This window comes from Spermophilus citellus, assembly GCF_964194105.1.
Source record: "Spermophilus citellus genome assembly, chromosome: 1".
In the NCBI taxonomy this organism is placed as follows: Eukaryota; Metazoa; Chordata; class Mammalia; order Rodentia; family Sciuridae; genus Spermophilus; species Spermophilus citellus.
The window spans coordinates 90693189-90837367 of NC_138182.1; positions in this window are offsets into that span (position 1 = coordinate 90693189).

The window sequence follows — 144179 nt, forward strand, 5'->3', positions numbered from 1 at the left end:
ACTTGATGTGGGGAGAACCCAGATTGCATCATATTCTGGGAAAGCTACCTGACCTTGAATCCCAGTTTTGTTTTGTTATTGCCACTAGCAAAGGTACTGAAACAACACAAGAGGATCCTGGGGGTGGGACCTAGGACATTGACTAGTGAATTTGTTGGTCACAGGGACTCTGTCAGAGATTGGAAGTCATTCCTATCACAATTAAAAGTGCTAGAGAAAGAGAAAACTGACATTTTTCAAAGGACACATACTTTGGTTTCTCCCTTTTTCATACCTAGGCTATGATTTGTCAACAATAAATTTCAAAAAACCCAAGGAATGCAGAAAATAGCCCAAGAAGTCTGGGTTCCTGTAGTAGAGAGTATGTAACAGAGAAAGTGGTAATGATGACTGAAACTAATAGCCACTGGGAATATCATGGAAGTAGAAAGATTTGTAATTAGGCAACAGTGGCATTTCTGAGTCCACATGATTTTAAATGTTTGCTGTATGTTTGGTGTTTATGTGATAATCTCACGTGGAAAAAATTGTAACTTCCTTTATTTTCCCTTAGCTGAAATTGATTTCTGTTCTCGTTGTTTTTGCCTTCCTAATAGCAAAAAAAAAAAAAAAAATAGTCTGATATCCCAGTAAAATGCTGTCGTGTCACATGAATGATTTCCTAGTTGTTTGGGTAGAAACTAAGTCAAAATGAGTGACTAATCAGTCACTCTAGGTTAATAACTCAATGGCATTTAGGATTTCTGCAAACCTGCCCAAACTGAGGGTTGATTTTTTCCCCCCCTCCCAGGGGCTGGAAATTATGTGGTGCTGCAATGTCAGTGGGGAGGAAGTGCCAATTTGTCTCCTAGTCTGTTTCTAACATGTAAAACCAGGCACATCCTTCACTTACCTCTACCACTTGGCATTTGCTGATATACTCATGGTTTTATTATGGTCCCTTTATGGATGGCAAATACCAGTTCAATTACAACCCATAATGTTCCTTATGCCTGCCAGCTTTCTGTCAATATTTTCACCCCATTTTTAAAAGTCTAAGTCCAGTTAAGCTGATCCCTGGCATCTATCCTGGAGCTTTGGTGCATGACCATTAGTTTCACTCATTTGTGTTCTTCTTCTTTTTCACTTGTGGGCTAGGGAGCATGGGCAGGTTTTCTTTGTGCACACCCACCCTTCTACTCCTTGGTTTATAAAGATGGGAGAGCCCATCTTGATCCTCTCACTTCCATGTTCCAGGTCTAAATAAGGTAACATTATAAAGCACTGTGCACACCAGTGTTCACACTCCCTGCAAGTTTCTTCCTTCTCCTTCATTCAGTGCCTCTCATTCCCAAAGGAGGAGATAACATTTAGGCAGCGCGTAGGAAAAACTTGTCTTATAATCTGTTATTATAGCAAAGTACTCTAGACTAGATGGCTTATACACAGCAGAAATTTATTTATCATAGTTCCGGAGGCTAGTTTAAGGCAGTGGCAGATTTATCGTAGTTCTGGAGGCTAGTTTAAGGCTTGCTTTCTAGTCCATAGACAGTAACTTCTTGATCTATACTCACATGGTGGAAGGGGCTAGTTAAATCTTTGGGATCTCTTCAATAAGGACATTAATCCCAATCATGACAGTTCTATCCTCAGGACCTCCAAAGGACTTCCTAATACTATCACTTTGGAAGTTATGATTCAATACATGAAATTTGGGGTTGGGGAGAACATAAACACTCATTCTTTAACATTTTCTCAACAAATCATATTTTCAAATATCAGATTTTAAATTGGATTTCTTCTATAAAACATTAAAACCAAGACACAGAACTTTCCCCCCCCTTTTAACTTTGTGAGCCTCCCTTCCTTGAGGCAATGCTAAATAGGAAACTTTTTAAGTTTTTAAGATGCATGGAAGAAAATAAGCATTTACAGTTTGCTATGGTTTGAATATGTCTCTTAAAGTTCATATGTTGAATATAATCCCCAAATTCAAGTGTTGATGATATTTGGAGATAAGACCTTTGAGAGGCAATTTGGGTTAGATGAAGTCATCAGACCCAAGGAGGCTTTATAAGGAGAAGAGACCTGACCTGACACATTCCACTTTCTTGCAACGTGATGCCTCAGCCTTCAGTGTTATGAATCATCAAGAAGGCCCTTGCCAGATGGGAACCTCTTGACATAGAATTCCCAGCCCCAGAACTGTAGGAAATAAGTTTCTTTTTTTTCAAAAAGTACCCAGTTTTTGATATTCTGTTACGTCAACACAGTTTCATGTATCGTACTGCTAGGAGCCACAAGCAAATAATATGATGCATGGCACCTTTGGTTGTAAAGTGACGCCAGCTAGCCACTGAGATGATATGATTATGTTAAGATTTACATTCATATGGAAATTGGACTCCTGCTGTTCACCTTGGCCTGCTACCGGACTCATGTTACGGGACTCCTGGAGAGTTCCCATTGGTTGGGGAAGGATAGTAGGAGGGAATTCTGGGGGAGATCCGGGGGGGGCCCCTGGTTCCAGGGCTGGGCCGGCGGTTCCGGTAGATGCCCGCGTGGGAGGACCGAGTTTGGCTTGCCGGCGCCTACGGAGTATTGGCGGCTTTTTCAAAAATAAAGTTTTGTTCCTGCTTGAGTGGCTCGTGATTCTGTGCCCAGCCAAGACTGTGGCAATTGGTGGCCCATGCGGGGAACGCCTGAAACTTAGAGGTGAGTAAAATTGCTCGCCCCTGAGGGAAGGCGACAGAATGGGTGACCATTTCAAAAAACAATGTGTTCTTGTTTTGATTTATTTTGTTTTTATTTCAAGCTCCCTAGCCCTAGAATTTTCTCAGGCGAACTGGGAAAAATGGTTGGCTCAAGGTTTGAAGTTATTTGGCCCTGAGAAAGAGAAAATTGATATAACCATTCTCTGCTCCGTTTTTGTTTCATTCTGCTTCGACTTTGTTTTATCCTATCTTATTGGGTTACGTTACCTTTATAGTAGATTAGAATCTAGTAAAAAACAAACCCAAAAACTGTTAAGTAAATTGTTAGAGGTCCAAACTATGGTAGAAAAAACGCTAGGTCAAGCAAAAGAGAAGGTCTCTCAAGCTAGTCAGACAGAGGAAAATTTAAAGAAAGAAAGCTTAGAGGAAAAACAGCCATCAGGTGGAGAATTACAACAGGAGGTTGCTACTAACTCCGTTCTATCACCAGAGGGTGTAATTCAACCAACAGCTCCATCTACAACTGAGCGGCCCTCAACTCCCGTAGTTGATGGACGGAATTCTGAGGCAGGACCCCAAAGATTAGCATGCCCTGTACTTGAGCAGGCAGGAGGGCAATGAATTCACTGTGCTTTAGATTTCAAAACAGTAAAGCAATTAAAGGAGGCTGTAACAACCTATGGGCCGCAAGCTCCCTTCACGATAAGCATGGTCGAATCTGTTACCAACTTGGACATTACACCAGCAGATTGGGCTAACATGTGTCGATCTGTGCTAAATGGAGGACAATATTTGTTATGGAAGGTTGCCAATGAGGAATTTTGCATGGAGACAGCTAGGCGAAATGCAGAAGCTGGTTACCCTCAAAGAAATATAGATATGCTATTGGGAAAGGGACCTTATGAGGATCAAAGACAGCAAATTGAATATGACCCTGGCATATATGCACAAATTGCTGCAGATGCAGTTAGGGCATGGAAAACTTTACAGGGGCATGGAGACTTACAAGGTCAATTATCTAAGGTAATACAAGGAACTAATGAACCTTACGCTGAATTTGTAGATAGACTTATCCAGACAGCCTCTAGGATATTTGGAAATACAGAACAGGTAATGCCATTTATAAAACAACTGGCTTATGACCAAGCAAATTGTTGCTGCAGAGAGGTCATTAGACCATGGAGACATGAAGATTTAAACACATATATTAAATTATGTAGAGACATTAATGAACAAGGGCAAGTCTTAGCAGCAGTACAACAGGCTTTAGATGCCAGGCCAAAAACATGCTATAATTGTAATCAAACAGGACATTTTAAAAGGAGTTGCCCCATAAGAGGAGGGTTTAACAAAGCTGGGTATCAAAGGAATAAAATACCGGGTATTTGCCCACGATGCCATAGAGGGAAACATTGGGCTAATGAATGCCATTCTCAAACCACCATAGAGGGTATTCCATTATCAAAAAACGGACAAAGACCAAGTGTTTACCCACAATATCGTGGAGAAAGGTATCAGGCTCCATTGCCAAAAAACGGACTAGAGGGCCCAATGCCCCAGGGCCCAAAACCGCAAATATATGGGGCAATGGAGGAACCCAGCAGCACCATCAAGGTAGTGCCCAGGACGCATTATCCATTAAATCCCTCATCAGACAAACTAGAGGGAACGCAGGGCTGGACATCTGCGCCTCTGCCAGAGCAGTACTAACTCCAGAGATGGGAGTTCAAATCATTCCCACAGGAGTAAAAGGACCTCTTCCCCAGGGAACAGTAGGCTTATTATTGGGACGCAGTTCTTCTACACTAAAAGGACTTATGATAAGTCCTGGGGTAATTGATCCCGATTATGAGGTTGAAATAAAAATTATAGCTAGTTCTCCAAGAGGTATATCAGTAATTTCACCAGGAGATAGAATAGCACAGTTATTAATAATACCCAGCCTGCATGATAAATTTTCCAGTTGTAATGTAGAAAGAGGTTCCAAGGGATTAGGCTCCACAGGTGTAGATTGGGCTCTGCTGTCTTTAAATTTAGATTCTCACCCAATGCTAAAATTAAATATTCAAGGACATGACTTTAATGGGCTGCTGGACACAGGTGCTGACCTCAGCATCATATCTCGTCAAGAATGGCCAAAACATTGGCCATTACAACAAGCCACTCAAACACTTCGAGGCCTAGGAGTGGCAACAAATCCCCATAGAAGTGCTATGGTATTAGATTGGAGGGATCCTGAAGGATGTGAAGGAACTATACAGCCCTATGTATTGGATCATCTTCCCATAAATTTATGGGGACGAGATGTCCTAGATCAATTAGGATTGACATTAACAAATAACATCAATCCTAACACGCCCACTACTAGGGCTAAACAAGGCTTTAGGAAAGAAAAAAGATTAAGAGAACAAGAACAAGGTATGACAGCACCTATTCAAATAGATCAAGAAATAAGTAGACATGGATTGGGTTTTCAGAAAGGGCCACTGAGACAATCAAAATTACTTGGAAATCAGAAAGACCAGTGTGGGTTCCTCAGTGGCCCCTGACTAAAGAAAAGATACAAGTAGCCCATGACTTGGTCAGACAACAATTAGCGGAAGGACATATACAACCTTCCGTATCCCCCCATAATACTCCCATTTTTGTCATTAAAAAGAAATCTGGTAAATGGAGATTATTACAAGATTTAAGAGCCATTAATAATGAGATGGTTATTATGGGACCTGCTCAATCAGGGATTCCCCAATTGTCTGCTTTACCAAAAACCTGGCATGTTTTAGCTATAGATATTAAAGATTGTTTCTTTTCAATTCCAATTCATCCCGAGGATAGTCCACATTTTGCATTTACTATCCCTGCACTGAATCATGAAGGTCCTGATCAGAGATATGAATGGAAAGTACTCCCTCAAGGGATGGCTAACAGCCCAACTATGTGTCAAATTTATGTTAATAAAGCAATCCAGCCACTTAGAAATCAAAATCCTGAACTACAAATATTTCAGTATATGGATGATGTGTTATTGGCACATAAAGATAAAAACACATTACTAGAATGTTATGCCACACTTACAAACTTATTGAAAAATTATAATCTAGAGATAGCAATAGATAAAGTACAATTAAATCTTCCAATTAATTATTTAGGAGTTCTATTATCCTCAACCATGGTCCGACCACCAAAAATTCAAATACGAGTAGATCAACTCAAATCACTTAATGACTTTCAAAAGTTATTGGGAGACATAAATTGGATAAGGCCTTATCTAGGCATACCAACAGGAGAGTGAGGACCTTTATTTGATATTCTAAAAGGTCCATCAGATCCAAATTCACCCCGCATGTTAACGCCTGAAGCAAGAAAAACATTAAAAATCATTGAAACATATATGGAAAATATGCATTTGGATAGAATTGATATAAGTTTGCCTTTATTATTTATTGTACTACCAACAAAAAATATTCCTACAGGAGTATTTTGGCAAGAAGGTCCATTATTGTGGATACATTTATCTTATTCTCCTAACACTGTTCTTACTAGATATCCTGAGGCTGTAGGACAATTAATACTCAAAGGAATAAAAGCAACAAAGGGAGTGTTTGGGATTTCTCCCAATAAAATTATTACTCCATATACTATGGATCAAATTGATGAGTTAGATAATGAGTTAAATACTTGGGCAATAATCATGTGTAAAACTAGTGTTTCATTTGATAATCACTTACCATCTAATCCTTTGTTGTCTTTTTGGTCTAAGCATCCTATAGTTTTTCCAAAAATGACAAGAAAAACCCCTATCATAAATGCTCCAAATATATTCACTGATGGGTCAAACAATGGTACAGCAGCAGTAGTTACTCCTGATCAAACTTTTACATTTTTAGTACCCAAACAATCAGCTCAAAAGGTAGAGCTTAATGCAGTATTACAAGCTTTTATGATGTTTAAAGATTCTGTATTTAATTTATTTTCTGATAGTATGTAGTTAATACTATAGTATCCCTTGAAGATGCTGGTAGGATTTCACCTTCTTCTGTTTTCTCTTTGTTTTCCACTATACAAAGTCTAATCTGGGACCGAAAAGATCCATTCTTTATAGGACATATCAGGGCACATACAGGATTGCCTGGAGCCCTTAGTATGGGCAATGAACTAGCAGATAAATCTACACATGACATACATATTTTCTCCACAATAGAAGCTATAAATTTTCATAAAAGGTTCCATGTCAATGCTAATACTTTACAAAAGCATTTTAAAATAACTAAAGAACAAGCCAGACATATAATAAAACAATGTCAAAATTGTGTGACATTTTTACCACAAATTAATCTTGGAGTCAATCCTAGAGGACTGATACCTAACCATATTTGGCAGATGGACGACACACACTTGCCAGAATTTGGAAAATTAAAATATTTACATGTTACAGTTGATACTTCTTCCAGATTTTTGATGGGCTCCCTTCATGCCGGAGAAAAAACTAAAGATGTTATAGCTCATTGCTTACAAAATTTTGCCACTGTGGGCGTTCCAAAACAGTTAAAAACGGACAATGGTCCTGGTTATACTTCTACCTCTTTTAAACAATTTTGCTCATCATTTGGCATTACTCACATAACAGAAATTCCATAAAATCCACAAGGACAAGGCATAGTTGAAAGAGCTCATCAAACTATTAAAATGTACTTATTGAAACAAAAGGAGGGAATTGGAAAAGGGTATGTATCCCCCAAAGATAAACTTAAAATAACCCTTTTTACTCTAAACTTTTTAAATTAGGATTCATCGGGACTTAGTGCTGCGGAAAGACATTTGTACCCAAAAAATGTACATAAGCCTAAGGTACTTTGGAAAGATATTCTAACAGGACAATGGAAAGGCCCGGATCCAGTGATAGTCTGGAATCGGGGCTGTGTCTCTGTTTTTCCACAGGAGGAACAGCAACGGATTTGGATTACAGAGAGATTAACTAAAACAATTTCTACAGAAAAAGAAGATGATTTGACTCAAATCCATAACAGCTGACATCCAGAGCTCCAGCTTGGCTATTCTTACATCTGTGACAGTGATTAACCAAGGTGTTTTTTTTTCAATATCTATTTTATTATTGCATTTTTCCCACATCATAAAGTTCTATTTTATTTTTGAGCTCATACAAACCTAGGTTAATGTTTTTCTGATCAGTTTTATTTTTTGACTGTGTTTTATTTTTTGACTGTGGAGTTTTTAAACATTGCAATGGAGATTTCACCTAGGTATAGCTACAAGGCCTTTATTTACTATTGTCTTATGTGTTGTATGTTGTGTGCACACTTCTGTTTTGTGTTGTATGTCTGTATGTGTATATGTCCATATTTCTTATATGAGGAGCGCTCATGAAAAAATGGATCCGAATTTTTTCTTTATTCACGTGATTTATATGGTTTAATTTAAATTAGGTGAACAGCTGTTAATGATTGTTTTTAAAGATGGTTAACAGATCTGTTTGTTTACTAATTTAAATTAGGTAAACAGCTGTTAAGGATTGTTTTTAAAGGAGTTTAACAGATCTGTTTGTTTACTTTCACCTTTCCTTTTCATTATATTTAATAATTCTGTTCAGGATAATGTCTCTTTAGCATCATTGCCAGAATTTCCATCTCCATCCCAATTCCGGTGAAGACTAAGATAAAACCAAACTACAGCTTCTATGATAGCTATCACAGTAAACTGTATAAACTGATGCATCAATGAATATAACTCAACAAGTAATGCTCAATCAAGGACTTGATTTACTTTGGGAGGAAATGGACATATTGATAGACTCCTCCGACTTGAACTGCCTGCAGAATTTGCCTGGACTATATATCAGTTGCATGCATTGTGAAATATCATCTGGTGCACCGAATTGTGGTACTGCTGGAATATCTTTGCTGATGGTGTCACCAGTGATGCAATTTCCTTGCCAGCTCACCCCATGTTAATTGTGGTAATGCTGGCATATCTTTGCTGATGGTGTCACCGGTGACGCAATTTTCCCAAAGGAGCCATCAATTGGCTTGGTGTCGTGGCATTTCTGTATCCTCCTCCCTTCTACTAGTGATGGTCTAAAATTTGGGGGCCAACAGAGGTGAGGCAAAGAACCTCACCCCCCCACTGGCACCAAGGCAAAATTTGGGGGCCAACAGAGGTGAGGCAAGAACCTCACCCCCCCACTGGTGCATAGGCCTATCCACAAGCATGGCTGAATGCTGGACTGGTAGTCAGTGACGGGTTGATCTGATTGCAGTGGATTCAACCTAAGACAGGAAGCTGACGCCTAAAGGTCAGTTCTCCCATGACGGGTAAGAACCATATGTTGAATTGGACAACCTACCAGGCACGGTCCCTAGCCACATTGTTGTTGCTTAATTAAACAGAAGGGGGCAGATGCTAGGAGCCACAAGCAAATAATATGATGCATGGCACCTTTGGTTGTAAAGTGATGCCAGCTAGCCACTGAGATGATATGATTATGTTAAGATTTACATTCATATGGAAATTGGACTCCTGCTGTTCACCTTGGCCTGCTACCGGACTCATGTTACGGGACTCCTGGAGAGTTCCCATTGGTTGGGGAAGGATAGTAGGAGGGAATTCCGGGGGAGGTCCGGGGGGGCCCCGGTTCCGGGGCCTGGCCGGCGGTTCCGGTAGACGCCCACGTGGGAGGACCAGGTTTGGCTTGCCGGCGCCTACGGAGTATTGGCGGCTTTTTCAAAAATAAAGTTTTGTTCCTGCTTGAGTGGCTCGTGATTCTGTGCCCAGCCAAGACTGCGGCATTGTACTACAGCACATGTATTTTAATTTCAGTTAGATTTATGTATGAAATTTGTATTAGGGGATGGAAACAGTCTTCATAACCATGTCTACCTATATCTCAAATATTTCCAGAAAGACATATTTATTAGAAAGATAAACTATTAAACTCTCTGTAAGTTTCTTTCACCAACAGTGGAGTTCTCTTCAGAAAATTAAACAAATTCTTTTTTCCTTTATCTGTACAAAAGGAATAGTAAGTTGTACCTGTTTATTTCACAAAGTTTTTCCAATGATTAGTTGCTTGTAAGATATTTAAGTACCAAAAAGTGGTTAAGTCCTCAGTCTTCATCAGCAGCTAATCTTGTACCATTATAGAAACTGGGATTTGGGGGGAAGAAAAATCAGAATAAGAAAAGAGAAAGAAACAGAAGTGAACAGTTTTGAGGAGGGTTTATAGACTGTTGGGACAATCTGCCTTTTCCTCACTGATATCCAGTAATCATCTTGAAGGATATTTGGTACATGGTAGGTACTCAATAAGTATCTGAATGAGGGCATAAATATTTACATACCTGTTTTACATTTTTATCTGTTCTATTCCTTTACATGTCTAGGACAATTGATAACTAAGCCTAAAAGGGAGGAAGAACTTTGGAAAGAAGTATAAAGAAAATGTCTACTGGTTGGTATTTGGAGTTTTTATTGTGATGCAATGACATGTGATATAATTAATGAATAGTAATGGGTTAAAGTAATGGGTTAAAGTGCTGAGAAAGCTTATTGTTTACATGCAAAATAAGTGAGAGACTAAAATAATCTCTAAGGATCAACACTCTTATTCTATTCTGTGAATTCCCTGGCCGCAATGATCTGGAGGTGTTGCTTTAAGAGTGTGTGGAGCATCAAAGAAAGAAAACTTCAGACCATTATCTCTAGTGAACATAAATACAAAAATTCTTAATAAAATTCTGGCAAATTGAATATAAAAAACTTGTCAAAAAGATAGTGCACCACGATCAAGTGGGGTTCATCCCAGGGATGCAAAGTTGGTTCAACATATGAAAATCAATAAATGTAATTCATCACATCAATAGACTTAAAGACAAGAATCACATGATCATCTCAATAGATGAAGAAAAAAGCATTGGACAAAATACAGCCCCCTTTTATGTTCAAAACACTGGGAAAACAGGAACATATCTCAAGATAAAAGCTATCTATGCTAAGCCCCAGGCCAACATCATTCTAAATGGAGAAAAAAAAGCATCCCCTCTAAAAACTGGAACAAGACAGGGACACCCTCTTTTACCACTTCTATTTAACATAGTTCTTGAAACACTGGCCAGAGCAATTAGACAGATGAAAGAAATTAAAGGGCTACAGATAGAAAAAGAAGAACTCAAATTAGCACTATTTGCCAACAATATCATTCTATACCTAGAAGACTCAAAAAATTCCACCAGAAAACTTCTAGAACTAGTAATTAATTCACCAAAGTAGCAGAATCCAAGAATAACACCCATAAATCAAAGGCATTTCTGTATATCAGTGACAAATCCTCTAAAAGGGAAGCGAGGAAAACTCCCCATTTACAGTAGCCACAAAAACAAAAACAAAAAAAACTTGTGAATCAACTTAAAGGAAGAGGTGTAGGGCCTCTACAATGAAAACTACAAAATGCTAAATAAAGGAATTAAGAACTTAGAAGATGGAAAGATCTACCTTGTTATTGGATAGACAGAATTAATATTGTCAAAATGACTATACTACCAGAAGCACTATATAGATTTAATGCAATTCCTAAAAATAGAAAAAAAACAGTTATGAAATTCATCTGGAAAAATAAGAAACCCAGGATAGCTAAAGCAATTTTTAGCAAGAAGAGCAAAGCAGTGGCATTACTATTCCAATTCTTAAACTACACTACAGAGAAAGTTACAAAACCAGCACGGCATTGGCACCAAAATAGACCTGTAAACCAATGGTACAGAACAGAGCACACAGAGACTAACCCACATAATTAGTTATCTTACATCAGACAAAGGCACCAAAAAACATACATTGGAAAAAAAGATAGCCTCTTCAACAAATGGTTCTGGGAAAACTGGAAATCCATATACAAAAAAAAAAAAAAATGAAATTAAGCCCCTCTCTCTCTCACCATTCACAAAACTCGATTCAAAGAGGATCAAGGACCTAGGAATTAAACCAGAGACCCTGCATCTAATAGAAGAAAAGTTAGACCTAAATATATCACATTAGGCCCCAATTCCTTAATAAGTCTCCAATAGCACAAGAATTAAAATCAAGAATTAATAAATGGGATGGATTCAAAATAAGCTTTTCAGCAAAAGAAACAATCAGTGAGGTGAATAGATAGTTCACATCTTGGGAGAAAATTTTTACCCCTCACACATCCAATAGAGCACTAATCTTTAGGATATATAAAGAACTCAAAAAGCTAACCACCAAAGAGAAACCAAATAACCCATTACATGAATGGGCCAAAGAACTAATGGATACTTCTCAGAAGGTGATATACAATCAATCAAATATATATATAATAAAATGTTCATCACTAGCAATAGGAGAAATGCAAACCAAACTATAAGATTTCATCTCGCTCCAGTCAGAATGGGAACTATTATGAATACAACAATAAGTGTTTGCAAGGATGTGGGGAAAAAAGGGACACTCGTACATTGCTGGTGTGACTTCAAAATGGTGTAGCTAATATGGAAAGCAGTGTGGAGATTCCTTGGAAAATTGGAATGGAACCACCTTTTGACCCAGCTATCTCACTCTGTCTATACCCAAAGGATTTAAAAACAGCATACTACAGGGACACAGGCACATCAATGTTTATAGCAGCACAATTCACAATAGCTAAACCTTGGAACCAATGTAGATGCCCTTCAGTAGAAAAATGAATAAAGAAAATGTGACATATATACACAATGAGATATTACTCAGCAATAACAGGGAATAAAATCATGGCATTTGCAGGTAAATGGATGGACTTGCAGAAAATATTGCTAAGTTAGCCAGTCCCAAAAAACCAAATGCCAAATGTTTTCACTGATATAAGGAGTCTGATTCATAGTGGAGTTGGGAAGGGGGCATGGGAGGATTAGACAAACTGTAGATAGGGCAAAGGGATGGAATGGGAAGGGAGAGGGCATGAGGGTAGGGAACACCATGGAATGAGATGCACATCATTACCCTAAGTACAAGTATGAAGACACAAATGTTGTGAATATACTTTGTATGCAACCAGAGATATGAAAAATTGTGCTTTCTATGTGTAATATGAATTGTAATGCATTCTGTCATATATAACAAATTAGAATAAAAAATTTTAAAAAAAAGTTTATGGAGGTGGAGGTAGCTGTGGCAGCAAAGTCCTTTAGTAGAATAGGATAGCGCGGCTTATTATTTCCCTCCTCTGGGAAATCACATTATTATAGATGGGAGTAAAAATGGCAATAGCATAGAAAATTGCCCAAAAAGGCCTTTGAAAATATTGGTAAATATCACTTTTTGTTGATATCCAATCCCTTTGTTTTCAGGGTCTATGGAGGAATGAGGATAATTAGAGATTATTTTTCTTAAACCGTCATTGGAACTTCAGAAGACAAAGTATAATAGGCATCTAGGTACAAGCAACAGAAACTGACTGTGGCTTGGAAATGAGTTTGGTTAAAGCATGTTAGGGAGTTCATATAAACTCTCAAGAGGTGGGAGAAGAACTGAAGTAGGTGGAAACTAACAGGAACTTATAGGACTGTAACCCAGATATTGCCATAGGAACTACCCAGCTCCTGAGCAACAGATATTGTGGCTGGCTGAAGGAGGAGTGCATATCAGAGGCTTTGGGAATTTAAACATGAAATCATAAAACTTATGAGATTTTTTTTTTCTTTAAAGTATTTTAGGGCCACTATACATCAAAAAATTGTATAAGACTACCTCAGTTTAAAGTCATTGAATTAAATAGGGATTACTGTTAAAAAATTAATATGTACTATTGCAACCAATGAAATACAGAAGTATATGAATTGAAAAAAATTACACAGTGAAAACAAAGGTGGGAAACCGATGGCCTCTATTAAAACAGTGTTCTATTTTCCAGATTATAGAGCACACAGAACTGTAAAGCATATGCTGCTCTCTGTAACCCACGTCCACTGAAGAATGGAAAGTATTCTTGGGTCCATGTTAATACTTATAGTTCTAGCATATCTTTTAAATAGTGCAGACCAAATACTTTGATAATATTTTAAGTCAGGCAAGTGTTTTCTTCTTTAAGGATAACTTACGGCTTCAGGATAGGCTTTATCTTTTAAAGGTTTCATAACATTTACTTTGTTTAGAAGCCACAATTTGTTCAATCAGCCTACAATTGATGTTCAATTAGTGTGTTTCTTATTATGATTTTTGTTATGTTTCAGTGATTATTTTTCTCATGTTGGTTTTTGTGTGAGTTTCTACAGACTACATTCTTGGGAGTAGAAATATTGTGCTGAAAGGGAAGACTTATTTAAAAATTTGAACACTGTTAGCACTTGGCCTTATTAAAACATTGGTCCACTTTTTAATCATACCAGCAGATTATGAGAGATCCAAATCAATCATAACTCAAATGTATTTCCTCTTACGTAGAGGTAACATTAAGAAGAATTTTATTTTTTCAGAGAAGACTAAGTAGATTTGTCAAGCTGTATTAAGTGGTCCTTTCCAAATATCTAAAAGGAGAGGAAACAAGACCTAATATTTTATATATTTTAGGTATTTTCTAAAGCTTCTTTAATGTAATTAATTAAAGTAATTAAAAGTATGACACTAAAATGTAGGTTAAAAAAAGGCTAATATTTAAAAAAATGGTGCAGACCAAATACTTTGATAATACTGTTAAGTCAGGCAAGTGTTTCCTTCTTTAAGGATGACTTATGGCTTCAGGGTAGGCTTTCTCATAATATTGAATATGTAAGAATATTGAAACAAAGTGCCTTTTTTTTTCTTTAAAAGGCTAAAATTCTTAAGAAATTTAAATTTTCTCTTCAAGTCTAATTATTTTCTTTGCAAAAATCATGCTGGGTTGAAACTTTCTCTTCTATTATAAAATAAAAATGTAAAAAAGTAAATGACATTAATTATTTTTATAAGAATTTTAAAATATGTGACAGTAGTTATATATAACTAGTTCAGCCATCTCTCTACATTAAGTGTTTTTAATTCCACCGAGTAAACTGGTTGTTCAGATTGACTTTTAAAAAAATATATAAATGCAATAATTCTCAAAAATAACTTTCTTGACATTGTGGTGCTAAAATACAGTTTTCATTGATATACTCAATTATACATCCCACACAGAGATAAGCATATGTGCTAATTGCATCTGATGTCTGAACTGTCTTTATAATTTAGCAATACAAATGAGAGTTTATTTTAAAAAAATCCCACAACTGGTTGTTTCCTTGATTTTTGAGTTTCTTTTTTTCTTGTTATCTTAAAAATAAACATTTAAAGGTGACAGGTCATCTTAGAAAATTGGTTTGTTATTGCACAGTTTGGTACATCTTCAGAGTACAATCCATGAAAGGATGAAAATGGAACTTTTTGAAAATGAAAGAAGCAACTTTCAGTTATGTACATCTTAAAACTTTGTTGCAGGCAGGGAATAAGGCATGTTAAGGATGTGTTTTAAATACTGCATTGTGTTGAAAAGGACAGTGGTCAAAAAGACATCAGGACCATTCATATGGTCATGGAAATCAAAGGTTTTTCTGTCATTATTTTTCATCAGGCTATACTAATATTTGGTTAAGAATCCCAGTATGGTAAAGAAATATGGAAGTTGGGGTCATATTTATACACTGGGGTTATAATTCTGTTTTTTTTCACCATTTTCCAGCTGAGTGAACTCAGATAATTTATTTACCTCATCACTGAACACTGGTTTCCTCTTTTCTTATTTAGAAAAGAAATAATATCTACGGCAAAGGGTGAATGTATGAGAAAAAATGCACATGAAGCACCTCGAGTAGCATCTGGATCACAGTAGATCCCTAGTATATGCTACCCTCCCCTCTCTTGATAGACTCTACCATAGGCCTTACCCTTCAAGGCAGTATATCACAGTGTTTCCTCAGGCTCAACATCAGCAGGCTGTACATGTCTTTTAGCATCTCCGTATCAAAGCAGAGACCCCCACAGGACAGTTACTGCACTTGCACCCTCTGTGAACCATTAGAAAGAAATTCAGTGAAGCTTCAGTAGTTCTTTGGTGATTTTTACTTTCTCAACTAGTTATATTTTATTTAAATTTAAAAAATCTTCATATTCTTAGGGCAGATGCCATACTTTAATATTGTTAAATAAAGGGCTTCACCTCAAACTACATGTCTTTTTAAATGTTCTTCCTATACCAAATCTTAACTTCAAGGAAAAAAGTCTTTTTCTTTTATTCATGAAAATGACTACTTGTAAGATGGCATTAGTTTCAACATGTCCTCTGTGATGACTACAGAATCTTCTTTTGTTTTTATGTGCTTTCTCTCTTGTGAATTTTCACCTTTTCTTAAACACCATTGCCCTATTTATTGCTATGTATCAGCTGAATGTTGTTTGCAGAAGTCCTAACTGGGAAAAATGGGTCCCCTATAGAGAACTGATTCTTTTTAATTTTTTTTTTCTTGGGGGGAGTACAGAGGATTGAACCCCGAGATGCTTAACCACTGAGCAGCATCCCCAGCCCTTTTTCATGTTTTACTTAGAGACAGGGTCTCCCTGAGTTGCTTAGGGCCTCGTTAAGTTGCTAAGGTTGGCTTTGAGTTCATGATCCTCCTGCCCCAGCCACTGGGATTACAGGTGTGCGCCACCATGCCTGGCCAACAACTGATTCTTTATGAAAAGATTGTCACTCCTCTATCGCTGTCCTACAGGATCTCTATAGCACCATGACCCAGAGGCTGTTTGACATCTTTGTTGTCCTTAAGAATTTTGCCCCACCTTTTACCTCTTCTCTCTCAAAAGAGAAGAAAGAAATTCAGTAAAGCCTCAGCCTCTTGCTATTAGGATGAGTTTAAACCTGCCTTTATCCTTCACTCCACTCTGTGCCTTATTTCATACATCCCATGCCTGTTGGTTTTTGCTTAGAGACCTTTATCTAACCTTATTATATTTACTTCTTTATGTTCAGTTGACATTTATTTTAACATTGAGACCAAAGATCATCTTCTATCAAGAAAGAATTTGAAGAATATTATGTAAGGCAGGAAACATGGAGTGAGTGCTTATCATATGCCAGTTTTTCTTTTTCACAAGATTTGTTGACTGATTCTCCATATCGATGGGAGAATTATTATTCTCTTTTTGTAGAAGAGTTAATAGATTTATTTTTTTAGGACTTTTCAGTCATTTGCTTTTGGCCACATGGTCACTTGGCACAGGTTTGATGTGAACTCAGATCAAGCTACCAAGTAGAAAATTTTTGAAAAATTTTTAATCATGCTGCAAAAATCAAAGATTTTTAAAGTGCCCACTTGACTTGAATAGATCACTGGCTTAGGAATACAGTGAGAATGGGAAATGGTAGCACTGCAGGTCACGCCCTTCTGATATTTTTTTTTTTTTTTTTTTTTTTTACTTTTGGCTTAGAGGTTGGAGACTGGCCCTTCGGAATATTTCATAACAGCTGTCTTCCTTTTATTCCTTTTTAAGTAGAGGGGTGACTGTTCTAGTTTTCTGCCTTACTAGCATCCTTAAGAATTCATGCAGATGCTGCTCAGGGAACACACCTGAGTCACTGCTACCATTACCGCCACTGCACCTGTATTGGGAGTGGGGATAGTTTCTCAGCTACAAGTGAGCAGCATGTCTGAGCAGGTGACTTATGATGCTATTCCATACTCTGTCTCTCAGCTTTTCACACAGTAATGCTGATGCCATGTTGGGGCTGTGGTTTCTGGGGCAAGTCACTTTATATAGGGTCAGAGACTCCGATGGTGGCTAACCTTATACAGCTCTGTAATACCTTTCCTGCCTGTCCTCCTGTCATGGGCACTCCTCTCTAGGAGATTATTACACTGTGAACCATATTTCTTCTTGATCTGATTCTTCCTGGAAATTGATTTAATTACTACTTTTAACTACTTGTTCACACCCTCTGTTCCTCTTTGCCCTCTTTCAAACCACTATTCCCTATCCATTTAACAAGTTCAACGTGGAGATTTGATTTCTTTAAAAAATTACCCTTCAAGGTTTTTAAAACCTTAATATATATTAGATATAAATGTATCAGAGTGGTCAGATACTCCTTCTCTGGTCAAGTTAACCTTTTGCCTTGACTGAAGTCCCTTCATGTTATGCCTCAAATCTGCAATTATCCTGAGGGAAACGGTGACTGTAGAAGATCAGCTTTCTTGTTCAATATTCACTGGGTTATTTTAAAACTTGAAAAAAGTTTTATGAACAAAGTGTAGTTGAAACTTGATAGGGCATTTAATCTGTGACTGTGATTGATAGGATTTATAAATGCTACTAGAGACTGAATGATTAAAGTTTAGGGAAATGGCATTTCCCATTTGTCCATAAATGTATTTGAGAGCAAGTGGTCAGTTCCTCAAAGGGGAAAGTGGGCTCCTGTTGAAATCCTACCAGCTTTGGTCTCTCTACTTGAGTAGGTCAATGGATTAAGGAGAGGCATGTAGAGTAGTCCATTCTTGGTCTTCTGGAAAAGTCTCTGAGAGGAACTGCTGAATAAAACGGAACTTGGGTCCCACTAAATCTAAAAACATTTTTTGAGTAAGTATCAGACCAGTCAAATTAAACATGGTTTATCATTTCTGGGAGTCGGAGACCTCTGAGACAATAGAGTTCCAATCAGAGGAAAAGATTCAATTTGGGAAACCAGAAATCCTGCATCCTCAATGCATAAGATTACCATTCATGCATATGATCATAACATGAACATTTGTTCATTCCTTCATATATTCTGCCTCAAGACGTAAGTCTAATGAAGCATAATTTTTGTCCTAGGGAAAGGGGAATTAACATCTATTGGGAACCAACACTGTGGATAGAACATGACTTCATTAATTTATGCTGATTATTTAATTCTCCAAACAACTACAGGTAGGTCTAATTAACTTGATTCTACAGAAGAATCAAGACTCAAGAAAGTGTTAGGTTAGCATTGCAGCCAAGACTCTAATTTCAATACCAGAATTCTCCTAGAAAGATATATAAAAAGATACCTGTGGAAGTTTTGTGGTAAGTGTCCGAAGTTATGAACAAAGTGTACTTGAAACTTGATAGGGCATGCTTTCACATAATTGGTGTTACTTTAGCTGGATTTCAAAGACTAATTGGTCAGGAAAAGAGAAGAACATCCAAGAAGGAGGATAAATCTTGAAAAGCAGGATTTTTTAAAAGTGTTTATATTTTTAAGTGTTTTAGAAAATGGACAACTAAGTGAGGAATATCTGGGATGACCTTGTCTGACTGCCTGCTATTGAAGCTGACTCCAAAATGACTGAAATGTGCTTCAATATCTATGTTCATATTTTAGATACTTGGGATTGGCTATATAATTTGTGGGCCCCTTGGTCAATAATTACTTTGAGGCAGTTGTAGCCAAGCATTAAACCAAGTACTGGGCTCTTCTGAATGACCATCCAATGGCCTTGCTGATAGAAGAGCTATGTCAGAAATATGTCTAAATATTCTCTTTACTTTTAGAGAACTTTTGGTATGTTATAATAATTACAACTCTGTCAGCTTATACATGTATACAAATGACAAAATTTGTCCACATAGATTTCATCTGAAATGCACAGATGCCTTGCTAATTATGTTTATTCTTAAATAACTTGGGAAAAACTTATGGAGTAGAGGGGGCCTTTGATTTTTTTTCTTCATCATGAATTATTTTATCCATGTAAATGTCTAAAAGCAATAATGGTGAACAACAATGAACACACAATGTAGCTTAAGAAATAAGGGTTTAAAATATAATTAAAGCCCTTTTGGCATATTCCTTGAACATATTTTCCATTACAGTCGTATCTGAAGGCACTACTATTATAGATTTGGTATTTTTAGATTCCTTTTACATTTTTATTGTAGTTATACATGTCCTTTAAATATACAGAAAAATCATTTTTACTTATTCATATAATATCTACTACATGCCTATGGTGTTCTGGGCTCTGGGGAACACAACAGCAAACAAAACCCATTAATAGTATGAACAGAAATAATAAAAAACAGATTTTGTACATGTAATTTAGTTTATTCTTGTCTGTATAACACAAAAATAAACTGAGATGGAAAAATGTGTCATGTTTTTAGATATGAAGACTCATCATCAATATGTCAATTCTCCCTAAGTTTATTTATAAATTTAATGAGATTCAAGTGAAAAATGCCAACTTCCCTCCCCCGCCCTGGAACTAGTGAGATGATTCTAAGTGCACCTACACTAGAAAAAGTAGTCATGAAAACACTAGAATAAAAAAGCAATATGTATGGTTGAGCCCTATTGGATATGAAAATGTCATAAAGCTGCAGAAATTAACATAGAATTAAATTAGTGGGTGAATAAACAGAAAAAAACACATGAAAAATTAGTGTCTGGTAATCTCAAGTCAAATCTGAGAAATAAAGATGGAGCTTTTAAGAAAATACAGAAATTTGAAAATAATTCATTTGGAAAGACACTTGTAATTTTTGGGAAGGGGTTCAAAATGGTACAATACCCATAAAGGAGATTTGGCAGTATGTAACTTTAAAAAATGCTTTGATCCATTTTCCTAAATGTATTATAGTTTTACATTTCACATTTAAATTTGGGATTCATTTCAAGTTAATTTTTGAATAAGGTATGAGAATTATGCCATTTTTTTCTTTTTTTTAACCTATGAATGTCCAGTTGTTCCTCTGCCATTATTGAAAAGGCTATCCTTTTGCACATTTGTAAAAATCAGCTGGGTATATTTGTGAAGTTCTATTTCTGGGTTTTTTATTTTCCTTCATTGATCTGTGTGTCCATTCTCTGCTAATACCATGCTGTCTCAATTACTGTGACTGTACAGTTAGGCTTAACTTAGAGTAGAATGATTCTTCCCATTTTATTCACTTTATTCATCCTTTCAAAATTTTTGTAGCCAATATAGGGCTTGTGCCTTTCTAAATAAATTTTAGAATAGGTTTGGCTATGTCTAAGAAATACCTTACAGGCAGTAGTTTAACTTTTAAAAGATAATGTTGCTATTGTTATATTTACTCTTTATACTATTAGATAAAATATAAATGTTGATGTAATAGCATAATAAAGCAATATTTTAGTGTAGTTGGAATATATAGAAAAATAAAATAATATAAATATGTGTAAATTGCATGGCAAATATCAAGACAAAGTCATAAATTATACAGCGCTGTCCACTGAAATTACTTGGAAACAATTTCACCTTGGTATCAATGATTAGCCATGGCACTAGAGTTGTGTCCTCTAAGACTATTTCCATCCTTGGAGAAATGACTGGCTTGAAATATGGGTCAAGGAAAGTACAAGGTGATTCTGAGACATCTATCTAATAATGCCAGAAATCAAGGAGGCTTTGAAGATTAATGGAGTCATGTCAAAAACATAGAAGCCAGCTCAAAGAAGTTCCCAGTAGCCTAAATTGTGACAATATGAATAAAAAAGAATGATTATTACAATTATTGGAATTACATTTATTCTGTAACAAATCCTTAAGACTGAATGAGAGAGAGCATGTGGGCCATGGAAATGCATTTGTCACCATTTGAAACTGTTACTAGGCAAACTTTTTACTTTGAAAAATGGGGGAAAAGAGGGAGGATATAATTATATTTTCTTGTCTTTGTTGGAAACCTGAATTTTAGGTTAGGAAACATTCTCTCTCTAAAATATTGTTATTTTGCAATCCTCATAGGCAAGGATTAACAAAGGTGTTAAAAACCATTGGTTGAGTGGCTAACAGTAAAAACAAACTGTTTCTGCCTGTGGTCGGGGGCAGAATAATGCTCTTGCCTACCCTGTAGGTGTTCACAACCTCATCCCTGAAGACTGTGAATATATTAATTTTCAAGATAAAGGAGTGACAGGAAAAATATGATTAAATTAAAGGGGTTTACAATAGAAAGTTAGGTTGGCCATAGGGTAAAAGAACAACAGACGTAGGTTAGAGTGATGATGTTCATGAGCCAAGGAAGGCAAATAGCCTCTAGAACCTGGAAAAGGTGAAACATGGATTCTCCTCTAGAACCTAAGCCCTGGTGATCCATCTTAGAATTCTGTCAGAGCTAAAAGATAACAAATTTGCATTTTAAGCAACAAATTTATAGTAATTTGTTACAGCTACAATAGAAAACTAATATAGTTCCACAGTTACACCAGCCAGCTCACTTTCTTCTGTTAGATAAATGCAAGGATCAGTTTTACCATGACTTGAGTTTGACCAAAGTTCTAGATTTCAGATTTATGGAAATAAAAGAAACCAGAAAAACAGGCTATATCACACTAACCAATTCAGCCTGTAGAAGACTATTGGTTCAATTTCTTCGAGCATGACACAAAGAAAGTTTAGAGTTGCCATTAACCACATTGAGGAAGTCTGAGGAGAGAGACAATTTGGGAGGATAGCTGGGGAGACGTTTTGGACATGATAAATGTGAGTACGTATTAGCCAAATGCTTGTGTCAACAGATAGTGGTACACCTGAATCTGGAATCCAGAAGGGGCCCAAAATCATCTAAGAGTAATCAGAGTATAGGTTGTATTTTAAACCACGAAAATATGTGATCAAGAAAAAATAGTAGAAAATGATAAGTGAAAATATCTTGGAGAATATTCTTGTAGCCTTCCAATATTAGCAGATCTTGAAATAAAATTGAAACAGAAGAGACTGAGAATTTGCTGGTGATGTAAGAGGTTATCTGGGAGATTGTGATGTTTAGAAAACCAAATGTAAAAATTATTGTACTAGGCATGGAGTGATATATTGTGACAAATTTGTATTAAAATGCTGTATAATACATATACTTTCGCAAAATGCTTTTCCATTCAACTATATGAGATGCATCCAAGGTAGTATGCTAACTCTAGTTTATTTTCAATGTTTTAAAATCCACCCTATGAGTGTTTCTAAACTTATTTTTTTCTGTTGATGACTGTTTACTATGTAAAAATGCCCTTTGAACATTCTTGCAATATGTTCATTTTGTACATATATGAAAATGCTCTAGAAACTATTCCTAGGAATAGAATTATGGAGTCATAGGGCACACATTTCAATCTAATTATCTATGGTACTCCCTTGGTATTTGTGGGGAATTGTTTCTTGGAGGCCCTCTGGATGCCAAAAACCCTGGATGCTTTAGTCCCTTATATAAAATGGTATAGCAGTTGCATACCAATACACATCCTCATATATACTTTAAGTCATTACTAGATTATTTATAATAGTGAATCTAATATAAATTCTATTTAACAAGTTATTACTTAACCAATATAGTATAATTAGGAAAACAAGTCTGCACATGTTCAGTACACTTCCAAGTTTTTAATCTTTTGATACTTGGTTGAATCCACAGATCTGGATACAGAGAATGACTGTATTGCCAGTTGATTTTTTTTTCAGTAAAATATTCATTTTTATTATTTGCATTTTTGGTTGGGTATGTATATATATGGTGCATATTATGTACAAAGTGGATTTCATTGTAACATATTCATGCCTATAATATACTTTGATCAATTTTATTCCCCAATACTTCCCTCTGCTCTCCCTTCCCATGACCTGCTACATCTAGTCAATTTATTTGTTCAGTGGTCATATGACTTTACCCACCCATAATAGCATATGAGAGTTTTTGTCACTTTTTTTTGTCAAGTTAATAGATATGTAATGGAATCTATTATTTTTATTTTAATTTTCAATTTTCTTACTACTAGCGAGGTTGAGGATTCTTTTGATATTTAAGTTTTGTCTGGCATATACTAATTACTAATATAGCTTGCTCACATTTCTGCTTGGTTATTTGTCTCTTAAAAATTGCCTTGGAGGTATTATATATTCTGGATAGTAATCCCTTGATAAATAATGGATTGAAAACATCTCTTAGAGACTAAACCATAGTTGCTCATTTCATGTATTATGAACAAATAAACAGAAATTTACAATTAAATTTTTTTTTGTAGTTTTAGATGGATAGCATTTATTTTATTTATTTTTATGTGGTGCTAAGAATAAAACCCAGTGGCTCACATAATCAAGGCAAGTGCTCTGCCACTGAGCTACAGCCCCAGCCTGAAATTTACAACTTTTTGATATATTTTCTATGTATTAGTTTCTGCAGCTGTGAAATATAACTGATAATTTCTGCCTCAGAAGATATGTTAACTTGATATAAACATAATGTATACATGTATTGAAACATCACATGGCACCCCATTAATTCATATGTATAACTTTTATGTTTTCTATATCATTTTAAAAATTAAAAAATGAAACTAATTTGAACATTCTTGCCAATTGGGAAAAAATATAATGCATACCTCACAATGCTGTGATAATTCAATAAAATAAATCATGTAAAGTACTTAGCATATAATTGCTAAAAGTTTTGATGTGCAGGTCTCAGTGACTATTTTCTGTAACTATTATTTCATACCTATACAAAGAATGTTAGGTGAAAAAAATAATTTTATGTCTGGGACATGAGAATGAAATGCCTGTTCCATTTTACAATTCTAACTCTGTCATATATCTATCTCTAGGTACATGTGGGAGTATTTGTAGGCTCTCTATTTTACTCCAATAGCACCCTAGTTTAATTCTTAATTAATACAGCGATATGATAAATCTTGATATGTGATAGAAGAAATCTCACCTCAACAATATCCCCTTCAAAATAGTCTTAGCAATCTCTGTCCTTTTCCATAAAACTTTTAAAGTAAAATTATTCGTTTCCATGAAAAGGAAACACTCCTTTGAAATAGTCTATATGTCAGAGATGAAAACTAGTCAGTCTAATATGCAAATAAAAAAATACCCACGTCTGCAATTTTAGTGATGGATTAGGCAGAAATAATGGACTTTAAGGTCACTGGAGTTGGAGGAAAGGCTTTTAAAATTCTCTCAAGTGACTTTACATTGCCATCATGCTATTAGTTTTTTTCTTTCTATCGTTAGTCCAGGAATAATTAGATAAGCATTGAAAGATCAGGCTTGTGATAGTCACACTGTTCAAAAGAACTCACAAAAGGAATGTTTGACTGTGATAGGCAAGTGACTTTTTCAGGCAAATAGATTAAGCTATTTTCATAAATGTTAAACCATTAAAACTGTATAAAAGATGTTATTTTAGTGTGATATAATTAATTTATGTATAAACAATACACCATTTATGACCCTAAAATTATAGAACACACACTCAAGCCTAGATGCTGAATTTTGATAACTCCAGATTTTGAGGAGGAGATTATGATTCATTCTTTTCATGCATATCATTTAAAGGGTTAGAACATCACATAGAATTTTAAAATATAATTAATATGAAAGATTATACCCTGTCAGCTAGTGGTTGATCTTTTTTACATAATTTTTGTGATACTGCATGAAGAATATTAAATGTGTTAAAAATGTCTCAAAATTCTCTTAGCATGTTATAGAAGACAAGCTGATCTTTCAATGAAAACCAAGTCATAATTTCTTAGTCTATATATATTTAAATTAACCTTTATTTTAAATATAAATATATTAGGCTTTCTTTTTAAAAAACTTTGTTAAATTATAATTTTCATACAATAAACTAAAATTTTTGTTTATTTGTTTGTTATCAGGAATTGAAACTGGGGACACTTAACCACTGAACCACATCCCCAACTTTTTTTTTTTTTTGTATTTTATTTAGAGATGGGGTTGCTTGGGGACTTCGCTAAGTTGCAGAGGCTAGGTTTGGAATTGCATTCTTCCTGCTTCAGTCTCCCAAGCTGCTGAGATTATAAGTGTGTGCCATAGCACCGGCTGCAAGCAATAAACTATACATGTTCAGAGTGAGGTTACAATGTGATGAATTTTACTCATGTATTTACCTGTGTTGCTATCATTACAACCAAGATACTTTGCATGTTTCTTCATGCCTTTTGCAATCCTTTCCTTTCCTGGTCTCTGTACTCAGGCAGCCACTGATTGGAGATGACAACCAGCAACATTGAGAAGCTCATTGGTTACTGTCATCTCTAGGCCAGCAATGACAGAATAAAACGCTGTTATAGAATCATTTCTCTGGTAACATGAGGAATGATAGTCCCCAAATGACAGGTGTGAAGGCAGCAGTTAACCACCTACAACATGTTGGATGCAATTATCATAATAAATAGTAAGGTCAAAATTGTAGCCAGAAGAGTTTTGGTCTAGAGAACAGTGGGGATGAAAAATTAAGACATACTATTCCAGGGGAAGGAGATGTGCATTCTATGACATAAGATCTATTGTAGTACAAGTGGCCAAGTGAGAGTTTCTGAAACTGCCTCACTTAGGCAAGATAGTAAATAAGAAATCTTATCCTAGAGGCCATGAACAGGAGTGAACAGATATGGCACATATTAGTCAACTTAAAGACAAAGAATGCTGGGTTTAGTTCTTGAGATAAAAAATCAAGTAGTTATGTCACAAGGCAGGTCTATTCTTAATCTTTTGATTATCTCCATACTGCTTTCCAAAGTAGTTGTACTAATTTGTAGTCCTACCAACAATTTGAAAGTGTACCTTTCCCTACATCCTCATCAGCATTTATTATTTGTATTCTTGAAGATTGCCATTCTAACTGGAGTGAAATGAAATCTTAGGTCAGTTTTGATTTTTATTTCCATTATTGTTAAGGATATTGGACACTTTGATGTATCTCTTGACCATTTGCATTTTTGAATGTTTTTTTTTTCTCATATGCAAAGCTATAGTGAAAAAAAGAATTTCAGAAAAGGAAATCTCACAAAAACAGAAGAGAGAACAGTAGAGTATGGGAATTGATAGAAGGGGAGAGAAAAGTGATAAAAAGTGGAGAAATTATGAATTAAATTGACCAAACCATGCTATGTACATGTATGAATGAATATATCACAAGAAATTCTACATTCGTGTATGATTATAAGCACCAATTAAAAAATTAATAGAAGAAGGAACAATAGAGGGAGGCATCTGGGGTGGGGTCGGGGAAGAGGTAGAACTGAGGATGGAAATGGAACAAAATATGTTATATACATTTATGAATATGTCAACATGTACCCCACATTATGTAAAACTACAGTGTACTAATAAAAATTTTTAAAAGGCTGAAAAAATATAGAGGTAATAGGTAATAGTCTACATCAGTTCCTCTGTAATTCATCAGTCTTGCCTGTGTGAATTACCAAATAGTTCCTGGAAGTGGCAGCAGACCTCACCATCCCAACCAAAACGGAAACAAAAAATCCTCAATCAAGCATTAGCTCTAATTACACCTGTTGTTCCAGGAAATCCACTGTGGGCATATGGTATGTAACTATAACCTAGAAAATGCATTATTAATGAAGAATACATGAACCAGTTTCCATTCATCTATATTGAACATGAATAATTCAATCAAAATATAATTTGAAGAGATTTTTACTGTCTTGACATTCTTAAGAATATCACTTTGGTTTATCATCTCAGTTACTTCGGGTTAGGGATAGGGGCGTAGCTCAGTGCTAAAGAACTTGCCTAGTATGTCACCAGGCCCTGGGTTCCATCCCCAGCATCAAAACAAAAATAAAAAATAAAAACATTAAAAATCACATTAATTGAACCAGATGAATAAGAAATGACAGCTCTGTTAAAAGTTTTGTTTTCCAGAGAACAGGAGACAAGCCTTGTGGAGACTGATTCCTGTGACATGAGTGAAGTTGTTAGAGAATTCAGTGGGCTGGGTCATGCTGGATCATGCTGCTGGTATTTCTCCTCAAAAGAAGACAAGTTACTATACCTTTCACCTCTCACTTGTCAAAAGTAAGGACAGTGTCTTGTTGGCATTTGTGTTCTCAATCTAATCTTTTCCATGCTTGGGAATACTTTGATTCACTTATCAAGTAACATTAAGGTCTGTCTGCTTTGGGTTGCTTGAGCAGGAGGAAGCTTGCATCTAGTCTGGTTTGTGGGGCATAACCCTACCACATGGGCTATACAACCTAGTGGACACTAGGGAATCATTTTTCTTTGTGCTGGAAAAGTTACCATGTGGATGTTATGGCAAGCTGCAATAGGAGAATCAAAACGTAGAATTTGATATAGCCTTCAGGCTTTGAAGAAGTCAAACTGTAGTAAAAATGGCCAAGTGTAGTAAAAATGGCCAAGTGGGAGTTTCTGAAACTGCCTCACTCAGACAAGATAATAAATAAGAAACATCTCATCCTAGAGGCCATGAACAGGAGTGAGGAGACATGGCACAGACTTGTCAAAGACAGAATGCTGTTTTTTAGTTCTGTGTCATTTGTAGCAGATAGTTATACAGCTGGACACAGGGACTTTCTCCATTGCCATGTAAATTTGGACGTGAGAGGTTGCAATGAGAGCCAAATGTGTACATTGTTTCTTGTTTTGGAAAATCACATTGTGAGCCTGAAATCAGCCATGGTGGCACTATTTACATCAGAGAAATAAGTCCAACCATTTTTTTCTTTTTTATTTTTCTATTCAGAGAGAGAGTTGTATTCACACACTGCTAGGCATAGTAATGTGAGCCACCTGCTCACACAACTTGTTTTTTTCTGGCTCACATAGTTCATTCAGTCCTCTCTGTACCACCTCATTTTATGATGAATTATTGCTTCACCCAACTGATCTTGTGACTTCATGGCTTGGGTCTGATGGAACCAAAATCATGGTAGGCAGGTGATATTATTAGATACCCTGTGATTAGGCACTCAGACTCTACCAGGCCAATTAGCTAGTAGCAATAGTACATAGAGGGATGAACAACTATGTTTATAGCATGAAGAAACTTTGTATGCAAAGATATGGCAATGGAAATTGGATGATGAGTCTGTTACTGCTATCCTGATACAGTCATGAAGGGTTTATTTGAAGGTACAGCTGAGTTGCCAACTTGAGAAGAAATATTGCAAGGATGGGAGCTGTAATCAAAGTTGCAAATCCAATATATGCTGCTTTTTTATATTTTAGGGTTGTGTCCAGCAGTTAAGCCACTGTTCTAAGGGTACAAATAGGCCCCATCTGCATTCCACCATTTCCTGTGACCCACTGGAGGAATATGTGCTCCACCCCTGTGGTTCTAGCCTATGTGAATCCAGGTCTGGCTTTGCAAAGGAGAGACTGCTTCTACCAGGATACACGCAGAGCTTCTTAAACTTCATGCTATGACTGTTCTGTGGTAAATCTGAGTTCCTTGGGCCAATGGAAGAAAGAAGAGTTTCCATCCTAGTAGGAGTAATTGACCTTAGTTATCAGGGGGATAACTGGGCTGCTGTTATACAGTAGGGGAAGGTTATCTTATATGAGTAAAACTGCTCTTCTAGGTATCTGTTGGTACTTTGGAGTCATTTATTTTTGAAGATAAATAACAGGTCTGGCAGCCATGGCGTGAAAAAGGCAAGACAACCAGGGACTGATGCTCTTCAAAGTTGAGAATCTTGGTGTCCCTAGTCAAAAAGTCACCTGGACCAGTAGAGGGCTAGTTGAGGATGAGTGAAATATAGAAAATATAACAGAGATAAATATTATTTGGGGATATGAGAACTGAGACAGGCTACAGTGGCAGAGGCTGTAGCTTATTTACCCAGCCTTCTTGTAAAAGTTTCCCTGGAAGAGAGAGATCAACCAAAATCCTGAAAAAGCTCTCACAGATGGCATGAAAGTATTATACAAGATAAATATTTCCAGTTGCTCTAAGAGTTGTGCAGTAGTGGATATTATGGTTTACTACTGAGATCCCTCAGATGTGAGACAAGATTTTTTACTTCTTGCCAAAGTCTCACATGTGAGTCCCTCCTTAGAAGTTGCCCTTGGTCTAAGGGAGCTATTTCACTTAAGATTATCCCCTCTTTATGAGAACAGCCAACATCCCAGGACTAACTGGAGGCACTAAGGTCCAGTCCTCTTGAGTCAATCTTGAAAAACCTAAAGGTCCTCGGAGTGAGGACTTTGATGCAACTGCCTTACAGTCAACTTCTGCCCCTGCTCATTTGTACTTCCCTTGTTCTTAGACATCAGGATCCTAGAAAACTTATGTTAGATTTTTTTTTTTTTAAATCCAGGCAACATAAGGGCAGAATGATTGTTGTCTTACTGTATTTTCTTCTGTTGTAACAGAATTCCCAAGACTGAAAAATTTACAAAGAACAGGAGCATGATGCTAGGCATCTGGTAAAGGCCTTTTTGCTTCATTATCCCATGGTGGAAGGTGGAAAGGCAAGAGAGGATGAGCATGAGCAAGCAAGAGAAGGTCAAACTTGTCTTTATAGCAAATTCAGTTCTGTGATACTTAAACCAGACCCTCGGTATCAGCATTATTCCATCACAAGGGCAGAGTCCTCATGACCTGATTACTTCTCATTATGCCCTGTCACCCAACATTTGTGTTGGGAATTGACATTTTTAATACATGAACTTTGGGGGACATATTCAAACCATAACAATTACAATGTGATAGTTCTTGAGTTACAGTGACACTAAAAACATTTTATCAAAGTTACATAAATTATGCATATTTTAAGCATATAGGTTAATGAGTTTTAACTTGTATACTACCTATGTAAATATACTCGGCTTAAGCTGTACAACATTTCTAGCACTCAGTAAGATTGCCTCATGGCCTGTCCCTCCTACTATCTCCCCAGAGGTAACTAATCGTCTCTGACCTTGGTCTTGATAAACAAGTATTTCCTGGTTTTGTGCTTGCTACTTTTTGCTAATTTTCTTTGGCTACACTTTTTTTTGCTAATTCATGTTGTTGAATACTACAGTCATTCATATTTATGTGTGGTTTTGTGTTGCATAAATATTCTGCAATTTATTCACCTATTATTGATGGACATTTGGGCTGTTTCTAATTTTTGCCTGCAATGAATAAAATTACAAACATTCTTGAACATGTCTTTAGATGCATGTAAATAAATGTCCCAAGAGACATTATTCTATTTTTTTTTTTGTTTTTAAACGGTATATTTTCATTTATAGTTTACTCACATAGTCGTCCTCTGCAGAATGCTGTATTCTTTGCAGCATCTGCATGCTTCTACCTGTGATTATCTACTTTAACCTAAAGAACTCTTTATAGTTTTTCGGGTTGAACAAGTCAGCTAGTGAAGAATTCTCTCAGATTCTGTTAAAATCATCCTTATTTTACCCTTGTTATCTATTTTATGTAGATAACATTTTAAAATTCAGATATAATTCACATACTATAAAATTGACCCCCTTAAAATTTGTTTTAATTTTTTTACTAGTAATACATATTAATTTTATAATAGGTTTTGCTGTGACATTTCCACATATGCATATCATATATCATATATTGATTGCCTATATCCCTTTCTATCCCTCCCTTTCTTCTGCCCCTCTGGAGGCTCCCTTCAAATTCCCTAAGGATTCATCTTTTACTTTAATATCATCTCTATCTTTTTTTTTAAGTTTTCACACATGAATGAAAACATGTGATACTTGTTAGTCTTTTCTGATGTCCTCCAGTTCCATCCTTTTGCAAAGAACATGATTGCACTCTTTATGGCTGGATAATATTCCATTGCATGTGTGAACCATATTTTCTGTATCCATTCATCTGTTGACAGGCACTGAGGTTGAGTCCCTGTCTTAGCTATTATGAGTAGTGCTGCAGCAAACATGGTGTGAGGGTATCCTTTTGTATGTTGACTTCATTTCCTTCTGATTTATACTTAGGCATGGTATAGCTGAATCATGTGGTAGTTTCATTTTCAGTTTTTTGAGGAACCTCCATATTGTTTTCTATAATAGCAGTTCTAATTTATATTCCTAACAACAGTATATAATGGTTCCTTTTCTCTACAACCTTGCCAGCATTTGTTTTTCTTTCTTGATAATAGCTGTCTGGAGTGAGATGGATTCTTGATATAATATTGATTTGCATTTCTTTGATAGCTAAAGGTATTGAGAATTTTTTCATATATTGTCTAATTGTACTTATTTTGAAAGGTTTCCAGATAATTGGGCTGTTTTTTGATTAGGTTACTTGGGTTGTTTTTTTTTTATATATTTTGGATATTAATCCTTTGTTAGATGAATAGTTGGCAAAGATTTTCTCCCAATCTGTAGGTTGTCTCTTCAACTTGTTGTTTCCTTCATTTCAAAGAAGCTTTTAAATTTGATGTAATCCCACTTATCAATTCGTCCTTTTGTTCTAATGGCCCTTTTCCTGAGCAGTTAGAGTCCTACTTAGGAAATCATTGCTTGTGCCAATATCTTGAACTGTTTTCCCTGTACTTCAAAGTTTCAGTTCAGTTTACATCAAGATCTTTGTCTGATTTTGAGTTGACTTTTGTACAGGATGTAAGACAGGGGTCTAGTTCCTGTCTTCTACATGTGGATTTCCAGTTTTCTCAGCACTGTTTGCTGAAGAGGCTGGCTTTTCTTCAGTTTATGTTTTTGGCACCTTTGTTGCATATCTGTTGGCTGTAGCTGTGTGGATTTATTTCTGGGCCCTTTATTCTATTCCATTAGTTTAAATGCCTGTTTTTATGCCCAAAGTTCACCTTTTTAAAGTATACAATCGAGTGACTTTTATTATATTCACAAGATCATTCATCTATCACCACTTTAATTCCAGAGTAATCTCTTCACCCCAAAGGAAACTCCATTCCCATTAGCAGTGCCTGCCCATTCCCCTTTTCTTTTGCCCTGGCAACCACCTGCTATCACTTGAATTTGCTAATTCTGGATGTTTGGTATAAACAGAATCATACATTATGTGACCTTTTGTGTCTGACTTTTTTTACTTAGCATAAAATTTTCATGCAGAAGTTTGTATTCTTTGTCATGTGTGACCATTGAAGTCTCTATTTGTTTAACTTGCTTGGTGGTCAGCTAATGATTGGATTTATTATAAAAAAACATAAGTAAATCCAATAATTTATGTCTTTGTGGTTTTGTATGAGTTGAGCCTATTTTTAACATAGTCAGGTAATGGTCAATTCTACATTAGCCTTTACTGTTTGATCCCATAAAGCTTCCAGATGTGCTATGGCTGAAAGCAGAAGGCTTTCTGAAATCTTTGCCGAGTATGCACATACCTCTGGGCATGTGCACAGCCCTAGTCATGTGGGAAACCTAGATTCCCAGGTGTAGGTCTGAGCTTTTCAAAGCCTACCATAGACCTCACATTGCTCAGTTTTTCTTTTCAAACATTTTGATTAGTCTATAGTTTGCCACAACTGTTATCCAACACCTTAGAAAACCACTAGCCAGGAAAAATAATGACTATTTTTTGAAGGCAAAGATCTTTTTATTTTGATGAATTCTCATTAATCATTTTTCTACTATGCTTTCAAGAACTTCTTTATATTCCAATTTGTGAAACTATTCTGCCATATTTTCTTCTACATAATAAGTAGCTTTGGCTTTTGTATTTAGTTCTATGATACTTTTTGAATTCATGTTTTTGTACGGAGTGGATTGGGATTGAGACTCATTTTTTTTTTCATATGGATATGCAGTTGTTTCAGAACCACATTTACAATACTACTCTTTCCTCCATAGAAAGACCTTGACACCTTTGTTAAATATCAACTAAACATTTATTTTAATGGGTCTAGTTCTGAACTTCTATTCTGATGATCTATAATAGTGTAATCCTTGTATAAATACCAGACATTATTGAATGCTGTAGTTTGAGTAGAAATCTGAAAATTGGAAAACGTGAGTGTTCTCTTAATCTTATTAAAGAATGATTTGACTTTTCTGAATCTTTTTAATTTCCATATGAATTTTGACAGTAATTTTAGTTTCTTTCAAAAATATTATTGGAATTTTGTTTGAGATAATACAGAATATTTAAATCAACTTGAGTAGAATATAGTTCATAACCATGGTCATTCTTCCAATTCATTTATATAGATCCTTAATTTCTCTCAATAGTTGCTTTTTAATTTTCAGTATAGGGTCCCCATACTTCTTTTACTAAATTTATTCATAAATAGTTTTATCTGGTTATTGCAAAGAGTTTTTAAAATTTCAATTTATAATTGCTTATTGCTAGTATACAGAATTATAATAGATTTTAAATTAGTGACTTTATATCTTGCACACTTACTAATTTAATTTAACAATTTTTTATGCTTTATTTCATATGATTTCCCATATAGATGGTCATATCTCTGGTTAATAAATACAATTTTAATTGTTCTTACCTTTATTTTTCTTACATTATTGCACTAGCTATGGCTTTGAATATAAGTGATCAATGTAAATAGTGAGAAAATTTGAACTTGGAGGGAACAATCTTATCAATTTTGCTGAAGTATAGAGCAAAAAAAATTAATATTTCTCCATATAGGATATCAGTCATAAGCTTTTGGTGGATGCTTTTTAGTAAATTGAAGAGGTTTCTTATCCTTGGGTACAGAGTTTTTATCATGATGTATATATCCCATTTTTTCTTCTTATTAAACTCTTTTATATTGAAATATTGAAGAGTTTGAAGGACAGAACAAACATTTCTGGAAAGCTTTAAAATATTTTCTCCACATTTTTACACAAACTTATACAAATTTCAAGTGATATAAAATGAAGTAGAATGTAAAGCTGCCCATAATTTGAGTGCACTTAGTTATGAATTGATTATGTATGATGTATGTTGCACACTTTATAATGATTTTTCATTTTGACAGTGTCATTTAGACATACCTTAAAAATGATTGCATCAAAATAGCCATGCCAATGTAGCTGAATTAGCATGTCCTTCTTATCCTCAGGAGGTATTCCCCCCTGGTTGATTCACCATACATTTCAGGATATGAAGAGCTCTGAAAAACCTTATAACTCATTTTAGCTCTGCTCTTCCCTAAATCTACTTTTTGTTTAACTAAATATTTCCCTACAATTTGCTGAACAACCTTCTCTCTCTCTCTCTGTCTCTCTGTCTCTCTCAGTTCCTATAAATTAGTATTCTGTGGTTTGTGGTTTTTGGTAAATACTTTTCCTTTTTTATATGTATTCATTTAGCATTATTATTAGTTTCAATAGGTAACTTAATTTGAGGTTTATCATGCAGGGTAGTCTTCAAGTAAAATGAATTGTAAACAGTGGTTGATGCTTTATTTAGAATTCATTGCTGTGTTTGCTAGGACTTTGCTAACAAAGTACCACAAACTGAATGGCTTAAACAGAAATGTATTATTTTACAGTTCTGGAATCTAGAATCCTGAGATGCAGATGTTAACAGTGCAATTTCTTCTGAGGGATTAGAGGGAAAATCTGTTCCCTGTCTCTCCCCTAGTTTCTGGTGGTTTGCTTACAGTCTTTGTCATTTTTGTGTCTTGTAGAAACATCACCTCAATCTCTGCCTTCATCTCATATGGCATTTGCCTTGTCTGTGTTTGTGTGTGGATTGCTTCCTTCTATAAGGGCACCAATAATATTGTATCAGGATCTACTCTAATAACCTCATCTTAACTAATTACATCTGCAAATACCTTATTTTCAGATAACTTAACTTCTGAGGTTTTGGAGGTTAGAGCCTCAATATGTGAATTTTGGGAGTACAAAATTCAGCCCATAAAATTGCTTTGCTCAGAGAAGAAATGACCCTCATATAAATTCCCTTAAGTTAGTCTTCTATATATTGGCTGACATTTGGGAAAATGAGAAATAGATAAGAAGTTTAGAAACTATTGAAGATTAGAGGCTCTGCTAATTCCAAGATGGAAAGGACACTGCCTATTGGGGATAGAAGAATGGGGGAATTACAAAAGGAATATCTTTTTTCCCAGAAAGCAACATGTACTGAAAACTAGTTATTCGATTTCCTCAATATATTCTAGTTATGTACTATTAAAGATTTATCAGATTTCTACTCTGATAGGCTATATGATTGGATTCAGTTTATATATTTCAGAATACAGCTCCTAAATTTTATTTTTTCTGAAGTTGGTAACCACTGTGTCAATTATTTAGCTGCAGCATTTTAGGATTTGCTCAATCTGGAATAACCTCAGACAGCATATGGAGCATGTCTGTTTAGTAATGTAGAACACCTGGCACAGAATGTGTAGAAGGCTGCTTTCACACACATGCTACACAGAGCTTCCAATAAAACCTCTGTTACCTGCTAAACGGGAAGCATCTGTTACCGTATGAAAGAAACTCAAGTCAACTATAAGGCAGTCTCCACAGTAAAAAGACTGTAGAATAATTGACTGAACACTTGCAAGTAAGGCTTTTGTTTTTATTTTCCTAAATTCCTGTCATGGAGGATTGTGAATAGTGAGTGTTCAATAAATGTTTATGAACTATTTTGATTGAGTAAAATAAATGAATTATGTTGAATAAATACGGGGTTCATTTCTAGCCACTTTTATTATTAATTCACTTATGTGTGTCAAATATTAGACTCCACTCAGATTATTCTGGGGTCCAATCTCAACTCTGATACTCATTAGCTGTGATTTAGTAAGTTATTAAAAATATTTTGAGCCTCACTTTCCTTATCTGTCAAAGGGGGATGATAATCCATATGTAAGAAACACAATTGTTACTAACTTTAGTACCAGCCATTATTATAATATTTTGCCTAAGTGAAAACTAGAGCTTTATAACTGTTCTACATGAGTCGCTCAGGCCCTCCTCCATCCCATTCCCTACCCAGAAACCAGTGTAACCTCTCTAAATTGAAAATCCAGCCGGCATCTCTGTTACTTATAAGCTTCCAGTATGTCCTTGTTGCATGAAAACTCAAGCCTGGAATCTGTGGAGCTAGATAGAACCCTTCATAATTGAATCTCTGCCTCTGTCTTCCTCTCTACAAACAATCCATACACCAATCTTGTTAAAAATATTTAATTTTCCTGTAGTACGCTCTTTTAAGGTCTTCAGGGAATAGTCCAAGAAGGGCGATAGCTGGGTCAAATGGTGGTTCCATTCCCAGCTTTCCCAGGAATCTCCATACTGCTTTCCAAATTGGCCGAACCAATTTGCAGTCCCACCAGCAATGTACAAGAGTACCCCTTTCCCCACATCCTCTCCAGCACTTGTTGTTGTTTGACTTCATAATGGCTGCCAATCTTACTGGAGTGAGATGGTATCTTAGGGTGGTTTTGATTTGCATTTCTCTGACTGCTAGAGATGGTGAGCATTTTTTCATGTACTTGTTGATTGATTGTATGTCCTCCTCTGAGAAGTGTCTGTTTAGGTCCTTGGCCCATTTGTTGATTGGGTTATTTGTTATCTTATTGTCTAATTTTTTGAGTTCTTTGTATACTCTGGATATTAGGGCTCTATCTGAAGTGTGAGGAGTAAAAATTTGTTCCCAGGATGTAGGCTCCCTATTTACCTCTCTTATTGTTTATCTTGCTGTGAAAAAACTTTTTAGCTTAAGTAAGTCCCATTTGTTGATTCTTGCTATTAACTCTTGTGCTATGGGTGTCCTATTAAGGAATTTGGAGCCCGACCCCACAATCTGTAGATCAGAGCCAACTTTTTCTTCTATCAGATGCAGAGTCTCTGATTTGATATCAAGCTCCTTGATCCACTTTGAGTTGACTTTTGTGCATGGCTAGAGAAAGGGATTCAGTTTCATTTCGTTGCATATGGATTTCCAGTTTTCCCAACACCATTTATTGAAGATGCTATCCTTCCTCCATTGCATGCTTTTAGCCCCTTTATCAAATATAAGATAGTTGTAACTTTGTGGATTAGTCTCTGTGTCCTCTATTCTGTACCATTGGTCCACCCGCCTATTTTGGTACCAGTACCATGCTGTTTTTGTTACTATTGCTCTGTAATATAGTTTAAAATCTGGTATCGCTATACCGCCTGATTCACACTTCCTGCTTAGAATTGCTTTTGCTATTCTGGGTATTTTATTTTTCCATATGAATTTCATGATTGCTTTATCTATTTCTACAAGCAATGCCATTGGGATTTTGATTGGCATTGCATTAAACCTATAGAGAACATTTGGTAATATCGCCATTTTGATGATGTTAGTTCTGCCTATCCATGAACAGGGTATATTTTTCCATCTTCTAAGATCTTCTTCTACTTCTCTCTTTAGGGTTCTGTAGTTTTCATTGTATATATCTTTCACCTCTTTTGTTAGGTTGATTCCTAAGTATTTTATTTTTTTTGAGGATATTGTGAATGGAGTGTTTTTCCTCATTTCCGTTTCAGAAGTTTTGTCGCTGATATACAGAAATGCTTTTGATTTATGCGTGTTTTTTTTAATATCCTGCCACTTTGCTGAATTCATTTATTCATTCTAGTAGTTTTTTTGTAGACCCTTTTGGGTCTTCTAGGTATAGAATCATGTCTTCCGCAAATAGTGATAATTTAAGTTCTTCTTTTCCAATTTTTATGCCTTTAATTTCTTTCATTTGTATAATTGCTCTGGCCAGTGTTTCGAGAACTATATTGAATAGAAGTAGTGATAGAGGGCATCCCTGTCTTGTTCCAGATTTTATAGGGAATGCCTTCAATTTTCACAGCAGCACAATTCACAATAGCTAGACTGTGGAACCAACCCAGATGCCCTTCAATGGATGAATGGATTTAAAAAATGTGGCATCTATACACCATGGAGTATTACACAGCACTAAAAAATGACAAAATCATGGAATTCGCAGGGAAATGGATGGCACTAGAGCAGATTATGCTTAGTGAAGCTAGCCAATCCCTAAAAAACAAATACCAAATGTCTTCTTTGATATAATGAGAGCAACTCAGAATAGAGCAGGGAGGAAGAGCAGGAAGAAAAGTTTAACATTAAACAGAGACATGAGGTGGGAGGGAAAGGGAGAGAAAAGGGGAATTGCATGGAAATGGAGGGAGACCCTCATTGTTATACAAAATTACATATAAGAGGTTGTGAGGGGAACGGGAAAATAAACAAGGAGAGAAATGAATTACAGTAGATGGGGTAGAGAGAGAAGCTGGGAGGGGAGGGGAGGGGGAATAGTAGGGGATAGGAAAGGTAGCAGAATACAATAGTTACTAGTATGGCATTATGTAAAAATGTGGATGTGTAACCGATGTGATTCTGCAATCTGTATTTGGGGTAAAAATGGGAGTTAATAACCCACTTGAAGCTAATGTATGAAATATGATATGTCAAGAACTTTGTAAGGTTTTGAACAACCAATAAAATTTAATTTTCCAAGGAAATTCGGTGCTTTATTTTTTCTACGAATGTGTTTACCATGATACATCATGAATCTGTAAGGGTCACCTTCCAGACTTCTTTCCTTTATCCCTTCACATACTTTCCTTACAGACTCACTTGTTTAAATCTGAGTGTTCTTTGAAGTGGGATTTTCTAATTGAAAATGCCTTTAGGAGCCTGTGTGAGTCCCTCATGAGTGGGCCTTGTGTTCTCACAGAGGCTCACTGGGCTTCATTGACTTCAGCATTGACCATGTGGTGATCAACTCCAGTTGGCTTCTCCATCCACCTCACAAAACCTTGCTATATGATGACCTCCCTGACGCCGCTCCTGATACATGGTATGTGAGGAATAATAATTTATTAAAGAAATGAATGAAGATAAGACGGCATTTTTATAAATCAAGACACTGTTATCAGTATATAACAGGCATCAAAGATATATAAAAGTTCTTTCAAAACTTAGATTATAAACTATTAGGAAAACTTTTATAATAATCATTGAAGAAAGCAAATAATGGAGACATTGCTTTTTCAAATACTGAAAGTTATCCTGAGCTTTTTGTAGCACATGAGGTACAGAATCTAGTTAATGGCAAGAAAAGAAGAGTTTAAAAAAATTAGTACATTTTAACTTCAGTGATATCAATACAATTACTATAAACTAAATGTGTAAATATACTTTCCTGTACTAACTGAATCTTATGATTATTTTCAGTTATATAAAAATATTTAACTAAATTTTCTGTGTGTGCCAATATTAAAATTTAGTTTCAGAAGGGTAGACGGGATCTTACAGTAAGTCTTTACTGTACCTTGAAGGGCAGTGAACCACAACAGGAGTCCTGCCCCTTCTGAGTGAGGCACACAGAGTCCAGAGCCCATTTTGATCCTGTCTGACAGTTTTGCTTTAGCTGAATAGTAAAAGCCTTTGTTCTTTAAGTTTATTGGGAGTGTTAATTTCATTTACTAGCACAGAGGAAGAATTGTAGTTCACTGCCTGAATAAATTATATTCCTCTAGATTTAGCTGATAGACATTTTACTTAATTTTTTAAATCATAGATGATTCCCCCCCAATAGGGAGACTTGTGTTTTTTGATATACTTTGCTTTCTCAAAGATGGGATTACTAAATTTTAGTTTCTTAGAAGGTAATACCAATTTCCTTTTCTTTCTTCTGGTCTATGGAGATTGTATAACCCCAAGATGCTAAATTCATACAAACCTTACCTTGATTACTAGAAACAAAGTCATTCTAGCACTTTGTCCAAAGGCATCGTAACTCAATACATTGTCCATAAGACTGAATGGAGGTGCCAGTCTTTGGCTTTCATTAAAATCACTGGGAGAATGCCATGGTTTGAATGTAGTTTGTCTCCTTCCATACAATTGTGAAATTTAATCTCCACTTTGAGGTGTTCAGAGGGTAGGAACTTAATCTGACTCAGGTGGTTAGAGGTGGGGCATTTGGCAGTTGATCAGGCCACTATGGTGGAACAATACTAGTGACTTTATATGATATATAGAGAGATCAGAGGGAAAATATGTATGCATATATGCACACATAGTCCCTGTCTCTTGGAATGTGATACCTTGTACCACCTCAGGACTCTGCTGGCAAGAAGGCCATTGCCACATGAGCCTTGACATTGGGCCTTCAGAACCATAAACCCAAATAAGCTTTTCTCTAAACTTAGCCTGCCCATGGCCCTGTGTTATTAGCAGCAGAAAATGGATTAACCACATTTTTAAATATTTCTATATGTTTGGATCACATACAAGACCAGTTAAATTGCAGTCCTGGAGTGAGACTGAACCATGGGTATTTTCTTCATGTTCCCTTACATGATTGCAAAGTGCAGCTAAAGAAGCAATGCTAAGCGAAGCAAGCCAAGCCCTAAAAAACAAATGCCAAATGTCTGCTTTGATATAAAGAGAGCAACTAAGAACAGAACAGGAAGGAAGAGCATGAGGAAAAGACTACAGTAAACAAAGACGAATGGGGGGAGAGAAAGGGAGAGAGAAGGGAAAGCATATGGAAATGGTAGGAGACCTTCAATGATACATAAAATTATAAGAGGTCATGAGGGGCAAGGGGGAGGGAAAAAAAAGGGAGAGAATTGAACAACAGCAGGGGAGGTAGAGAGGGAAGATGGGAGGGGAGGGGAGGGGAGGGGGGATAGTAGGGGATAGGAAAGGGAGCAGAATACAACAGTCACTAATATGGCATTATGTAAAAATGTGAATATGTAACAGATGTGATTCTGCAATCTGTATTTGGGGTGAAAATGGGAGTTCAAAACACAATTTGAGTCAAATGTATGAAAGATGATATATCATGAGCTATGTAATGTTTTAAATAATCAATAAAAAAAGAAGCAAAATTAAGAATCAATGAATGGTATGGTATCAAACCAAAAAGCTTTTTCAAACAAAGTAAATAATAAAAAATGTGAAGAGAGGGGCTACAGAGTGGAAGAAAATCTTTGCCACTTATACCTCAGTTAGAGCATTAATATCCAGGATATATAAAGAACTCAAAAAACTTGACACCAACAAACAACCAATCAAAAAAAAAAAAAAAAACAACTAACAAACAGGTAAAGGAACTGAACAGGCATCTTTCAAAAGAAGAAAAATGAACAGTCAACAAACATGAAAAAAAAATGTTCAACATCTCTGGCACTTAGAGAAATTCAAATTAAAACTACACTGAGATTTTATCTTACTCCAGTCAGAATGGCAATTCTTGAGAATATAAGAAACAATAAATGCTGGCGAGGATGTGGGGTAAAGGTACTCTCATACATTGCTAGTCAGACTATAAATTGTTGCAACCACTCTGGAAAGCAGTATGGAGATTCCACAAAACTTGGAATGGAACCACCATTTGAACCAGTTATTCCATTCCTTTTCATATAACCAAAGGAGTTAAAATCAGCATGCTATAGTGGTGTGGCCATATCAATGTTTATAGCAGTTCAGTTCTCAATAACTAAGGTATGGAACCAACTTCAGTCCTCTTCAACAGATGAATGGATAAAGAAATGTGGTGCATATATGCAATGGAATATTACACAGCCATCATAAAGAAGAATGAAATTATGGCACTTGCTGGTAAATGGATGGAACTAGAGACTATCCTATCATGCTAAATGATATAAGCCAATCCCCTAAAACCAAAGACCAGTGTTCTCTCAGATATGCAGATACTAACAAACAATAAGGTGAAGGGAGGGAGAATAAAATTTCATTGAATTAGACAAAAGGAGAGTGAAGGGAAGGGAGGGGGAATGGGAATAGGAAAGACAGCAAAATGAATTGGGCATAACTTCCCTATGTTCATATAGTAAATACATTACCAGTATAACCCAACCTCATGTACAACTACAAGAATGGGATCCTAATTAGAATGAGATATACTTCATGTGTATGTAATAGGTCAAAATACAATCTACTGTTGTGTAAAACTAAAAGAGCAAATAAAAGACAAGAATGAGCAACAGTGCTTTAGAGCCTACACATTTTTAAAATTGAAATCTCTTGTCCAAGTTTTCTTTCTAAACCTACCAATGCCCCAGAACATTTTGATGCTAAGTTTTCTCATCTTCTCTTCACATTTTTTTAAAAGCAACTTCTTTTTCTGTTTTCAAAAATACAGCAACTAAAAATATATACAAAGGTGTGAGGAAGAAATTAAAATGTGACTATAATTCCTTCCTAGAGAAAGGGAATTGTGGACACCATTGCTAAAATTTTAGACATTCCTACTGATAATTTTAAATTTCTTAGTAAGCAGAATCACCATACACTGCTGTATGCATGCAATTCTCTGTTTGTTGCTGTTATAATTTTTTGTTGTTGTTGTTTTGTACCAGAGATTGAACCCATGGGTGCTTAACCACTGAGCCACATTCCCAGACCTTTTTATATTTTATTCTGAGACAGGGCCTTGCTAAGCTGTAGTGCCTCACTAAGTTTCTGATTCCCTTTGAACTTGTGATCCTTCTGCCTCAGCCTCCTGAGCCTTTGGGATTACAGGTATGCACTACCATGCCCATGATTTAAGACTAAATCAAGCTGGAGGCACTACTGAATGATTTTCTGTTTTCAAATCCTCCCTTTATTAAGTAAAATGTTTTTTTTTTTTTAATTCATAATATATAGCCAAGGAACAGACAGAATAATTTTGGGAGAGACACACAGCTAATGAATTGTGTCAAACCAGACTATCTCCTTGTTGCAATTTGTTTTTGATGCCTTGTCTTTGAAATCACTGGAGACTTTTTCATCCTTATAAAATTACCTTGAATTCACATTAACTCCTTACTAGATACTAATGTTGTTATTCTAAAAAATGTATAAAATCATTTCTAAACTTTTGTCATTCATGTAAGCACTACTCTATTGCTAATTCCTGTTGACACTAGACTCTTGTCACCCTTGAGTTACATCCTTTGACTTTCAGCCGACTCACCAGCCATCCTAGAAATATCCTAATAAAAACTACCTCCATCTTATTAGCAAGCATATTGTTTAATTAGAGAAAATTGGGCTGTTGTGTCAAGAAGGTAATGCCTGGTGATGAATGATAAAGAATTTCAGGAGTTCCTTCATATTCATCTTAATCACAGCTAAAATAGGGTCATATCCTTTTCTCATGAAAAGTGATTCCCTACTTATTATGGTAGAGTTTTAAAAATTGATATTTAAATCACACTGGCTTCCAATGTTATAGTGACCCTAAATGTTTAATTAAGCCTTAGTTTTGAGTAAATTATTTCAAAAGTGGTCTAAAAGTTAACGAGACACTAATCACTGGGGGAGAGAACAGCATGGTATCAATAGTATAAAGCAGCAGCAGCAGCCTGGCTAGCTTGTGTGTTTTTCTCTTATTCTATGTCTCATGCATGCTTAATTGACTTGAAATGTTACAGTTCAAATGGACTCAGGTCTTGAAAATATGCCTATTATGTAGTTAGAACTGAATTACATCTGGAATGTTTTAGGCACAAACTTACGAACATAGTTGAAATAATAGGAGAAAAAAATGCTAATTTCTCATATTATACAGTTGGACATGCATAATGGTTTAGTTACCCAAATAGAATGTCAGGAAACTTGGGAAGTTTATTTAACCAAGTTAATAGCATAATCATTAAAATGCCATGGCGTTAATAGAGTGTCTATTAACCAATAAATTATTACTCAAAATAAGCCTGGGGTAAGTATCTCTTTTCTAGCTATTATTTTCTGATAATAAAGTAATTAAAATGACAATAAAATTGTGGGAAAAGTACAATTAAAATGAAAATCACCTGTGTTAAGCTATATTCTAGCCATGATCATAACACTTGGGATTTTTAGTCTTTTTCCCCACCATGTCCTTAAAATTGCTTTCATATTGGATATACTCTTTATGTAATCTGCTTTTCTAAGTTACTTTGTTATAAAAAGTGTTATTTGTCATATCTTAAACTGATTTCGTGGTTCTTTAATGGTCTCATAGTTTTTAATTCCTCATTTAAGAGCACAAAAAAAGAATTGAAGGCTTTAAGAATCTAATGTTAAAAATTCTGTATAACAACACCTTACATACTATGAAAGATAAATTGTGAAAAAAGATTTGTAGCATATATAACTATATAGATACTAAGAATTTCAATATATGAAAAGCTTTCTTACCAATAGAAAAGTTGTGAAACTCAAAATAACTCATAAAAAATATTAGCTCACATCTAGGAAATGTCTGTCCATTTCAATGATCTAACAGATGAAATTTTAAATAAAAACAAAATTGATTTTTTATGCAAGAAAGATTTAAACAAAATAAGATTGATACAATATTGACTGGAAAGTAAAGTTCAATATCTTTATGGAATATAAGTAATCTGTTTTTATCAAGAATCTTAAAAATTTGTGTTCCATTTCACCCAGAAATCAAACTTCTAAAATTTTCTTTAGTGAGATAGAGACATGTACCTTTGTGTAGTACATGTTTCCTGTGCTAAAAAAGCAATACATTTCAGGAGATGGTACTGGTACAGATGGATGAGTATATGAAAAAAATGATCCTCAATTCTTACTTCAATGTTTTTAAATATACAAAAAATAACTCAAAATAGATCACAGAACCAAACTTAAGATCTAAAACTATAAAACTCACAAAGGAAATGCAGGAGATGTTGGTTTTGATAAGGGGAATACAAACTACAAAAGGAAAAAATAAATTGGAGATAAAAATAACTTTTTCAACTTGAAAAACATTTTTATGAATATGGAAAGGTAAAGTTAACCATCCAAGATTGGGAGAAACTATAAAACACATCTAACAGGAATTTTGTCTAGAATATGTAAGGAACTCTTGAAACATAATGAAAAAGGATACAGTACTCATAAAACATGGAAGGGGGATTTGAACAGATATTTGAACAGATATAACTAGTATAGGTACTAAGAATCTCAATGTATGAAAAGCTTTCTTACCAATAGAAAAGTTGTGAAACTCAAAATATATTATGTCAAATGCAATGTGAAAAAATACTCACCATGCCAGTATGTTTACCACTAAATAATAACTTCAAGTAGCTAAAACTAAGATCAAGTGCATATTGCGACTGATATAATTGCAAAATGGTACACTTTGGAAAGAGTTGCGGTTTATTTTCTTGTACATATGCACAATATCATTTTTACAGTGATATTCTAAAATGTGTATAATCTATTCTAACCATGTGAAAATTTTGGACAAAACCAAATTGAAGCTGGGCACAGTGGCACACACCTATAATCTCAGCGGCTTGGGAGGCTGAGGCAGGAGGATCAGGAGTTTAAAGCCAGCCTCAGCAAAACCTAGGTGCTAAGCAACTCAGCGAGACTCTGTCTCTAAATAAAATACAAAGTAGGGCTAGGGATGTGGCTCAGTGGTGCAGGACTTCTGAGTTCAATCCCTGGTACCCACTCCCCACCACCACCACACACATCACACACACAAAATACGAAGGATATTCTACAGAATAACTGATCACCATTATTTTTCAACAGTGTCAGGAAAGACTAAGAACCTGTTTTAGAGCAACTTAACGTAAACCAGGTTTTCGACAGATGGGACAGTAAAGGTTATTAGTAAAATGGGGTGAAATTCAAATGAGGTCTTGATGTATTTATCACATTGTGCTAATGTTAGCTTCCTTCTCTTGATGATTATATTAAGGTTATATAAGATGTTTAACATTAGAGAAGCTGGGTGAGAGATATAAGGAAATTTCTTGTAGTTTTCAATTTTTGTAATTTTATCTAAGTCTGTTCAAAATAAACAGTGAAAAAATAAGTTATAGTAGAAAAGCTAAGCATATGTGACCAAGTGACCAAGCCAAGTGACTCCTAGGTATTCACCTGAAAGAAACACATGCATATGTCCATAGGAAGACTTGTATATTAATTCATAGCAGCTTAATTTATAGTAGTAAAAAACTGAGAACATTCACAAAACCAAAGCAATGAAAATATATACAATTTATATCAATTATCCTTTACCACTACTGTTTAAAATGACCAGTGCTATTCTTTTTCATTCTCTTAAAACTGGAAAATGTTGGAACAGGCAGGTAAGCAGGATTTCCAGATTAGCCTGTGGTTTATGTCTGAGATCCATAATACCTAGTTTCAGTTTTCTAAATATGATTGATGCTATCTACCAGGAAAATCTATGTTGAGTATCTGTTTCCTAACTTTTTCATACAGATTTGTTTATCATTTATTGAAAAAAATGTAATGTTTGTATTTTTTAGCAATAGTGTTTGAGTCAACATTTAGTGCAGGTCATTTTTTTTAACCTTTGTTGTAAATTAGTTCTTTATAAAAACTAATTGAATAGGAAGAGATAATAATAAGAAGAATTAATTCCAACTTTGGAAGTTTTATGCTGACACCTACTCATTTTTATCCTATATCATTATCTTGTTCTCTTAAAGTTATCATACTTTCATTATTCTATAATTATTTAATTTCAATGCTCATCAAACAATCTGAAAGTACATTTAGAGATATGACTATCTCTAAATCTATTTTACGGTCTACAAATATAGTAAAAATTTAGTCTATAAATGGTATTTAAAGCTCATATAAATAATATGGGAATAATACTTAGAAAAAGATTTCAAGAGTTGGATGGAATGGTCTGGATACTTATGTTCATACAAATCATTATCCTATGGCAGTGTGTGAGCCCTAAAGTGCCTTTATTTGTGAGATGAAATGTTCTAGTTCAAATTTTGTTTTCAAGATCTAGTTTTAAATTTGAATAACTCTCATTCCAGGATAACTTATCATTTGATTGTATCATTATAATGTCTAAGACCACCCTTCAACTTTAATGTACCCTCTCATCAATTTGTGAATTCAAATCAGAATTTGAATTTTTTTGATAACTTATTATTCTTGAGGACATTTTCTTTCTCTAGAAGTTAAATACTTGTCACTGTCTTTATGAACAATTCATTTATTTACTTTATCTTTGCATTTTAATGAACATTTTGTGACTATCCTATGAAATTTGATTAACATATTTGATTTCATAAAAACTATACTAAAATAGTTATTCAAATGAATATTAGAAGTCATGCCTTGGAAATTCTACACTTATTCCAATGTTGTCATTATTCAAAGTATTTTTAAACTCCTATTTTAAAATTATCTGCAAATACAGTAGATCATCTAAAAACACTTAGTAGTAATTACTCTTCATTATTTAATGTTTTTAATTATTAAAATTTAATTAAAAATTGAAGTAATCTAATCCAGGTAATTTTGATATGATAAAACCATAATTTGTTTTAAATAAGCTATTACATTGAGATTGTATTATATTAGGGAATTTAAAAAATATTGTAGAATAAATATATTGCTTTCAAAGACGAGTTTTTTTTTTTTTTAAAAAGATACTCTAAAGATTCTGGCATATTTTGCTTAAAATAGTCTCATTATATGATAATACTCAGTTCAGATGAAATGATGCATTGTGCTACAAGGAATTTAGAAAGGTCATTTTATGTGTCCAGACTTGTCTGAAACATTTGGAATGCTTAAAATAAAATTTTCTCTAACAAATGCTTATAACAAATCTATAAATTATCTGTGTAAAGTATGAAAATACTTTATATATATGTCCTCTCATACACCCACACACCTACCCACATATATTTTTCCCCCTTTCTTTCCTACCCATCCACATACCCATACACCAAATATAACCCCACCAAAAACCATACTCTGTATATGTAGTAAGTAGAATTATATTGGGACAAGTTTAAAATATACATGTAACTTTGCCTTTTAAGTATTTTTTTTTTCCTGACAATCTTGTCTTAACTTTATTTTGTGTAAATCTTATTAGGATCAGAGAAAGTTGTATTTGAAGACCTGGTTTCATTATTAGCTATTAAATCTTGTTCAGCATTTATAAGTTGGAAATGTTTTTCTTACTTAAAATTGGGTAAGGAAATGCTGATTATAGAACAGACATTCTATATATTTTTCCTCTCCCTTCCTCCATAATATGTTTTTCATCCATATCCAAGATGAATGGCATTTGTATTTAAATGTTTGAACTCCACGACTTTCCCTTTAGTGACATTAACTTGATTTCAAAATATCTCTTCTCTCTCCTTTATTTTTGATTAAATTTTATTTATACCTGTCTTTTATTTCACATAAACTTGTACAAAAGGATAAAGCAAATCAAGTGATTGTATTTTGTAAAAAGATGTATGGAAATTTTTGAAATTAAAGAAATATAAATGAGTAGTAGAAAAGTTTCTGGAGAATCACTTCATGATGAATGGAGTTTATTAGGAGATTAAAAAAGTAATATCTCTATTTTCTTGTGCCAATGTGACTTTTTAAAAAGCTGTAGTTTGAGTTTATAATTTCTACCATATAGTGTAGTAGTTTAACTGATCTCTTCAGACCTTTTACAAGTCTACAAACATAAGATAAATGTAGTTACTAAAATGAATTCTGGTACCAAAATAAACTCTACATCATTACGATAATAACGTTGGCTGTGAGCTTCTACAGATGTATGAAAGAAAAGTTATGGTAACAATAATGACTGATGTATACAGCATGTGCTATATGTTAATGTACATAGTATTTTTTTTCATTTGACTCTTCATCCCAGCCACCAATACCACTTCTTTCATATCAGCTCAAGCTAAGTTCCTGTTAGCTTATATAATACAAATTAACTTACATAATAAAAGCAGGAATGCTTCCAAAAGCTCATCAACCTTTTTTTTTTTGTGTGTGTGTGTGCTGGTATCTTCATTTCAAGTAGGCTTGTAGTTTTCCCACAAATCACATTTGTAAATTGCATATTTTTCTAGATGAATCATCATATCACAAATTAATAATCTTTTGAATTTTCTCCATTTTCTTTTTAATGCTTTGTAACACTATGTAGGTTCCTTGTTGAAAAATTTTTCTAAATCTTTTTTTTTTGGTGCATATAAAAAAGCAGATTCAGTCAGGTAGTAAAATCATTGGTAATAATGAGAAGCTTGTATAAAATTAGACCAGTCCCTCCTTAATTTTTACATAGTTTATTGTACATAAAACTGATTTCTTTATTTTAGTTCTTCAGTTTAAACACTAATTACTAGTGGGCAAGTTTATTTGGGGGATTAATAAGTTTTCTTAAATTTACAAGAAATACTACATATATAGTGTGAAATGCAGAATGGAAAACAGTTGTGGTGTTGATTGGATGCTGGGATGTTGTCCATAAATGGCCAATGTGTAACTCCCTCTTGTATAATAACTCCAAAGAAGTGATTCAGATAGAACAGAACACAAACAGATGAAACTGAATTCTAGAATTATTTCAATTATCTATCTTTGAACATACATAGATTTACATGCATGCTACAAAATTGAGAATAAATTTTGTATCTTGGATTTTCATTTTATGGTACACTTTGAACATGTTGTATGTTAAGTATTTTTCTAAAAGAAATTTTAAATGATTTCATATTATTCTATCAGATATGTTACAATCTTGCAATTGTTGAGTATTTAGGTTGATTTTCTTCTTTCTCTTATGATTCTTAATTTATATGACATCAATTTATATATTTATAAAACAATAAACAGATATTTCTAAGACTCTTCATATGTAATTGCCTTCCAGAAAACTTTATCTAATATTTTTATGGAATAAAGTTTTACTGAATGAAGTTAATTTTATTTTATTAAGATCTAAAATTTTATTTTAGAATCTATTCAATTTTATAATCCATTTTGAAACCCTAATGCTTCAATTCAGGAGAAAAATGATATTTGAAAAATCCTAAAATATTTTGAATTTGTTTTCCTACTGCAAAGAAAACAACCTGTATGGAAGATGACCAAAATCTAGATAAGGAATACAAATGCTATCTAATGTCCAAATATCTCTACTGTAAAAGAGTAATGTTGTTGCTTTTTTTTTTCTTTTAATAACAATACTTAGATTTAGAGAAACATTAGTAAATCATATGTTGAATATATGGGCAGCTGTTTCTCAGCTTAAAGAATTATAAGTACCTTTTTTAAAGCTTATGGAATTTGTAATAATTATTTATGAACAAAAAATACTATGATGGTTTGAATTAATATACAATTTTTTGTTTCATGAGAATGAGTCAATGTTAGGATACTGATTAGGGAAAAACTTTTTTTCAGAATGAATCCAGCAAAAACTCTGTTCTAAAAATACTAGCTTTCATTACAACAATGTATCTGGATAACAATTTTTTAAAAGTTTAGATCTTCTGTTCTTTTGAAATTATGATATTAACATTTCTAACAACATCAAAAATATATTTTCCCCAAAGATTCTATGTATGGAATAGAGGACAGAAGAGATACAAGACCAATATTAAAGAAGAAAATCATCAGTAAACTAGTATCTGGACCTTGGTTCGTACAAAAGTCTTTTAGATCTTAGTTATTTAACGCAGGGAATCACTTTTTCAAAGAGAAATACAAGAAAGTAAATGCCTGGAGGCATGAAGACTGATAAAGGATTTAGAGTAGTTTTTGTTGTTATTGTTTTGTTTTTAGAATACACATCTTTATATAAAAAATGAGTTTTATTTCTGAGAATTTAAAAAGGTAATTTTAAAGATTGACACATAGCAATTTTACATGTTTTCTAGATAACTTGTGATATTCTGAAATATGTATAGAATGTGGTATTATCAAGTCAGGGCAGTTACCATACCTGTCACCTCAAACATTTGTCATTCTTTGCCTTGGGAAAGTTTAAAATGTTTTCTTTTAGCTAATTTTGAAATACATAATTACTTATTGTTAACTATAGCCATCTTTTTGTGCTATAGAACATTAAACTTTAATTTGCCTACACTGATGTATATCTGCACCCATTGAAAAGCTAAACTTTTATTTTTTTTCTTTCTTTAAAAGAAATTTCTATTCACAAAATAGGGAATATAATTTATGTAACTGGGAGTAGCTTCCTATGTTAGCCAACTTGATGGGCAATGACTTGGAGAAAAACAGCTGCTTTTGTAAGACAAATATCCATGGATTTTTGAATGTCTGGCTAACAGAGGCACTGACTGTGTTTGTCGCAGAGTATCTTTTCAAGGTCATTTGTAGAGTGAAGAGGTAGATTTTATTTCACACTGGAGCCAAGAGCATATTTTTCTATAGCCTTGGAAAATAGAGATAATGTCTCCCCTAGAGCAAAGGTCAACCATACTTTTCAGTATAATAAAGACATTGTTGACTTCAGGAGTGTGAACAGCCATGCCTCGTGTTCATTATAAAAGTTTCATGTTCTCTAAATTTTAGGTTCCTTTCCTGTAGTGTAACCTATAGCATGCAACTGTCACCTGACATTCTTTGTATCACCTTGTGGGAGTTGGAGCTCAGGGAACTGGCACCAAAATAAGTTGGTAATCTGGTTACTGCTATTGCTGTGATTTTTAATAATGTCCTCTGCTTCTGAGCTGGGTGCATTTTGTCTTCATCAGAATCCGTGATATTGTGATGAGCACACATACTAGCTTACAAGGATAATGAACTCTCAAATATTTTAGAGTTTGGATGACAAGGATCAAATCCTGATGGAGACATAAATTTCTGGAAAAGAAAGTGTGATAAACCAATTAATGGGATTTAAGAGATAACGAGGCATTGTTAGTAAACATGTGATCTATTTATGGTCAACTAGACAATAAATCATTTTCTATTTTATTTCCCCTAAATAAAGAAGAATTGAAGATATAGGTCAAATATCAGGAAGTAGGTTCTAAATGAATTGCTCAAATATTGTTAATATTATTGTATCATTAATATAGTGTCCTACACTGTTGAGGATATAGATAGTAGCATTAACCCATTGGCTGTACAGGATGTTAAATTTCTACGTATGTTCAAATTTTTCCAATTTTCTAGTTTTATTTGGGGCTTAGAAATGATATTTTCTATGATTTCAATCTTAAATTTATTAAGACCTGTGGCTGAACATATGATCAATACTGGGGAGAGTTCCATGTGCACTCAAAAAAGAATGTGTGTTTTCCTGCAGTTGGACAGAACATTCTGTATGTGTCTGTTAGTACCTTGTGGCCTGTATGTTGTTCTATTACCCTGCATCCTTATTGACTTCTATCTGGAGGATCTATGCGTTTTTGAAAATGAAGTATTAAAGTCCTCTATTACTCTTATATTTCTATTTCTTCTATTAACTATGTTAATATATATTTAAGTGGTCTAGTGTTGGGTACAAATGTATTTATAATAATTTTATACTCTTGATGATTGATCACTTTAATATTATAAAATGACCTTTGTCTCTGGGGCATTTTGATTTAAAGTGTATTTTGTCTGATATAATTGTAGCTGCTCTGGCTTTATTTTGGCTACCATGTGATTGAAGTATTATTTCTATCCCTTAATATTCTGCCTATGTGTTTTTTTTTAAATCCATTTACTCACTCTGTGTCTTTTGATTGGAAAACTTACTGCATTTTTATGTAAGTAATTACTGATAGGTAAAGATTATCTGCTTTTTGTTTATATTTTTACTGCTTTGCTCCTTTCTTCCTATCTTGATGTCTTTTGCAATACATGTATATTTTTTGGTTACACTTCCATCCATTAACAAATTATTGTAGCTCTTGTTACTTTAAATTCTTTTTTTAACTTTTATACTAACATAACACTGTTACAATATGAGAGTACTATGAATTTGACCATATTCTTAGTAAGTTTTATACTTTTATGTTTTCATGTGTTTGATTAATATTCTTTTGTTTCAACTTAACTTTCTTTAGGTTTTGTTGTAAGGCAGATCTAGTTGGTTATAAGTTTCCACAGCTAGGGTTGTCTGGAAATGTCTCTCTGTCCTTCACTTCCAAAGGACATCTTTGTCAAGCATTCTGGGTTGGCAGTTTGTTTTTTTCCCTCTTTCTTTTAGCATTTTGAATGTATTGTCCTACTCTTCCTGGCCTGTAAGGTTTTTGCTGAGAAATTTACTTATTTTACTGAGATTCCTTTGTTTGAAATGCATCATTTTTCTTTGGCTGTCTTCAAAATTCTCTCTGTGCTTTTGATTTTTGAGAACCTTGTTATAATGTGCCTTGGTAAAGATCTCTTGATTATTATGTAGTTTATACTTGATCTTTGAGATTCATTTCCCTTTCCAGACTTGGGAAATTTTTCTCTAATTATTTAAGTAACCTCCTTTTTGTTTCTGTTTCTTCTAGAATCCCCATAATGCACATATTGATTTGTTTGATGGTATCCTGTAGTTCTTCTTTATTCTTTTCATTCTTTTTTCTTTCTGTCCCTCTGGGTAATTTCAGATGATCATCTGTAAGCCTACTAATTCTCTTTTGCTTGGTAAAATCTGCTACTGAAGATATGGAATTTTTATCAATAGGTAATTTTTTTCAGTGCAGTCACTGGGTTCTTCAGCTTCAGACCAGATTTTATTTTTACTTATGTATGGCTTCTCTTTGTTGAGTTTCCTATTTTGTTCATGTTTTGTTTTTCATGTTTAGTTCCTCTGTTCTCCTGTATCATCCTGACCTTGAGCTACAGGAAAAGGACTGCAGCCTGACATTGGAGGGCTGGCTTGACTCTTGGGTTGGTCTAGAGCCTATGGCTAGTCTTTGCTAGGTGGGTCCTGGAGCCAGGTTCTATAGGGGCTAACCTGGCATTGGGGTTCACTGTGATGGACGTGGCACTTGCTTTACTTTTTTTTCTCTAAATGGTGGACACTTTTCTCCATGCTTCACTATCCAGACTTGGAGGAAGGCAATATGGGTAATTTAAGATTTTTTTTCTACCCTCTTCAGTGTCGCTTTTAATTTTTCTTTTGTTCCACCAATATTCGGTAATCACCAACATCGATTCTATAGCTCTTGTGAAGATATTTTTGAGGATAAATAATTTGTATTGATATTTCAATATAAATGTGAATAGGCAAGTGCTAGAATCTCCTATTCTGCCACATTGCTTTATACCTCTTGCTAATGATATTGTATTTCGTTGCAAGCTGGTTGATCTGAATTTATCATCTGCTTAGCAGCAGATCCAGCCAGAACTATTCAATGATAGTTTTCCGTCATCTTAGACTTTTATCTGTGATGTAAGTTCTGATAGACTGCTGCTCAAATATAAAGTGGCTATATAGACCTCTGAGAAACTTATATACTAATTAACCAAAAAATATTGTTGAACAAATGTAAGTGTGATAATGTATAATTGTATCAAAATACTTGAAATATAAGGAAATTATATTTTAGTTTTACAAATCACATAAAACAGCTTTGGGCTTGTTTAAGTTGAGTCAAGATCAAGTTTTTGAAGCAACAAGCTTCTTTTTTTAGATTATATCAGGAACTTGAGAGCTGTAGGTTTAATAAAATGAGGGAGAAGCATATGTACATTTGTGAATTGGGGAAAATTTAGTGGTATTGTTGGCTCAAGACCACTTGCTTGGTTAGTAGTTGGACTCCCTCCATGCCATGTAGCCTCAGTTTAGGGTCATTACAACCTTTCCCAAGTATGCCATGCCTGGTGTTCAAACACCACAGAATTCCACACAGTTCCTATCTGAGGCCTTGTCACCTCAGGGCCTTTCATATGAGGAGCACTAGTCTGCCACAATAAGTAAACACTACCTTCCAGTACCTTTTTTCCATTTCTGGAATATCCAACTATTTTTCTTACGTCTGACAATCAGCCTCGAGTTTCAGAGTCTAACCTGGGATCTTCATACTTCTGCCTCAAGTATAATTTTGTAATCAATGACCAATTAACTTTGGGACTGATCAATTGCATATTTGGATGAAAATCTTTTTCCTCAGCAGGGAGAGGGGAAATGGCCTCACCTGTCATAATGAATTTATTGCAGGGAAAATTACTATGGTTAGTTTCTCAGTCACTTTTTTGTACTGCATGGAATGTTCAATAAATCCCTCTGCTATTAATATTTATCTATACAGGTATTTTGTTGATTATAATGAATAAAAGTACAAAGGAAATAGAACTACAGATGAATTAAGAACCAATGTCTTATCCAATGAAAAGTAGCTATAAGAACAGAGAATGTAAAATACAGAGAATAATAAGAAAAGACCTGGAAATATTATTGATATATAAATAACAAGAATTCAGCACATTAAAAAAATAAAATTGTGTTATCAGGTGTAAATATGAGTTAAACATTTTAGTTTTAGTTACTTTTAGTTGGGTTTCATAACAAGGAGTACCTTGAAGAATCATCCTACCTTTGAGAAATCATTTAATACTTTATTCTATTATTCACATATTATTAACATAGAAATATGAGCAGGCATAATAGGTCCATATAATAAATTCTGGGAAAAGTCTGTGAACATTGAAGTTGTATAGAATGTTCTGTCAGAAACTAGCAAAAGTGGAAAAATTCTGTTACCAATAGGAAGATACTTAGCTTGTGAAGTATACTCTCTATAACTTCTTCTTACGTCAGTATGTTCTATTATCATTTTACTTGGATTTTATTGAATTTGGCAATTTTATTGTCCATTTCATAAAATTATCCAGAGTGCTTATTACATGCAAATGCTGTGTTAGACATTGTGGAGAACAGAGGAATGAATAATAGACACATGTTGCAACCAGGGACCCATTATAATGATAGAAACCTGTATCTAAGTAATGTGAGCTAGATAGTGAAGGAACATAGTAGAGGTCCTGTAAATGTAAAACAAGGTAAAGTGTAAAGAAAGAGTTGTGTTGTGGCTCAAGTACAGGAGAGGATGACATGGAGGAATGAAGGCTGCACTGTTGTATGGCTGGTAAGGTTATACCATCACATCTCCCTATTTAAGCTGGTGTTAGGCAGAATTAGAGCTCCAATTGAGTTGTAATTGAGATTATGACATACTTTGCATGGAGTATGAGGTTCGAGTCCAGGGGAGCCCAGACCCCTTTTGGTGGGAACAGATTGCCTTTGCAGAGAGATCACTTTAGGAAGATGTTTGTATCCAAGTACCCAAGAATTACAAGAGACTGATGGAAAAGAACAAGGAGGAAAGATAACAGGGCATCTGTTTCCCCAGCTCTGATTTCTGGCAGAAGCTGAGGAGACACTTCTCATAAGGGAATTTAGCAGAATAATGGAGGTCAGCAGTGTAGATACCATGATTATTATGACAGAGAGGGGGAAGTATAATTTGCTTATTTATGAGAAGAAATTGGAATATTTGCAATTATAAATGTACAAGAATGTCAACAGTTGTACACAGAGAAACAGTGATATGTAGCAAGAACAGTGATATGTAGAGGCCCAGTGCATCAGGATTCAGAATTTGGTGGACCAGCCAGTGAACCCAGGATTTTCTGGGAAGTTTGTAATTGAGATTGGATTGATTGTAGATATCTTTGAAACACCCTCTGAATTCTCTCAGGATATAGGAGAAAGTCATGGTCTGGATACTTAGGTAACAACTAACAAGTCAGAGAATTTGGTCTCATGAATGTACAAAGACTCAAGAAGGCTTAGAGAAATTTAGGGTTGCTTTATTTGTAGGAAGAAAGCACAATATTATGTTTATGGTAAATCTACTCATTCAATTTATATCAGTCACAAAAACATAAATTCTAGACCCTCTTTTCCAGATAACGTCAAGATATGTATCCAGTGAAGGGAGGGTCCTCTTCTGTTCTTGATCCCTTGAGTGCCAAGGGGGCTTTCTAAGCAATATTGACATTTTTCAGGTGAATGTAATGTACAAAAAAGACATAGAGGTAATCAGTTAACAGAAATCTCCCTTCTTGAGTTCATTTCTGCAAACTAGACTTAGGGTAGATGCTCTAGCTGATGAGCTGTTAATAAAACTTTGTCACTTTTACGGTTTTCTTTGGTTATAGCCAATCTAGAAATATCACAATCAGTCACTCAGGTCTTATTTCAATAACCATAAAAGTAAAGGCATGAAGAAAGTGGTCCATCAGACCTAGAAAGGTCAGAGATCAATTCTGTAAGAGCATTTGCACCTAACTTCTACTTTTTAGCCTTCATTCTCATACTGGTTTTCAGTAGAACTATTGGTTGTACCTTCTTTTCTGCCACTGGCAAATATTATTGATCCTGGAGATAAGACAAAGAAAACAATACTAAAGTAGCTTTTCAAATTTTGATATGGCACAACAATATATCACTATGTATGTCATGTCTCAATGTTTCTATTGCCTTTGTGTGTGATCAATAGAAACATCTTCTGTCTCAAAGATAAGGGATGTGCTTCTGTTGGCCACACAGGCTAAAGCAATAGAAACAGTAAAATGTAATAAGATACATAGTGATGCTTGGTAAAATTTGCAATTAGGCTTCCTTGTTTAGCCTTTCAAAAATGCCTTTCCTACATTACAAAAAGATTGACAGGTCTTTAATCTCTCACTTGAGAGCCTAAAGAGACCTCACCTCATAGGAACAAAATCTTAATGATCCATTGGAGGATCAGCATTTAATTAGGAGGAAGTTTTCAGCTGAAGGTCATCAGGCAGCTTCCATCATCAAAGTATGGAGTGGAGAGTTGAAAACAAACAGCAATGCATTTGTAAGGCACACATCCATGGGAAGGGTTTCTGTGTTTCAACTGGAGTTCTTACAGTTATAGTCAAGCTAGAAATATCACAGTCACAAAGGGTTTTGCCACTAATGTTTCCTTCCTATTCACTCTCAACTTGGAACTGAAATTCAGGTTATAGAAGGCAAGTGATAAAAGGGCTAGCTGTCATATTTAGGAGTCAATAGGGAGGTCTAGGTGTGTTCTTTCAAATGAACCCCGCTGAGCAAAAAGTTAGAAACAAGAAGAATATGTGCATCTCAGGCTTAATGTCCTGATAACCCTATGCTGGTTAAGAGTATGGACTCAGGACTAGGGACTTGGACCTGGAATAATACCAGTCTCAAAAGTTATTAATTGTGTAACAATTGGTGTTGTACTCTCTAAGCTTAGTTTCTTTATTTCTAAAAGGAAATCAATTATACCTTTTAAGAGTGCTCAGAGATAACACACATAAAGTACTTAGCATTGTCTGGAACTAATACCCAAATATTGATATTTTCTATTGTTATTGTTAGTATTATCAGAATAACTATTATTAGAAGAACAATAATTATTATTGAATATTATAAGCAGCAATAAAAATAATTATAGCTGAGCCTAGCTAAAAGGAAAAGTGGTAGAGTACCAACGACTCCAGTTTTTCCTGTTTGCATTTTATCTCATGAAATATATATACCTTTTCCTTCTACACAGTGTCTATCATTTCAATTATGTTGAAACAGAAAAATAAAAGATCATTTATAATTCATTACTATACTTTAAATAAAATTCAGTGTATTGCATTTCCACTCTCTATAATTAAGTAAAAATATCTATCTCCTATTATCAAATAAAATTTCTCCTGTTTCAGGAATTTTGCAATGAAGCAAAACAGAAAAACAAATATTGCTTTCTACTTGACATTGTACTACTGGGATTATTCCTAAAGACCTGTCACTGTGGCTTTTCTGCAATAAACATTTAAAAAATAGTTGTGTAAACCTGTTCCAATTATTTTGGGTTGACAGCAAGAAGAAAGTAGCAATGAGTGAGTGAGGAGTCTAGGTAGGCAATTTGCTTTTTTTATTTTCTTTTTGGTTGACCTTTCTTAGCTTCTGCTGTTTCCATGTCGCACACTGATGAGGAGACTGCCCCAGGAATTTCAGGTAGTCAGAATCTGAGGGTTCTGTGGCTTGAATATTTTTGTCCCCTCCAAAATTTGCATTGAAATTTAATTCCTCATGCAATAATACTGGGAGGTCTGACTTTTTTCCTGACTTTTTTTTCTATTGGTCATTATAGTTATATATATATTAATTGGAATCCTTGTTACATATTTGTACATGCGCACAATATAACAATATAGTTTAACAAGTATCATCCCCAGCACTTCCTCCCTCCCTCAATGCCTCTTACTCTTGGTCCCTTTCCTCTACTAATCTTACTTGATTTTTAGGAGATCCACCCTTACTTTTGTTTTTCTTCTTCCTCTCTTGCTTCTGTGTATGAGGGAAAACATATGACCTTTAAGCTTCTTGATTTATTTCACTTAACAGTGGTCTCCAATGCCATCCATTTTCTACAAATGCCATAATTTCATTTTTCTTTATGGCTGAATAAAATTCAAAAATTCCATTGTGTATATATATAGCTCATTTTCTTTATCCATTCATCTGTTGATGGAAACCTAGACTACTTCTAGTTTGGCCATTATGAATTATGCTTCTATGACCAGGAGTATGCATAGCAGTATAATTAATTTCTCCCTTGATTTTTTTTTATAACCCATACTTCAAAAGTTATTTTTCTATCTCCATGTTTTATATAGTTTCTGTAGGGTTTGGTCATGTTGATTTCTAATTTCATTCCATTATGACCTTATAAGATTCAAGGAATTGTATTGCTTTTTTATATTTGCTAAGTGTGGCTTTGTATCCTAAAATATGGTCTATTTTGGAGAAGGTTCCATGAGATGCTAAGAAGAAAGTATATCAGGTGTTGTTGGATGAAGTATTCTATAGGTATATGTTAGGTCCTAATATTTTTCAGCTCCAAAAAGTCTTTACTGAGTTTCTGTCTGAATGGCCTATCTGATGATAGGGGCTTGTACTGGGGCTTATCTGAGGCTTCAATTTGACTAGTGTCTCTTTTATGTAATTAGTTGCTCACATTTGGAGCACAAATATACATTATTGTTGCATCTTCTTATTGGATTTTTTCCCTTTACTAATATGAAGTAACCTTCTCTTTTGATTACTTTTGGTGTGAAATCTGTTTTGTCAGATGTGAGAGTAGCTATTCCTATTTGTTTTCAGGTTCTATTTTCAGGGTATATCAATTTCTATTCTTCAATTTCAGTCTGTGGCTGTCTTTGCTTGTAAGGTGTATCTCTTGTAAACAACATGTAGTCGGGTCTTGTTTTTTAATTAATTCTACTAGCATATATCTTTTTAATCGGCGTGTCGAGACCATTTATATTCAATATTGTTATAGACTGATGTTTATAAATTCCTGTCATTTTATTTATTATATTTATTTGATCTTGTTCTCATTTACTTAGCTCCTCTTTAAGTGAGATTTTTTTTGTGTGTGTGTGTGTATGTTTGTGGGTTCTGAGATTTGTTTTTTATTTCTTCTGTGTACAGTATTTCTTGAAGTAAGTTCTGAAGTGTTGATTTAGTAGTCATGAATTCTTTGTTTTTACTCTTTATTAAATTATGAAGGATATCTTTGCTGGACATAGCAGTATGGATTGACATTTATTTTCTTTCAGGACTTGGAACACATTGTTCCAAGCCCACTTAGCTTGTAGAGTTTGTGCTAAGAAATCAGAAGTGATTCTGATTGGCTTGCCTCTAGATGTGACCTGATGTTTTTCTTTTGAATTTTTAAAAATTCTATCCTTGTTCTGTATGTTAGGCATTTTTATTATAATGTGTCTTGGAAAGGTTCTTTATTGGTCTACCTGGGGTTCTTATTAGCTTTGATATTTGGATGTCTATTTCCTTTTGAAGATTTGGAACATTTTCTGTTACAATTTCCCTAAAGAGTACTTCCATTCTATTAGCCTGCATTTCTCAGTTCTCCTTAATTCCAATGATTCTCAAATTGGGTCTCTTCATATTGTTCCAGAGTTCCTATATACTCTCATCTATCATGGTTATTCATTTTCTTTTCTTTAATACTGTCTTGAGTGTTCAAGTCTGGTCACTTTGTTTTCCAGCTCTGAAATTCTTTCTTCAGCATGGTCTACTCTGTTTACTCTATAAAATTATCATTAATAAAATAAAATGTGTCTTTCTACAATTTCTGATTAGTTATTTTTCAATATTTCTATCTCCTTATTGAATTTCCATTCATATTCTATACTGACTTCCTAAATTCATTCGTTTTTCTGTTTCTCTTGGAATTCATTGATCATTTTTGTAAAGCTTCTTTTGAATTCCTTATTTGATATATCATCCACTGCAATATTTTTTTTGGTAATTTACTAGTAATTTGGGTAATTTTCTAATTTTACCTTTAGAAGGAGTTGTGTTAGCTTGATTTTTTTCATATTTCTTGTACTCATGTGTTGGGTTTTATGCATCTGTTGGAAGAGACTTCTCTTCCACTCATGTGTGAACCTTTGTATAGCACAACCTTCACTTGCAAGAGTGTTCTAGAGTGATTTGTATTTTGACCCTCTCGTAGCTGTGATATCCACAAACTTTGGGTTATTTCTCCGTTTTTGCTATAGCAATATATGTCCATAGGTGGGACCTGGGAGCCCACTACCAGCTGTTTCTACTTGGGGTCTAGTCATTAGCTTCAGTTTGTCTCTTCTGTTCTTTGTATTAAAGTATGTCTAAAGATTGAGTATCATTAATTTATGTGCAGAGCAAGGTTTGCTGTCTTTTGGTTGAATTTAGTTCAGCAGAGTTTCTATACTGTGAACTTGTATTGTCCTTGTAGGTTCCCAGCACCTCACAGAATGGGGGAAACAAACAATTGCAACAACCAACACAAAGAATATACAGCATTAAACTAAATACTTGGTTCATACTGTGATATCTACAATGTTAATCACCACAAAAAACAAAAATGGTAGGGTCAGCAATTGCCAACAGAAAAAGTAACCATGAACTATGTCTGGCATTAAAGGAGAAAACGGGCATCAACTATGTCATCCACATATTAATGTTGGGGGATGGGAGTTACACAAACCATTAGTGCTAAAAGATGGTAAGAATACAGTTAATTAAAAAAATGTGATAGTAAGATAGAACAGAGTTCATAATTTCAAAAAGTAAACAGAGAATGCAAAAGAGATGTAGCATGTGATGGTTACAAGGAGGAGAAAAAATAAAAATAACAAAGGGAGAGTGAAAGAGAGAACAGTAGAATTTAACTGCTAGCAGAAGGAAAAAGAGAAAAGAGAAACCAGAGAAACAAATGAAAAAAATACAAAACAAAACCGAACTATACTAATCAAAACCCTAACCCTCAAAAGAAAAGATAAGGAAATTGACTACATTTAAAGTATGCTAAAATGAGAAAAAAAGAAATATGTATAATATGTATGTATGTCCATGAATCAATTGACATATTGATTTGCCCAGCAAACACACACACACACACACACACACACACACACACACCAAAAAACAAAAAAAGGAAAGATTTTTTTTTGGCAGAGGCGGGGTACTAGGAATTGAACTCAGGGTCACTCACATTGAGCCACATCCTCAGCCCTATTTGTATTTTACTTAGAGACAGATCTCACTGAGTTTCTTAGCACCTTGCTTTTGCTGAGGCTGGCTTTGAACTTTCGATCCTCCTGCCTCAATGCCTGGAGACTTGGGATTATAGGTATGCACCACCTTGTCTGTCAAGAAAAAGATTCTTAATGAAAAATTAAGGAATCATTTCCTTTGAGGTGGTCAAAATAGTCAACTACAATAGATTAACAACATCTATGCCTGTCTCTTTCCAGGCAATGTACTGAGAGCAAGGGCTGCGGGTTGTGGACCTTTTCATTTTTTGTGTTACTCACCAAGCTGCCAGTTGGAGTAGCATAAGTCTGAAGCAGGTTCAAATAATGCTCAGCTTCTTTTCTTCCCAGTATGCAGTAGGATGGAATTGGAAGTACTATCAGTTGGAGTTTTGTCTGTACACACCAGATCAATGCACTCCCACAGTGGTGCCCCTGAAGAGTTTTATGAGTTGAGTTTCAGCAGGTGGGAATTAAGTCTAAGCAGGTCTGTGGGGTAGGGGGTGCTTTTCTGGGTAGTTACTGCTTTGGGGACATTAAATCAACACACCCCTAGGGCCTGGAAGTTGCTGATCTCTACTGGGAATCAATCTCAGGAGCCTCCCAGGGATTCTACTCATGGGGTGGGTAAGCCTTCACCCCCTGTGCTGCCTATGAACTCAGCCTTTCTAGGCTTCCTGAAGTTAGTTTCTGAGTGTATTCACACTCATCTGTTCAGATTCCCAACCCACTTCAGCTGACCACCTGAGCTACCAGACGGAAAAAAGAAAGTGAGTTGGAGTCCCCTTCAATTTTCCAATTCAAATCCCCCTGGGTAAAATATTGCTCCCATTCTTCTAGGTACACCCTATGCTACACAGAAGGTGCTTGCCAGAACAATGTAGCCATGTTCTCAGATCTCCTGGCTCCCACAGCAGCAGTTACAGTGTGAGCACCTCAAGGCATCTCCCCCCTCAGTTCTCTGTCGCCAGTTGGGAAAGACCAGGCACTTTTCAAGCACTAGTACCCAGCACAGCCTTGGAACCAACTAAGGACAGTCTGTTTTTCTGATCTGAGGTTTTTCCTTACTAAATCTATCCATTTTGTTTTCTGTCTATGTTCCCTTCCCTCTGTGTTAAACTGGCAGTGCTGCTGCTGCTGCCAAAACTAGCTTGGCTCCAATGTAGTCTTTCTTCTTTGTTTAATGTACCCAAAATTCGGAGACTCTAAGATACTCTGCAACTAGGAACGCAGTCTTCCTCTATTCCACCATCTTGAATCCCCCAGGAGTGTGATCTTTGGGGTATGATTGAGTCATGAGGCCTGCACCTTCATGAATAAAATTAGTTGTTCTTATAAAAGGCATGTAGGAGAGAATTTACTCCTTCTGCTATTCTACCTTCCATCATGTGAAGATTACAGTGTTGCTCCCCTGAGGAGGATCTGGTATTCCAGATGCCATCTTGGAGTCAGAGAGCAGACCTTCACCAGCTCAAGGCAGTGCCTTGATCTAATTTTATAAATTACCCAGTCTCTGAAATTCCATGATAGCAGCACAAGGTGGACTTGATGGGGAGAATACTTTATGAAAGTAAATGGGTACAGAAAAAGTAACTGCAGCCTTAAGGTCTAGACCAAAGTTAATGAATTCAAAATGGTGAGGCTGAGCAGATACCTTAGATGAGGATGAAGTGAAGTATAAGATACATAGGTATGCTGGGGTTACTGGACAATTAGAGTTCCTCTAGAAAGAGGTCTGGTATGGAATGTCATCCATTCCTAGAAATCCTAATTTTTCTCCAAGAAAAGTAAAAGTCTGGATTTTTTCTTTTTGTACTAGGAATTGAACTAAGGGGCCCTTGAACACTGAGTTATATCCCCAGTCTTCTTCTTCTTTTTTTTTTTTTAATTTTGAGACAAGTTCTTGATAAATTGCTTAGGGCCTCACTAAATTGTTGAGGCTGGCCTTGAACTTGCAATCCTCCTGTCTCAGTCTTCTGAGTCACTGGGATTTTAGGTGTGTACTACCTTACCCGGATAAAGTCTGAATTTTTTATGTTAAGAAAAAAAAAATTTTTCCAAGTTTAAATGTGAACAATGCATTCAATTTTTAAAATCATCACAGGTCAAACAAAATGTGTTGAAGGGTAGGTGCTTTAGACCTCTGTTTTGTAACTTCCAAGTTCTAAATTCTAGGGCAAAAGTAGCTCAAAAGTTTTTTTGATAAGTTTTAGAGTATAAATTCTTTAGTACTCATGCAGTGAAGTTGACAAAACAATACTGGGTAGCAAGGAAAACTATAAACTTGGCATTAATTTTAGATATGAGGACATTTATGTTTAAAAGAGAAAAAATCTGTGAGGCTGTTTAACTATTTGCCAGAGCTATTTTATTATAAGGAATTTTATTATAAGGAAGTAGTCAAACATGCCATTTTAGAATCCTTTCTTGATTTTTATAGACTACAAAACAACTGTTTTTTAAATAATGTTATCAGTTTAATGATATATAGTTTGTATTCTGATATATTAAACTTGCAACTCTTATTTTTAAGATTTAAATTATATCTGTAATAAATAACATTTTGTTAAGTATATTTGTTAAGTCTGTTCAAAAGTGTTTCTGAATCTAATATAACTCAAATGGATTATAAAATTCACTGTAATTATTAGTATTAAAGATTTATACTCATCATTTATAATTACAAAAAATATCTTTCAAATTTCATTTGGATAATGGTAATTTGTTTAATTATATTTACATTTTTGTTAAACAAGGATATCATCATAAATGTATTAAATATTAAAGTACTTTTATAGTAGAAATTATCTATGAGGTTGGTAATGATCAAAACATTAAATATTAATCTATTATGGCAAATAAATTTAATAAATAAAACCCTATTCAGTTTTTTTTAAATATTTATTTTTTCAGTTGTAGTTAGACATAATACCTTTATTTTATTTATTTACTTATTTTTATATGGTGCTGAGGATTGAACTCAGGCCCTCACATGTGCTAGGCAAGCTCTCTACCTCTGAGCCACAACCCCAGCCCCTATTTTTTTTTTCAGTTTTGGAAAAGAGGCACCACGTATGGTTATGTGGTGAGGCAATTTTCTTAACATTTTAAAGGGCCATTTTTTTGAGCCAAGAAATAAATTTTGGCAGAATTTTTTCTAATATGACAGCTTAACTATCTTTTTGCCATGGTTCCAAACAAAGCAATCACATTTTTAAGAGTCTACATAATTACCATTACTGTTAACCAATTCTCCCTGATTCCTATTTTCAATTAATATGACATATATGTTAGAATTAAATCCTTTCCTATAACTAAAACCATTGGCTGATAAGTCAGAGAAATCCAACTTATTTTCTTACTTATATAAATTTTAGTATTTTTCTCATGAAATATGTGTTTTGAGCAAATGCATCAGATCTTCATCTGCTTTAGGCATGATTCCTGATACATAAGCTCCCCAGTATTTGTGAATAAATGAAGGTCTAAGAATTTTAAAATATCAATAGAAAGTGGAAGAGTAAGAGGCAGTGATGGAGAATTTTATTTATTTATTTTTGACAAATTTTTATTTAAAGAAAGAACAAGAACACATACTTTGAACTAAAAGGGAAGTTGAAATATTTTGGAATTTCTTGTTGTCTGTTGACAGCTTTGTTACATTGAAATGAGAGATATTTGTAAACATAAGTTGAAAATATATTAACTTTTCTGATGTGAGCTGCATTAGTTCTGGCAATCTATAGTATCTTTAATACATTTAAATTTAATATACTTAATACATTTAATTATATACCTATATAAGTCAGATGAGAAACCTTACCTCTATTGTGATGTGAAACAATTTTAAACAAAGCTATCTGGAATAAGGATAATTTCCTGTGGATCTTGAAATAAATTCAAATATTTTGAGTAGAATATTCTAGTGCTGCTGTGACAGACAGATCAAAAAAATTAGTGATTTACAGTAATGCAAATTTATTACCTTACAATTCTGGAGTCCAGAAGCTAAGCCAGACCTGCCTGAACTAAAATTAATGTGTTGTCAGAGTTGCATTGCTTTCTGGAAGTTTTGGGGGATAATCAATTTTCTTGCCATCTCTAGCTTGTAAGACTTTCCATCTTCTTTAACTTGTGGTCTTCTCTATTTTCAAAATTAACAATGTCTGGTTGAATCTTACATCATATCACACACTTCACTTTGACTCCATCTTCTCCACTTAAAGACTCTATTATTTCATTGGGCCCGCATGGATAATCTAAGCTAATCTCTTTATTTTGAGGCCAGTTGGTTAGCAACTTTAGTTCTATTTGCCATACAAAATAACATGTTTGTAGGTTCTATGCATTGGGATGTAGATATCTTTGAGTGAGTACCCTTTTGTTTACCATGTTAGGTTTTAAGCATCCCTCAATATATGTTACATCAAAGGCTATGAACTTGTGGCACATTAATAAGAGATGATTCAAAGGTAAGTGATTTTTTTCTTTATTATATTCAACATGAATTGGAATCCAAGGATTTCTTTTTATATTTAAGTTAATTGTGAACATTATAATAGTCTTATTAAAATAATCTGGGTATCTGGATTACACAGAAAATTTTAAAAATACAGAAAATGCAGCAGCCATAGTTTGGCAAAACTGCCTAAACTGTATTAGTGGTGCTTAATGAAATGGCTGTCTTCTTTGTTTACCAGTATCTGGATTTCAGTTATTTCTAAATCTGTGGCTAGGTCTCGGCAGCCATTTTCCCTTTAATTTGACCCATTTATTTTATTTATATTACTTACCTTGTCCCTGTCAGCAGTTAAGACCCTATGTTAAATAATGAGCAGATGTCTACTAAGTTCATTTTTTAGTAAGTGTACATTTTTCTTAATTATAAAATATAACAAATCCATAATTTTTCTAAATTTCTATATTTCTCTAATTCAGACTCCCAGGCTCCAATTATCCTAGTAACAGGAAGTTTAGTCTCATTGGTTATGGTGGACAAATTCCCAGAGGAGTACACTGGTAAGCTGTATCCTGTATGGAAATAATTATAATATTTTTATTCCAGAAAGGATTTTTATGCAGATCATATAAATCCTACAAATCAATAAGAGAACAACAAATATCCCAACCAAAGGTATGAAAACCTCTTGAACAGGCATTTCAAAAAAAAAAAAAAAAACTGGCCAAATACAATGAATTCATTCATTTATTTAAATGGCCAGTAAACATAATTAACAATATAGTTATCAAAGAAGAAAATGCAGTTCAACGCAGATGAGTTATCACTATACACTCACAAAAGTAGGTGTAATTGAAGACACACAGCATGATGTCTGGGTGAAGATGTGGAACCATGGGAGCTACACTGCCAATGTAGAATAATAGATGGGTATGACCACTTTGGAAACTCTTTGCCCACATTTGCTAAAGCTATATTTACCCCTGCTCATGATTCTACAGTTCTATTCCTACTTATTATAGAAATGAGGGCATATATTTATTTTAAGATGAAAATGTTTAGAGTAGTGTTATTTATGATAGCTCCCAAATGGAAACAACCATATGTTCATCTATAGGAAAATAATTAAATAAATTGTAAAATATTTATTCAATGGAATCACTCCTTTTATAAAAGAATGAACTACTGCCACAAAAATATGGGTGAATATCACAGGCATTAATAGTGTGAGTGAAAAAAAGTTCGAAATAAAACAGCACCCACTGTTTAATTTCATTCAGATGAAATTTCAGACTAGGTAAATTGTGACAGAGGTCTGAATAGTTGGAGAAGCACAAGAGCACATTTTGCCTTGCTGAAAATTTCCATATGTTAGTTGTGATTATAGAGTGAATAGACGTATATAAATATTCATTGAGTTGAATGCTTAAGATTTGTGTTTTGCTTTAAATTTCAATTTGAAAAGTTTATTTTTTTAATGTCAACTTTTTCTTCATTTAACTCACTTCCCAACTTTTGCATTATTGCCTTGTCATGTTTTTAAGTTCTACATACTTTTTAAAGCCCTGGGTCATTACATTATTATTTTGCAAACATAATATTCACTTATACTTTCCCTCACATTTATCCTTTCTGTATATTTTGCTAATTTCTGTATTTCATGGTTTCCTCCCCTTTGGTACATTTTAATACGAGCTTTGTAGTAACGAGTGTCTCAGTTTTCATTTGTCTTAAGATGGATTCATTTTGTCTTTGTTTCTGAGGATATTCTCTGTGCAGAGTCTTTGTTAGAATCTAGTGTTTTCCAGCACTTAAAGATGCTGTTTCATTGCCTCATGACATCTATAATTTCTCACAGGAAGTTAGATGTCACTTTTATTGTTGCTGCTTTGCATGTCTTATTTCTTGATGCTTTTTAACACTTTGTATTTTATTTTCAAAAGCGTTATGATAATTTACTTGAATGTGGTTATCTTTAAATGTTTTCTTTAAATGTTTGGGATTTCAGAACTTCTTAAATCTGTGCATTGACATCATCCATCAGTTTTGGAACACATATAGCTATTGTCACGTTAAATACTGCTTCTTTCCTGTTCCCTCTCTCTTTTCCACATGAGACTGCAAGTCACTTATGTATTTATACATTCTAACTATATCTGATACATATAAATCTTATATATTTTTCTCCCTTTTACTTTGATATAGTTTGTATCCCAAAGGTTTGTGATTTGGAAGCTCAGGTCTCAGAGTGGTAGTACTGAGAGGGGATGAGTCTTTAAGAAGAGGTACCTTGTGGAAGGTGATTAGGTCATGGGAATATCAGCTTCAGAGGGGATTAATGGAGTTCTTACAAAACTGGGTTAGTTCTTGCCAAAGTGAATTTTTATAAAGTTGATCCTGATAGTGCTCTAATCTCCTGCTTCCTCTCTGTTATGTCTTTAGCATGTGTTCCTGCCCTATGATACCTTCTACTGTGTTATGAGAGAGACAGAGGACCCTCACCAGAAGTCAGTCAGTTGGGAGTCACTCATTGTTGGATTTTCGGCGTTCAAAATCTGAACTAAATTAAAAGCTAAATGTACCACTTTTCTTTATAAATAACCTAGCATCAGGTATTTTGTTATAGAAAATGGACTAAGTCAGTAAGTTTGAAAATTTTGTATTGACCTCCTTTCCATTTTGCTAATCTTATTTTCTGTTACTATTCTCTTAACTATCCATTGAATTATTAATTTTATATATTGTCTTTTTTAGTACAAGACCAATTGATTCTTTTAGAGATTCAATTTCTTTGGTAAAATTCTTTATCATTTCATATGTTCTTTCTGTTGTAATTTAGGATCTTTCATATGGAGAGCACCCCTTCAATGATTAGGAGAGACACAAGATAGAAATAAAGAATTTATTACTTGAAGGTTTGGAAGGGTACACAGCATGTCTGTAGACCACACATTTGAGGCCAGTGAACATATGGAGAGAAAAAGAGAAATGAGAAGACTTTGGGCTGATGCCTTTACAATAGTTCTCCCTTCTCCATTGGGAATACATTCTGACACCCAGTGGATGTCTAAAACTGTGGTTAGTAATGTATCTTATACATAATATGTTCTTTTTCTGTACATATATACCTATGATAAAGTCTAATTTATTAATTAGGAATAGTCAGGCATTACAATACTAATAAAATAGGACAGTTATAACAATATACTGTAACAAAAGTTATGTGAATATGGTCTTTCTCTAAATATCTTACTATATTGTAATCACACTTCTTATGTCTCTGTGAGACGATACAGTGTCTACATGGTGAGATGAAGTGAGGTGAACGACATAAATGTTGTTTCATAGTGTGGGCTACTATTTAATGATAACTTGAACACATCCTTGTATCATCATGACAATGATCTAACAACCATGGTAGACATTAAGTGGCTAACAGGCAGGTAACAAGTACAGAGTGGGCACTGTGGATGAAGCAATGATTTGTGTCCTAGTGGGGTGGAGCAAGATAGTGTGAGATTTCATCACACTATTTAGGATGGTGTGCAATTTAAAACTGGTGAATTGTTTCTAGACTTTTCCATGGGATATTTTCAGACTCTGTTTAACTATGGGTAACAGAAGTCACAGAAAGTGATCTCACTAATAAGTAGGAACTACTATACTGGGTTAAGGGGCTAAAGCAAGCAGGCACTGAATTCCAGTGCTGAGGTAGTCACAGTGGCATGTCTGCAGTTATAGTCCATGAAGGGTGTGAAGGTCACGGGGGCCATCAGGTAGACTGTATCTAGCTGGCCCATAGGGAGATGCTTACCAGGAGGAAGCTGTGTGAGGCAGACTTCTGAAAAGACCATGTTGAGGAACTAGGAGAAGGTGCAGAACTGGAAACTCTATTCAGGGTGGTGGAGCCCTGCTTTTTTTAATAAGAAAATCTGATTGAGATTCAAAATTGACATAGAAGCAATATGAAATTATAAGAACTATACTCTTCACAATTTAGCAAATTATAGCTATTTTAAAAATAAATGGTTGCTAGCTAAAGTATATGGGTCCCTCATGGGTTTCTTCTTTTGTATAATTTTTTTTCTTGGTTATTTTTCCTATGGTTTTATATTTTGGCATGGATAATACATTTGATTGCTTGAAAGAAGAAGGGAGATCTGGTTGATGCAGGTGGTATTTATTCTCTCACAAAGAATGCTTTTCTCTGCTGAATTGATAGAATAGGGCTGAAGACCTATTAGATACTGAGATGATTTGAGGCTGGCTCACAGTTTTGTATGCTCAGCCTGTCTGTTGTTTTAACCTATCCTTACTGCGGTATCTCCAGAGCTTTCACCTGAGAACTTTCCAGGTCTCTGTATTCCCAGGATCAAGAATCAGAGACTTTGCTTTACCATTTTGGAAGCTTTCACCTCAAGGGTCCACACTCTGCAAATTGTTCTCCACTTTTCTATAGTGTTTTTTGGTGGCTTCATGGTGAGTGGACCTTCCCATTTGTGAATGTGTCTCTATAGCACTGCCAGATGGTGGGAAATTCTGTTTTTCCGAGGTTTGTTGCTTAGTCTTCTGCTTTGTACATTCTCAGGACTTGTCAGGAAGCAACCAAAATTTAAGGCATTCTACTCTTGAATTTTGTCACTACTCTGTTTAACTGACAGAGCTCTCCTATGTCTGTATTCTGGGCAGTTGCCCTTTACTTATGCCAAACTCATTTTCACTGTCAATAGCTCTCACTTAAACTGGCAAAAATCTCTCCTAGAATAAGTGATTGTACACTCTCACTTTACTTTTATGTTCCTCACTCCAGAATTGAATATCCCTATCTTCTGATTACTTCTGAGTCCTTTGATGCCTTTAAGAATATAACTTTTTAATTTGACCTTGGTTTTCTAATTGTTATTGGTGGGCTCTTTGGTTGCAACAGTGATTTCACTCCACCTTAACACCACAGTTTTTCTGAACAAATTTATGTGTGGTCCTGTGGTAAGTACTGAGGGTGCAGAGGAATAGAATTTGTTTTTCCTTAGGGATTTAGAAACTTTGTAATTACAGAGCTTGTACATCATGCCTCATATAAAGATAACTAATAAAGCAGAACATTATGAGATAACTTACTAATAAATTGTATAAACAGGATAGTGAGGGCAAGAGAGAACTCACTGAATTCTAGGACTGTCAGGAAAGATAAAGTTTAAGGTCAACATTAAAGAAAGGGTATGGTGAAGTAAGGAAAAGCATTTGATCTTGGCAATAATGTGAGTCAAAATGAGGATGACTAGCATATTTTTAATTCCTCTTGTAATTTGGAAATGACCCACTGTCCATCAAATGTAAGAATTAATAGGCTAATTAAATTTATATAATTTAAAAGACTTAATATATGAAACAATAGATAAATCACAAAAACTTTGTTAAGCAGAACAAACCAAACACTAAAGACTATAAATTGCATCATTCCATTTACAGGAAATTTAAGAATAAGTAATCTAACATACAGTGATAGAAGTTAGAACAATAGTTGCCCCTGGAAGATGGGAAGTGAGTGGATCAGGACACAAGAGCACCTTCCAGGGTGATGGGAGTGTTCTGTGTTTCCACTGGTGTGCTGCTTTTGTGGACATGTGTGTATTTTAAAATTTGTTAATTTGTATATAAATAATTCTGTGCATGGCACTGTGGGTTAATTTTATTTCAGCAAAACAACTGAACATAAAATACATCTTAAATAATAAAATGGTGCATTTGGAAAACAGTTAATAAAAGTAATTATTGAATTAAGAGAAAAATATAATAGTAGAAGGCATTTTTTAATAAATATGTTGAGGCTAATATGGAAGATTCTTAAGTATTAGAAAATGGAAAGCTACTAAAACTTTCTGTGAGGATAAAAGAATATCAGCATAATGTTCTGGGAATTTTAATATCTGGGGACTAGAGAAACCACTCAAACAGAGAAAAGATGTACAAACAATAGCTAAGCTTTGCTTATAACCAATATAACCAATGCTGTATTTCATGGAATTGACCATTATGCTTTGGTAAAATGGTGAAAGTAGCATTTTAGCTATTCCTTTGGTACATATTTTACCCAGCAATAGCATAATAAAAATTGAATAGTGTAGTCTTTACCAACAGAAGTGAATTCTACTTCTCTTGGGATTGTAGTACTTATGATATAGTGAGATAATAAGTTTACTAATACTCTAGTTTAAAGGGGAAACTTGATTTCTGGTCTGCAAGTTTAAAGTTTAATTTCTGTGAAAAAGTCTTTAAAATGTAGCAGAATTATAAATAATGATGTGAGGCAAAGAAAAAAATCAGTGGGGTGAGCTCATTGCTCTTTGTCTCTCTCTGGATGCTCTGTGGCTTCAATCTGATTGGTTTTTTTAGCAAATCTTATTCATTTCTATGAAAAATATTAGAAAAATGTAACAACATAATCCAAGATACTTTCAAAACACATAAAGGCTATAAGGAAGTGAGAAGAAGATGGTAATGAGCAACAACAGATGTTTCTTTCTTGGATGAGTAATTAGAGATAGAAATAGCATCTTGCAGAAAGCAAAAGGGTTTTATTACAAACTCTTCAGGAATTCAGCAGATATTTCATACAAATACATAACTTTTAAGACTTAAAAAAGTGAGAAAGAAATGCAGATCTATAAGCTACATGAAGTTATGTGCTGGTCCCCAATTGTTCATTGACAAATCAGGAAAAAGCCACAAAAGACTCCATAACATTATATATCTGACATTACATTATAATAGATTCATTCCTTTGAGTTGAAGTGTGAATATCTGCAGTTCATGGTGTAAATATACATTTCTCTGGGAGTGGCAATGTATATCTTTTTTTTTTTTTATGCTAGTTTTCCACTCCAGTGTCTTAGGAAAATGCAGCAGGACATTTGATTGAAAGGGAATGGTATATGGTACGAGGTGACAAAGAGGAACAATATGGGTTGATGTCAGTCAGATAAATTATACTCCTATTTCCTGAACCCAGGAATGATGAATGAATCCAATGGGACATTGGATATGTAGGAGAGGAGAGAGAGTGAAGAAAAAGCAGGTGGTGTGGCGAGAAGACCAGCTTCTTTGGTACTTTATTTTGGTGTGCTCAGCCTTATTCTGTGGGAAAAAATATTGGGGCAGAATAGGAATGGGGAATTCCTCTGCCTAACCTATCTGCTATTAATATTGCTGTTTGGAAGCTTGACCAGCTACCTAATTTACTTATTTATTTATTTGTCATGCTGTCTTCTGCCATATTCTGAGCTCCTCCTGTGGTGCCCTGGCACAGAAAAGATAGCCAACAATGTTGTGAATGTTAAAGTTTTTGTCACTTGCAAGCTTTCAATTTTGAAAGCGCCTTAGGTAGGTCAGTCTTAACTAAGCCAAATACTTGAAGCCTATAATCATGGTTCTATTACTCCATTTCTTTGTTATTTGGGAAAATTTTGTTTAATACTTCTCAATTTTTATTCATCAAAGAAAGTCTTACTACTTTATCAGTGTTTGGATGGTCAACATTGGAAGCCCTGGCTTTTGTGTTTTGCCTGTGTTTGTGAGTGTGCATGCTGTGCTTGTTGGAAATGCAAGTCCTCATGGAGTTTTACCGTGAGTTTGATTTGGAAGGTCTTTGCCTATTGCTAATAGTTTTGAAAGAACACATGAAGTCACCAGGATCAAGTCATTATTAGAAACAGTGACCCCTATTTTTTTTTATCTTATTTACTATCATAGCCCAGGTTAACTCATACCTTTGTGTTATAGTTTACATATTTCTTAATTTTTATTTTTAGCTGCAAATCATTCTTTTACTGATACCAAGGAAATATATGTACAGAGAAGTACTCACAATTTTTTCATGATCACAGATCCAAGGGTTGAAAATGGTTGTGCTTTATTAGGCTGTCTATGGATTTTTATTAGAGTGTTTTATTAGCTTTCTACCTCTATGACACTGTGCTCCCAAAAGTATATTCATTAATGTGACTATTTTTTAGATAATACTTTCTTTTTGTATTTTGAGCTCTATTTTTGCACAATACTTTGATATGTCCAAGACACAAGAACTTCTATTTCTATTTCTTAATTAATTCCCCAGTAAGTCCTCCAAATTAAGTTCTTCATACTGGTAACTATGTAGTAATCTATTTGTATCCAAAGTGTTCACATTCTACTGGGAGAACCAAATTCTTAGTAATATTCTGGCTAAACGAATGTACCTGTGTTAAATCTTCTCCTACTTTCATTAGATTGTGGTTCAAGAGAATGAGGAACACTTTACAGTGGTGCTCAGCACAGGTATTTGTCTAATTGTGATCCATTGAAAAGGTATATGGTTTAATGGCCCGGAAATTTACACTTCACCTCTCTGAACTTTTGCACTCACCGAAGTACTTTAATAAATGTGTAGCAAGGTAGGCTAACTATTGGTGTTTCTGAGAAGTCTAGTCTCAAATGCACATGGCAAACTAATTTTCTCTTGATTGTTTAATACATATATTAATTATGTGTTTGTTTTCTCAGATACCTCATGAATAAAAACCTTAGAAAACAAATGAGATGATATTCCTTCGAGAATCATTCACTTGCCTTTCTCCAAGAAAGTTTAATGAATCAGAAAGCACCGATTAAGAAGTTCTAACCTTTTATACCGGTTCTTTCTCTTTTAGATGGGTGGAAAACTTAAAATATGCCACAGAACCAAAGTGTAAAAAAGTTATATCTTTAGTAACTTTTTTAAAGTGTTTTTTAGTCAAGTCATATTGAAGTATAAAATTTTAAGAAAATCTTCAAGTTATGGTGATTAGATGTTTTAAAAGTGATATTTTGGAGTCGATCTAAGTCTGGAAAATCTAAAAGCTCTCCATTTGTTACTTTGTTTTTTTCTTCCTCAAAGCACTGAAATTGAATGTTTTTCTAAAGTTGGTCTCTTAATTGTGTTGGGACAAGTGGTAGGTTCAATTGATAGGCTTAATTTCTAGAAATAGTAGACTATATTTTTATAACACCAAACTCCATCTGAGAACAAGTAAAAAAATTACAAAAAAACAATTTAAAAATTAAAAAAATTCTTAGAGGCATCAAGTGGTGCCACAGCAACAAAGATCTGCAGGTCTATGATTTAGGTGGGGAGGAAAACCAGCCCAGCAGGAGGAGGTCAGTACCTGGGACTGCCTTGAGACAGGAGGTTTGACTCCAGTGGTGGTGGTGGGGGATGTGTCAAAATAAGAAAAGACTGGGTTTTCTAGGAATCTGTATCAACATTAAGTTTTTATGCAGATAGTAACATGGGAACAGATATATTAAAGGCATAAATGAAAAAACTAAAATGCACAATACAATTACCATGTTAGATATTCACGTAACTTTGCTTGTAACTAATAGGTCAAATAAGTATCCAGAGGATTTAGATGTTGGAGTAAGTACATGGCACCTTTGGAGCAAATTGCTCCCTATGTTTTCTTGGGAACCTGTCCCACCTTTTTTGTATGCCCTTTGAATGTGTTTTTTTTTTTTTTTCCTTCCCTGCCTCACTCCTCTATTTTACTTACTTGTGTGGCTCTGGATTGATATATTGGCTCTGTTTTGTACTGAGCTAGAATTGAGAAAGTATGCTGTTTTTTAAGAACAATGTTTATTTGAAAAATATAAGAGGACTTCAGCACCTTCTTACCTAGCAATGATGCCATAGACACCTATATTCTCTCTACAGGTGATAAGGAGATTAGAATGTTAACAGCAACAACAAAAACAGCAGATATTGATTAGTGGTTCTACTCTGGCAACAGCTAACAACTTTCCCAATATTGTGAAAAGAAAAATATCAAAAAAAAATCAGTGTTCTAACATCACTGCCTTTGTAAAAGGCAAAAGCAGCATTCCCATGCCATAGAATGAATACAAAATAGAAGACATATGTGAAGAGTTATCTATGGAGTCAAGAATAATTGAGCAACAAGAAGTATTTAGCAAAAACTATTTTGGGAAAAATTGGATAAATTTCCAAAGACAAAAGTGTTTTAATTTTTTTGGGGGGGGCTAAAGTTCCTTATAATGTGTTCTAATTAAGACGATTTCTAAAAATTTAGGCCAGATGTTTGATATAAATTGTAAAATACACTTTTCTCCCCCAAACCAAATTCAATAAAGCATTTTAATGTAAGTTAATTTGGGAGAGTAGATTTTATAGCAGATAAATGCCTGAAGAGTTAGCATATGGTCTAAAATGTAGCTCTGGGAAAACACTAGATTCTAATCTGCTCTCTTCCTTAGTTGAGTAAGTATCTTTTCTAAACAATTTGGTCTTTTAATTTCTCAATTTATCCATACCCTTATTTTTAATGGATATGTACATTTCTGAAGTTATTTGAAGACATAAATGCAAAATAATAATGCATATAATTACCCTCTATAGGTGGTTCTTAAAAATTTATCTTCACCCCAGCTCCCTGGCCACTGTTTCAGAGTGGCTTTCCTGAACCAACAGGCATATCTCTCTCGATACACTGTCTCCTCAAACTCTGTGTATCTTCAAGGACATAAATAATATCCTCCTCTAATTAATCTCTATTATCTTATGACATCATCTCCAAATCCTTTATTCTTGAAAACAAGGGCTACCTCCCTAGTTTATCTCATAGTCAGTCCTTCTATATGCCCTGCACTTAGTCCAACACTGTCATTAAATATTCCCAGACAATGGATCTGTATTGTCCAACTTCTCTCTTTTTATATTGTTCCCTTTACCTGATGACATGTTCCAAAATAGATCCTGGGTATATTTTAAAACTCTTGTTTTATAACCTCTTCTAAATACTTTTCAAGTTTTTCAAGCAAAAATCTCTTGCCTTTATTCCCATCTAGATTGTTGTTATTATCGGTGCAGTACATTTATTCCTCTAGTAGGTTAAAACTTCCTTTAGGTCATTTAGTAAATTTTGTGTATCTTAATCTTTTTATAGTATATGTATATCATAATGATTATTAGTAAATTTGTGAAAATGAGCAAGTCTGGGTTTCCTTATATACTAACAAGTAATATGGTGCTTCACATTTTATATATACCCATGCATTGAAAGCTATTTGAGGAAATAGGCAGATTTTTCTATTTTAGGAAGGTTTTCTTGGGGAGCAATTCAAGAATAGTTACTTTAAAATTCCTATAAAATGTTATCCTAATGACTTATTCTCTTATCACAAATGTCCACTGATGGACGTATGTTTTGCCTGACAAATTTCAACTAAAAGGGACTGTATATCATGTGAGGAAGGGTGCTAAGTGAGAAGGGAAATCGCATGGAAATGGAAGGTGATCCTCAGGGTTTTACAAAATTACATATAAGAGGAAAGGAGGGGTAAGAGAAGAATAATACAAGTGGAAGAAATGATTTACAGTAGAGGGGGTAGAGAGAGAAAAGGGGAGGGGAGGGGAGGGGAGGGGAGGGGGGATAGTAGAGAATAGGATAGACAGCAGAATACATCAGACACTAGAATGGCAATATGTAAATCAATGGAAGTGTAACTGATGTGATACAGCAATCTGTATACGGGGTAAAAATGGGAGTTCATAACCCACTTGAATCAAACTGTGAAATATGATATATTAAGAACTATGTAATGTTTTGAACGACCAACTATAAAAAAAACACTGCAAAAAGCAAAACTAAAACAAATAAACAAAAACATCTGTACACAGATGTGTGTGGCAGCCCTATTCAATATCCAAAACAGGAAACAAAAAAAAAGGGTGCTAATAATGCTGAAATCTTAAGAATAAGGACAAAATCATTTCAATATTTTTTAAAACATAGTCATAACACATTATAAGGCATTATAAGGCACTTTAGCCCCCAAATTTAAACATAGTCATAAAAGTTGAAAGCCTAAGTCTGATAAAATTATTAAAATAAACAAGTACCCTAGATGAGCATCATCTCATCAATGCATTTATCTTCTAAGAATTTGATAGCTATAATTTGTTAATGAGCTTTACAAAATTTTTATTGCAAAATTTCTTTGATGTGAAACCATGACCTGTATTGATAATCTCTATGATACAATGGAGTATGAATAGCATCCTCACCTTCAGCTCTGTTATTTTAATTCATTTGAGTTTTTAACCATATTATATCATTCACTGCCTAGATAAATATATATCAGCAACCAAATAAATGAGTTAATAAGCCTTACATTTGTAAAAATTTTTTCATATATCCACAGTCTTGTTATTTAGATCACTTTATTATCCCAACATTGGCATGCAAGTAGACTTAGGATGATGCTGTGTTCCATAGAGTTTGACAAATCAGTAAAGTTGTGTCAGCATGAATCATTTGAGCTGCTTTTAAGCATCTACTATGAAGTGCATTATCCCAGTTCATCCTACCTACGAACACTAACATTTATTGCTTTTATTCCAATTTGTATTTATTGAACCTGGGTCTAAATTACTTTGAGAGGTATCTAAAGAATTGTTTCTTTCTTTTAAATTTGATGACTGACACTAGAAATCCATTATGATTACTGAGAAATAACAGAAGAGCTGCAACATTGAAACTGTTGCTATGTATTCATTCTGGTTCTGAGAAAACTGTGGACATGCTGTTCAATCATAATTCTCATCTCAAGTTTATGTGAGTTGTCATTCCGGTTGAAGCAAAGAACTTCATGTTTTGTTGGCTATAATATTCAGTATTAAGTGTTCAAGAATAGTTTCTGAAGAAGCAGATATCAACTCACAGATGGAAGTGTCTGAGAGGTAATCAACATTTAATGTGTTTATGACTCTCCCACCATGCTGAAGGGAGCTTGTATTATCTCAGCTTGTAGATCCAACACTTTAACAAATTTTAAAAGACTTGAAGCCACTCTCTCTCTCTCTCTCTGAACACTAGAGTGGAAACTGCTGCTTTTCCAATTATTAGAGCAAAAAGTGTGGTTATATTTTGCTGAAAACATCCATTTATCAAGATCCATTTTGTAGTTTGATGTCTTTTCCCAGGAAGACAACCGATAATAATGTCTTCCTGCATACTGAACCTTTTTGTGGAAGATGTTTGGTGCCTTAGTATGTTCAGGCCACTATTACAAAGTACCATAGAGTGGGTGGGTTATAAACAGCAGAAATTTATTTCCCATAGTTATACAAGAGTGTAGTCAAAGATCAAAGTGCTGATATAGATTTGGTGAGGTGAGGGCCTGCTTTTTGGTTCACAGATGGCACCTTCTCACTCCTTTCTCACCATGGTAGGGGCAAAGGAGGGCACTGTGACTTAATTCCCAAAAGCCCTCAGTGTAAATACTGTCATACTGGGGATTAAGTTTTAACGTATGAATATTGTGTGTTGGGGAATGTGCCTAAACCTTCAGTCTATAATGCCTGAGAGAGAAATTTTTTTTGATTTGGAAAGACTCTGTTTAGGACTTCCAGGTAAAACTAGATTCAAGTGCATTTTTTCATTACCATAAAATTATGTGTAAGAGCCAAATATGTTTCCAAACAAATCTTATTTTCCATATTTTAATTTTTTTTAAATTTAAACACAAAGGCAAAACATTTATCAATATTCAGGAGAAAATTAGCTAAATTGTTAGCAGGGTAACAAAAAACTTAGTCTTTCACATGCTATGGAAATATTTACTGAACCTGGCTTGGGAGGTGTATTTATGTTACAATTTAGTTCTACTTCTAGTTGACTTCTTATATTATTTTGTGTAATCTCTCAAATGTTATAATTGATAATTTAAAGTACTGTCTTCTCTAATATTTTTGTTTTCTGAAACTGTCATTTATTACTCCTATTTCAGTAGAACTTTACTATCAAACCTCCATGACTGTAGGTAACACAGCCCTCACCCAAAGTTCATTCAAGGATTCCAGTGCCTTCTCCCAACTGGTTGTCAACTATCATAGGAACTCAAGGGCTCTCAGTGACTTCTGTATAAAGATATTTGTTTATATGCTCCAAAAAAAGAAAAAAATGATGCTGAGTGAACCAAATTAGCCCTGATTTTCTTTTTTTCCCCAAATCTTATTTGACAGACTTTCACAAAACCGTTTATTTATTTTTTCCCTGAGTTCAGCTGGAAGGAGGAGTCTGTCACTAGAATTAAAAATAACCCTTTCCCCAGACTTCCATAATGGCTAAGGAAGTTCAAAAGAATCAAAGTGTTTAAAGATACTACTGCTGATGCTGCCAAAGGGTTTCAGATAGACATTGGTGAGATAACTTGAAGATGAACTTGTTCTACTTTGCCTGCTTCCATTGTGTCCAATACTTATTTAGAATAAAAATTTTGAGGTTAATGAGGGTATAAATGTTATACTGCAATCACAGGTCTTAAAATGTATTTTAAAAATCAAGGCTTCCAGAAAGTATGCTTTAATTCTTACTTTGCCATGCATTATATGACCCTATTTCCATTGTCTTTTGCCCCCACTCAGACCAGCCGTGTGACTTTTAATTTTCTTTTTCGTCGTCTGTTGTCTGTTATTTCAGATATTGTGGCATGCTTTGTTGGCAGAGGATATCATAACTTTTGTGCTTTCTAAAGGAAGTATCTTTACTTTTGTCATAGGGCTGAGGAAACTTTCATTTTATTTTATATATTTTTTTTATCAGAATCTGGTGCATGGACAGGTGGTGTGCTGAGCTTCAAACAGCTTCATGAATGATTTGGCTCTGCGTAGCAGTGTCAAATAATGTATCTCGGTTGGCAGTCTCAATGAAACAGAATACGGCAGCCAGTTTCTGTTATATATTAGTCCTTGTGTCTACTCAACTTCCAGCTGTGCATGCCAGGTATAAATCCTGTCCTTCCTCTCCCTTGTGTCAGTAATTCACTCAGAGCCACCCATTCTAGTCTGTTTACCTAACGTTTGCATTCACCATCAGGAGCCTCTCCTGTCTCTGGGGCAGATGTGTGTTATTTATTTGCTGATATATTAAGTAACACGATTCTAATCAACCAATTTCGGGAGAATAATAATGAAGGACAGAGGGAGTTATTGCTTAAAACCCTCTCTTGTGAAGGGGAATAGGTAGCTTAATTGTAAGAAGTTGGAGAGTTTATGCTTAAATTCCAGCTTTTACTAACAGTGATATTAACTTTTCACTATATTTTTTTTTCTATTAGAATTATGCTTTAGTTTGTATTCTAGAGCAAATTAGTTGTTTTTTTTTTCTCTTATAAACAAATTTGGTAAAATTCACTTATATAAAGAAGCAATTTTGTCCCTTAAGAACATTGAAAACTTCTTGAGACCATATTTGCCTTTTAATTTTACACTGTGAACCAGAAGGAAATGTTTAAAGAGAAAAAGTGGAGTTTTGTTATATATTTTATTAGTTAAAAAAAATCCATGAAGGCCAGATGTGGTGGTGCATGCCTGTAATCCCAGCAGCTCAGAAGGCTGAGGCAGGAGGGATGAGTTCAAAGCCAGCCTCCGCAAAAGAGAGGCACTAAGCAACTCAGTGAGATGCTGTCTCTAAATAACATACAAAGTAGGGCTGGGGATGTGGCTCAGTGGTTGAGTACACCTGAGTTCAATCCCAGGTACAGACCTCCACCCCAAAAAACATCCATGAAGACGTTCCTATGAGATAAAGGAAGACATATTGGGTGGGGACCAAATGGTGGCAGAAAGGATAAAATAAAGAATCATTCATAGTAGTGTTGATCATGATTTGAGGAACATTTTGACTAAATAAGTTGAAGAATGAGACATTTGGAAATAACTAACAGAATCTTTCAACTGATTAAATGAGGAGGGACCGAATAGAGGGAGATGGAGTGAGAAAAATTTTAGGGAGATAAGGAGATGAAGGAGACAGATAATTAACTTAGTCTGGAACACTTAATTTGGGGTAAATATTAAATATTAGACATAGTAGACAGTTGGACATATGGTCTAAGTTTACAAAATATCTTCATTGAAGAATGGAAGTTGAACTCATGGGGAACTGATTTGGTGACTTGCAGAATGAAAAGCAGGTAGTTTCTCAAAATTTTCACATCATAAGGTTCTGTAGTAGCTGTACTATGCAATGATAGTCAAAGACTTTATGTGGCCATTGAGCAATTGAAGGAGTATGAATTGAAATGTGCTCTAAATATAAAATATACATTGAATAGTGAAAATTTAGTACAGAAAACAACAAAATACCATTACCAATTTTATACTGATAACTTGTTTTATAATATTTTAGATTTATTGAATTAAACACAATGTATTAATTTCATTATTTAATGTGACTAGCAGAAAATTGTAGGTTATACATATGGCCTGTATTTTTTTCCCCTTTGGGTAGTGCTTTCTCACAGAATAAAAGCCACTCTTGGGCATACTGAAATCATCTTCTGTTCCTCCCTCTGTGTCTCCTTCATCTAGCCATGGTTAGATGTGTCTTAGTCCTTTCTACATCATAGTGTATTAGATCTGCAGCCTTTGTATGTATAGTCCCCAATTTTTGGAATGCCTATCTCTTCCCTGCAAATTTCTGTCCTTTGGGGTTGACTTTTTAAAGGACAGATGCTGAGTATTCTCTATTTACAACATCCTGCTCAACTCAATTTGAAGGAAATATAGGATGTCATTTAAGTTCATACCTAAGAATTTTAGTTTATATTTCTAAAATGATGGTATTTTAACATAATTCTAGTATCATAATTCTTTAGTATCATCAAATGCAAATGATTATTTCTCTGATTTTTCTTATAACTATATTTTTCAAATGTATGGTTTAAACCAGGATCCAAATGTATTGTTTAAACCAGGATCCAAATAAGGTCTATATATATCGCAATTGTTTAATTTGGCTACTATTTATACAGAGTACCTCTTCATATTCATTATTTCTATAAGTAATTTTATCATTTGACTTAGAGTTTCCATGGTTTGTATTTTATGAGTTTGCCTTTCAGTATTGTACAATATGTTCCTCTGTTTCCATAATTGCCTATTATTTGTTAGAATTTGAATCTAATCATGATTCAAGAATTCTATTTTTAAAAAGAACACTTTACTGGTGTTTTGTGCTTCTAGTAGAAGGTATATACTATCTAGTGATCTTTTAATTTTTTAATGATTTTTAGTGATGTTGCAGATAATAACAATTTTTGTCCACATTAGTTAATTAGGGGTTGCAAAATGATGATTTTATAATTCTATCATTCATTCTCCAGTTATTAGCTGGAATACTTCTATAAAAAGAAATGTTCCTTCATGAATGTTGGTAAACTTTAGGATTCATTTATATAGCAAAGAAAGTTAAAGTTTTGACTCTTTTCACTTATATTCCATTTAAAATTACTTACCAGCACTTATTTTTTAAGTTCACTAGCACTATCCAATAGTGACCAAGGAGTATTTATTATTTTTTATAACTTATGGATAGAAGCATAATAATAGCCTCTTCTTGGCCAGTAGTAGCCTCATCAACTTGACTGAGTTCTTTTTTTTTTTTTTTAACTAGACCCAAGACAGCTTCTTTGTGCTGTGTTACAACAGGATTTCACAGGATCATTTTTCACATTTCATGCTGCAGACCTGGGATCAGCTAGCTCCTTTTGCAAGGAGCCAGGCCTCTTTAGTAGACACGTTATTTAGACACTGGAATACAGTTACTAAGGATATTCACTGTTACTGGGTAGATTCTTATTTCTGGATCTTTTCAATAAACAAAATCACGAAATGCCCAAGTTTATTTTTGAGAGGTAGTTTATTATGAGTTCTTCTGATTTTGTAAATTCAAATATAGTATTGTAGGGTTTTAACTTAAACTCATTAATCTTACTGTGTTTTCTCTCTTGCTAAAAAGTACAATTACCCATTTACTTTATTCTACAATACACTAAATAACTATTCCATAGTAATAACAGTATGATTTTTTGGATGCTGTTTATACATGTATATTTGTAGTGCTTTTTGTCCTAAGGCTTTATCTCTCTAAGGGCATTTAGTTAAATTACTATTTTAATGCCATTTGATATTATCACTATGTGATTACATCCCCAACTGGCTACAGATAGACTCATTTATTTTACTATTGTTCTTTAGGAATTTTTAAAAAATCTGTTTAATTTTCTTTTATGATTATACAGATTCTTTAATATGTTCCAAAATAAAATTCTATAGACCTAGATATAGTCAGAAAAATGTTACTTTGCACCTTTTCCTTCAACTCTATTCCCTTTCTTCCTTTATTGATAACCATTTAAAAAATTGTCCAGTATTGTTTTGGTCAGCTTTTTTGTTGTGGTGACCAAAGGATCTGACAAGAACAATTTTAGAGAAGGAAGTTTATCTGGGGCTCATGGTATCAGAGGTTTCAGTCCACAGGCAGCCAACTCCATCGCTCTGGGCCTTCAGGCAGAACATCATGGTGGAAGGGTGTGGCAGAGGAAAGCAGCTCAGGACATGGGCAACAGGAAATGGAGGAAGGATCTGTGCTCAACAAAGACAAAATATATACACCAAAGGCATGCTCCCAGTGACCCACTTCTTCTGGCCACACCCTACCTGTTGACAGTTACCACCCAGTTAATCCCTTTCAGGGAATTAATGCACTGATTAGGTCAAGACTAATCATGTAATCAGCAAACTTTCTTGCACTGTCTCACACATGAGCTTTTGATGGGTGACTCCTCATCTAAATCACAACATTTTATTGCTCTTTCATGTAAACTACCTCTTCTGTTTATATTCATTTATCTACCTATAGCCATCCATTCTTTCCTCTTAATAGATGAATGATGAAATTCCATATGAGCTTTTTTTCTAAATCACTTTTGTGCATTTAACAATATTTCCATAACAACATATATAGATTTCTTTCATGTTTTACAACTACAGAGAGATCTACTGCTTGCCTAGCCTGATTTTATTCAACCAGTCCCCTATTGGTGGATATTTTAGTATTTTCTTTTGCTACTACAAATAATGCTGCAATACATCATCTTGAATACAAATATTTTCATATATTTTCCTTTGTGTCTTTGGTATAGAATCCCAGAAGAAAATTGCTGAATCAAAGAACAAATATATTTTAATTTTACCAGATGGTTCAAATTGGCCATGTCCTCTAGCTGTTATGTCAATTTACATCTCATCAAAGCATGTAAATTTGCCATTTTTTCCTATAGTCATATCAGAATATGTTGTCAAATGTGAATTTTTGTAAAACTGTTAGTAGAGGGACTATATCTCAATATAGTTTTACTAAGTGGAGATATAATTATTTCTAGTAAAACATACAAATTATCAGTGTCCACTTCAATGAGATTGGGTAAATGTACACTGCATAAAATCCATACTCCTTTCAGTATATAGGATATAGTCCTTACCCTACAAAATTCTCTCATAATCTTACATTTATTTAGTTTTGGTACTAGGGATTAAAACTAAGGATGCTTTACCACAAGCTACATCCCCATTCCTCTTTATTTTTCATTTTGAGACAGTGTCTAAGTTACTGAGGACCTCAAACGTGTGAACTGATCTTCCTGTAGCAGCCTCCCAAGTAGCTGGAATTTCAGGTGTGCACCACTCTGTGTGGCTTTCTTATTCTTTTTCAGTCAAGCCCTGCTCCCAAGAAATAGCTAATACTTGGATTTCTATTGCCATATATTAATTTTGTAAGTTTATAATCTTCATTTAAATGCCATCATAGAGTATGCACTTGTCTTCCTTCTTTTGATCAAAATCTTTGAGATTTATTCATTTTGAATGTCAGTTTTTTTATTGCTAAGTAATAATTTATTACATAAAAATACCAGTTATTATTCTGTTAGAATATTCTTGTCTTATTCCATATTGTATTACAGAATGCTATAGACTGAGTAATTTAAAAAACAAAAGACTAAGTTTTGCTCTTATTAACAGAATAGCCATTTACAAACTCTTATAAATATTTCTGGAAATACATTTATTTTGTGTAGACACCCATATCTGAAATTGCTAAATCATAAAGTAACATCAACATTTAAATTCCTAAGAGAATATTGAATAGTCTTCCAAATTACTTGTATTAATTTGCATTTCTACTGTAATGTATGACAGGTCCATTTGATCTACATCTTCTTTAATGTTTGGTTTTAACATTTTCAAAAGTTGCCATTCTAGTGGGTGTGTGTTGACATTTCATTGTGATTTTAATTTACTTTTCTTCAGTGACTAAATTTAGAGAATCTGTAGTTATTACATATTTTGTGAGGTGTTGATTTGAATATTTTGGAAATGTTGATTGTAGAAGTTCCTTTTGTATTCTCAATATTAGTCCTTTGCTTATATGTTTCTTTTTCTTACACAAAGTGCAATTATTTTCTACATTGTTCATTTTCTCACTGGTGTGTTTTGATAAGCTGAAGTTTTGACTGTCATAAAACCCAGTTTAATGACTTTTCCCTTCTATGTAAACTGTACCTAGCTCCAGAGAGCTATTTTCTGTAAGTTATTTGATGTTTTCTTTTAGGAGCTTTATAATTGTAGTTTTTATGCTTATTAGAAATTCTTTTGACTTAATTTCTTTCTTTCTTTTCTTTTTTAAAATATGGAATGCTTCACAAATTTACATGTCATCCTTGTGCAGGGGCCATGCTAACATTTGTATCCTTCCAATTTTAGTGTATGTGCTACTGAAGCGACCACTTGACTTAACTTCTGTGAATGGCTTGTAGGGTTGTCAAGTTTTGTTATTTCCTATTTGTAATTTAGTTAATACAGAATAATTTAATGAAAACCTTCTCCAATAGCAAATGAATTTTATTGACAGTTTGTGAAAAATCTCGTGACTTAATTCTGAACTATTCAGATCGATTAATTTGCTTGAATTTGGTAGTACCCTATCTTTATTACTATGGTTTTGTAATTCATTTTTAATCATGTAAATCATCCAATTTTGTTCTTTTTTATTTACAAAATTATTTTGGCTATTGTAGTTCTTTTTATATTTCCATAAGCATCTTAGCATTCATTAAATCCAAAAAAGAAAGAGTTATGGAATTTCAGTTGGTATCACAATGAAATCATAGATCAGTCTGTAAGAGCTAATTTATTAACAATATTATATTTTCATCCATTAGCATGAGAACTCTCCATCTGTTGACTCTGGTTCAGTTCCTATCAGCAATGTTTTGTCATGTTAAATGTGGATTGTCTTTTATACTTTTATTATGTTTATTTCTTGATATTTTATAGTATGCTATTGAAAATATATATTTTTTTAAAAAACTTATTTTCAAATATATATTTTTAAAACCTTATTTTGAAATATTTGTTGCTTGTATATAGAAATATAGTTGAGTTTTTGGATTTACCTTGTAATTTGAATCCTTGGTATAGTAACTTACTAGATTTAGTAGCCTTTTGTTTTACAGATTATTTAGGACTTTGAATAAAAATAATCATAACATCTGCAAACAAATATTTTTTTTTTATTCTTTCAAATATATTATGCCCATTATTTGCTTTGCCTTAATGCATTGGTTAATACAGTTGTTAAAATATTGAACACCAGTTATGATTGCTAGTATGGTGGTGAAGGACTATAATCTCAGTGAATCAGGAGGATGAGACAGGAGGAGCTCAAGTCTGAGGTCAGCTTGAGCAATTTAGTGAGACCCCATCTGAAGATAAAAAAATAAAATAAAAAGGTCCACAGATGTAGCTCAATGATAGAGCACTTTCCTAGCATGTGTGAGCTGAGTTCAATGACAGTAACTAACTCTCTTTATCTCTGTTTCTGTCTCTCTTTCTCTCTCTCTCTCTCTCTCTCTCTCTCTCTCTCTCTCTCTCTCTCTTTCAGACACACACACACACACACACACACACACACACACACACAATAAATGGAGGAGGAGAGATAAAGGAGAAGAGGTGGTAGTAGTAATGATGAGTGGATATCTTTCATTTATTTCTGGTTTTAGGGGAAGGTACTTCTGTTCATTATATCATCTTAACTATAATGTTAGCAATAGGCATTTTTGTAGATATGCTTTATTAGATGAAGGCAATTCTAATTTAGTTTTCTTTAAATTACAAAAATGTAGGCATTCAATTCCATTAATTGCTTTTGTCTGATTTATTGAGAGGATCATATGATATTTTTGTTTTTATGTTAAGTAGGGTGAGCTACATTAATTAATTTTAAATTATAAGCCCAACTTGGGTTCCTGGGATAAATTCCACATGGTCATGATGTATTGTCCCTTTTAGGTATAAAAGGAATTTTTGCTTATATTTTGTTAAAAATTCTTAACAATATGTCCCTTTTGGGGATTGATACCAATGTTTTTTGACTTATTTATTGAGTTGGGAATTATTTCCTAACTCTATTAATTTTAATGAATAATCTTTTTATGCTAAATTTCCTTTTCACATCCTTAGCAAATAATTTTTGGAATAAAAATTTATTGTGTACACATTGCATACATAAAGTGAGTTAACTGGAATTTTTTTTCTCCCTATTAATGTACAATTGACATATGAGTTTGTTTTTGTCTCTGTGAGCTGATTAAGTTTAATGAGACAGAGGTAATAATGAAGGTGATTTTAGGAGACACAAGATTGGAATGTGAGACTCCTGATATTCTCTACTGCTGATCAGCTCTAGATGACAGATCAATTTACAGATGTGTGTATTTTAATTTCCTTTTTAAATCATTTTCTCCATTGGTTTTTAAAATGCACAAATAAGCCAAGTTGGAAAATATAATAAAAATAAGATTATGAATACTATATTGTGTAGGCATTTCTAAGACATCCATCAAAGAAAGGGAAGCTATTGGTCTGAAGAATTATGCTGTAAAACTAGACCAGTGGCAGAGAGATGTGGCATGGGGAACTAATTCTGTTTTGTTCTAAGTGGTCAACCATGTATTAAAAAAAAAAAATCTCACAGGCAAAATGTGGAAGAAGGGTGGCAGCAGGGTGAAATTGAAATCAGTAAGAGAGTTTATAGCCATTGATCAGGTGAGAGAAGATGGGAAACTGAACCTTGGTAATGGCAATGGGAATGAAGAGAAAAATCACTGGATCTGTGTAGTCAAGTGATTTCAGGGAAGCTGGCAGTTTCTTATGAAACAGATGTCAGCTGACATGTTTTAAAATTTTTGACGTCACTCACTTGAGAAGCTAGTCTAAGCAATAATTTTTTCACAAAGTGATCCGTGAACATGGAATTTTCCAGAGAAAATAAATTATAAAAAGCTGAATGTTTTAGACTCATTTTGAAGGTTACCACAGTCCTTTGAGTCTAGTGGCTCAATGTACTGCAAGATTTTTTACCCCTTCTATCAGATAAAAAAAGAATTAAAGACAGATTTGGGTATTTAAATTATCTTTAAGAAGAGTTTGCATGCATTTCATAATAAGGGTGAGTTACTTGAGTCCTCTTAAGTGATTTCACTTTGCCTAAAAATTCTATCTTTAATAATTGTCAAAGTGGATTTTGAAGTGTGAAGTTTAAGATTTCCTTAAAACCTTAGTTTAAGTGAAAAAGGTTTTGCTGTGTACCGAGATATATTGGCATAAGCTTATTTCCTGGACATATGGATTGTAAAATAAGCTAGAGTGTTGAGAATTAAATAAGATAATTTATGCAAAGTCCCCAGCATAATGGGCACATAGTAGGCATTCCATAATAGTAGCTATAGGATTTAGATTCAAAAAGCATTAACTTAAAAACTGTAGTTACAAACATGAATATGGATCAAATGGTTGGGGAAGAGTGTATGAGGAAAAGAGAGGTGCAAGAATGTAAATCTGGGAAAGTCTGGCATGTCAGAGAGGGCAGGAAGTGAGGATCCGATGGAGGAGCCTGTAAAGTGACAACGGGCAGGGGGTTTGAAGGAGGACAAGAATAGAGCTACATCATGAAAGTCAAAGTTTTGAGAAGAGAGAAGGAGGAGGTGGGGCTAGGAAATGTGTCAGAGCCATCCAAAAAGTATGAAGACTCACTGGACAGCTAGAAGGTTATTGGTGGGTTTGGCAAAACTGGACTCATCTTACATTGGGAAGAAAAAGGGGAAGGGAAAATATCTTGGGAAATTTTAGTTGGGTTTTCCAGTCCTGTTTCAGAGAATCACATGAAAAAACTAAAAGTAGGAGCGACAGAAAGTTGACTTGAAGAGCCACGTGTTCCTCTGAGAAGAAGAATCCTTATGTATCCTTTAAAGCTCTTTGGTAATAACTGGTGACAAGCTCTTGGCAGCTCAGTTGCCACAATCAAGCTTTAGGAGACATAAAGTTTCTTAACGAAAGGCTCTGCTTAAGTAAATCATCCCAAGAGCAAACAACATCATAAACCTGCCAACTTTGAGCAGCTCAGGGTTAGAAACACCATCTTGCACATTTTGTATCAAAAAGCTATCATAGGACCTGTCACTCAGGTGATATTTAAGGAGGAAGAGGTCTTTTAAAATTTAAAGTGATGTGGTTTGGATTGACAGTAGAACTAGAGTTTTGTTTGAAATTTTGTTGCTTATTCAAAATAAAATAATGCAACATGATTAGGAATAAGAAATCAGTTTTTATTAGAAATAGATATCTTAAATTTTAGAATTCAGATGAAAGATCTTTCTTGATCAAGGTCATTGGGCACATGCAAACATTTGTTTTGCCAATGTTACCCTTTATTGTGAACTTTGCCTAGGTCTTATGAGTCGAGATAAGTAAATAGTCACGTGAGCTAAAATTTATGCTGATAAGAGTAGAAATTTAAGAAGAAATCTATGCCTCATCTAAGGAGGTCTAAAAGGTCACAGCTTTAGGATGAACTTCACCCATATTAATGTGATTGTATTTAAACTTCTTGTTTGTAGAAATGCAGTATCCTCTTTAAAAGTAGTTAATGCCTATGTAGTTCAATTGTATTTGGATTTTTAAAAACTTGAAGTTAAATGTGTTATGAAATGCTTTTGATAGAATTTGTCATACTTCTATTCAGAATGTTAGAAAATTTATATTCCTGCCAGTAGCTGAGACTCTACGTATGCATCCTTGCTGATACACTAACCATATAATTATGCTTTTGTTGTTGTTGAAGTGTCCTTATAAGGTGTTGTTTTAGTCAGCTCTCTTCACTGCTGTGACTAAAGGACCTGATCAAAACAATAGAAGAGGAAAAATTTATTAGAAGTTTATGATTTCAGAGGTCTTAATCCATAAACTGCAGGCTCCATTCCTTTGGGCTGGAGGTGAAGTGGAACATCATAGCAGAAGATTGTGGCAAAAGGAAATAGCTCAATGGTAATAAGGAAGCCGAGAGACTTTATGCTACAGATACAAAATATACCCCCAAAGCCACGCCCCCAATGAACCATGTCTTCCAGCCACTCCCCACCTCCCCACTCAGTTAATCACATCAGCGATCAATTCACTGATTATGTTAAAGCCATAACCCAATAATTTTTCCTTCAAACCTTCTTGTATTACCTCACATGTAAGCTTTTGGGGGACACCTCACATCCAAACCATAGCAAGTGTAGTGGTGGTCTATCTCACTGGTGTTTTAGCTACATTTCACTAATAAATAGCTGTTGATATGGTGCTCATTTGACATCTGTATCTCTTCTTTGGTGAAGTGTCTGCCCCAAAGTTATGTCGACTTTTTTTTTTTAATGGGAAGTTTTTTAAAACTTAGTTTGAGGTTTCTTCATGCAGTTCTGAAACAACTATTATTTGAAAGTACTTTCTTCCAGTCTGTAACTTCTCTTTTTACTGTCTATTGAAGAGGAGAAAATTTAAGTTTTAATGAAGCTATATACATTAACTTTTAATTTTTATTTTATTCATCATGCCTTTCGTGGAGTGTCATATTGAAGTTAAATGTACACCTACTATAGGATCCAGCTATTCCAATTCTAGGCATTTATTCAAAAGAAATGAAAGTATGTTCATTGAAAGGCTTGTATATTAAGGTCAATAGTACTTTATTTGTAATGATCCCAATTGTATCAACCATTGACTAAATCAATAAATTGTGGTATATCCAAACAACAGACTACAACTTAACAAGAAAAATAAGCAGCTATTGATATATGCTACTCTGTGTGCATTTCAAAATAATTATGCTCAGTGAAAGGAGCCAGACAGAAAGTGTATAGATGATAGGTTTCCATGTATATAAAATTATAGAAAATGCATGTGGGGAAAAAAACAAAAAAGAATTTTAAAAATGCATGTTGATCAAAGAAAAAGGCAGATCATTGACTGGAGACAAAGGGACAGGAAGGGACTGAGGAACATTTGGAGGTGATGAACATGTTCATTATTTTGATGGTGGTAATAGCTTCACAGGTGTATTTTTGTATTACAACCTACTGTACACTTTGCACATGTGCTTTTTATTATATACCAGTGTGTACCTCATAGAATTGCAAAAAATAGCTTGCAAGAAATTATAGTTTTATTTTAATTGTTCCCTTAGAATCATCTAGGAGAATTTAGTATTTTAAAGAGTGACATTGTTTTAGCCATCTACTCAAAGCTCTCCATATTCATCAGAGTGGATATAACTAATCATTGATTGTAAAAAAAAAAGGGTAAAGAATTGCCCATAATGAGAAAATAATGTCCATGTTCCTAGTCATGAATAGAGAGACAGACAGTTATATGCACACCAAACGAGAGAATGAAGAAAGATAAGTTATAACTTACTACTTTAATCACACATTTATTTTTTATTTTTGGTTTATCAAAGGTGTAGTATATGTGCATGCTCTATAACTGATTTAATGTTAAATAGAATTTAGGGTCATAGGTATAGATAATTAGGAAAATGCAGATATTTACTATTTGGAATTAAGTTTTAGAAGGAGTTCACTTAATACTGAAAAAAAGCAAGACGTGGAGCTGAATGAGAAATGCATCATTAACTATAATAAAGTACGTATAATGTTCAGAGACAGATTAATGATGACAATGACAATGTCACTTGTGATAAATGCAAAAGCAATTGCACTTTTTATATATTCATTTTTGAAAACTTCTTCCTAATTGCCCGTCTTTGGACTGAATCTCATGTCAATTTTTTAAAAATTTCTGGTGCATGTCAGGGACCTCATAACTGTGATGATAATAATTATAATTATCAGATAGTCATTAAAATATAGAACATAGAGAAGACACAATAAAAACAATGATGTTTTTAGTACATAAGTTATTTGTGAAAAGTTTTCAAAAATTAATTTCCTATACTTCTGATCAATAAAATGTACTCATAAAATGACCCTCTGTTGAGATACTGATTTGGCCATCTTAGTATGTAGAAATATTATGAGTTATTAGTAGGTTTTCTAGATTTTACTGTAACTGATGTTATATGAATTAAATCATTAGTTAAGTGTAAACTGAAAAATAAGGTAGAAGTTATCAAAAATGAAATATCACATCTAATGTTAAGTTACAATAGGTTCTTCTTAAATTACTAGTTTTTATCTTATTATAAAAGTAACACATAAACTGGGCACAGTGGTGCACACCTGTAATCCAAGAAGCTCTGGAGGCTGAGACAGGAGGATCACGAGTTCAAAGCCAGCCTCAGCAAAAGCAAGAGACTAAGCAACTTAGTGAGACCCTATCTCTAAATAAAATACAAAATAGGGCTGGTGATGTGGCTCAGTGGTCGAGTGCCCCTGAGTTCAATTCCTGGTACCCCCCCAAAAAAAATTAAAACAAAAGTAACATATGATGAATTTAGAAAACTTTAAAAAAAGCATAAAAATAATTTTTTAACCTATAATCTTACCACTGACATAATTATTTTTAATATGTTCATGTGTTTCCTTTTATTGTTACTCATGGTGAGTATGTATTCTTATATGTAAATTATAAACCCATTTCATTTTTTTCATTTGGCTTACTGTACAGTATTCTCTTGTTCAATACTATGACAAGTAACTCACTTCTCTTGGAAATATAAATTAGTGCTATTTCCTTGGAAGGCGATTTTGTTATGAGCCTTAACGTACTAATTATTATTCATTAATTATTTCTCTGAAAATGATGCTCACATACTTATTAATATTAGTACATATGAAAAAGAGCATAAATATATGAACTGTAAAAACTCTGTTTACATGTATGTGTATTTTATATATATATATATATATATATATATATATATATATATATATATGCATAATCTTGGTCTAGATTTTCAAATAAAAATTGTGTTAAGAACATGATGTGTTAGTCAGATTTCTATTACTATTACAAATATTTGAGAAGTTATTAAAAGCTTTCTTTCAGTAACAGTGGTGGAGTTTCCAATCTATGGTTAGTTGTCCCTGTTGGTTTTGGGCCTGTGAAGAGGCAGCACAACCTGACAGGGGTGCATGTGGTGGGATAAAACTTCTCACCACATAGCTAGGGAGAAAAAGAGGCTAAGAGAATGGGGTTGGGGTCCCACATCCCCTTAAGGCCATGTCCACAATGATCTGAAGACCTCCTCCTAGGTCCTCCCTCTGAAAGTTTCCACCATCTCCCAATAATGCCACCCTAGGGATCAAGATTTTAACACCTAAGCCTTTTAAAATCCAAAGCACAGTTCCTTAAAAGCATCTGAGTACCTTATAAAACCTGCTCTGCCTGCTAAATACTACATGAGAGACATGTAAATTTCTAGTTGGTTATACATCTATTTCTCTATCACAGCAATTTCTGAGTGATGGAATTATGGGTGTTACTTTTCTTCTGTTCTTTTTGTATCTTCCAAGTATTCTATATGTAATTTTCATAATCAAAAAAAAAATAAACATTGTGAAACATGTAGTAAGCAGTTCCTCAAGTCATTTAAATAATTGAAAACATGAGTTGTCAGTTGTATTACATCCCAACAATATTTCTATATTGTTATTTACTTTACAAATTCTTTAGTGTTATCATTTAAATAGTTTATTTTGTTACTATTGCTGTATTTTACATGATGCCATTTAAGATACTGTGGGTAAAATATTATCTTAGATCTCTTTGGCATTCCATAATTTTTTTTTCTGAAAGAGCTCCAACTCCTGACTATTCATTTGGGATATATGTGTTTTAGAGCATAGTTTTAATGAAGAAAAATAAAAATATTTAGCTCTATTTAAGCCCTTGACCACAACTTGAGTTAGCTATACTAAAAATGTGCATTATTGGAATTTGGATGATAGGCTGTAGAAGAATGAGCAAATCTGTGCTCCACTGATGGAAGGTCAACCCTCTCATGTCAGTAATGATGCCATTCTTCATTGACTTGGAAACTAGTCAAGACTTTGGGGGGAAATATTCTGGTATAATGTCTGTTTTCTAAATTCTGTAGCTAAAAGAATTGCTAGTGAGGAAATTTACACTTGGAAAGGTCACAAAAATGAACAAACTTAGTTATTTCCAATAGTATAATTATGCAATTTTTTTCTTTTGTATTTGAAGAACAGTGCCATTTTATTTGTGTAGTTTCAAATGTTTCATGACTACACATAGCAAGTTATATCCCAAAGAGTTACTACTAAATTATATTTGTCCTATTGAAAATCAAATTGCCCCTATAAAAGTAACCTTATTTTTTTTCCATAGGCTATTTTGTTGTTTAATCATTTCTAATGAGTTTGTTGACCCCAGTGCTAGTAGTTAGAATGTAACGTGAAAATGTGAATTAACAAATGTGAATTATAGAAACATTATGTGATAATTTCTTCATTTATGGACTTTCATTTTCATAATTGTAGCCCACATATTTAGAAATTTGCTTAATGCTTAATTTCTACCTCCCTTACAGTTGCTTTTCAATATCCATTCTTCCTTACTAAAAACCTCAGTGCTGGCTGGTTATCTTACCACCCACAGATGAAGCTGAGAGTTGGCAAATAAATTGTAAGGAGAAAAGTGTGTGTGTGTGTGTGTGTGTGTGTGTGTGTGTGTGTGTTTTCTAAGAAGTTTCCTTAAAAGACAGAGGGATAATATTATGAGTCTTTTTCTCTGTCCACCTGGTTAGGGTGAATATAATGGCTATAGCTTCAGCCATCTTGGTTCTGAACTTAAGAAAACTATGTGCAAAAGATTAATAAACCAAGAACTTGGATGATCCATGTTTCTGTGTCACCTCCCACAAATCTTGTTTGGTCTCTCTTCAAGATTGTTACTAAATACAATAAACTTCTTATGCATTTATATTGCTGATTTTCAAAAGATATGTTACCATATCTAAAATAAATCCTTATGATACATAGGTGTATAGCAAGCTCTTCTCTTTGTATATTACAAGCAACACATTTGTAAACATATACCACTAGATGCCTATAAAATAAGTTTACACATCTACAAAACATTATATTTTATTATATATTTAGTATAAGCAGAGAAGTTAAGATGTTATGTTCCAACATATTCCAGAGGTCTGGAGACATAAAGTATTGCTCTGTATCTGATGATATATTCTTAGATGATATGCGCTTGGAGAAGCACTGAGTCTAAACCCTCACCAGTATGACAATTAAGTGACAATTATCATCTAGTCACTCAGGCATAATACTATATTAAACATATTTGATTTTGTCTTCAGCCATTAGTTTACTTGTGCTTGTTGAAGTCTTGAGTTCTCTTCTATCCCTTGCTTTTCACTTTGGGTGCTGGAATGTAATTCTTAACGCAGATGCATAAAAGTACATTAGTGCTCTAATATTTAAGCATTACATTATGTTGGCATGCAACTTTTTTTGATCTATCCATTTATATAATTGAGACATCTAAACCCAGCAAAAAGATTACAATTTTGAAATTATTACACAATTTTGTATGAAACAGAATGCCTTCTTCATTCTGTGGTTCACTTATTCCAAAATGGAACGTGTTTCAGAAGAGCTATATCAAAATATCAATTAGTCTTGAAAATACATACTTCTTTGAAACCATATAGGGGCTCAAAGAAATTGGTAGTGAGAAATAAGGTTGTTGCTGTGACAAAACTGACCATATGGTTCAGAAGCCTTTGGAGCTGGTTCATGGAAGGGATTTTAAAAAGCTTAGAGCTTCAAGCTGGAAAAGTTTTAGAATATTATAAGTGAAGCTTAATGGATGATTCTGGTTGGAGATCAGAAGATCAGAATGCTATAGGACTGCAAATATGGTCATGAGGTTTCAGAGGGAAATGAGGACTCTGTTGGGAATTGGATTAAAGACCATTTGTGTTACATTCTAGCAAAGAACTTATCTACATTTCCCTGTACCCCGAGACTTTGTGTGAGGCTAAATTTAAAAGTGATGGAATGATGAATCTGACAGAGGAAATTTCAAGGCAACACAGCATTCAATCAGTGGCATGGATATTGCTGGCAGCTATTAGCCAGGGTTGCTGTGTAAATTGGGAGCAAAACGAAGAAGTAAAGGATTTTAAAAACTTGCGGTTTGGCTAGTAAAGTTCATGTAAAGTTGGGGCCAAGGACATTGTGTTATTGAAAAGATTATAGACCCCAAATGGATGCTAAATACTTTACACAGAGACAATAGGAAAGTTCCTCATAGGCACTTCAGAAATTTATAGGACCATGCCCATTTCAGGCTCATGGATATAGAAGGGAAAATTCCTTTGGGAAGAGATCATGAGAGCACCTATTACACAAGGAGACCTAGGAAGTTGTTTTACCTGCTGAACTGTACAGGCACTCAGAGGCCACTGAAGCCATGATTCCAGGGGGCCCAGGTATTGCACAAACTGGCAGCAGATCTTGATGCCATCCATGTGGTGCTGGTTGTGTGAATACAGAATGCAAAAGTTCAAGTCTTGGAGACTTCCTCCTAGAGGAAGGTTCTGAAGGACAGAGAAAGTATAGCCGGGTGATGCAGGAAATTATAAAGCTAAAGCTAGAATGGAAAACCCAGGAATTAAGAGATGGCAGTAATGTAGATTGTCTGCCAAAAGAAAGCTGTGGCTGTGGAGCAAGGCAAGCTAAAAGGGAGCAGTCATGCACTGTAATCAGGAAGGCTAATGGGGAGAGGACACCCAAAACTTTTAGAGAGCACACATCCCTACTATGTGTCTTAAATACTCTTTGTGGAGTTCCAGGGCATGTTGGGCTATACTTAAATCTTGCTGTGGCCCCATCCCTTCTTCCTATGCTTCTGCCACTATTCCTCTTTTGAAATGGGAATGTTTATTCTGTGCCACTTTGTATTGGATATATTAACTTGGTTTTGACATACAGTGATTCACAACCAAGAATTTGTCTTGAGTATCAGATAAGACTTTGGACTTGAAGTTTTGGGTAATGCTGTTAAGGCTCTTAAAGATAGGCTAAATGCATTTTTGCATTGTGATATCGACTTGAGCTTTTAAGGGTCAAGGACAGAATATTATGATTTTGATATTAGATGTCCCCTGAAAGCTCCTGTTACTGCAGGAATATTCATTGGTAAAATGATTGAATAGTGAGAGCTGTATTTAATCAGAGCACTCTGGTTTAAATGGAGGACTGGGTGGTAAATCTAGGCAGGTGGAGTGTGGCTAGAAAATATAGTTCACTGGTGGTATGCCCTGTTAGGGTACACCTTCCCTGTGTACCTCTTCTTCATGATCCCATCATGAGCTGAGCAGCTTTCCTCAGTTGGGCTCTTTTTCCATGATGTTCTGCCTTACTTTGAGCCCAGGGCAATGACGTTGGCCATCTATGGACGGAGACCTCTGAAACTGCGAACCCCAAATAAACTTTCCCTCCTGTAAGTTGTGTTTGTCATATGTTTTGGTAACAATAATGCAAAAGCTAACTAAAATATCATATATGTAATATTCCTACAACATTGGATTTACAAATACAGTGCAATCTGCTCTGCCTCTGCCCTGAACTGAGAAAGCCTATCAAATCCTCCCTACCTAGTTAACAAAACCCATTTTTTTTCCATGAAGAAACCATTTCATGTGGACTCAAGTAAGCCCAAGCTGAAAATATCCAAACTTGTGCTTTCTCTATATTATTGGTTTAGGATACAGCATGTGATGAGCTGGAAAAAATTAGAATTCCCACGAGAACGTTGGTCCTCTTAAGGAATATGTGGTGGTTCCTTTAGGGGTTGTAAGCTGTAAAATCATGTAAATATGGAGCAGTGCCCATTTTGCCTCCCATGGGATAGAGCTGGTCTGACTGTGAAGACAATGAAGGGAATAACAGACCAAGACATTGAGAGAACAGTTCTAGCATCACTGATGTGCTTGGGCCTATGTATGCCTCTGAGCTTTCAGTTATATGGAAAAAGATATTTCTGTTCTACTTGATTTGGTTTGAGTTGACTTTATATCACTTTCTCCTGACAGACCTTTCGTTAATAAAGCTTCTTTCTTCTCTTAGAAAAATTAATATATAAAGATACAGTAATCAATGTGGAAGAAATAGGTGCTCATTGCTTGCTTGATACGTCTCTTGGATATTTTTTGGTTCAATATTCTGAGACTCTGGTCTCTTTTTCTCTTGGGATCCAGTCAACCTTTGTTTTAGGAAGTTTTTTTTATTGCTGTGACTGAAAGACTTGATGAGAACAATCAGATGTGGAAAGGTTTATTTTGGGGCTTGCTGTATCAGAGGTTTTAGTCCATAAGCATCCGACTCCATTCTTTGAGGCCCAAGGTGAGGCAGAACATCAAAGAGGAAAGCAGCACAAGACATGGCTCCAGGAAGAAGATAGAGAGGGAGCTCACCTTACCACAACAAAATATAAATCCTAAGGGGACACCCCCAATGATCCACCTCCTCCAGTCACCCCATGCCTGCTTACAGACTTATGCTATCCCTATATTATTGGTTCAGAATGCAGTATGTGACAAGTTGGAAAAAATAGAATTCCAGCAAGAACTTTGGTCCTCTTAAGAAATTTAAGAGTTACAGCATCACTTTATTAATGATAATTCTGTTACTACTCAGTTAATCCGATTAGGGGATTAATTCACTGGTCTAATTGAGACCCTCATAACCCAATCATTTCACCTCCAAACCTTCTTGTGTTGTCTCACACATGAGCTTTTGGGGCACACCTCACATCTAAACCATAATAACACTTTAACTTTTTTAGTCATTGTGCAAATGAGTGGTCAGACCAGAACAATACAAGAACAAGCTTTTAATTGAATAAAGTGTTATGATTCTATCCAATCAAGCAATCTGAAATCTTTTCCATGATAGTGAACTGGATTAGCTGGTTTTCATCTACTGCCCAGGGATGGGGAGGGCTACTTTGGTAAACATTAGTTATTTTCATTGGACCAGAATCTCTTCTACCTTTGTCTGGTTTTCTTTCTCTGTCTACTAATTTGTATGGGTAGGCCAATTCAGTATTCCATATCCCTGGTTAGGAATGGAAATATACTTTAGGCTTGGTCTATCCTAGTATCTTATTGCCCTAGGCCAAGCAATTGACCCATGTTGAGCATTTTAAGCCTAAACTGGGCCAATGTGACATTCTTTGGAATTTTCTTTCTTTTAAATTAATTTCTACTGCCATTCTCCAAAAATAAACATCTGTACATATTTATGGAGTAGCATGTGATGTTTTAATATCACATATGCATTGTGCAATGTTTAAATCAGTTTAGATGTAAAATCAGAGACTGCATTTTGGAGTTTCTGAATGCAACCAATATAAGTTTGAAGCTCTTTATATCTACACTTGCATGTCACACATGTCTTGCTCTTTCTCTTAACTTACTACCAGCACTTGGAAAAAGCCTATCTACTAAAGAATGAAGCCATTGTACGTGGCTGAGCTGAGAGTTGAAAAAGAAAAAATGCTGACTACATCATCTGAGTCAGCCTGCTCAGCAATCACACGTGCCTATGAATGAGAGAGTTAACTTATATATACATGTGTTATGTTGCTTTGTCATGTGTTTTTGTCTTCTCTAATAAAATACATTCATGAGTTTGGTACTTGAACAATTAAGTATTGGACCATAACAAATATAGCAGCATCAGTAAGGGAGTGAGGATGGGTGTTTGCATGTGTGAACATGAATTTTTGCATGTGTGAGTCTAGTGAAAGCTGGTTAACTCTGAAAATTATGTTAGCTAGAATGGGAAGACTAATATTTTTAAACTATATTCTAAATGGGCTTTGGGGAGCTCTTTTACCTTATCTTAATTGCTTAAAAATATTACAGTCTCTGTAAGTAGTTACTGATTTGAACCCCAAAGGAAATAAAGTCAGAAAATGCTATCAGTTTCTTGAAGTGATAATATGAGCTAAACAAGACAGAACACCTGCAAAATGCTATGAATTTGATAATGTTTCTTTTGATGGTTAATTTTAAGGTCAAAGGCTTTGGTTATGTTTTAATGAATAGTTGAAATAATGTTACAATAGTAATGAAAATAGTATGTGAGGGAAATAAAATACTATTAATGCCAATGTCATTTTAAAAACCGGCTTATGGTAGGATCTGCATGTTTAAAATATCTGGGTGCAATTTTAAAAAGTCAAGTGATAAACTAAGTCATGAAAAGGAGGAAACCAATAAAACCCTGTTGTAAGATGCTGCTTGTATTTACAGACACTCTGGGTATCTTGTGATTGATTGCCTTGCAAATTTGAAATGTTCAAGGGCAGGATATGAGACAGGAGAGAAGAGAGTCCAAGCCCAGTCTTCTTTGTTCTGCTATCTACTCAGAGATATGTTAGGGAATGAGGAAAGGTCTTCTCTTCATTAACCGACTTTCACCTGTGACCTCAAAATGCAACATTTCTTCCTCTCTACTGTGGCTTCTTGTTCTGCCAGGAAAAATAGGCTTCATTGAAGGTGATCTTATGTGTTGTACCTATAGCCTATCTGAGGTTATTAATTAATTGCCTCTAAGCTGAAAAAACATCCTTTGAAGTCTATTTTATGATAATATTTTTGGACCCTCAGTCTTTATTCTGGTGCTTTGGCTTGAGTTAGGCTGTGCTATTCGGAGGCTAAAAAGGTGACAAGGCTAAGAGGGTGGTGGCCAATTGTGGTTTAGATATGAGGTATCACTAAAAGCTCATGTATGAGGTAATGCAAGAATGTTCAAAAGTGAAATGATTAAATTATGAGAGGTGTGACATATTCGTGAATTAATCCACTGATATGGATTAACTGGGCAGTAACTGTAGGCAGGTAGGGTAGAAGTAGGTCACTGAGAGAGTGCCTTTGGGGTTTATGTTTTGTTCTTCCTGATGAGCAGAGCTCTTTCTCTGCTTTCTGGCTGCCATGTTCTGAGCTGTTTTTCCCCTACTACACTCTTCCACTATGATGTTGTTTCTCACTTTGGGCCCAGGGCTAAGGAGTTGATTGACTATGAATTGAACCTCTGAAAGCATGTGCCAAAATAAAAATTTCCTCCTTTAAGTTGTTCTCATCATGTATTTAGGACAGAGTGACAAAAAAGCTGGGACAAAGAGACTTTTCTAGTTTTTGTTTTTACAATGTGGTGGCAAGCATACCAATGTGGAGTGTGTCCTAGAAGTGACAGTAGCTTACATGAATCTGTGGTGGTAGTTAGTAGTCTCTAGTGAGTTTCTGCCTGATCAGAGCCATGGATGTCATATTGTTTCAGTAGCTAATCATCTCCATAGAAGTCTGAGTCTCAACTGTAATACGGACTTCCTCCTTTAAGTTTTTTTTTCTTTGTTTATCTTTCCCTTAGACTGAGGGATGTATATTAAAATGTTTTTCTGTGTAAAAACTTACTTAAAACCTAGCAACTTAACACACATTTATACTCTCAAGATTTCTAAGGGCTAGGAATCTGGCATGATTTGGTTGGATTTTCTGTTCTGGGTATCACCAGGTGTCAGCTGGGCTGTGTTCTTATTTGGAGATTCCACCAGGAAAGAATCAGCTTCCAGGTTCATTCAGGATTTTGGCATAATCCATTTATGTGTAGGATTTAGGGCTCCAGTATCTTACTGACTGCTGGCCAGAAGCCACCTTCAGGTGTTAGAGGCTACCAATAGTTCTCTTCCATGTGGCCCTCTCCATTGGCAGCTCACACATGGCTGAATGTTTCTTGAAGGCCAGCAGGAGACTTTCTTACTGCAATCTGTCAAGATTTAATCCTCGGGCTGGGGATGTGGCTCAAGTGGTAGCATGCTTGCCTGGCATGCGTGCGGCCCGGGTTCGATCCTCAACACCACATACAAACAAAGATGTTGTGTCTACCGAAAACTAAATAAATAATTAAATGTTTAAAAAAAAAAGATTTAATCCTCTATAATTAAAGGCATAACAGTCCATCATATTTTCTATCTAATACTACTTAGAAGAGAAATGTGGATTTAATCTACATTCAAGAAGAGGGGAATGAGGCCTGGAGATGTGGCTCAGTGGTAGATGCTTGCCTAGTATGCAAGAGGCCCACAGGGTGGTAACTGCTTCCTGACTTTGTTACCTCTAGAACATTGTAGAGTTCTATTCTACCTCTTTTTGTAATTAATCAACTTTTGCTAACTTAATATTCTTTCTATTAAGTTGTACTTATTGAAGTTATTAGTGTAGTTTTCTGTCTCATCATGAGCTACTGAATGATACAAGCTTTATCTTTAGTATGGCCCCAGCACCACCTAATAATAATAATAATAAAGACCCACTTATCAAACTAACATTTCTACAACTGAGGACCCAATCCCCTGAGCTTGCCTTCAGAAGAAAAGCTAAATATTTTACTGACAGAGTCAGTGTTGCAGGAAAAGTCAGGTAAAATCACTCCATGCTTGATGCTTTTCTGGTATGAAAACATGTTGAACTAATTTCTGGTAACCCAGTTACCCTTGTACAGGTCTTCATCTCTACTTTTGCCTAAAGGGCAAGCACCAGCAAGTTAACAGGGATTTCCGGAGGGCATATGCTCTTTCAATGTGATAAATTAGTTCCCTGTTAAACTAAATGTTTCTTGACTTTCAAAATTGAGAACATTAGGATGGTCCTTTAACATATTTATTTGCCTTGCTGCGAAGGTAGTCAAGGTCTGCTAGATTTGTGATGTGCTAAATGAATGTTTGGCTGAGGTGCTCAGGTGGTTTTATTGGTAAGGTTAGCTACAGAAATGAAGGTGTGAGGTTACTAGAGGACAACATGACATCCATTAAATTAAATACCTATTAAATTTTCTGAATGGTAGAAAAGGATTTCTTAAACAACAAGAGGGAATGAAGGCTTCCAAAAAGTGAAGTAACTTAACACTTAGCTTTAGCAAGTTTTCTTCCCATTAAAAAGACTTCTTTTGACACTATTTCTGGATTTTTTATTTTTTTGTGGCAATTGCAAACAGCTTGTAGATGCTGATGAAAATAAAACAAAGATGAGGGAAAGGGAAATAACTAGGCTATTTCAGATACTAGCGCTGATATCATCATTTCTTTTCTACTTGCTTTGGTTTTGCCAAAATGGTACTTATCAATCCTGCTTTGCATTTTCTCTTTATGCCTACTATACAGACTTTCAAAAGTGAAGTCTTATGAGGTTAATTAAAGAATAAATCAGTCAAAATGTATCATGAAAGGCTTAGAGACACTGCCTGCTGAAATGTTCTTTGTTTTTGAAGAAAATATGTGTTTTTAAGATGGTAAAATGATTAAAATCCATATTCAGTAATACAACCATATTAGCTCTCCAGAGAGCATGGACAAATTCTAATCATCTTGGGCTACAGGAAAAACAATGAAGTGCTAGTGTAAATATGGGCCTGATCTTGAATTAGGAACTTTCAGTCACTGAGAAACAAGCAACTTCCTTTTAGCTTTGGAATTTAGATTCTCTTCTGTTTTAAAAATAGCTCTAAGTACCAATGAATTTCATGGAAGCATCCTGTATTGATATAACTTATGTACGTTTGTTCCTCTGATTTATTTTCCACTAACCAAATTATTTCTGAATTGCAATGAACCAGTGAATCAATTATAACACTCTTTTTATTCACAGGGAATCTGACTCAGAAAGCAGAATCTACATGGCATTATTTGTCTTAATCTAGAAAGACATGTAGGAAGGAGTTCTTTAGGGGCAGTTAGACTCTTCCACAACTGGACTTGCCACTCAAAAAGGAAATCCACAAATTCTTTTAGTCTTTTGTCCAGGACTGTCTCATAGAGCATATGACTAATAACCCTATGCTGGTAATTTAAATAGGATTTTTCTAGTGATGATGAATCAGCTCCAGGTGAACATTTCATACCTAGAACTGTAAAGGTAAAATTTCTAAGCTGATTCTAAGCCGCAAAGCCTGAGTTAAAGTGTAAAAGACCGGGCATTGTAAAGTTTCCAAGCTGCAGGGCCTGAGTTAAAAAGCGAAGGACCAGGTATTGTTAAAATCCTCTGTTAGGACAATACCTGAACTGCCCAGTAAATATTCCCACTGACTCCCTGGTTGTCTAATAACCTGGGACTCTGTGTAGTTTGTCACGTACTCCTTTAGGCCCTAAAACCAATCAGTTTGAATGTGTACCCCGCTTAGAAGTGACCAATCACCCCTGCCCAGCCTGTTCCCGCCAATGAATGTACTAATCATGTCTCAGAGTTGTTGTTCAATTTTCCCGCGCCTCATGATGATTTGTTCTGATGTATGCAAAGCCCCCCGCCCTCCCCAAAAAGTGTACTTAAGCTCTGCTTGACCTCTGCTCTGGGCTCCGGGCCGCTCTCCCTTCCTGAGTGAGCCTTGAGCCTCAGCGTGCTGAATTAGGATCCTCTTCAATAAAAATCCCCTTATGCATGTTGCATGAAGCTGGTCTCCTGTGGTCTCTTCCTCCGACATTTTGGCGGTCCCTTACAGAACCCTTGACATGCTTTGTTGATTGTGCAACTAGGATAAGATAAACATTTCTCTGATGGGGATTCTCTACTTTATGTACTTCTTGTCCATCTTTATTTATTTATTTTTTTTTGGAATTGACTCTGTGACAACTGGGAAAAAAACAACATATTCTCTCTTGTGTAGAAATACCTGATGAACTTGTGGGTTGATTATAGAGTTGACAGGATTGAGATATCAGCGATAAAAAAAAATTTACCATAGGAAGAGGAAAGAATGTGATCTGGGGTTTTGGATTGAATGTATAGTTGTTTAGTATATAGCATGGCAGCTGATTTTGAAACCTAGGCTTACTTAGATATCCTACTAGCAAGTATGTGGTCTTGGAAGAAGGATGGCATGTCTGATTTTACAGTGCTATCTCTATAAATTCCATATCACTTTAACATACCGGTTAACTCATTCTCCTCCTTGCCTCCAATTTGGCACAAACAGATGTAAGAACATTCTTGTTACCTCCTGTTCTGCAGGCATCAGGAAGATCAGCAATTTTGTAGATAATCCTGTCTTAAGGGAGTGTCAGTAACTTTGCTATTGGAAATAGCATTTTGATGTAAAGAGCCTTGAAGTGGCAAGGGAGGTAAACTATAAGCTTCCTTACCAACCAGCAGGAAGCACTCATTACAGACAATTGTATGAAATTCCCTTTAATGTTTTCAATAATAATTGGAGGAGGGAGATGCCACAAAGAATTGTACTTCCTACTTGAGCATGGGTCTTAGGGGTTTAGGTCTCTGATCATTTATTTTTCTGACTCTAAAAATTTAGTTTTCTACTAGAAAGATGATTTTTTTTTCTTTTTGGTTGCAAAGATTCAAGTATAACTGCCAGTGAAATTTCAATTACATCTAAAACCTGGAGAAATCTGTAGGGTCTTGGTTAGACATAACAAACCAATTTAAAAGTCAAGAAAGGTCTAGAAAAGTGTGGAAGTCTCAGGATCATCTAATCTGGAAAATATAATATAAAAATTAAAGTAAATGCTCTGGTTAAAAATAATTATATTCAATCCATTGAGAAAAGAACCGGCTATTTAATCAGTGATCCCTAAACAACAGGCTACCATCTAGGAGAAAATTAAAATGGACTCCATTTTTCAATATACGCAGCAATAAATTCCAGATGGAATAAAGATTGAAAAGTAATATATTAAAAAAGAATCTTGCAAAATGTAATTCTAGAACCCTGAAGTATAAGAGGGTAGGGAGAATCTAAACCCCATCTAGAAATCCAGAAGCTATAAAATAAAGGCAGACAACTATAATTATGTAGAAACTAAAAGTCTTTGATTGACAAATCATATCCCAAAGAAAGGGAATCAGAGCCCTAGAGTTGTTTATAATGCTGATGACCGGTAAAGGATTATTATTTAATATACAGAAAGCTCTTACCAATTCACTAGAAAAAGATACAAACTAAAGTTAAACTGGCAAAGAATATAAATAAACTACACAAAGATGGACAAGTTCAAATGGCTAACAAAAATACGAAGGTTCTCAAATTTTCTAACTAGTAAAATACAAGTTAAAGTGACAATCTATCAAGCTGAATAAAAGATAACTATTATGAAAGGAGTGGTGGAGATGAGTAAGTAACATCTATTACTGACAGAATTATGAAATATCTCAACATTTTTGGAAGACAATACAGTATTACAACATATATACATTTTAAAATTTTAATATATCACTTAAACAGGAATTCTCCTAGAAATCAATAGCATGTAGAAAAAAATATATCAAATTTTAAGGACATATGCAAAAGAACATTATTCCAGCATTGTTCTGGTGACCAAGAATTAGAAACAAAGTATTGTGGCTTATAAATTTGTCACTTCAAAACTCATGTTGAAATTTAAATGCCAGTGTTACAGTATTATGAAGTGGGAATATTAAGACATTCTTAGGTCATGAAGAACAAGATTGATACTCTTATAGAAGGCACATTTGGCTTTCTGTCATATTTTACCACATGGTGATGCAGCAAGATGTTTCTTACTTGATATTAGGCTTCATTCCTCCAGAACTTTGACCTGATACACTTTTATTAATTATAAATTACTCAGACTTGGGTATTGTTGTTACAACAACGTAAAGTGGACCAAGTCGCAAAGTGTCAAGAATGGAATGACTAGACAAATGACAGATAGCCACAACAGATAATGTTATGCAATAATTAAAATAATAAATTTGAATCTAACCAGATATTCTATGATTTGTAGTCTATGTAGGATTATGAATATGGATTAAAAATAAGGAAGAGTCAGATTTTAACATGGTTCCCCTTAGGGTGAGCAAACAAGTGCACAGGGTTGATGTCTTTGTGGGGATAAGTGAAAAAGATAAGACAGGGAGCTATGATTAAAAATTGAATGTATAAGATGCTTTCTTTTACATAAATTAATGGGTATTAATGTTCATATTAATGAGCATGTGTTATCAATACAATGATGCATGAGAGAATGATCCCTGACATGTGACCAAGTTGGGGGTTGCTAAAATTGGTGGCAGATAAATGAATTTTAATTTATTATTTATATTTATATGTAATATTTGAATTATTTTAATTGAGCATGTATTATTTACTGAAAACCCCTATTTTCATGTGCAAATAGTAGGGAAAACATGTCCAGGCTCTTAGGCTATATTTATCAAATTCTTAAATATATGACAGAATTGATCATAGGAAGTCAACTTATAAAACTCAAAAGTGTTTTTTTGTTTCCTACTTTTTATTTTCACTATTTATAATGCAATTTTCAATGATGGAAATTTGATCTGTATACCACAATAGTTCTGCTTAAATATTCTTTTTTTGAAGAAAATCTGTTTTTAAGATGGTAAAATGATTAAAATCCACATTCAGTAATACAACCATATTAGCTCTCCAGAGAGCATGGGCAAATTCTAATCCTCTTGGACTATAGGAAAAACAATGTATTGCTAGTGTAAGTATGGGCCTGATCTTGAATTAGGAACTTTCAGTCACTGAGAAAGGCCTCATGAATGCTCATTGGAGAGATAAAATGATAACCTAAATTGGAATTGTGAGAAAGTGCTTATTTTAAGTAGGTGTTGTATTTATTATTTAGGAAAGTAATGTAAGGGTAAAATTTCTAAGCTGTTTCTAAACTGCAAAGCCTGAGTTAAAGTGTAAAAGACCGGGCATTGTGAAGTTTTGTAAGCTACAAGGCCTGGGTTAAAAAGTAAAAGACCAGGTATTGATAAAATTCCTCTGCTACCCCTAAAACCTGTAATCCCTGTAGCTGTTAGAACAATACTGGAACTGCCCAGTAAATATTCCCACTGACTCCCTGGTTGTCTAATAACCTGGGACTCTATGTAGTTTGTCACGTAGTTATTTAGGCCCTAAAACCAATCAGTTTAAATGTGTACCCCGCTTAGAAGTGACCAATCACCCCTGCCCAGCCTGTTCCCGCCAATGAATGTACTAATCATGTCTCAGAGTTGTTGTTCAATTTTCCCGCGCCTCATGATGAGTTGTTCTGATGTATGCAAAGCCCCCCGCCCTCCCCAAAAAGTGTACTTAAGCTCTGCTTGACCTCTGCTCTGGGCTCTGGGCTGCTCTATCTTCCTGAGTGAGCCTGGAGCCTCAGGATGCTGAATCAATAAACTCCCTCCTGCTTATTGCATTAAGCCAGTCTCTTGTGGTCTCTTCCTCCGACGCTTTGCCGGACCCTTACAGTAATCGAGAGTTTTGTCATATCTACATGAGACTATGAAAGAACTTCTAGGCTTTGAGTTCTTCCCCTGAAATTAGTCATAGTCACTTAATGACATAGAATTATTCTGAGAAATAGGCTATTTTGACATTGTGCAACCATCAATCACTGAGCACTCATACAAACCTTCATACCTAGGATATTCTAGCTTATTTGGGGCATATATATTTAACATTTTAAACAGACATGGGTATTCCAGTTGCTAGATGGAATAAGAACTCCATTCAGCATCACAGGTATTAGCAATGATCCAAACAACCGGACAATTACATTCTGCCCAGAGTCTCACGGTGTATATTATGAAATTATTAGATTCTGGGTATTTCCATTCTGTTTATATGTCCTTTTCTTTGCCTTCTGTCTTCTGATTCAGAACTAGCTGAACCAATGTCTCCTGAATTGCAATTCCTAAGACATCAAATAAAGTCCTTCTTTCTTTTGTGGTTTCTGAGATTGGATGGATGAAGAGTTGTGAGGATTAAAAGATAGAGTGTTATTGGAACAAAGTCTGCAAGTTCACTGCTTGAAAGCCAATACTCAAGAGATGAGTTGGGGGACAGAAATCGGGTTCATTCAAGGCCTTGCATTCTGAAGACGGGCAGCTAGTCCCCTTAAAAAGATCATCTCAGGGAAATGAGGAACACAGAAAGGCTTCTATAGAGAGGGAAAGGAGGTTTTGGGGAGACAGGGTACAGGAAGGCTACCTGCTGAGCAGGGTCTTTGTCGTCCAGGGTATGTGTCTCTTTTTTCCTTTGGCCAGAACATCACTGTTGATCTTGATTTCCTGGGGCTAGATCTTGTAAGTCTTCAGACAAACACATTATTTTTCTGGAAGCTAAGCATCATCTTACACATTCTGATACAATCTGAAGGTCACCAGCTGCTCTGGGTTTTGTAAATCTAAAAAGAGATGATTTAACAGTTAACATCTTAATCATTTAGGTACAGCATTTCTTTATAATTTAGAATGCCAGACAAAGGAAGGGGAAGTAACTCTGCAAGAACAGCTCAAAGAGAAGCGGCCACTTCAGTAGTTTGTATAAAATCATCAGAACACAGCTTGGCTTTTCATGGACACATAATACATGTTAGCTCTGTCAATGTTATTATCATTTACAGGATCCTCATCTTGTGTTTACTGCTAGTGAAGCAGAAGAAACAAGGCTTGGGAATGCAGTCAAGTGCTAATCTTATAAACTTCATTTATTCTAAGATAACTTATGAAATATATTTTATTAAATTGAATCTTCTTACTTACATTGTAAAATGAGCTCATTGTTTTTATGTTGATTTAACCCATCACCATATACAGTACAGATAATTTTGCTAGTTAGATAAATGCAGATCCACTGGGCTTAGCTTTCTTTTAGCAGAATGACTAACTACAATTAAATAAAGCATTCCTCCAAATGATTCAAATCCTAACATGACAGGAATCCTGGCTCTTTAATACTACATTAGGGGGGAGAGCAGGGCTAAAGATGGAGATGGGAAAATTCAATTGTTGCCTGAATTATTGTCAGTATAAAAAATTCTAAAATACCATTGATTTAATATTATGATGTTAAGTATTGACGTTATAAATGTATCCACAATTCCCATTACAGTGTTAATACTGGAACTGGTAATAAATGAAGGCTCTGGAATTAGATCACCTGGGTTCAAATCCTGGTTTCTTTCAATTGCCATATAGTGACATTAGGAATATTAACCTCTCTAATTCTTTCTTTCTTTATCAGTAAAATAAGAGTAATACTTCCATCATATGTAAGATTAATGTAAAATAATCTATGTAAGGAGTTTGAACAGTAGTTGTGACATGGTAAATCATTCAAATGTATTTCATCATTTCTTACTAATCTTTGTTATTGTTGTAATTCTTTCTCTAATCCATATTCTTCAAGATGAGTATATCTATTTCCTAAATATACTTAAACCTACTCCCATGCCCTATAGGGATTTCAAATTTAGAATATGTACAAATGAACATATTCCTTTGCCTCAATTGAATAAGAATAGGTATTGGTTAGGCAATCCAGTCAATGGGCCCCAATAAAGGTCTTATTCAATGCAACATCATACTAGACTAAACTTAATGGGTAACCTATATAAAAAAATAGGAAAGACCATGAGAGGCTTACCTGTGGGAACAGTCCAGCCAGCTCCTTTCTCCCAGAGAGGCAGGAAAAATGGAAGGTAGAACGAACCAGAATGGTAGTTCCAAGAAGAATTAAAACTCAAAGTCTGAAGGATACCGCCAATGAATTTGGTACTTTCTCAATTCCTGCTCAACATCCAGTTTTATCAACACTCCTACTCCCCTAACACTATGTAATTCCCCAGGCTAGCAAACCAAAACAGATTTTTCTGATATCATATCCTCTTCCACATTGTGGGAGTTCTATCTTTTCTCATTTAAATAAATCCTACTCAGTTTACTCTTCCCTTCTGTTATTGTCAGTGGAATTTATTATTCAAATTTGTAAGACAAGAACCCAGAAAGAAATTGGTGACGCAGAGAATCTAGTCTCATCTCAAAACTCTGATTTCACAACCTTTTCTATTTTTAAAAAAATTTCCTATCTCTACAAGTAATCTATCCCTTTTTGTTGCCCAAACTAGAAGCCTAGAAGTTAACTAATATCCTATTTTTTCAATAACCAGCTAGTTTCCAAACAAGACTCCTTTTGCCTTAGTCTTTTAAAATCTTTAACCTGCCCTTATCCAAGGCTAATGCCATGATCCATCTGCAGGTCTAAATTCAGGCCCAACTCTGGTTTGAATTCCTGTGAATCCTTCAAAAAATATCTCTAGTGCCATGCTAAACCATACAATAGGAAATGGCTACATACCGTGTTTGGGATTAAACTCTAACTCTGAACTGACACCTAGTCCTTTTATACAGTGTCTCTTCTCCTGCCACTGCCTTTGGTGAGGCCCACAGGGAGGCCCTGAAGATCTTGGAACATGCAGGATTATTCCTTGTTCTTCTCTGCCTAATGAACCTCTGCTTTCCTCCAAAGCTCAGTTTAAGCCTTGATCCTACTGGGAAACCTTTCTAAATCTCCAGCATGATTTTCAATTTCCCTTTTCTCTGTGTCCAGAGTGTTTTATGAAAACTTTTATCAGAGAACTTGTGGTGCAGATTATAATAGCTAGATTGAGGAGAGGAACTGGGACTTTTATGATCTCGTGCTTGAGGATAGTGCCTGTGCTTGAGGATGGTGCCTGACACATAGGACATCCTAGAAAATCTTGACTGGTATAAAGAGGATTAAAATAACTATAATTTGAGGGTTTTTCTCTAGGATGGGTAAAAAATCGATATCTTGTGTCCTGTTCCTAAATTCCTACCATACAGGGACTATCATGAGCTACTGAGGAGAGAGGAAGGAACAGACACTTTGAGCTTAATTTGATTCACAACTCATGAAGCTTAAGAGAACTAATTGCAAAGCATTTTTATGACCATAAGGTGTATAGGCAAGGTAGATGGATCTTTTGTATATATAAAATCTATTTATGCATTTTGGTTACATATTATAATCTCTTCTAAAAGGGAGACTTATCATCTTATGAACCCAACTCAGAAATAATTGTGATAGTATTTCCAAAAAATGACGTCTCTTGACTTTAGAAATGTAAAAATTTTGAGAGAGACCAAGGAGGATCTCCTTTTTAAGTTTTATGACATTGTAGATGTTAGAATTATTGTGTTCCCTCAAAATCTAAAGAAAAAAAGTCCAATTCAAGGTTGGCACCCAAGTTTACCATCTGTCCTCATTATTAATTGGTTTGGGAATGTATGTGAGCAGACATGATACCCACAATTAATTTGTATACTCCCACATCTTGTTGTATAATACTTACCTTTGTAAGGATAATTGGAAATTATCTGCTAAAGGTCTGATTTGTTGGCTTTGAAAATAGGGAGTAACTTCAAGATCTTCCTAACCAAAATAATTGTTGTCTTTTCACTAAATGATAATGTTTTAACACAGGAATTCTAGGACATGACCATGAAGACATGCCTTCTTTCATAGGAGAGGAAAAGCTTGATGCTCAAGGCAAAAATATTAGCTCAAGTGCTATTTCTTAGTACTTCCTTGGGCTCGACATCTCTCTCTTTCTCTGTTTATTAGGATCCTAAGAAGTTAAATGTTTCTGAATGATTTTCATACACACTTTCTGATTTGAAATCTGTCCAGGGATTAAATTAAAACTAAATTATTTTCAAGGCACCAAGAACAAAGTGACTTGGTAAGTTTCTATCTTGTATTATTCTACAAAAACAGAATAATATTCACATAAGGTATTGTGTTTTCTAAAAACTTAGGTCTTATTTGTTTAGTGCAGAACATATCCATGGTGATCTTTTACTAAGATCGGAAGCTACTGGGAGAGGCTTTTTATCACTTCAATGCCTGAACAAAATCCATCAATAAAACTGCACTCAGGATTTAAAAGAGCTTCTTTTGAAGTAGAGACCAAGAGTGTATGAAGCTATTGGTAGGGAAATCAAAAGAAAACTAAAGAATTCTAAAAAATAAAAAGTTGGAGCTCGAAAATTGCACTGCAATTTATAGGTAAAATTCTGCAATAAAAGAGAATGTTAAAAATCAAAACAAAACAAGTCAACTATCTGCAGAGTGATTCTTCAGAGGAGTGGTTGTAAAGGATAAAACTCAAGGACATCTACTGTAAGGTTCTTGCTTAGCATCAGGGTGGCCATCTTAAGTGACAGCTGCCATTTTAAGAAAAATTTCACTTTCCTGCCCATGGGTATTTCTGAGAAAGGCTCACCGGTCCCTCATATCAACCCATCCCTTAATGGCCTGCTTTAGGACCTGCCTGGCTCTAATCCCTGAGCCTGCCCCATAAAAGTCCCAAAACCCAAGCCTGTTTTGCCTCTCTCTATGGAGAGATGTGCCTTTATTTGTTAGCTCTGACAATCTCTCATGTGTATCTGCCTGGTCTCTGTCTTTCATTTCTCACTTGCCCATCTCCTGGTTCCTTGCTTTCCTTTTGTTGATGCTGAACCCGGGATCAGGTTCCCTGGTGTGCATGCTCCCCTCTTCGGGGTCCCCGGACCCTGATCTGAATTCCATCGTGGGACCAGGCCTTTTATTCTGCCAAATGCCCTCTCTGCACCCACCACCAGACATTTCAGGTAAGACCCCTGTCTCTGGTTGACCTTCAGGTCCCGGGAAGTGACCATTGATCCTCTGGCACTCCCAGGGTTACTGTGTGGTCAAGGGCACTCCCAGCCACAAATTTCACAGCTATGGTTGACCCCTACTCTTGACCAGGTCTATAGGTGGTCTTTTATTTGGGTCCTAGGTTTTGAGAAAAACCACTGAGGGTGATTAGGAATTGTTCCTGGTGAGACCTCTTGGCCTTGGGTTAATCTGTACAGCTTCTGCCCCTAAATAGTCCCTGCCAGGCACCCAGGTGCCTCTATAGCCCTGCCCCTGATGCTTATCCATCAATGGTAATGACCCCCTGAGCGTAACCATCCTCTTGTCTGGGTGGTACTAGAGACTGGGGAATGCCCCACCTCTAAACTCACCTCCTACATCTCACCATGGGTGGCTCATGGGAGGGAATATATCCATTCCCTCCCATAGTCCTCTAGGCTGCCTTCTGGATAAACCAGGATCTCTCTCTCTCTCACTCTGGACCTAACCCCCGCTAAATTTATCCATTTGTTCAATCAGATCTGGCCTTTTAACAGAACTCTAGATCCCAGTATTATCAGGGATCCTTTCAACTATTGTAAGAATTTGGGAAAATGGAAAGTGATATCATATGTTCAGGCCTTCTCCTCTCTATGTTCCAAGCCCTCTCTCTGCAACTCTTGCTCTCCTGCACAAGTCCTCTTAGCTCTCACTTCCCCAATGCCTGCTTCCAAAGGGACAGAAAATTCTACACAGGACTCTTCCTCCTTTGACCCAGCGGATAAGCCCCTGCCATACCACAATTCTCTTTCTGATGAAGCTGCCACAGCAACTGTCCCCTCAGCCCCTCCACCCTTCTCTCTTCCTGCTACATGCCCACAAGCTGCAGCTGCCCAACCCACATCTCTGTGTCCTCTACATGAGGTGGCTGGAGTAGATGGTGTAATCTGGGCTCATGTGCCTTCTCTTTGTCAGATCTTTCACAGATAGAAAAGCAGCTTGGGTCCTATACTTCAAGCCCCACCACATAGATCAAAGAGTTTCAATATCTGACCCAATCATATGATTTGACCTTCCATGATGTCCTATGATATTGTTGAACACCCTCCTCCCTGAGTAGCGCAGGCAAGTTTGGGAGCAAGCTAAAAAGTATGCTGATGAGGTACATCAGACCTCCCCTGCCCATCTGACTGGCACGGAAGCAGTCCCTGATTGCAAGCTCACCTGGGATTATAATTCTCCTGGGGAAGTTACTAGTAGAAACGAATTCATTACTTGCCTCATGGCAGGACTTAGGAAGGCAGCCCATAAAGCTATCAATTATGAAAAGCTCCAAGAAGTCATCCAAGATAAAAATGAAAACCCTTCAGCATTTTTAGATCGCCTGGCCAAGGCTTTATTACAATCTGGACCCTGAGACTCCAGAAGGGAGACAACTACTAATAACCTACTTTTCTCCCCGAGTTTCCCTGATATTAAGGCCAAACTAGGGTGTCTCGAGAGAGGGCCCCTAACTCCCCAAGCTGAGGTTCTAGGAGTGGACTTTAAGGTATATAATGGGAGAGACAAGAAGGCCCAAAAGTAGAAATAAGAGATGCTCGCTCATACCATCCATCTGGCCTCAGCATCTGTCCCTGGTTCCACTGGCCCATAGAAGGGTCCCTCGGGACTGCCCAAACCCTGTTTTAAATGTGGTCAAATGGGTCACTGGGCTTGTACATGTCCCAAGCCTCACAAGCCTCTGAGTTCTTGTCCTAAATGCCATCAGGAAGACATTGGGCTGTTGTCTGGCCAGTACATGTACATGTCCTAAGCCCATAGCAGCTACCAGCCATCCAGCCCTTTTGGTTCCCCTTTCCAACTTTTAGGACTGGCTGCAGAGGACTGACAAGGCCCAGGTTCCCATCACCTGACCACGACCATCACTTCATAGGAACCCAGGGTAACTCTGTGTATTTCAGATAGGCCTGTCTCCTTTCTCCTAGACACTGGGGCTATATATTCAGTCCTCAAGGAGTTGGGGGGCCTACTTCAAATGCTTACAGAAACCTTGCCTTGTTTGAATTTTTGGCTCTGTAATTTTTACCCACTCCTTTTTGTTCCTTCCACAGTGCCCTGCTCCCCTTGTGGGAAGGGACATCCTCACAAATTTGGGGCTATGCTTTCCTTCTCCCCTCATATATGCTCCCATGGAGACTTGTTTGCCACTCCCTGATCCTCACCCTTACCTTGGGACCTCACCCTTACCTGACTCCTTCTGCCAGTGCCTTCCCATTGCCCCCTTCCAAGGGGACCCTACTGTTGGAATGTTTCAAGTCCTTCTGTTGCCTCACACCACAAGCCCATTCACATCCATCTCAAAAAACCCCTCTATTTTCTGGCCCAATCACAATACCTGCTCTCCCTCCTTGCTGTTGTTGTCCCTCTCTTTTTGCAGAGCAGCCTTGTCAGATTCCTGATAATAAACCCACTCCTTTTCCCAAGTGTGTGTGTGATTAGTCCTCTGCCACTTTTCTTTCATTGATGCCAGTGAATCAATCATGTTCTTCTATCAGTTTTGCTCTCCCCTCTGGGGATTTGAGCTGCTTTGGGATCCTGGCCTGAGGGCCCAGGACAATTACGACACACTTTCTTCCACTCACCTAGCCTTTTCTTCTTCATCCACATTCCGTCCTTACCCTCCCCTCCTCCTTACAAGTCTACTCCTGAGAGATAGCAGTGACCTGTCTCCTCACTAGAACTTAGATGTTGGCCCAGCACCAAGATTCTTGCCCATCCCTTCCCCTTGGTGAGTTCACTCCAATTCACCTTGGGGAATTCCTAATCCCTTCCTTTGGCGAGTTCACTCTCAGTTCTTGGTTCTTAGCTCCTCAGCAGAGCTCATGAAAGCCCTGGCCAGGCAACCAAGACTCTTTATGGGCAAAGCCTGGGACTAGGGAAATAGCGAGTGACTCCCTTCTCTCAGTCCCAGACTCCAAATTGCCATGAGGAACTCCCAAATCCTCCTCACCCACTTAGCTCCACTTCATTTGGCTTCCGATCGGAAGGCCCATCGACCAGTTCAATCTTCCAATCTTCATAACTCTTGTGAGCAATCAGCAAAATGGAAGAAAATCCCTTATGTGCAGGTTTTCTCCTTTCTCCATTCCAAGTCTTCTCTTTCCTCCTCTTGCTCCCCCACCCAGGTTCTACTTGCCACTAAAGCTCTGGATTTCTCCAGAGACTCTACTTTTAGACAAACAAGGAACCTAGAACTCTCCTACATTGTAAAGCACTAGGCAGCAATCTCCCTGGCCAAGGCCACACTAAAGCTAATATTAAAGTACAAAAATCAGACTCAGCAGGCTTGATAAAAGGCCTAACAGGGTGGAGAGAAGGTGCCAATTTAACTTTTCCCTTGGCTAAAACACAGAAGAATGATTTCAAGACTTTTTCTCTTTATCTTCCTAATCTCACATGCCCATTGCCCATTTCACCCTTACCTGGCTGAAAAGTGGGGATTGGCTCTAGGGATCCTTGGACACATGCTAAGGCCAACCGTGGCCCTGTGGCTTATCTATCAACCCTACTGTTTGGGGATGGGCCCCCTGCCTATGAACATTGGCAGCAGCCTCTCTACTCATTAACGAGCCAAGGAAACTCACCTTTGGGGCCCCACTCACAATCCTGGCTCCCCATCACCTAAAGGAACTCCTCACCTACAAGGATTTACATTCCTTACCCCCCTGTCGCCTTTTATCTCTACAGGCAGAAGATCTCAGTCTTACTTTCCATACATGCTCACTTTTAAATCCTGCTACGCTCCTCCCCACACCTCAGGACTCTTCCACCTCTTTTCCTCTTAGCCATTTATGCATTGAAACTCTGGAGGGGCTTCTTCCACATCCCTCCCACATACAGGAAGGTCCCTTGCTCCAGGCAACATACACATGGTTCACAGATGGCTCTTCCTTCCTTCAGGAGGCAGTTCTTCAGGTAGGGTATGCTATAGTCTCTCTTACCTCGGTTGTGGAAGTGGCTCCCTTCCCCAATACTTCATCCAATCAGCAGGCTGAACTTGTTGCCCTCATAAGAGCCTTCACTTTAGCAAAGGGAGCCTCCCTCAGTGTCTACACTGACTCTAAATACACTTTCCACATACTTCTCTCCCACTCTGCTATTTGGAAGGAGTGCCGATTCCTTACCACCAAGGGAACCTCAATTACTAATGCCCCCTTTATCTCTGATCTTCTTCAGGCCTCAAAGCTTCCCACTGCCATTGGAACTGAAGGAGGGCAGCTAAGTAACCCCTTTCTCCAGTGGGCACTTCCTTTCCTGACCTCTCTCCTTGTCATAGGCCTTTTGCTACATCTTGCCCCCTGTGTCATTAGATTTATTCAAGATCAGATTCAAAGGATCTCTAACCAAACTGAGAACCAGCTTCTGTTACAGGACTTCCAACCCCTCACCAAAATTGGGCCATCTGGAGTCAGCATTTTCTGGCATCTCCTGACCATCCCTATTGCCTCAATGATACTCCATGTCCCTAACAAGGGTCCAGATGCCATCCATTCCCAGCAGGAAGAAGCTCCAGAAGATTGATCTATGCCCCTATTTCTTAAGAGGCCCAATAACAAACAAAAAAGGGGGGGGGATGTAAGGTCCTTGCTTAGCATCTGGATGGCCCTCTTAAGTGACAGCTGCTATTTTAAGAAAAATTTCACTTTTCTGCCCAAGGGCATTTCTGAGAAAAGAATGAAAAGTCATTTCTGAGGGAGTGAAAAGTCCACTCCCTCATACTAACCAAACCCTTAACTGCTTGTTTTAGGACCTGCCTGGCCCTAATCCCTGAGCCTGGCTCATAAAAGTCCCAAACCCCAATCCTTTTTTGCCTCTCTCTGTCTGTGGAGTTTATTTGTCAGAGCTGTGTTATCTCTGCTGTCTTTCATTTCTGGAATGCCCGTTTCCCGATTCCTCACTTTCCTTTCGTCCACAACTTTGAGCTCTTATTTCACAAGAAACAAAGTAATTGCTTTGCCATTGCAACTAAGTGACTTAAATATTTAATGGTAATTATCATTTAAATGAATACATGAATTTACTATTAAAAGCACTGTTTTATTCTGAATAAATACTTTTAAAATAAAGTCATTTTTACTTGTTTTGTTTTTGTTTTGATAGATTTTGACTTTTTGTAGTTTTCTTCATTTTTGTGAAGTTGATACTCTTTATCTGTTGTCCCTACTTAAGATTTTGTGTGTTGGGGTATGATGCTGATAGATACCTCCAGCTGGATGTAGCTCCACTGATGCAGCATAGCATTTCTGGCCTCTCTATATCCCCTCTCTAATTTATTCTATCCCGAAAAGTGAGAGTGACTTATCAACAAGTAGGCTATACATAGCCCAGCTTTCCTTTATTTCTTAAGAATGAAATCTGTATAGGAAGTAGATTTTCTCCTGCAGGGATGGGAGTTGACAGCATGACTGACGTGCAATGTGTCAGAAATGGGGACAGAGTGTACATCCTCCCATATCTGGGGCTGGCACACCTAAAGTCACAACCTCTATTAGTAATGAAAAGGATATCTTGGCCTCAATCTGTATTTCCTCCCCCCTAATTTGTTCAGAACCCCTCTGGTAAAAGGGGTGGCCCTTTCTTAGATCATCTCATGGATATTATCATTTGATATATAGGTAGGGGTATGGAGAAATGAAACAAGTGGAATTCTTTTTTTTTTTTCACAATACAATTCTTCAGCAAAACATACTTTTGGATACTCTTGGCTTTAAGTCTAAGGGTTTGGGTTTTAGTGTCAGGACAGGGCATTTTGACATTGGTGGTTTATAGAAATTTCTATTAGGTTCTTGGAGGGAAACGTCCATTGACTTTTGTCTATTGTGGCCTGGCCAAAGATTTCAATCCAGTTACATGACAGCTTGTCTTGCATGAGTGACAAGGGGCTGTTTTTTATATTGTTAGAGTCCATGCAGGCAGTGATGAAGCTGGGTGGATGGCTTCATCAGAGAAAAATGGAAGGCCATGGAAGTAATCTGAAGAATGACCAGAAACATTAGTGAAAACAGAGCTGAGGCAAGAATTAAATTACAGGCACAGACAAGCTCAGAGTCAGCACTGCTAAGCTTTAGTACACAGCTACAGCTTTTCAGAGCCATGGTTTGACTGTAGGAAAAAGTGATTTTTATGAGTCTTTAAGGCATCGGTGATCTAAAAAATATTTTTCTTTTTAACCAGCAAAATAATTAAGTTCTGTGTCCCATGCACAGTGTCAGGAAGATTATTGATTATTATACTTGTTAGTATCAGACATACAAACAGCACTTGCTCCACTGTCCTAACTTCCATTCTATGTTCAGAGCCCAGGCGGTATCTGTCCAGCAGCTAAATTGAGGCTAAACTTGTATTCATGTGGCTTGTACATAAGTGTTATTCCCCTACCATATGGTTTCATGTTAGCATGAGATTAATTATATATGTGGGAAAATTCTTCCCTAGGAGGCAGAATTGTTCCGCCCAAGCCATTCTGTAGAAAGAGCACTGGAAACAGTCACCAAAGCTCAGAACTGACAAGTAAGCTCACAAGAGTGTGAATGCTGTTACTGAGTAGAGACATATTCACTTCAGTATTCAGAGGCAGGAAACTCAGGGCTCAAAGAAGTATATACTAAGAAATTAGAAAGAAATCATAAATGCGTAGTGCCCAAGTTAATATTTTTTTCCTGGAAAATTTGACCCAACTGAGTTTATAAATCTTAGATTGGGGGTTTTAAAACAAATATTTTACTCCCCATGTCAACAGATTTTTTCATGGTGTTTGGGAACATTAAGTTTAAAAACTGAATTTGTCTACTTTGTCCTCAATCTTGGGGCAAAATAGTTTTTTCACTATTAAGGATGATGTCATCTATAAATTTTAAAGATGCCCTTTAAGGAGCCAAGGAAATTCCTTTTTTTTTTTCAAGTTTTGCAAAATTTAAAGAATCATGTATGGATGTTGAATTTTGTGACTTTTTCTATTGTCTTCATATGATTTTTCCCCCTTTAGTCTATTGACATGGTGAATTATACTGATTGAGGATCGAAAGTTGAATTAGCCTTGTATTCTCAGGATAAGATGCTTGGTTTATGTGCTTTTTTGTATATTGATGACTTTGGTTTGTTATTATTTTGATGATAATTTTTCAGTGTGGTCCTGTTAATGATAATATTGATTTTATTTTTTTTTTTGCCCTTTGCAAGAAGAGGAGGTATTGGGGAGTAGTGGTTCTTCAATTTTCTGTGGTTGCTTTTGTATAAATAATATTATTTCTTCCTTTAATGTTTAATATGCTTGTAAGCTAACTTGCCCTGCAATTATCTTATAGAAAGGATTTTAAGCACAAGTTAAATTTATTTAATCAACAACATAAGACTATACAGGTTATCTGTTTCTTCATAAGTAAGCTTTTATTTTTTGGCTTTTGTGGAATTTGGCATTTCATCTAACTAGTCAAATGTATCGGTGAAACGTTGCTAAATGTTATTGTTTTAATGTTTATAGTATCTGGAGCATGTCTGCTTTATTCTTGACATTGTTAATTGTGTGTGTGTGTGTGTGTGTGTGTGTGTGTGTGTGTACGCGCTCCAAGAATTGAACCCAGGACCTTGTGCATGAGAGGCAAGCAGTCTACCATCTGATCTATAATCCAAGCCCCTGATATTGTTAATTTTTATATTCTCCTTTCTCTGGTCAGTATGGTAAAATGTTATAAATTGTGTCAATCTTATCAAACAACCAGATTTTGCTTTCATTGATTTTTTTTCTCAATTTATTCCTTCCTTTTCAACTTAATTTACTTTTGTTCTTTATCCTTCTGCATGTGTTTCTAGTATATTGAAGTGCACACTTATAATTTGAAAGTTTTCTATTTTTTCCTGATTTCTATCTTTCTGATATCAACATTTAGTGATATAAACTTCACACTTAGCACTCCTTTTACTGAATGCCACAAATGTTGATATATTATGTTTCATTTTAATTTAGATGAAAACTTTCTAATTTCCCTTGTGAGTTCCCAATTTTATTTGTGGATTATTTAAATTGAATTATTTAATTTTCAAATATTTTAGTGTTTCCCAGTTATCTGTTATTATTTCTAATTTAACTTTGTTATGGTAAGAGAACACATTTTTTTTTTTATAATTTAAAATCTTTTAGATTAAAAATTTAGAGCACAGGATATGGTCTGTCTTGGTGAACTAAAAAATTATAACACAGACCATGGCACATACTGGTAAAAGAATACCCATTTTGCTTTTGGAATAAGTGTTCTATAAATGTCAACTAGATCAATTTCATTGATGGTGTTTCTCAAGTCTTCTATAATCTTACTGATTTTCTGTCTACTTGTTCTATCAATTAGAGAAGCCTTGAAGTTTAAGTAGACAATTATAAGTTTGTTCATCTACTTTTGATTGTATCCACTTTGACTAGATGAATCTCTGCTGTTAGATCCATATAAATTTGTGATGATAAGTCATTTTGGATAATTAAATCTTTCATTGTAGAATAATGTGCTTTTGCTGGCTCAAATGTCCATCTTTTCTAATATTAATACTATGCCCCAGCTTTCTCAATTTGTGTTTTTATAGTTTCCAAATTTTTTCTTTTTACATGTTTGTAATTTTTTTCCCTTCATTTTTGCATTTCTCTGTATTTGAAATAGATTTCTTTTCCCTTGTTTTCTTTCAGTTCTTAGCAGTTTGGAAATGGTATATCTACGTGTATAGTTTTTTGTTTTGTGGTCCTGGATATTGAACTCAGGACCTCATACATGCTAAAGAAGTACTTTACCACTGAGCTACATTCCCAGCCCTAGGTGTATAGGTTTTGCTATATATCCTGATTTTTATCTTTTGAAATACTTTGATCTGTTGTCTTTTTTCTGATATTAATTTTGAAAAATTAATTTGTGGAAACTTCTTGACTATCACTTATTCAAATATTTATTTTGCCTCACTTTTATTTCTTCAGGCTTCCAAATATGTATATATTTTCTTCTTTGAGTTTTTTTTCCACAGGTTTTAGATGCTCTGTTCTTTTTTATTTGTTTTTCTTCTTTATTCTTTGTTTCAATTTGGATAATGCCATTTGATCTATCTTCAAGTTCACTTTCCTTGGCTGTGTTAAGTTTACTGATAAACCCATCAAAAGTATTATCTTTATTACTGTGCTTTTCATTTAGATGTTTCCATTTAATTCTTTCCTATAATTCCCATTGTACTCCTAAATTATCCTCTGATCTTAACATTTTTCCCATTAAATGTTTTAACCTAATAATAAATAATAACCTTCATTTTCCTTTCTCATTGTTTCCAAATCTACATTATATCAGAGTCTGATTTTAATTGCTTTGTCTGTTGAGAATGTGTTGATATTTTTATTGTTTTGTATGCATTGTATTTGTTTATTATAGAAGTTGGACATTTTGTGTGTAGCCCAGAACCTGAGGTAAATGTTTGTTATTCCTGGAATTGAGCATGGCTTTCTTTCTGTTTGCTTTTTATATATGGGTACAGCCTATCTAGTCCAGAAGTGAACTAGAACTAATCAGACTAATGGCTGCCATGGTTATCTTGAAATCATCGCAGTCTTAAAATTCCTCTGATGTTACCTTTTATTTAGGATGCAGCTGTTTGCCTATGGGTTTGGCCATTATCTGCTCTATATCTGGCTTGGGTTCCCTTTGTGCTGTGCTTTAGAGAGGCTCTCCTTCCAAGTAGAGCTTACTTACAGTAAGCAGTTGCCTCTGATGACTTCACTGTTGTTAGTATGGTGATGAGGACAATGTCCATTTTCTATTATTAATTAATTAATTAATTTGGTACTGGAGATTTTAACCCAGGGGCACATTACCACTGAACTACATCCCCAGCCATTTCTTTTTTTTTGAGACAGGTCTCACTAAGCTTAGGGCCTCGATAAATTGCTAAGTCCTTGAATTTATGATCCTCCTGTCTCAGCCTCCTGAGCTTCTGATATTAAAGAATGAGCCCTGGGCCTGGCTCCATTGTTTCATTAAACCTCAGTCATAGGCAGGCAAGATTTCCTTGGGTTTTAGAAGAGTCCTTATAGTGATCTTGTGTTTCCCTCAGGGCATGATTTTTCCCTGTTCACTTCCCCTAACTGAAGTTCTGATTTAGGGTTTCCCCCTCTTCTCCAAGCTGTATAAGACTTTTGATCTATAAGGAGGACTTCCTTCAAGGTTTCTATACTACATAGTTTCCTTTACAACTTTCACCATCTTTTCCTCATGTGGGAGTGAGCACCTGGTGAGGTCCAGGATGAAGAATATGTGAATTTATTCAGGTACCTGCAGTCCTCAAGGAGGGTCTATCCTCTTTAATAACATATACTCAGCTTGTAGCAATTTATTAAACACTTTTGGTAAAATTCTTTTTTTTTTTTTTTTTTTTTTGGTAAAACTCTTACTAGTGTCTGGAGGCATCTGCCTAAGAAAAGAATTGCTCCAATTTCTTCTGGGAAGAACCTGTCTTTCCTTAGATTTTTGGTTTAGTAATTGCCTAATCCAAACTTGTAAGTTTCAATAGTTGTCAAATAGGATCAAAAAATTGCAATTTTTCAGATTATCTGGAAGATTTTTGTAGTAGTTGTCATTTTTATAATTGAAAATATAAGAACAATGCTCTTTCTGGACCTGTGTATCCTGGATAGAGACCAAAAGTCCTACTTTTATTTCTGTGTTTCCTGCTATATATTGTGACATATTACTAAAGGAGGTATTTATCTATTAACTCTTCCATTCATGCATATATTTCCAGGAAGCACATTATGTATAAGGATACCAAAGTCAATTAAACAAACTCTCTCTCATTATACTAGAGTGACTCTTTTTCTGACCAGAACATGATTATCTTAAGAAATATTTCTCAAATTTTAATAATTTCTAAAGCCATTTTAGAAGAAAATAATTCTCATATAATTTTAAAATATAGTTGTTTGAGAAATTCTTTAGAACATATTCCATTGAAAATACCTTTGCATTGCAAATTAGATGCAAAATTTAGCTTTCGTTACTAGTCAAATTCAAAAAGATTATCATTAGATTGAAAACACAAAATAAAGTTCTCATCGATCTCATTGACCTTTAATTACAGAACTGAAATAGCAGTTTGAATACTAGTAGACTAGATTAGTTTCCAGAGACTCTGCTTTTTAATTCTTTGACTTTATGGCAAAAGAATGAATGAATGAGTAGTGAAGGATGAATGTAATATTTTAAACATCAAAGCTCTAATAATAAAATAATCATTTTCTTTCCTTTAGTCATAGGAAGTCATATTTTTAGTTCAACTGGGTTAATGATGCTTGAATGAGGATTTATTATGTCTCTATAGAGCCTATCAAATATTGGCAACAGGTCTAGAAACAAGGCTGGCATGTAAAAAATAATAGTGCTGTCGAGTTGTTATTAAATCCATAAGCAAAATAGCAGTGATATCAATGGTACTGAGATAACCAGAGGTCAAGTAAATAGTATCAATAGCCTTGCAAAAGCACAACCAAACAGTAGTGGCCTCAGGAGCATTATGAATAATGCACTTGAATGTCAGTGTATTTGGGAATATTTTGAATCATGCTTTTGAATGACAGTAATCTCTAAGGCATTTTAAATGGTAGGATTAAAATGACAGGACTTTAAGAATGCTGTGACCAGAAATAGATGAACATGAAAATAGTTTGGAAATCAGGTTCAGTTTGAACATTCAAAAGTTTGCCTACACAAATTTTTAAGTACACATCCTCAGAGAATTGGTTCAAGTAGTTTCAAATTCACCTAAAAAATACAATGGACATTTTGAACCATTGTGAAATATCACACAGCTGATAGTCATATATTCCTGTCACATAATATTCTCAGAGACATTTAAGAATGTTGTAAAAGCATTGCATAAAATCTACATCCTTTGCGATAGGCAGTCAAGATTTTAGTCTCCTGATAGTACTTGTGATATGTTATTGTAGGACTAGGTAGAGAAAGTAGACTGTCCTTAGGGAATAGTATGAAGCAGCATTAAATTGGTTGAAAAGTTTTATTGAAATAATAAAAAAAGCTCCAATAAGAAAGAATGCTCTTTTTAGCAATTTCTTTAAAGGCTTCATTGCTCAGAAGTTTGTTTCTGTTTCATAAAGCTTTTAAGTATTCAGGTCTAGTGGAGGGATAGGGCAGGAGTAAAGGAACCCCTAAAGACAGAAATACTCATACATTGCTGGTGGGCCTACAAACTGGTGCAGCCAATATGGAAAGCAGTGTGGAGGTTCCTTGGAAAACTGGGAATGAAATAACTTTTTAACCCAGCTATCCTACTCCTCGGTTTATACCCAAAGGACTTAAAAACATCATACTACAGGAACACAGCCACATCAATGTTTATAGCAGCACAGTTCACAATAGATAAACTGTGGAACCAACCTAGATGCCCTTCAGTAGATGAATAAATAAAGAAAATGTGGTGTATACACACAATGGAATATTATTCAGCATTTAAAGAACATAAAATCATGGCATTTGTAGGTAAATGGATGGAGTTGGAGAATATAATGCTAAGTGAAGTTAGCCAATCTCAAAAAACAAGTGCTGAATGTTTTCTCTGACATAAGAAGGCTGCTTCATAATGGGGTTGGGAGGGGTAGCATAGGAGGATTAGATGAAATCTAGATAGGGCAAAGGAGTAGAAGGGGAAGGGAGGAGGCATGGGGATAAAAAAACATGTTAGAATGAGATGGACATCATTACCCTAATACATGTATAAAGACACAAATGGTGTGAATATACTTTGTGTACAGCTAGAAATGGGAAAAATTGTGCTCTATAAGTATAATATGAATTGTAATGAATTCTGCTGTCATATATAACAAATTAGAATAAAAAATTTAAAAAATTTACAAAAAAGACAGAATCACATAGGAGAAAGGCAAAGTGAGGATGGGGATTAGAATTGAGAATATCGAAAAACACCGTAGGGAACATTAGACCTTAGAAGTAGAGTGGAGCATTAGGAGTAAAAGAACACTAGTAATGGATGCATAATATCCAGAATCTGTCAGAGTGAGTATGTGCAAATGTGTATGATTATAAATGACATCAATTTTGGAAGAATATTCAATGAATCAGATAATAGCTCGTAAACAAAAAATAGGTTATTTCATTATCCAAATGTAACACTATTATAATTCTTTTGTGATTTTTCTTTTATCCAAATGCTCGATCACAACATTTGTAATGAAGGACATGTTCTGGATGAAGAGGAGGAAAGGGACATTGCTTTTTTATCTTTTACTTATTGCAGTGAGAGAGTGCTATTTGTGTCAAGTGCTTTGGGAGCCTCAGATGCTAAAGAACTTCCACCATGTACAGGACACTGCACATACAAAGAATTGTTTTGCTTCAAATGAGAAACACTGGAACCAGAATAATCAATAAGCCCATTTAAAGTAATGGTGAAATATGACATATTTTCAACAGCAAGCACATGTTTTTGCTTAATTTTTAGTTTGTTTCTCAGGTACATAGTCACCTACAGATTAAGAATACCAGTTTATTTACAACTTTAATAAAATTGGAAAGATTTCTCTTTTTAGATAAGTTTGCTTCTAGAGACAGTACGATTCACCATGTTCTAGATCATTTCCCATTTTATATTGTATCGGTAGACAAATACACAGTTTTAAGCCACTCTTAGAAGCAGTATGAGTATTCATGAGTTTCATGTATAAGGAATCTTACAGAAAAATCTTTTCAGCAACAACAAAAATTTGGTTCCAGTGTATAGGTATTGTCTCAAACAAATTTTAAATCAACACTGTTGGGATATAATAAAAAGAAATAACTGGAGATTAGAAATTGAAACTCTTGCTGAGATGTTGGAGACAGAGAATTTCCAATAAATCATCAAGAAGGAGGAAAAGAAAATGAAACTCTTGTTTTAGAAACACATTCATATTTCATCTCAGAGCTGGGATTGGGATTAGATACACACTGTGTTGATGAAACAGGAGTCTATGAGGGAACAATCACCATCCTTTTTATAAAACCAGAAGGGGGTGAACATTTTGAGCACAGATATCTATTTAATTCTACCTGTCCTCTGTAGCGAAGTGGTACAAATATATTAGTTGATGAGGTCTTGACTGCTGGGAGAAAGATATACTGATCTGAAGTTGTTAGTGAGACATTGTACTAAAAATAAATCCATTGTAAATTATACCTTATTGATTATTTAAAATGCTTAACAAGGCCCTTACCTGGTCAGTAGTGAGTTTCTTTCTCTTCGAATTTTTTTTATAGTGAATGTAAAATGTTCATGACAATCTGTAAGATTCTACTATGAGTGACATAAGAATTTATTATAGACGTTTGAACTTACACAGTATCTCCAATATTTCTCCTTAAAAGTTTATGTCTGTTAAGTTTACTACAATGAAGATTTTCTAGAACCTAAATGGGTATTTAATAAATATCTCACTTTACACTAATTATTTATATGCATGATACATATTTTAATAAACATCCTAACTTTTCACTAATCATCTATATAGCATACATCACTTTCCATTTCTAATGGCATGCTATTTTGGGTGCTGACTTTGAAAACTATATAAAAAATTTATAAGGGTAGTAATAGCTATCATTTGTTTGGGGCTTACTATGTGCAGGCAATTTACATACATTATCTCTAATTCTCATAATAACAATGCAAGATGGTGTTATTATTCCTAGTTTAGAGGTAATTCCTTGTGTATAAGAGAAATATGTGGAATTTCTGGACTTAAAAGCTCAAATCTTTATCATACTATGGTCTTTGTATTATACTACTATGCGTGGAACAAAACTGTTAGTGGTTTTGCTTCTCAGTTTAAACCTATGGTGACGTAAATAATTTATTACAGAAGTTTGAACTTACAAAATTGTGGGAACTGGTTAAATACATGGTGTGAGGTTGTTCCTTTTGTGTCTGGTGCTGGGCCTGAAGTCAGCAGTTGGGCAAAGGAAATGGAAGATGGATATGAGTGGGAGGCAAGGATGAGGTGGAAGCCATGAGAATGAGCTGGAACACACTATGATTACTTAATTGGAACCTGTGCTGATCCCTCACTGTCTCCAACTTCAGTGATGCTTGTGATCTGTAGAAGCAACTGGCACACTGGTTCTCAAGCTGAATATGCACCTGAAATAAAATTTCAGGAAGCTAAAGGAGGAGATCTGAATGGTGCTGGGGGAGCTGTGGCCCAAGCCACTTGGTTAGCAAGCAGGTTAGTGAGGCCTTGGTGAGCTGCACTTGGACCTCTGAGGAAAATCATGGCTGCTTTTCTCCACTTCTGCCCTCCAAACCTCATGCCTATTTCCCCTGTGGCCAGTCCTGCCCCAGGCCCACAGGTATGAGCAATCTTAGAAACAAAAATTTCAGCCTAGCTAAGCTGTCACAAGGCAAAGCTACTACATTTAGTTATACATATGGCTAATTTTCCAGCAAGGAAATTATGTAGAAATATGTTAAATGATACATTGTTACACATTTGCTTTTCTCTACTTATCAAATACAGTTGTTATGTCTTGATTTACTAGGGAAATAGGTGTATAGAGTAATATTTTTCAGGAGAAGAAAGATGCAAATTTATTTACCATTCATAATATCATTTATTTCACATAAAGGGAACCAAAGTGATGAAAGCCATTGACTAAGGATTTGAAGCATTGAAAATTCTACCTGAAACATTTTGCAACTCAAACTAGGAGTGTCTATAACTCTAATGAGTTCTGCTTGAATGGAGAAAATGATAATGAATATCATTAGAGAAGATGGGATAGAGCAGTTGTTTTTGTTCTACTCTGTGGCTGCATTCTCCAAATATAAGCAGGAAATTTCTGCAGGAGTCAAAGTGCTCCAATAGAAATATTTTAGATGTGATATTTTTGGTACCAAAAATGAATTTATCTCTAAAGAAAGAATCAAATGTGTCTGTATAAACAGACTCATTACTTTGTGGTGTAGGTAAGGGAGTTAAGGCTAAGAATATAATTCTAAATACCAAATGTTTATACACAAGTGGGAAAAAGTCAGCTAAAAGCATATACAGTATTGATATGAAGCACAATCCTGATACGATGATAACCCTTCATGCCTCTTGCATGCTCATGACACCACCATATTATAAAGATGTCCTCAGGAGTCTCAGGGCATCATAGCTATTCAAAAATAGAATGTCCATTGATTTTTTTAAATAAAAGTTTTTATGAAAGTTGTACTTATTAAAGAAACTTCAGAAAAAAATTAGCAAAAATTTAAGAAATAAAATTCCAGTGTTATTATTCATGGGAGATTAATGAATTATCCCCAAACTAGGCTTAAAAAAACACATATTTATTATGTTGGCATTTATGTGGGTCAGAATTTTAGGCATGACTTACCTATCATTATTTAATAACTCAGCCAAGTCTTCTAGTTATATCATCCAATCTTTTTATGGAATCTGGTGATCTTATATCCATAGTGGGCAATTAACCCTTTGAAAGTATTGTTTAATGGGATTTATCCTGTCTGAACTCAAGTTGATGCATAACACTTAATGAGACTCTTGCCACTTCAAATTCATTTCCCCTTACTTTTAAAACTTTTTGTTTATCACAAATTGACCTATAGTAGAGTTGCAGATTGTACGGATTTCTTGTATATGTATCCCTCGTCTTGGCTTCCTCCAACCTTATTATCTTATGTAAACATACTTCAATTATCAAAACTAAGATGAAAACATCAACACGATGCTATTAAGTAAACTACAAACTATTCAACTTCTTCTGGTTTCCCACTAATTTCCCTTTCTGTTTTAGGATACAAACCAGGATACCACCCTGCAATTACTTGTCATATCTTTTGTGTGTCCTCCAGTCTGTGACGAATTCTTAATACTTCCTGGTCTTTCAATACCTTAGCACATTAGAAATAACGTATATAATACATTCCACGTTCATCAAAATCCAGGTATTTTATTGAATGTCCCCCAGTGTAGGCTTGACTCATGTTTTCTCATGATACACCTTAGGTATAGGTTTGGGGGAGGAATATCACAGAGGCAATGGGCCATTCTTTTGCCTAATATTAGGGCTATGATATTATAGGATATTCATATGATTGGTGATGCCAATGCTGATCTCTGGTGTTATAAGTTGAATTGTGTACCCTAAAACTCAGGTCCTAACTCTTAGCACTTCAGAATGTGACCTTATTTGGAAACAGTCATGCACATGGAATTGCTTAAGACAAGGTCAGACTGGAGCAGAGTGCTTCCCTAAACTAATATTTATGGTGTGTTTTTTTTTTTTTTAAAGAAGGAGGAAGTTGGGCACAAACAGTGGTGTAGGGCAAAGATCAAAGAACCAAGCCTTCCTCATAGATCTCAGAAGGAGCCAATCCTGTGGTCATTTGATTTTTGAGCTTCTGGCTTCCAGAAATATTATAAAATAAATGTCTGTTGTTTAAACTCCCTATCATGGTATTTTGTTAAGGAGCCCCTAGTAAACTAATAAAATTGGTTAGTTATCTTCCGTCAATGTATCTTTCTATACTTTGTTAGAAGTGAGTCACTAAACTGAGCTCATTCTCCAGGGTGGAGAAATGGAGATGGACTTCCTGAATGGAGGCGTATCAAACTACTTATGAATGTATAGTAAAACCATCACAATAATCAATCATGTGTTTGGCTGGGTATTTGGGGACTATGCAAATGTCCTGTTTTCTCTTTAAGCTTTCATTTAGTATTCTTACCTCCCTTGGTTGGTCATGCCTGCAGCAGTTTTTGTGGTATCCTGGGGGAGCTATTCTATTTTCCTCACGAGTCTGTGTTCATTAATTAGAAGTCTTCTTTAAGAAAGAATTGTTCCCTCTGTCCCCTTTATTCATTTATTTATTCAGTGATCATCTCATAAGGAATTACAGATATCTTTTCTCTTGGATTATAATCTAGTACTATCATAATTTGTTACTCAAATTGTTATGGCTTTGGTCATTAGTCACTCTTTCAGCTTGGCTTATGTCCTTTTGACATGACCCTGTCAAAAAAAAATTTTTTTTTCAACATTCTTGTTTCTAGGCACCACAGAATGCTCCACACTCATCCTACATTTTTTCTCTTCCTCCGGCTGGAATAAACTGCTTTTCAAACAGCCCTTATATTATAGAGTTGCAATTAGAGATCATGGTCTCTAGGTGCTAGTTGTGTTTATTGTTCTTAGTGTTTCACTTCTTCGAGGTGGCCTCAGCAGAGAAGGGTAGGTCTTAGTAAGACCTATCACTGATATGTTTTCATCTTTGTAGTTTTCTCTTTTCCAGAGAGTGAGAGAGATGAAATTGTATAATATGTAGCTTTGTGTGTTTGACATCTTTAAGTTTCACTTTAAGATTCACCCATGTTGTTCCATGAATCATATATAATTTGTTCATTTTTTATTGCTGTGTAGTATTCCATTATATAGTTGGGTATACTGCAATTTGTCCATTTTAATGTTCAAGGATATCTGGTTTATATTGAGTTTTGTGCAATTATGAGAATGGTTATAAAAATTCATTTTTTCTGTAAATCATTGCATAAATGTGTTTCAGTTCATTTTGGGAAACACTTAGGAGTGGGATTGCTTGGTCCTTTTCTTTTATGTAAAATTCCTACTTAACTGTCTTCATTCTTGAGAATTATTTATGGGCATATGAAACACTAAGAAATCCCACTACTTTTGTATCGCAAACAAAAATCTGTTCTGATATCCTTTTTTTAGAGTAATATAGGTTGTAAAGAATCATCTTTCTGACTAAAAATTTTTAATCACAAATAATTACTCCTTCATTGACCCTAACAGTAAAGAGTTTGAGATGGATATTATTATTTTTTTATTAATGCAGTGTACTTAAGAATTTTTTTCTTTTCTTTTTTTGGGTACCAGGGAGTGAACACAGGGGTGATTTACCACTGAGCCACATCTCCAGCCTTTTTAATATTTTATTTAGAGATAGGGTCTTGCTGAGTTGCCTAGGGCCTCCCTAAATTGCTGAGCCTGGCTTTGAACTTGCAATCCTCCTGTCTCAGCCTCCCAAGCCACTGGGATTACAGGTGTGTGCCTCCATGCTCAGACTAAAGTTTCTTATAAGTACTATGTATTTATTTATTGAGGTACTGTGGATTGAACTCAGAGGCACTCGACCACTGAGCCACATCTCCAGCCCTATTTTGTATTTTATTTAGAGACAGGGTTGAGTTGCTTAGCACCTCACTTTTGCTGAGGCTCGCTTTGAACTCGTGATCCTCCTGCCTCAGCCACTGGGATTGCAGGTATGCACCACCACGCCTGGCACTATTTTATTTTTTATAAGAAAATGTGTATATATGCATATAGTGTTAAATTAAAGTATAAATTTAAAACCTTATTAATGGAAAATAAATATTTATTAAAATATCCATTTGAAAATAAATATCAAGCTTTCAATATAACTGAATAATTTGAGATTTTACTAGAAGATTATATTGTAGAGTTTACTAACTTGTTAATAAAATTTTTGTGTGAAATGTTGTGTGGAAATGCTCAAATCCATGTTGATCTGGTTGACCACAAATGCATACATAGTGAGATAAGCCCTGGTTTGATGCCAGTGCACTTAAGTGTTTCCACTTTTATGTGTCTATCCACCCATTCCATATATAGCACTCAATATTTTTTTCAGGAGTTATTCTAAGATTCTTACAATCTGTGTAAAACATGTATGATAACATTATTGGGTAAGTAATAATAATTTCATTTTGTTTTATTAATAATCTGAACCAAAGGATGATTAGGGAACCTCTCTGAAGTCATCCATTTACTTTATTCATCTCAAGTTCTTTTTAGCATGTGACTTCTTGTTCCTTGTCTTAATTTTTCTTAAAGGAGTGTACCATGTTTATTCATCTATGTGTTCCTGATAGTCCTAGCTGATTGCCTATGGAGATCAGGACTCTGTAAGTAGCTGTTATAACAATCACTGGGGAGCAGATTGGTTAGTGAGGATCACATATTTTGGGAGGCATTAATGCTAGTTCAAATGTTACCTTCTCAGTAAGATATACTTCTACAGTTTTTTTAAGAGAGAGAGAGAGAGAGAGAGAGAGAGAGAGAATTTTAATATTTATTTTTTAGTTCTCGGCGGACACAACATCTTTGTTTGTATGTGGTGCTGAGGATTGAACCCAGGCCACACGCATGCCAGGCGAGCGCGCTACCGCTTGAGCACATCCCCAGCCCCAAGATATACTTCTAAATTGTCTGTATGAATTAATAAACACATATGATCCTGAAATGTTAATATGAAGGATGGGACAATTACTAAAAATTATCTAAACACCTATGGGGAACTGATTTGACGATTATAAGAAACCTTGACAATATGTTCTCGCTCACATTTTTAAATGGAGGAGCGAGCTTCAGAAGTGCTGAGTGACTTACCTGGAGTCACTCCTGAATTCCAGGGCAATGGATTTTTGAAGATCCCACTGTGTCTATATGAGCATTTGTGGGACACTCTGACTGAGCCCACTATCCTTAACATTCTGATCTTCAAATAAAGACAGGAGGTGTCTATGTAACAACTCCAGCTTGAACATGTCAAGTACTGCTGATTTTCCATTTTGAACTATGATTTTAGGCCCTTGTCATGCTAGTGTAGGTTTCTGTATTGTTCCAAACACAGTTATGGGCTTTTCTTTCCATATCATCATCATTTTCAAATAAGCTGAATTTACACTCAAGGGGAAATCAGATATCCATCCACATGATGGCCTTTCATCCACACCAAGGAAACACATGATTTCATCCCCACCAAGGAAAGATACGATAATTGGTGGATGATGTCACTTACCATGAGCCCCTTTCTGTTGCAGTGTCATTTAGTGCTGTTTTCTCTTTTATGATTTTATATATCATCCCTCCTCTTAACTCTAGACCTTTACTTATGGAATTACTGCTTCTCTCTACCCCAACTATATTCACCGACAGATACTTCAGAGGCTCTTGACCAATTTCAAACAACCATGAATAAAGAAATACCACAGGACATCTCTTTTTAAATATATTAGTTCCTACCACAAACACTTTTTCTTACCCTAAAAAATTAAACTAACTATTGTCTAAAAGGTCATCTCTCACAGTTGCAATTATGCCAGAGAAATTTTTCTTACTGATACCTACAACTATATTAAATGGTTTTTATACTATATATTCATGGCTCGGAAATTTGGGGTAAGAAAAGTACCTCTTATGAAGGGGGCTTTTCTTGTATGGAAATCCCTTTAGCTCATGATTATATTATGATCCTATTGAGACACTAGTTTTTTTTTAATGTCTCCAGGTATCAATACTAAATGGAAATATTTGTATTAAACAAATACCATTCAAGAACCGATTTATTTAATTGGACCTTTCCCATCTGAGTTTTCATTTATAACTTATTTTATGTTTTTTTGGGGGGTGGGTGGGTGGGTATTGGGGACTGAACTCAGGGGCACTTGGCCACTGAGCCACACCCCAGCCCTATTTTGTATTTTATACAGAGACAGTGTCTCCCTGAGTTGCTTAGTACCTCGCCATTGCTGAGGCTGGCTTTGAACTTGCAATTCTCCTGCCTCAACCTCTCAAGCCACTGGGATTACAGGTGTACACCACTACACCCAGTCATAGAAGTTATATGTTTTTAATTAGATTCTTGTACATCTAGAATTATGAAAGAATCCAGGTGAAAAATATTTTGATATGGTTTACCCTCTATATCAATTCATTTTCTTCTGTAACTTATTGACATGATCTTTTATTGAACCTGTTAGTAACTGTGTTAAGTATTTGAATAGCACATGGAAATATATTATGTTTAAATATTCAAAGGCAAAAAAAAATCACTTAAAAGAAACATTGTATGAATAACTGAAATAAATGCAGGACCTGACCACAACATTGCAAATTGCTGTTTAAAATCTCCATGGATGGGTACTTCTTTAAAAATAGAAACTGTCTTGATCAAACTCAGATATTTCTATTTTTAAATTCTTGGCATGCTTCTTCAGTAGAAGATCATCCTCAAAAAGAAAAAGGCAGATATAGCCTCCAGCCTACAGTGCTTGAACCCCAGGGAAGCAACAATGATTTGACACAGGCAGGCATGCTTTTTGCTTATGTTTGGCTTCAGACACTTGGTAGGAGGAACTAGAGTGTGGGGAAAGCTTGGCCTTTGGGTTGTTAATTGAGCTGTGAATGTCTAGTTGGTGTAGTGTAACATAAAGCTAAATTGTCAGAGGCATTTGTGAGAATCACAAATAAAAAGTTTAAGTACTTTATAGAATTGATAGCAATTCACCTTTAAAAATCTTACGATGTCTGATAAAACAGTAGGAAATAAAGCTCATCAATTTTAAAAGGGAGATATTGATTATGTGGTAATGCTTTAAGAATTCTCTAGGCATTCTTGGTAAACCACAACTTGGAAATGTTACGGATTATAGTAAACCAGTTTAATTTTCTCTGTTGCTCAGATTTCTGGTGCAGATATTTAATGATGTGGATAGATTTCTGACTGCGCTAATACTATCACTTACAATAATTCCCCTGACTTGTAATATTTGTAAGCACCTTATAAACAGAAAATAATAGGCTTTCTCTAGGATTTTCTATTATAAGAAGCTATTTTTAAGTCTTTAAGACAGAACTTCATGAGATAATACAAAAACTACTTTTTGTGGTAATCTCTGAAGAATCAACATATTCAAGAATTTTCCTCAACTGTTTTTTAAAGAATTGTGCTTTTATTGGTAATGCTTTTAAATAATAAACTGAACATGAAATCTTTTCAGCTAGGTTAATAAAAATGCCACTTGAGTAAATAAGGAATTCAATTTAAAAATGGCTTAGTTATCAATTATTTATGTTTTAAAGCTTATTTTATCGTTTTTCTTCTTGGATTCACAATTCACCAAAACCAAACAGGGTCAGCAAGCTTCCAATTGCTGAAACAGAAATTACTCTGGCAAATTTAAGCAAATGGTACTTAGAATAACAAATTAAGTGCTTATAAAATCATTGGAAGAGCTAGAGAGCAGGCTTACATTGAGCCATCGTGAAGAATTTCAATATCAATAATTTGAAGCTAAACTTCCAAAGATATCTTGACTTCTCCAACCAGGAAGCTCCAGTCTGGCTCCTGGGTCCAGGATCTAAATGCTCTACCTGCAGTCCAGAAATTCAAAAGCCATCACAAAGAGGTGTTCAGTCTTTTCAGACTGGCAGAAGATATCATCTAAGTGTTTTCTAGACTTGGACAATCTGTGAATCTATTTTATATTATACTAAATCACCAATTCAAATATTCACACTTCACCTTCACTCATAAGATGCCTAGTTCTCTTCATTTCTCCCTGACTTACCTTTCTGGTAATCTCCTCAGTATCTCACAAGTAGGAGTAACTCTCCTCCTTTAGCATCCAGGCTCCTTTGCCTCATCCCTGATCTTCTACTGTTCTGTAGTCACAGATATGCATAGCGATCCTCAGATGGGGACGTCACTGATCAACAGGACCCACTGGCCTGCTGTAACCCAAACATTGGTCACTTTCTTCTCTTTACTGGACACACAAGTTCATAGCTTGAGCCTCTTTGGAATCATGAAGATGCAGCTGAATATGCATATCTAGTGGCACGGTGGACTCACCTAATAGCAGCTCATGAGAACTGCTTTTTTTAAAAATTTTGTTTTAATTGTGTTAGCCATTTGTTAACATAGTCATTAGTAAAAATTAAATCATAGAACCTTATAATTAAATGAACTATTAACCTGACATCAGAATAGAGCTGGGAATAGAGACATAGTGGTATCTCATGATATATCTGCCATATAGTTATCATATATGTAAATAGCCTCAATAGAATAGATAATAGTAAAATTATTATCTTTTATTTAAAAAATTAGAAATTGTTACTTATGACTTTTGTGTCTTGATTTGCGATAAGCTGATAAGCATGTGGTTATTGTGTGTTTCTATATCCTAACTAGTGATATTGTTCTCCAAACATTCAACATCACTTCTTTTTTTTTTTATTCATGCATCCCGATGATAATCTGCTACAATATTACATAGCAAGAGCCAAATGACTCACCCAGAGTTTTGCCACCTAAGTCAGAGCTGGTTCCTAAGCCAGGTTTTCTTTACCATCTAACACAGTGAAATGTATTCCAAATTTAGTTCTTTTCTACACACTTTATTATTATTATTAGTTGTTTAAAACATTACATAGCTCGTGACATATCATATTTCATACATTTGATTCAAGTGGGTTATGAACTCCCATTTTTACCCCGTATACAGATTGCAGAATCACATCGGTTATACATCCATGTTTTTACATACTGCCATACACTTCTGAAATTGAAAAAAAAAAATACATATGTACACACACACACACTCACACACACATTCATATATTAAAAAAAAAAAAAAAAAAAGAAAAACCACAGGGACTTAGAAATGCTGCCCTTGCTAAAAAGAGTGGGTGACTAGAAGTTTGGCATCTCTGCCTTCATTTTGTTTTTGCTTTCTTTACTACCTTAATCTTTGTGACCTGTATGTAGGCACATTAATTTAAGGAATACGCATCTAAAAATTGGTGATATAAGGTTTTTTAGCCATAAATTTGCCTAATCTGTCTTGTCCCCTTTTAAGACTGAGACAGGATTTGTAGGGGCCTTTACAGCATCCGGTTTCAGATTGCTGGAGCAGTACCTAGAAGTCTCTGGTCATCACTCTATACCTTCCCAGAACAGCAGAACCTTGCAGGCACATCAGCCCATGATGAGACTCCTAAACAGAAGCAGTCATCTCATGGAAACTGAAGAGTGTCCTTCCGGTATCACAGGTCCGATGTATAAACATCTTGAGCATCAAGTAGAAATGGCTCCCTCAAGTGATAAGATCTTCTCCAGAGTCTCCTCACAGAACCAGAATTGAGATAATGATCAACTAGAGCACAATTTGACAAATACTGCTTAATTGTGCATACCTCTTACCCCTGCCCCGATTCGTCCTCTGTCTAAACCTAAAACTCACGTCAGCACCTGGAAGACCACATGGGGATCTTTGATTTCACTGTCTTCCCAATAAGGCCATAGCAAATTAAAGTTATTTTCCTCTTTTCCTTCTTTTAAACATTACCTTTTGGGTTTGGTTTTTGGGGCAAGTGGTCAGACCTGGTTTTTTGGACTTTCTGGAGACAGGCTTCTGGCCTAGGACTTGAGTAAGGCAAGGGTCTGGAGCAGTGTTAGCACATAGTACAATTCATTTTCTAAATTTCAACTTATCTATAGCTTTTTTATTCCCCTTGGGCCCAAAGGACATGGTTTCTGGCCTATTACATTCTACCAATTTACCAAAACAGCTACCCACCTGTATCCGAGCTCTCTTGCCATTCAAGTAAAGGATTTAGGGAACAAAATTTTGAAATAGCTTCTTCCTGAGTACCAGTATTGGAGACAGACTCTGAAAAAATTTTATAACATTAGTTTATGTATTTTCAGAATTTGGTTCTGTGATTATTTACTTTATTACTTGAACTCTACCCTGGTACCCAGGTGAGGTCATATGCTCATTTCTCCAGAGAGGACAATGGAAATTCTAATTTTAATTACCTTATAATCGCATTTTTTTTTTTTTTTTGCCCACACAGGAATCCATGTCCATAACCCTAGGACATTCACTCATGTTTCCTCTTTCCTTATGCCTCTCTCTTCTCTGGCTGGTGGGCAACTCACTCTTTCCCAGGGCACCAAAGTTTCTGAGTTGTGCACATGGTGGTAAATGAGCTCTTTAATATCATATTTATTTATTACTGATGGAGAAAGATAATTCCTGGGTAATGAAAGGTCCCCACATATTCAAGTCTTTTTAGTATAGCTGACTTTAAAATTAAAGTAACTAGAAGCTCCATTTTATGTGGACTAAAGTAGTCTAGGGCTCTTCCCTGCATTTCTGAAGATTCCCCAAGGACTGCCTACATTTTTTCGGAGGAAATACTTTACAATCTGCTATGACTTACTGTTCCTAGTTTCATATTATTAAGCATTTGCCCTCTTGTCCCTACCCTATAGGCAAAAATTCTCTCTACTCCTTTCATCCAGGGGTGGACTCTACTTATCATCCCTAAGACAACAAAGGAGATATTGTATGTGACAAACTTATTGTAGTTTGGAGAATAAATAGCACAGAAAATGACAATTTAGTTCTTGGTCTCATATATCCATAAAGCCATTCTCTGGGCATTCCCCAACTATATTGATGCTCCACACCATGCTTTAGCCTCTATCTGTTCTGTTATTCTATCTCATTTCCAGGATGCCAATCTCCAGTCTGTCTTTGTCCTCCTTTTTAAGGGAAACAGTAACATTTGGAAAATAAAACATCAAACCATTCACTAAAGACACCTGTTTTATATTATTATTCAGATTAATTTGATGATTTTGTTTTAACTTCCCTTATTGAAATCATGCATTTATTTGAATGTGGACTGGTGTGGTATTTGTATCTTCACCTTGTAATACTAGAGATCCTTTGTTTTTCTAATCAAAACAGCAACCTTCTTCCTGTCACACCGTCCCCCCCAAAAAGTAAAATACTTTCTTTGTGACTAGGTGTTTCCAAGTCTGGTTTTGATTTGTTTTATAGCCAGTGAGGAACTTACTCCTACAAATGAGAGCATTTTAAGCTTTCAGACATAACCTTCTGTGGTTCATTCTGCGTTTGTAAAAATCTGAATGTATCTTTGTTAATGGAAGCTTTTGTTATCTTAGTGAATAATGCTTCTCAGAGTGAACACTGGGAAAGTCTTAAATATCTCAGGACTGTTAACTGCCAAACTATTTAAAAACAGTCTGGTAGTTTGACAGTAAAAATTTCAATCACTACTTAATTACCTCTGTGCTTTGGAGGGTTATGAGACACTGCAAATGTCAAATGTTTTTGTCTCTCAAATTTCTGTGAAGGACAGATGCATCTCAGACATCTCTGGAAAGACTGAATATAAAGACAGATGATTCTTAAAAGTTAGGTGGGGCCAAGGGTCACCTTTAGAGAAAGATTACTTAATTACATTATAGCAGGCCTCCAGGAAGTACAATCTATTTCTGATTTGCTTTCACACCCCCACAGATTTCTTTCTGAGTATTGTCTCAAGAAACTTCTTTATGAAGGAATTAAAAAACAAACAAACAAACATGAGCATCATTTCACCATATCACTCATGTCTTTTGCTACATATATTTATTTGTATGAAATCATGGTTTTTCAAAATTCCTAACCAGGGGCACCAAATATGCTAACCTTAACTTGAGATCAGTGAATTTATTTTATGAGATATAGTTTTCTTTATATAATGAACTTTTAACCAGTGATTTTTGAACATGTACATTATAGTATAATGATTAGCTTATTATAAGAATTTAAAAATTTTGAAGCAAAATTTTCACATAAAAATAATATGATGGAAATCTCTTCCTAAGACAGTTTAATAATATATCTCATATGCTGTACATTTGTAATACAGAATAATGCTGTTACAGTATTTATAATGAAAAAATTACAAAGATAATAAAACTGAATCACATATGTTGGTCTTCAATACTGGTATATGAAATTTGCTTAAAGGAAAATAAGGTAGTTGTTTGACTTCAAATGCATTTGGGTATTTGTAAGCCATGGGTAGTTGGTTGACATAGATGACTAGTTTTGATCACATGCTCCCTCATTTTGTTATAGAAGTGTGTATCAAACACTACTACTCTTTGTCTTCTTGATTGTAATTCTCTTTCTTTTTTTTTATTCCTTACTTGATTGAGTGGCTTATATTCTCCATGGGAAAATTAGCTGAATATTCCTGAGGTAGTGAGAAAAGAACTTGGATAGAGAAGCAGGGGAAAAGTTTATATTTAATGTGTGTGAATGAGAAAGTGAACATATATGACTGAATTATATGAATTTTAACAAATAGAAGATTAAAGCATCTATTAGCATAGGTAGGTAAACAAGGGGAAAAGAGAAAGAGGACTTGGTACCCATCATGCAATGACCTAAGGACATAAAGTCACTACTCTGTTCGTATGGGTGGGACTATGGAAAAAATCCATCTTGGGAATGTGGGCAG